Raw genomic sequence first — 144,179 nt, forward strand, 5'->3', positions numbered from 1 at the left:
GGAAAGGAGGGCTTGCCTCCTCTCCATTTACTACAATGTAAATGGTATTTACCCAAAATAATAATTATATTTACCAAATCAGATATGGGAGAATCCAAATTATCAATATAATATAAAATGTGATATATTTTGAAGGCCGGAATGTTTGTTAATTTAAGTAACAACCAATCTCTCACATTCGACCAAAACAATTTGGAAAAAGGGCACGTGAAAAATAAATGTTCCAACGATTCATCAGATAAATTACAAAAGGAACATGGTTCCACTTCAAATTTAAATCTTAAATTTAAAAAACTAGAAACCGGGTACATTTTATGAACAATTTTAAAATGAGTTTCTTTTGCTTTAGGAGAAATAGGCCATTTTATAAAATAAGATAGAGCTTTTTCCATTACAGATAAAGTGTCTAAATCGGTCCCTTGTGGAAATAAGCCTCTGTTCAAATTGTGAAAAATGTGGGATTTCAAAGAAGCATTAATAGATTTGTTATTCTTAAGAGTATCGCCAATGAATTCCAAACTAGGTAAAACTGATACAACATTTGAGTACAGTGAAGTATTATGGTTATTGTTTTTTTTAATATTGGCCGAAGAGACAAAACATGAGTGGCATGGATAAATAAGTTTAGATATACCTTCTGCTTTAGTAAGAAGAACTCTGCCAAAAATAGTAAGATCTCTAGTTAACCAACGACTGAGAGATTTCTTCATATCTGTGATACGGTTACAAATATTAAGATCTTCTCTCCTGATATAATTTTTAGATAATGTTATTCCTAAATATTTCACTTCAGGTACCACTCTAATAGAGTCAATAACGGAATCATCACATGAATGGATAGGGAGTAATTCACATTTTGAAAGATTAAGAGATAACCCTGATGCTTTTGAAAAAATTGAAATTGTGTTAAGAGTTTCCTTTACCATGGATTTATTCTTTAGGAAAATGGATGTGTCATCCGCGAATTGACTAATTTTAAATTCTTTGTCAAAGAGGGTAATGCCTAATATTTTGTGATTCTTTATAATAAGCGTTGTTAAAACTTGGGTGGTCAGAATAAATAATTTTGGGGAAATAGGGCAACCCTGTCGAATACCACGTAAAACCTTAAACCTAGGGCTCATTCCAGGGTTCAAAGATACAGAACTATCTATGTCCGAATAGAGCATCCTAATTATGTTGCAGAAATGTTCACCAAAACCCAGAAATGTTAGAGTTTCCATTAAAAAGGAATGTTCAACAGTATCAAAAGCCTTATAAAAATCCAGAAATAATACGAGACCTTCAGTATCAATAAACTCCTGGTAATCGAGCATATCCAATATCAGTCTGGTATGGTTATGAATACTTCTGCCCTTAATAAAGGCTGATTGACATTCATCTACTAGTTGATTCAGACCTGAGTTTAACCTGTTAGCATAAACATGTGCTAACAGTTTGTAATCATTACATAGTAGGGTAATAGGTCTCCAATTATCCAACAAAAGATTATTTTTATTTGGTTTTGGAATTAAGGTAATAAGGCCATGTTTCATGGTTGGCGAAAGGTTTCCTGCTGAAATGCAATCTGTGAAAGCCTTATAAAGCATTTTTCGCACATCTGACCAAAAATATTTGTAGAACTCTATGGTTATACCGTCCAGCCCTGGTGATTTGCCACCAGACATTTGCAGTAATGCACTATCTAATTCTTCAATTTTTAGTCGATCGTCCATATACTGTTTAAAAGGATCATCTATTGTCTTTTTGAATTCTGTAATTTTACTAAAAAAGTTATCACAATTTTCTTTAGAAAACTTTGAGTTATATAAATTGCTATAAAAAAGTCTAATTTCTTCGTTTATCTGGTCTTGATTTTCAATAGTGACATCATTAACACTCAGTTTTTGGATTTTCTTTTTCACTTGTCTTTGCTTTTCAAGATTGAAGAAATAAGAAGTATTTTTCTCTCCTTGCTTAATCCATCGGGCTCTCGAACGAATAAAAGCTCCCAAATACATATTGTCTAATTGAGTTTGTAAATTGTTCAGTTTAATTTGCTCATCCAATGATAACTCAGCTTTAAGGCATAAATTATTAATTTCACTTGTCATCTCTTGTTGTTTTTGTTTCTTTAATCTAGAGGAGTATTTACTGGAATTTATCGCAATCTGTCTCACACTAAATTTAAACCATTCCCATTTACTGAGAGATGACATATCCAAAGCCAGAGTTTCTTTTATCAGTTGTTTGATCTTTTTACAAAAATCTGCATTCTCCAAAAGACTATTATTGAATTTCCATATAGGTTTAAGATTGGGACTGAAGTTGCATTGTAAAAAGGACAAAGAGATGACACAGTGATCAGTCAGAGGTGATGCTGAAATGTCACACTTTGAGACATTATTAGTTAAACTAGTAGAGATTAACCAATAATCGAGCCTAGAACACTGACCATTGTTAGAAGAGTTAAACCAGGTATATTGTGACTTTGAGGGATTATTTATTCTCCAAACATCAGTTAAATTAAGTTTAGAGGCCAAGTGAATAATAGAATCATTAAAATTATGACAATGTCCCCTTAAAGGAAGACGATCTAACCACTCATCAGGAACTACATTAAAATCCCCTCCGATTATAATCTTATCAGTCATATAAAGTACTTTCCATTCCTCTAATTTTTGGCACAAGATTGAAAGAAAATTATTGTTTTTAATCTTTCTGTTATATCCATAAACACACACCAGTATGTAATTAGTCCCATTAACATCAGTCACAACCATTAGCCAATGACCGTTTGTATCACTCCTGTGGTCAATTATATTTCCAGGTAACCTGTTAAATAAAATCATCACTCCAGCCGAATGTGATGTTCCATGGCTGAAAAAAATGTTGTCTCCCCATTGTACTTTCCAGAACTTAGTATCTGCCTCTGCAGAAAGAGTTTCTTGCAGAAAAACACAATTTGCCTTTTGTTCCTTGTAAGGGAAACTTCTGCAGCAATGGAGAGTCAGGATTCAGAGAGACACGAGGAGAGTTGGAGCTTTGATGTCAAACACTGGTAGTTTATTACAAGTCAACGGCCGGAGAATTCATATCACAAGTCAAAGCAGCAAAAGGTTCTGACTGCACGGGTGGGTCAATTCTGATCAGCCTATCTCTCGAGATAGACCTTTTAACTAGTTTACAGAGAGTTAATCAGCATATTGGGGGAGGCGTAAACATCTGTGGAGCAAGAGGAGATATCCCCCAACTAGAAATACTCAATCACTTGTCAGTGCTGTTTAGAAGCCAGCATTCCCACAGTCGTAAAAAAACAATTGTGAGAAACATATATTATGCAGGAAATGCATACCTTTGTTAAAAAAAACAAAGCATAGCCGATTTGGGAGGAAAAGCTTCAACCCCTTTAACATCTGAGTTACCACTGAAGGCATAGCATGAAAGATAGTGGGCGTCTGAGGGTTTCATTACTGATAAATGTCAAACAAATTCAAAACCTTACATTTGAAAACAGGTTTGCCTTCCTCCACTTAAGGTGACGTTATCATTGGAAACAATAAAAACGAACTGTTTTGATGTAGAATCTATAAATTGAATTGTTAGAGCAGAACAGAATGGTTGTATTGTAGCCTGAGTTTCTTGCAGCCTCTAGTTTTACCAGGTGGAAACACTGTCCATATAACGTGAAGACATGCAGAATTAGACAGTAAGAGGCCCCTGACATTAGGCCTATACTAAAAATAGTAGGTGTTAGGGATTAATTTTGTCTTTACTTAAGAATATTTGACATTTCGGCCTGTTGACGTTTTACGACCGAACCCTAAGTCTGTTATCTGTCTTAAGGAATGGGAAGCCTCAGCTATTGCTGACATTACCAGTTTTATGACCGGTCAACTCTCGGTCACAAGAGCCATAGAGTCAGATGAGTGATTCAGTGTCTCCAGGTGCTCACGGATACCTTCCCCCAATATGCTGATTAGCTCTCGGTAAACTAGTTAAAGGGTCTACCAAGATGTGAGGCTGATCAGAATTGACATGGCAACCCACCCGTGCAGTCAGAATCTTTGACTGTGTGACTTGTGATGTGAAATTCTCCGGCCGATGCTTGTATTACATCCCAGTGTTTGACATCAGAACTCCTGCTCGTCCCGTGTCTCTCTGAGTCCTGACTCTCCATTGAAGCAGAAGTTTCCCTTACAGTAGGGGCTTTTAACAGTTTTCCAACTTACAGGCATTCTCTGCATAGCAGTATGAATAGCCTTAAACATTTTTTTAAAAACACTCTTGCGGCTTTCACACCAGCGCTTTTCAGTTTCTAGCTCCGAGCGGGAGCTTTTCTGGTTCAGCTTCCGTTTCCCTTTTCAGCTCCCGCTCTGTGCACACCGCCCACTGGCGCCCCAGAGCTGCCCCTGCTGCGTCATGACGTCACCGTTTACATCGCTGATTTGCTCCTCAACGGCAACCATTACGGCGCTCACAACAACAACAACAGCGTCGGGTCGATGATCGTGTTGCTTTTAATCACACGGAGCCAGAATAAATTGAATAACGACTTCTCCAACCTTATACTTTGCTCCAGAGTGCCGTGGTTCATTGTTTATTAATGTGTTTCTGCAGCATTTACCGACCGCTGCAGTATTGGCTGCTCTTCCACGGGAGTTTATTCTCCCGTTAGCTCCCGGTTAGCTCACACTGCAGCGGCCGCTCTAAAGTATTCACTGTCCGACTCACACAAGCAGCTGATGCATATCCCCAGTTCTCCTTAGCCTAAGTGAATGTGTGTCAGTCTGAATTGACACTGTTTGGTATCACAACGCTGTTATGAAAGTTTCTCTGGTATAAAACGGGTGATGTTGGCATAGCAACCGAAGCTAAACTGACTACTTGCATCCGATAGCTGCAATAATACAAAACAACACGTCTGCCTCTCTCCACAATGATCGATAACAGCGAACGGATGGTCAAAGTAAGGCACAAATAAACAGAATCACACGAAGCCTGGTTAGTGTTGCCTGACTTTATAAAGTGTGTTTATAGGCACTACTGCTTGTAGGCAGGCATGACAGTCGACCCATGTTCAGGGGAGGTGGGTTTAGTTTCCTGCACGCCTCGACGTAAGAGAGACGTAAGCGACGTCGCCTCTTAGCTCCAAAGCTCTTGCCTCTGGACCGACAATTTTTTGGAGCTGGAAATGAAGCGGATTCCGGAGCTAAGAGCCGGCGCCGCTGCGGTGTGAATAGGAAAACCCGGCGCTTTTCAGGCTCTAGCTCCGAGCCGGAGCTGAAAAGGCGCTGGTGTGAAAGGGGTATCTGTGGTAACGAGAGTCATATTTCTGACCCAAATGCCCTAAGGGAAGCCGTTAATCTCATCTGACTGACCCAAGGGTTGGTGCTGGTGTGACAGGGAGGCTTCCAAGTGTTCAAAGCAGATGTCAAGCTTTCAGTTCATGGCTCGATGGGGGGGGAGCAGACCCACGTGAGACAGTATCAACGGCTGTAATGTTCAGTTTGAGGAGCGTCATTCTCTCTGGGAGCAGGAAATGGTGTCCATTCTCGGACCAGACCATTAATGTCATGTAGAGCAGCCATAGCATCTCTGTGACTGCACTCAGACGGACTGTATCAGGGCAGAACTGGGTGACTCATAGTGAAGCCGTCCAAGGCCATAGACAAAATGGAACCACGTACTAACAAAAAGGACACAGAGTCATCAATGTCTCTCTTTACCTTTGGCCTAATCATAAAACAAATTAGTGCAAAAAATGTGGAACACTAATCCATCATAATGTGAAATGTTGAGTTAATCTAAATAATTACTTATGGGTTGAAATCAAATTAACATTAACATTAGAACTAAAGTCGGTTAAAATTGGACTTGCACGGATCAGAATCGAATCAATACATCATTTTCCCAGCTCTGTAATGAAAAGGATAACAAGACTAGGTACATTACAGGAGTGTTCAAACACCCAAACATGCACACGTATCTTATTCTAGTAGAGATGAGAGGACAAGGTCTAATGTTGTGAACGAAATGATCAAGTCAAAGTTTTAGTTATTTTATCTTATGTAGCACATTTAATTCAATAATTAATCTTGAATTACTAATAACTCTAAAGAAGGCAACAATGTACAAAGTGGATAAGGCAAATACTCATCCAAAGTGTGTGTGTGTGTGTGTGTGTGTGTGTGTGTGTGTGTGTGTGTGTGCGTGCGTGCGCGCGCGTGCGTGCGTGCGTGCGTGTGTGTGTGTGTGTGTGTGTGTGTGTGTGTGTGTGTGTGTGTGTGTGTGTGTGTGTGTGTGTGTGTGTGTGTGTGTGTGTGTGTGTGTGTGTGTGAGCAGCTTGTCTGCCCAAGGTTTAAAACATTTGGGAGAATGTTTATGAGAAACAATTCGTAGCTTAGACTGAACTCGAAGGAAACTAGACTGGAATTATTTATTATTTTAAGAAATCAAAACAGCTGGGTGAATACTCTCTTTATGGTATTTAAATTGGGCCAAGTAGAACCCCTTCATGGATTTGTGATACTGATCTCCAGTAGCCAGTTGGAATAGACAATCAACAAAGTTTCCATTTTGCAGCAACAGCGCAAAAGGTTTCAACAACAATTAGTATTATGTCTGAGTCTAGTTCTGTCTTATCTGCTTTGTTTCGGAATGTGTTCAATACATTACGTTTTTGTATTCATTATTACCATACAATACATAGATTAAGAATAAATGAAACAAATAATACAACATTGACCTAATTGAGCAGACAGATTTTTTGCAACCCTGATCTCCTCAAGCCGGTATTTATGACCAGCAGTGATGCCTCTGAGGGTCTCGGGGCGCAGGACCGGGCATAGGGTTTATACAAGTTCACAAAGATATCTTAACATACCAGCAATACAATTTAAAATGTATTGTTAAAGCAATATCATCTTATTTTCTTCTTACACCTACAGCGCACACAACAGTGTGCTTCTTGTTTATATTTTCCTCTGCAAACTCAGATGCAGGACATAAAAACACTCTTTTGCTATTTATTTTCATTTTGCAGCACATTTGCAGCACATTTATACTATAATATATAATTTTGCTTTACATCTTTACATTATTTATTTTTCTCAAGTCATTTACTTTTGGTGAGATAACTAAAGTTTAGTTCATTTTACCCTGGCTAAGGACTGATTAGTTGTTACAAAGCATACATAAGACGGCGGGTAGACTACTACATGTCAGTGGTGTTTAGAAGCCAGCATTCCCACAGTCGTAAACCCCCCATAAGGCCATAAAACTGACACTTAAGTGCTGGAGCACATTCCTTAAAGGAAATAACAGAATATTGGTTGGTTATTAACGTCAACAGGCAATAAGGTTAAATATCTAGGAGTAAAGACACAATTATTCCCTCACATTCCTTACAAAAAAGAAAAATTGCCTTACGTTTTACATTGTTTTTTAGCGCCCTAGCATTTAAGGATATGAATGATAACATTGAAAGAGCAAAGATAGAAACCTTAAGAAAATGCGCAAAGGAATGCTATATCGATGCGCAGGAGTGAGTAACGTAGCCCTTAACAAACATATTTAGTGCAATAGCTCACAACATTTTGAATATAACCTGAGACAAGTCCAATCCTAAAAAAAAACACTCAAACTGAAAACTTCAGCATACCTTCTGAGGACCGAAAACCTGCTCCCTGTCCCTCCAGTTAATTACTGCAGTGTTTTTCACATTATTCCGGGTCCACTCTTTTGTTGTCAATCAGCGCGAAGCCTTCCTTCAGAAAAGCTCCCTTCCCCTTTCTCCTGGCTTCTTGAACCTGGGAGCGAGCCTCCCGGTCCTCCTTGGAGAAATCCTCTTTGAAACGAATGTGCATCTCGCTGCAGACTCTCGCATCTTTGGACTTTTTCCAGATCTCGTCACGAACAGTCCTCATCCCGAACTGAATGATGATTGACCTTGGTGTGTTGTTGGAAGTAGCTGCATTACCCTTCATACCCAGCCGATGGACAGTGTCTACTGAGTCACGCAGCTTTTCCACAGACAGTGGAACAACTCTTGTGAGCATGGGCGTCGCAGCCATTATATGAGGGTGGGACAAGTCCCCCCCACTTTTTGAAAATCTGCACACTGCCGTCGCATTTTACGTTTCTAAGGTAAGCGGACATGAAACTATTCAGCAAAACTATAAATAATAATCTAAGTTATTGAGTTTTTAGCATAATACTTCAGAATCTTAAAACCCCGTAAAGGTGGGGTAGGTAAGTTTCAGAAACCGGCTCGAGATACACTTTTTGTTATATTCCATGGAATGCTCTTAACATCCCGATAGCAATGAAGTACTTTGACAAAAAATCCATAAAAAAATGTCATCTGTAGAAGCCGTAATACTGTAACAAGTACAACCAATCTGGTTACTAAAGTAACTGGATGGCCTACCTGCCTGTCAGCCTTCCATCGGGGCACAAACTTATCTCGTGCCCTCATTGGTCATGTGCGCGTTCGTGTGTGTTGGAGGAGGGGCTCTATAAGGAAGTGGCAGATTTTCTCCGGTTGTGTATTTTCAAATTCTAGCGATCTTGAGCCGGTTTCTCAAACTTACCTACCCCACCTTTAATGTTTGTATGCAATTGTGCTAAATTCAACACTGGAATCAAGCAAATATTAATATGTTTGCATGACATTAGTTATTTGTATTTTGATATCACTTAACTATACGTTTAATACATTTAAGTCAAGCTAAGGTACATGTGATGGTAGCTAGTTAGTGCTCTTACCTGTGAGGCCTCCTCCAAACAGCATAATAACCAGACTGTATCATTAGACAAACAATTCAAAAGACAACATGTATTTAAAGACCAATCTTTATTTGAATGTGCCTCTTAACCTGAGATATTAGTTATACAGTAATAGTATTGACAATCTAAAAAAACTGAGCAACTCAACAGTCAACTTTTTGTTTCTTATTGTCTAAAGCATTTATTATTTTCATTTTCCCCCTCTCATATTCAGTGTGGACGGATTGAGACAGCATGGTGTCCAGAGAGCTGCAGAGACTTCAGGGAGAAACCTCCGTGTGATGGATGTCCTGTCTGTTGGTGTGGAGAGGACTGAGGGTCTTTCCTCAGCGAGGAGGACCAGGGCTGATGGAGGAGCCCATGCTGGGCAAAGCTGACACCAACTGCACATGCCTAGTCTGTCACGTTATTTGACTAAATGTGTTTACTTATACATTTAATAGGTTTACACCTTCTGTCCATATGTGCTTTTTATTTAAAACATTTGATTAACTTTTGGTTCACATTTCAATAAATTGTATTTGTATTTGCATTCCTTTTGTCCATTATTCTTACTGAAAATGTTAGATTACACATTCACATCTGACTGAAGATTGGCCCCATTTATTTGTGACATTGCAAACTCTGCGGTACAAGGCACAAGCGATGTGAAGCTCATAAAGTGAGGCAAATAGAAATAATCAGCTGATGGAGTATAGATGTGGAAATAGATGCATTCGATCAGCTGACTGTTTTTACAATAAAAGTAGTTTCTTAGTGAATGTCCTGTACTGGTCTTAAAATCTCATAACATCAGCTTTTAATGTTCCTCTTGGATGTTCTTCTTGACCCTCAGAGAAGGAGACAATGTTGAGTTGTGTCTTTCAGGAATGTCCTTTCTTAACAAAAATGACAGGAAACATAAAACATATTATTGCAGAACAAGTGTGTTATTTATGAAAGCGGTGTGTTTGTGTGTTTAGGGGCTGTAGATATAATTATTTTGTAATTGTAATGTTTTTTGTTTTTTTTCAACAGTGAGCTACAAAGACAATTAGATTATGAATGAACAGTATGAAGTTCATCAACATTGAAATATATGTTATTATTATCAAAATAATATTTAACTGTTATCAAAACGTAGTGCAACTGGAGAAGCTTGCTCTGTTGTGTCACTGAAAGAATAACTTTTACCACGTTTTTTACAGACAATATTGAGAGATAAATAGTAGCAGTTCTCACTATGTGTTAAATATCTTTGCCTTCAATACATTAAATTAGAAAGCTGACAAAATCATAGTGCTTGTTAACATCTAAATGTAACTTTTTGCATGGAAAAAACCCTCAACTTAACTGATGTGTAGGTGATCTAGTATTTAGTATTGTTTAATGGAATGTATATCAGTGTATTCAAATCAATACTTCATTCATTTAAACCAATATCTTTCTTGATTCTTTGTACAGTATGAAAAAAAGAGTCTTTGTACCTGTGCTGAAGGTCCCTGCTGTGAGGAGTCCAGTTCTGTCTCTCATTCTCTGGTCCAGCCTGTCTGCATCACCTGGACACCTTAAACAAACAGATATATATATATATATATAAAGTACCATGTGTTCAAACAATATAACTGATTCTCTTCTGTTGAACATGTTGGATTGTGTATTGTCCGAGTCAGGGTCCTTTTTATTTTACTGTAACTTTGGAAGTTGTGTTACCAATGCTTACTGTTTATTTGATACCCATTTGGTAATGCAATTAATAAAAACAACAAGGTTTGGGTTTGTTCTTCAGATGACTGTGACGTTAACGTGTAGGCTCAATAATGAACTCCTGCTCAACCAACCATATTGTAATATCTAAGTAATCATCTTGAAATATGACATTAATAATTGTAATATACACACATCTTATTGTGAGGTTGATTTCACATACACTACTTCGACGTTAACTTGTCTACATACTTGAGCATAGCCTAGCATAGCATAGCATAGTTAAATTAACCTTAGCGATGCATACAGTTCCTACCTACATAATAAAATATCTCTCTACGTTACAAGGATGACCTTATTTTATCAACCTCAAACAGAAGCCGTTTGTTCTACAGTATTATCCCACTTAACATCTATTTCGTTTTAACCTTTATATATACAGTCTATTATTTTAACTTGGAGGCTACGATTAGCATCGTTAGCACCGATGTAGCTACCACTCGCTAACCCAAGCCTTAACATTCATTACGTAGATTAAAATTAAAAATGTTTTTGATTAAAATCATTAACACATAAATAAAGCACTCAAATTTCACTTACCGCAAAACCGCATTCATGCACCGTCTGTTTTAACCGCAGAGCGAGTCACAATAGTCTAATATATAAGCATGAAGAACAAACAACCACGGCCGGCTTCAAGTTGTGTTTCCTGGATGAACTGAGCAGGCAGAGTGCCTTTAGCTTCACGGAGCAGCTAGCAGAGAGACAAGAAGCTAGCAGCAGCAGTCACTTGACAGAGCCGTCACTCAATGTGACCACGCCCTAATTTATGCAAAAACGTTAAGACCTAATATAAATAAAAGGGTCGCGTTAGAAAACAATTCACTCACAGATCCATAATCATGAAGGTGGAATCTAACTATATCGATAATAAAATGTATGGAGCCAGGGGTAGAAACATGTTTTTTTCTGCTGTAAAATTGGGCATTTTAACATGGGGGTCTATGGAAATGTCTCCTTTCTGCAGCCATCGCCTATCGGCCAATATATGTGTGGCACTTCCGTATTGGTGTCTCGGCTATTCCCCAGAGTTTGCCCCTTGGTTTAGACCCCCCCACTTCTACCATGTGGAAAGTCCGTGAATCGGTCTATCCACTCGCCGCACTTTGTAGAGAGCTGTGTCAGTGCTTCACTATCAAATCCATTCCACTTGCTTATTGAGAGAATGCCCAAATCAATGAAACTCCGTACCATGTTTTCACTGCTACTTTGCACCAAGGCAGATTCTCCCATAGCACGCGCATGTTCAAGGAGTGTTGCCGTAGTTGGACAGCTCAGATCTGTTGTATGAAGCAATGCCGGTATACTGTAAGGCACACACACCAAGTGTTCAGGACATTGTTAATACAGCGAAAATCGAAGCTGACGATCTCTTGGTTTGATATGTTTTCTCCCCCAGACAACATGGACATAATAAGTACACTTCAAAGAAGAGGAAAGTAAGTCTTCAGCTGTAGCAGTTAATCAGTTAACAGTGATGGCGGCGGCGGAAAAAGCGTCTCACTTCTTGAGAGGAGTTTCGTCTTTATGTCATGATAGAGAGATACAAATACTGAATAGTTTAGATGAGAAAAGGCATCGAAATGCCAGGTTACTAGTATTTATCATGTAAACAGGGAACATGAATAACCCGATCTCTCTGTGCTCATGTAAACACCATATTGTAGTGCCGAGAGATAGGGAGTCGGAGGCGGTGCAATGGAGGTACAAAGCTCGCTTTAATGAGCAGCAGAAATATAGGTGTTGTCGGGTCGCAGACAAGAGAGACAAGAGAGAGAAGACAGGAGGGCACACAATACATATAGGCCGTTTCTCAATCGCGAGGAAACTGGCTTCCAAGCCAATATTTCAAGGATACTACGTCATCGAGTGCTGCCGAAGGACTGTTCCAATCTCCAGAATACTTGGAATTCCACCGAGGCCGCGTCCTTTGTTTGGGAATAATTTCGAGGCTGCACATGGGTAGACTTCGCGTCCTTCAAATCCCCACAATGCTTTGCGCACGGACCAATTTCCCCAAATCTGTGGCGGAAAATGTAAGGCGGGGCCTCTCATATGACGCACACCTGCACACTTGCTAGCCTGTTCCACTCTTCGTTTTCCGATTGCCAGGAAGGATTCTTGCCTAGCTTCTGAAGGAAGTGACTCGGAAGACATGTGCTACCAAGCAAGCATCCTCGCGATTGAGAAACGGCCATAGACAACCACATACATGTCTGTGTGGAAACAATACCCCCAACTCTAGTTCCATGTGTGGATTATGTAACCCCGTGTATTAAAGGTGGTCACCACACAAGCCCCCCCAGAATCCAAACATGGCAAAAAAACAAACAAAAAAAATCTCCGCATCCAGGAGGAAGCACCACAGGGGCCGAGGAGGGTGAGGTTGCAGGTGAGGGCCGGGCCATGGAACGGGCCGTCGGAAGGGGGGCCGCAGGAGAGGGTAGGGGCCCCAACGAGCGCAACCCGGCCGCAGGCAGACGCACAGCGGCAGCGGGCACAAAGTCCTCAGCAGGCGTTGAGGTATCCCTGGGAGGCAGGAGCAGTCTCCCCGGGAGGAAGGAGCCGTGGACAGAGGAGAGGCCAGACAAGGTCCCGGAGCGCGCCATCCATGTGCCAATGGAAGCATGGGCGACGTCCGAAACTGTCGAGGCGAGATGGGGTCCAGGAGTACACCACCCAGGCGCCGATGGAAACATGAGTGGCGTCTGGAACCGCCGTCGAGGCGGTGAAAAAGTGAGAGTGTCCACACGAGGTCAACCGGCTGAACCTCCTCTCCGGCACCAGAAAAAGAAAAAAAACTCAAAAGGGTTGATAGCCGTTAGCTGCTGCCGTTAGCTGGCAGCCATCGGTAGCTGCTAGCCGTAGCTAGCCAACGTGGTTAGCTGATCGTTGTCGTTAGCTAGCGCAGCCAGGACGTGCAGCCGCACGCCCCGAAGAAACAACCCCACGAGGTAGCAATCGGTTTCATCCCTACACAGCAGGCCGTGCATCGTCCCCCCTGTAGTCGGAAGGCAGATGCGGGAATGGCGAGCAACATCCTCAGCCATTCCGCGAGGCGCGCACCGAGCCTCAGTCCACGTGCCTGTAGCAGCCACGGTCGACTCCAAAAAATCCCCGGCAATTCGAGAAAAAAACCTGAGTTTCCTTTGCCGTGTTCGGGTCCGTCTCGGAAACTTCCCAAGACGCTGTCAGGGTCACCAGTGTAGTGCCGAGAGATAGGGAGTCGGAGGCGGTGCAATGGAGGTACAAAGCTTGCTTTAATGAGCAGCAGAAATGCAAGTGTTGTCAGGTCGCAGCCCGGGACGACAAGAGAGAGAAGACAGGAGGGCACACAATACATATAGACAACCACATACATGTCCGTGTGGAAACAATACCCCCAACTCTAGTTCCATGTGTGGATTATGTAACCCAGTGTATTAAAGGTGGTCACCACAATATCCCCAATATGAACATAACCGGGATAATACTCATAAACGGCTTACAGATGTCCATGTAGAGACGCAGTCAGTGTGTTTTACTGGAGCCTCAGTTCGATAAGAGATTATTTTCTGAGTTATTTAAGGTACTCTCTCTCAAAATGGTAATGTGCATTATGTTTTAATTATACTTCTAAGTTATTATCATTCAGAAGCTTTTTGTGTGTGTTTATGTTTTAGTGCTTATAGGCAATTTCCATCCCAGCATTCAGTTAACCTCTTAAGCCCGAAGGTCCCCCCAGTGGACCCCTCCCACCGTTTTGTTACGAGACTATGTCTTAGGGCTTCTTAACATTTATGAAACTATTAATGTTTCATACCCTTTTAAAGGTAAGAAACTCCGCTAACTGACAATAAGAACAATTGTTAGCTAAAAAAAAGAGTAATACCAAGCCTTTGAATTAGCATTGAGCGAAAAAATGCTAACTAATGCTAACGCTTTTTTACACAGAACTCACGGTAGAAATGCCCTTATTACTATCTTAACTGCACAAACAAGATACACGATTTAAAGCTGAGACTCCACAGATTCCACACATGTAATGTCATCACTGTACGACCTCGAATTCCTGGAGCTATCAGCCAGAAAAGAGAAAGTAAACAACATCCGGTTTCAAAAATATTACAATAATTACGTCTTACCTTTTTTGATTTGTGATCAAAAGTTGTGTTCAACGGAATAAAAACGCCGCTCAAGGTTAATCCAATGGCTTTGTGTCACGTAGAATTTTTTACTGATAATCCATCATCATATTTATGGCAATATACTGGGTATAAAGTTTTGCCGTCCAGGCTTGTACTTTCAGATATGTTTCGTTTGCTTCTCTATTACGTCCGCAATGATAATGTTTACGTGGATTTGGGAACTGCCCATCGATTCTATTGGATGTAATGGTTAAGAAAAAGGTGTAAATCACCCAAATTGACCAATGGGTTCCAGAGATATGGTCCTGCGTAAAGTATAAAGAATGCCAGCCAGTTTAAGTACATTACGCAGCAGACTTTACTTATTGTTTACTACGTAAGGAAGCAGGAATTGAAGGACCCAGAGCGCACGGAGCACAGAGCACAGAGCACAGAGCGGACAGCAGATAACGGAATTGCAGTTTTATTGCTTATAGATTATCAGAACATTTCAAAGGGGACACAGCCCTATTGGATATTAATCTATGGATTAACTACATCATCGTCCATCCATCCATCCATCTTCTCCCGCTTATCCGTGGTCGGGTCGCGGGGGTAGCAGTTCCAGCAGAGAGCCCCAAACTTTCTTTTCCCTGGCGACATCAACCAGCATCATCGTTTTTAACGTTTTTAATGCCATTGAAGACCAGTTTTGACCAGACAAAGAGGAAGGTGAGCCATGTTAGCCTAGCGCATTAGCACTAGCGCCACTTGTTTTGATGTACGTTTTTGTTGATAACGTCGCGAGTTTGTATCTTTCAGTGTTGAGGTGGGCACCGTTAGATTCTGTGTCTTTACGATCATAAACAATGTGTTGGATGTGCAGCTAGGATAAGTAATAAGGGAGCTAGGAGTGATTTTCGGTGCAGTAATAGGTTAGCATTTTTCGCTCGGGGCTAATTCAGAGGCTCACTGTAAGAGGATAACAGAGTAGGCCTATGTTTTATTTTATTTTATTTTTTTCACAACAGTTGTATTTGGATGGAATGCATACCTATAGTGATAATTCAAAGTAATAAAATGATTTTTACAGTGAAAAAGTTCAAATGGAACTGATGGTTCCCAAATTACCCAGAGGTGAGTCCGCTTGGACCTTATTTTTCTAAACCTCTCTAAAAATGTCAAATTTCACTTGTTTTGCATCAATCTTGATACAGGGTACTTATTATATGTTATAGTTTGGATTCCTAAAGCTTTTAGTCTACTAGCCCATCATTCAAGGGTGGTTTTCACTATAAGTAATGGGTTTTCTTTAGGCGGACATTAGAATTTACATGTTTTTACTGTGTTCCATCTGAATTTACTTTCAAATAAAAACATCTATATTGATTCTGACACTTCTACATCCAACTCACAGATGTAACCTTGCTTTGAGAGAAAAGATTATTAATTTACCCCTTTCAGAAGTGAAGATATAGTCTTTGTTGTGTTAGTGGCATTTTCGAGCCTGAAACCTGAAAAACAGGCTCAGGGCTTAAGAGGTTAACTATTTTTTTTCTGTGCACATTACATAGACTAGCTAATATTCTACCTACTGCTTGGGACTTTGAGTCTTCAAAATGTCCAATGTCACAGACTGGGACTTACTTTAGAGTCAGTTGTATTTACATTCAGTATGACTTGTTATGATTCAATGTGAAAGAGTATACTGCTCAATAAATAATTATCACTTCACCACCTCTCTTGACATCTAGGCGTTTGAGAGTGAGTCAGAGGCAGAATACAGGGACAGTGGAGAGAGGTCCATTGCTGAGGTGAGTGATGAAAGGGAAATGACTGTTTAGAGTAAATTGTGATGTAGACTCTCATCCAAGAATTTTAAGGAAATCAGTGGGGAAAACAGGACAGAACAGGAAACATTTCAGTCAAGGGGCATCATATGACCAATATAGACAGAAGAGCAACATTTATTTGAACATTTAAGTCAATGATACCATTCCTAGGTGAGATTAACATCTGTAAACAACTCTAGTTCCATGTGTGGATTATGTAACCCAGTGTATTAAAGGTGGTCACCACAGTCTCAATATTAATAAATGCTCACAGAAGGATTCACAAATGTATTTTGCGATTTATATATAAATGACTCTCCACAACAATATCTCTCAATGCACTCACAAATATGTATTGTTGTATATAAATGTACAAAAAATGGGCATTTAAACTGCTTTTTATTAATTCAAAGACGGCTCTGAATTAATAATCAAATATGTTTCCTTTCTTTACCACTGGATGAAATGACAAAATGTACCCATCATTTTCCTCATGCCAGTATAGCCACATAAAAGTATCAAATCACCTGTTAAAATGCACCAGAATACAGGAAATATATTTATTTTTTTCGTGGGGGGGATCTCCAAACCCCCCGTTAAAAATGTCCCCCCCACATTCAGGATGCTTCCTACGCCCATGCTTGTGAGTATCCCGATCAGAGCTTCTCTTGTGTTTTCTCCTTCTTTTTCAGGCAGACCATTCATCCTCAGATTCCACCTCCGTTTGTAGCGGGCTTGCTCCTCGCCAGACTTACGTAGTAAAACTTTTTCTGAAGAGCAGAAATGTCTTTCTTATTTTCTTTAGCTGCTTCAGTGTTTGCTTCAATGCGTTTTTCAAACTTTTTTTAACAGCTGTCTGTTCATCAATTTTTCCGGATAAGACTTGTATTGCCTGGAGAATGGTGCTGCTGCTATCCTCTGCCATTTGTGTTTCGCCATGAACCTTTGATTTATTTGGATTAGGTCCTTTAGTTGGTGTGTGGTCCCAATTTATTTTGTGTCCCTTAGAGTTGTCCGCTTCCATGTCCTCAATAACCGAGTCGTCACACGCCTCACGGAGAACTTTTAAGTTGTAATCGTGGTCGGTCATGCTAGCAGGCACTTTATGTCAAAAGTGTTGGTAACTGAAGAGTTAAAGTAAAATGTGACTATTTAAGCTTCTATAATAACTTAAAGTGTATCATGAATAAGCTATTGCCTGTCGGTTTTGCAGTCAAGGACTCAAATCTAAACTTTTTCTACGAGCCTGCAACGTCGCTACTTCTCACTCCGCCATCTTGACCCCTCTCCCTCCTGTCAACAACTGGGACATTCAATATGGTCTAGCTGCGGCCGCGGACAGTACACGACACGACACGACACTACACGACACGCCCACCTGACACGACACTACGGTGGCTGAGAAGGGTCTAGCAGCGGCCGCGAAAGTTGTACTTCCAAATATGGTCAGAAGAGAGCACGCACAACACGTAAGACGCTGACGCAAGGATATTTAAGGAGACATGGTTGCGTTCCAATAGTCCATTTAGCTTAGGAACCTTCCTAACGGAGTGAAATGACCCGGAAGTCCCTCATGGCAGCCATGATAAGTGCCGTTCCAATTCTCTAAATGAAAGGAAAGGAGGTTACAAACTTCCTTTTTAACCTCCTTTAGCTTAGGAACCACTGGACCTCCCTAACCGAAAGGAGAGGAGAAAATGCTGCCCCACAATGCATTGCAGCCGCAGCATTTGCCGTCACTCAACAGTCGGCCGTTCACGGAAACAACCGATTATGACCGAGAAATTATATCATGAAAGTTACGGTGCTTATTAAGCATTTTAAAACATAGGTGGTAAGTTGCTAAAGTGCTTTTTTCTGAATGTTCATCAGTATTATAATCAAAAAGAGAAATATGAACGTTAGTTTTTACTGAAATAAATAAAGTCAACATTTCACAGTCTTTACTGAGCTGTGTGGGGTTTGTTCAACTTTTAAAAGATGTTTGAATGGTAATATACACAGTGATAGGTGTTAAGGACTAACGTTTATAATAAATACATGTACATACATTGTATTGATTTTAAGATATTTTCATAGTTCATACAATCATACGTATTGGGATCATTGGTATTAATGTGGACCGGAGGGAGAGGGTGACGAGCATAAGTTTCACTTTCCTTTTTTATTTCAATTCCAACTTTGGTCCTGAAGAATATGTTTCTCTGTTGTCCACGTTCATAAAGCAAAGCAACAGCATCAGAGCACGGTGCAGAGTCTCTAGATGAGTTCACAGTGGTCCCTCGTTCTTATTGAACATCCATGTTGTAGTCCGCTGTATAGAAAACTGTGGTTTCCATGGTTTCCCCACAGCAGCAGACGCACATTCATGACGTCCGCTGGCGCATCATAAACACGTCGGATAGTGAAAGTGCATTCGGATTCTCTAAAGTACCGCAGTCTCTTCTCCTAAGTCCTTTTGAATTCTCCTATCCACTATCCCTTAACCCCGTGACGTTTCACTCAGAGGTCAAGGAATAGGAGATAGGGTTAGAATTTAGGAGCTGATTTTGGATTATCGGAACGCAACCCTGGAAGTTTACAGACAACAGACAATAAACAATATGGCGCACAGAGTACAGGTAATTAACTTATTGTGGTTTTAGATATAATTCCATACTATTTAGGTTCTCGTTTGTTTGTCGATGTGGCTGTTTAGCGCAGTGTAATTGTGTTTATTTTGCTGATTTGTATTTTAAATATTAAATGTAAAGGAATGGAATACATATATAATATATATATATAATATATATCTTAGCTCTTAGCTTGACATGCTGTTGTTTTTGTAGCCTACAACTAAAAAGGAAAAACCTACAAATGCACATACAAAGGCACCACTCATCCAAAACATCGGACATCACAGCAAATCGCCACCTAAAATCACAGTGCATAGATAAAAAAGGGGAATTTTTGCAGTTTCCAGGACCTATTTAAGGGTCCTGTGCCGTGTATTCATGTCCAAAAATCTAACTTGGGTATCACCTGTCAGTTGGAAACGTGCAACAGGGCATATGACTATGCACAGAGAAGTGGGCTAGTCGGGTTTGACTGCGTCCATGTCCAGTCCTTGACGTACAGCCCTCTGGCCACCAATTCACCTATGGTTCACGATGAAGGGATTCTCACAGACATGGTAGTGGGTTACTACTCTTAAAACACATACTACATAGAACTTATGGTACATGCAACATTTGTTTTGTGTGGTACTGTGTCATTCTGAATCGAGCCTGGATCATTTTTGGAGGAGTTAAACCGTGCATGTCAAAATAATGGTTGACTGTCTGATGCCCCTGGACACTGACGAGGACCACTCCTATAACAGGAGGCCTTACAGCTTCCTTCCTAAAGAGTCGGTTAGTGAATGGACACATTAAAGTGTACAACCCCTGATGCATATGACCATCTTGTCTTATCAGTGAGATGGAACTTTGTTCTCATTACATCACCAAGAACATGAGTTAGAAAGCGCACCAAAGGCTGAAGGACTTCAGTGAAAGATTCCGAGGAGTTTTTAAATAGGCTTTAAACTCCTGCAGGTCAATATTTTTTTAAGTTGACCAGCTCTGATTTTCCACATGATTGTTCAGTTCAATAAATATGTCAATGTTGTCCTACTTGGGTTGCCGTGCCGGGCAGAGCTGCAGATCGGGTAGTGACAGTCACTACCCGATCTGCAGCTCTGCTCGATCTGCAGTGCGCATGTGTGAGATGGTCCGCCATATTGGACAACTCCGTACGGCAACCCAAGAAGGACATTTGACACAGTGGCTTTTGGCAAAGCTCAAAAAGAAAACTCGAGAGGGATGAGTTATTATTACAACGTGACTTCACTATTATTTATCAACTCTTTTCATTGGGTTCTTTTATATGCCATACATTTTTGCATACATTCACAGTAAATATTTATTAAGTATGATAGCTGTCTAACAGAAGTCATTTCTCACTTATTCTGACAATTTACTTAACCCCAAATAAAAGAACCCAATAAAAAGAGTTGTTAAATAATACTGAAGTCACGTTGTAATAACAATAACTCATCCCTCTCGAGTTTTCTTTTTGAGCTTTGCCAAAAGCCACTGTGTCAAGTGTCCTTCCTGGGTTGCCGTCCGGAGTTGTCCAATATGGCGAACCATCTCGCACATGCGCAGTACAGATCGGGCAGGGGGACGGATCGGGTAGTGACAGTTGTCATCTGCCTACACCAAACCCCCAGGAAGAGCTCCAGTCGTTGAATCACATTTCTGTAGTGGTCAATGGTGTTGCTAGAACTTCCGTGTCAGTCCGTGACGTCATAGGGCTTAGAAAGACTATTTCCTATCAACTTACATTGGGAGAGAAGTCTGTCAATCAGTTTATAATGTTTTTTGAGGTCCATCAAATTCACAGTACTAACACTTATTGAATTTAAAGTTTAAATCAACAGGTCCTAAAAGTTGCAAAATGCGCTCAAAGCTGAATCTAGAGTTGTTTTCCTTTTCCATTCATTTGACTTAGCTGAAGATCCTGGAAAGATCTGGGTATTTTTGTTCTTGAGAGTCAGGCCATTTTGGCTTCATGCACCAGTGAGCCCTGCCTCGGACACTGTATCCAGTTCTCTTTAAACATCCATGGACTACTGTACACATTTGTGCCAATATTGGTGTTTGAAAACCTCCTGAGAAATATTGCATAAAATGAGTCGTGGTGTTCTGCATAATGGTTGTCAATATAATCATTTGAAATTGACTATTTTTGGTCCAGTCTAATTTTCTGTCATTATTCAACATTTTCTAGTAATAGCAATTGTTAATTAGGCTTTGGCCTACCATAGCATTGTCACATCGTCTTTTGTTATAGCATATATTTATCACTCATGTTCTACGGCATCATTAATTGGTACTTTTATTGGTCGTCACACAATCATTTATATTAAAAAAAAAAGTGCTAGTCTTCTGACCATCATTTCCGGTTTTTTCTGTATGGTCCTCACAACACTTTCATTTTGTGTATACTGACACATACTCATTGGGAACTCATGCATTGTTCAAAATTCTCACAATGTTGTTTCGACATTGGAAACGTGTCTGCGACAGTCAAATCTTTGTAAGTCATTCGGTGTAAGGCTGGAATACTTTTGACTATTTGACTTATACAAGAACAGTTTTTTTGATCATGCACATTACGGCCTCTTATGTATCAATGATCTAGGGTTAAGGATTTACGCAATTGTTTTTTGTTAGAAACTGGTTAAACAAAACAGATACTGTAAGAAATAAGATTCTTTATTCAATCACAGCTACTGAAAAAGAAACTAGCTATCTGCTAATGTAGAAAACAGAAAAGTGTAGTCTCATTTCACTTAGCACATACATATGCTGTGTCCACTGAGGGGGCACAGGGGCTAACGCTAATCTAACTAACAGTACAAACACATACATATATCAAAACATCACATCCTGCACACACAACAATGGCTCAAAAATAATTGTAAACGTGCATCTGCAGCTGAAAACTCAGAAAAATATATAAATTAATCCAAATCTGAAAATGCAGATTTAGGTAAAGGAAATGATCTTCAGCAAGCAATCAAACAAATATAATAATGTACTGTTTAGAAGTCCAAAATAAGTACATGACATAGCCCTAACAATGGCACATTACACACAAAGCTGCTGGCAGTGTTTCGTTGAACTCGTGGCATTCCATAAACCGTCTCTTGCTACAGCTAACACATACTAACACGTCCAATTCAACACCTTCTTGCAGTCTAGCTACCAACACTTCATGAGAAGAATGAAATAACAACTACAAAAGCCACCTTTGGATGTCTGCTGTTTTTATCTAAAATGTAGTACTTTCCATAACAGCTAGGAAACCTTTGAGGAAAGCAAACAGACATTTAGTATTGTAATTCAAATGTCAGTAAATCCCCACGCAGCAACATACCTTAACTGTTTTAATAAAACATCTGTATTTATAGCCTGGTGATATGGATTTTCTCTCAAAAGAAACTATAACACTGTTGTAATGAATGCCAATTAGTTAAGGGGCCCTATCATGCTCATTGTCAGTATGTCATATTAGTATTGTGTGTCTCTACTGTGACTTGTCTCCATGCTTTAATGTTCAAAAAGGAATTTATTTGCCTCTTTTCACCCTCTGTCTGAAACCAGACCTCAGTCTGCTCTGATTGGTTAGCTGGCCAGCTCTGTTGTGATTGGTCAACCATTTAGAGATGTCCCTTAGCACAATGTACTGGAGCGCTAGCCAATAGAATCGTGAGTGTTACATAGTGTTGTCACTATGTTACAGAACAAAGGAGTCCAAGGGAGTGTGTGGGAGAGAAACTCCCTCTGAAGGGAACACAGGGATTTGAGCCTTTGCAGAACATTTACATGCACAAAAACCTATAGAAACACACTTGAGGAAAAATCCAAAAGGCATGATAGGGTTTCTTTAAAGAAAGCCACTTTTTACACATAATTTGTTCAGTAGAACTGACTTCAATATTTGTGGCATAATACTTTGGAAAAACCAAAACGTGTGTGCTATTGTAACAATTAAAAAATATAGTGTAGTTAAAGAACAGGAGCTTTCCTCACAAAATGCTCCTTACAATTACACAGGGTCAAAACATTATTAACTTTTGTTGAGCTTTGATTTTTTTTTAAACACACAATCCTTCACAATTTCTTTAGATACTAGGTTGAAAACTGTACGTATCTTAACAAGTATGAGCAATCTAGAACATGTCATATGACCTGAACGATGTTGAATGTTGCTTTGGTTTCGGCTAGGTTCTGCAAATAATGGTGTAAGCAATCAAACAACTGGTAGGTACACTAAGCCACACAGGCATCACACACACAGTAGACATTGGACAAGTCAGAAAACATAACAAAATCTTGCTATTCTAAAACCTTCCTCGCTCTAGAGAAAAGCTCTATTGCATACTGTAAAAAGGTAAAGAACCAGTGTTTTGACGAATACTAAAAAACATGTTCTATATTATTTGCACATAAATAAATCTGCTCATTTGACTTCTGTTATGTTTAGTATTGACATGGTTTTTCTTTCTTTCACTGGTACAGAAAATATACTTTTATGAACGGCTGTTGCCATGGCGTTGTGACCCTGTGGTTCAAGTCTTCTTGTTGCCTGTGCTGGCCAGGGAAACATTACTGTTCAGCAGCCTGGTCTAGGATATGCCATTTCACTTTTGCCAACCCCCACTGGACAATGTTCAAATGTGACTGTGTGGCACAAGCATGACTCAACCTATAAACTAAACAGCAACACATCGGCAAGGTGTTTGTACTAGGTCCTACACATAAGAACATCTGCAAAGGGGCCCAGGAGGTTCTTGTTGAAGATACACCTGACCCACACCAGGTAGGTGGTGAAGGGCTTGATGTTCTCTGAGAACGTGTAGTTCTGCTGCGGAAGGATGTAAGGCATGTAGGTGTTCTCTCCCTGCTCCTGGATCCACACCTCGTACTTCAACTCTCTCACTTTCAGGTATTTCAGATTCCACGGGATCTGCCAGGAGACTGTGAGTTTAGCCTCATTAGTGGTTTGTACCGAGGTCTGACACTGGGGTTCTCTGACCCGGCCCGGATGAACTGTGCTGGCCGGTTTGGATCTTCTCACACTGGGCTTTGTCTTCATTCCCTCTTTAAGGACTTCCAAGAAGGACGGGATGTCCACCAAGGTGTCCTGGTAGATCCGGAAGAGCCACTCCGGGTTGCGACAGCACAGGTGCCTGGGCACATCTTTGCTCGCCAGGATTCGCTCTTGCTCCTCCTTCTCCAAGTGAGTAATGCCCCCTTGATCCCAAGGTTTATCTGGGTGGGTGATGGTGTTCTCCTCCTTGGTGTTCCTCCACGAGACATAGTGAAGATCCATGCCTGGAAGGGTGGCAAGGGTTTTATACGGGGTGTACTGTTCAGGGTTAACAGCAAAAGGGAACAACTCCACCACAACAGCTCCTCTAGGGAGGAAGAGTGAGGTGATTAGCTGAGCCCCATGCATACTGATTAACATGGAAGCCCCACTGATCACCTGGACGGTACTGGGGAAGGACTGTTCCTCTAGGGATACTGTGACCACTCTCATCTGGAACTCCTGGGCCAGCGCCATGATCAGCTCCGCCTCGTTCAGTATCAGCCGTGTTGTTGAACGACTAAACAGTACAATGTATTCATCCCTTTTCCCTTTCTCATCTTCAGAACTCCCTCCATCCTTCTCCTCTACCCTTGTGATGTTCATTTTGTCCATCAGAACCCTCGCAAACTGCCGGATCTCATTTCCTGACACCAACATGTTGGCTTTGGGCCCCTGCGGCTGAACAAACCCGTACTGGTACCAGGTGGTCATCTTGGACAAGCCCACGTAGGATTTAGTGAAACACATGAGCTTGCCAAAGTTCTTGAGCTGTTCTTTGAGCAGTGGCTGCTTGCTGCTTAGAAGTCGGTAGAGGTCAAAGTGCGGGCCTTCACCCCAACCCTCCATGAAAACCAAACGCGCCTCATCATCTAGGTCCGAGTACTGCATCATAGTGTAGAAGGCAGGGATCAGGTCATCGTGAAACACGTGCATTAGGTTATCTGGATTGAATCGGTTTAAAATAAGCGTCACATCCGGTACGAACACCGGTTTAGGCATAAACTTTAAAGCAGCAGCTGGGAGTTCTAAGAAGTTGAAGTACTGGGTGTTGTGATCCTCCACTGAGGACAAGTCCAGAAGGGCCGGCTGGAAGCGCCTGGAGCCCAGGTTTGGCAACATGACGGAGGAATTGGAGTGGAAGAACACAAACTCCTCCGCCTCAGAGCAGTAGCAGAGGTAGTCAAAGCGGCAGATGCGGTCGGTGTGCATCTTTCCGGTGCAGACCATGCGGGTGCCGTGATCCTGAAGAGCCTGAAGGGCAACATGGTAGTCGATGTGGGCCTGCGAGACCTCCTGGGACTGCTGGGTCATGTGCAGCTCTTCCTCAAGCAGGGCGGCGTGCTCACTCAGCTTGGAATACTTCCAAAGAAGAGCTGCGACTACAGAGACCAGCAACCCGTTAAGGAGTGCACCAATGCTCATCTTGCAGCCTGCCACTGAAGCCCGCATCACTGCTGCTGCACACCCACCTCACCACTCCAACTGGCCCCCGACCTCAGAGGGAAGTGACGAGACATCCGCCAACAGACGACAACTTGGGAAGAAAAGGAGGCAGAAGACGGCGGAGCAGGGGTTGACCATTGGGGGGAAACGGTAGTATAGGTGAGGAGAAAGCTAGGGAGGAAAAATAAGAGAGAACGTAAAGTTAGGATTAACATTCATAAAGTCAAACAAGAATTCACGATTAATGAAAATAATCACGTAATTATCAGTGCAGGAGAAACAAGATATTTAAATAATAAAGAATAGCAAGCCTATGATGCTGCAGTGCTCTTTATGTAAGCGATACCCCATCGTGATTTATGAGAGCAGATTTCCGCCCACGACTTAGGGAATAGAGGTTGTTAGCTTTGGCAGACAAATTAGACATTTTCCTAACCTTACCCTGTTACCCTTCCTGAAAATGTCATGACAAGTTGCGAGGAGGCACAGAGAGAAGAACCAGAGTATTTCTCTACTCATCTGCATACTGAGAGAACAAGTGAGTCATTGAGGGACACTAAATCAGACCAAGAGTTAACGGAGAGCAGCTGCCTGCAAACCCAGGGCAACTAGCATGCTCTAAACCCATCTGATGGCTCGCTGTTAACTTACAGCAAAGTATTCATTTATGACTTACTTTATACTATTCCCACAGACATGCCAATCAACTGCTTTCCATCTCTCTGGGGTCACTTTCCAACTCTTAGGGCTCTGACTTGTTCCTGTTACTCACCTTTATTGTGTACACGTTTTAGAATGTGTGGGAGAGAAACTCCCTCTGGAGGGAACTTTTCGATGTTTGCCTTTGCAGACCATTTACATGCACAAAAACGTATTGAATACAGGGGAAAAAACGAAACATACCTTAGTCTTTAATCATTTATTTTAGCATCCTTTTCTTTTTACATCCTAAAATAAGATAGGCTTTTATTGATCCCGGTAGGGAAGTACACGTGTTATAGCAGCAACAGAATAAGAGGTAAACACAGAGAACACACACAACCATAACAAGAATAAAACATGTCATACTGGGATTATGGATTATAATTCTTGTATGTGTAAACCTACTTGGCAACAAACCACTTTCTGATATCTGATGTTGCTTAGTTGTCAAGTTCTCTCCATGTCTCTTTCCTCTGTTGCTTTTGTTCTGCAGGAGCAGAGCAGAATCCCTGGACTATTTTTAACATCCAAACAAGTACAATATGTCACAAGCAACAGGATCTCTGTGAAGACACTCAGGTGCCTCAGTGAATGCACATGGGCATGCACACATTAAATGCACAGTGTTTCCCACAAATGGATCCCAGCGGGACGCCACAAATGGATCTCATAAAAAAAAAAAATTATTCTTTTTCTTTTTTTGGTGGTGGTCTAGTGAGGTGGGCTGATGATCGGAAGGTTGCGAGTTCAAATCCCGCCTGGAACACCACTACTAGTGTGCCCTTGAGTAAGGCCCTCAGTTACTCCAGGGGGAATGTCCCTGTAATCGGTCGTTGTAAATCGCTTTGGAATAAGGCGTCTGCTAAATGCAGACGCCTTATTCCTGCAATTATATCTTTGGGAGAATAAACCCCACAGATCCTCAACTCCGGTGTGTCACTCATTAACAACGCAACACAGAGCAACAAGAACGTTGTCTACAGTAGCCATGAACTCGCATGTATTTTCCTGTGGGCCACCCGAATAGGTTAAGGGGCTTTTGGCTTTTCTTGCCGGGCGAATCCAATTCTGTGGGAAACACTGATGCAGCACTACAAAGGACAATGTCAACTGAAAAGACACAAAGTACAGCTTAAAATACATGAAGAGCTGTCAAGAGATGCCCACACCAAGGGCAACTGGAAACAGAACAATGCGAGCATCGACTTAGGAAAGTTCAAAATGACGATGCTGCTCAGTTTCGGGCTGACCAGAGCACATTCATCTTTACAAGCAGGTAGTCTTGAGGATCTGTATCATCTATTGTCAAAGCAGCTGCAAGACAGCAAATATAACCGTCTACAACTGAGCCGTGGACATGAGAGCTGTTCAGAAACACTTCACAGAGCACTCACTGACTCTGTAGTTATTTAAAGTGACCTCGCAGACACGGAGCTTTGTATTTCATCAGCAGCGTGAAGTAGCGAGCCAAGACATAGCCCAAGAAGAGAAATGGTCAGAGCAGTTCCAAATACAGCATGAACACATGTTGACTTTCAGAGCAATGCCAACACTGGGTAATGCTCTCATGTCCATATTCTATTCCTGAGTATGTGCTCTTAAGTCTCCACTCGGAGCTGAATGTATCAGTCACTTGTGATAGCAGCTGTTGTTGACAATGAAGAATTAATAAGTGATCCTCCTTACAGACTGGTGTTTGCTCTCATAATGTTATTACCCACATAGTCCTAACCGTCCGTATTGAATTAAGCAGCATTTAAAATACAATTAGTTCATACAAATGTTGCCAAAATGTGTGATAAACGGTTTTTCACAAAGCTCCTATAATATAGAAAATATGTTTTGGGCCAGTGTTTACCTTTTAGATGAAATTGTGTTTGAGATCCCTAATTTCCATCTTGTAAATATTTAATTGACTTCCCCTACTAAACCCAAAATGTCTATAAACAGACATTAATGTCACACAAATCCTGAACACTATGGATATTAGTATGATTACACAATTACATTACATTGTAGCTTAAAGGTGGGGTAGGTACGTTTCAGAAACCGGCTCGAGATACACTTTTTGTTATATTCCATGGAATGCTCTTAACATCCCGATAGCAATGAATATCTTAAGTGCTTTGACAAAAAATCCATACAAAAATGTCATCTGTAGAAGCCGTAATACTGTAAAAAGTACAACCAATCCGTTTAGCCGGCCCGGCTAAAATAACTGGATGGCCTACTTGCCTGTCAGCCTTCCATCGGGGCACAAACTTATCTCGTGCCCTCATTGGTCATGTGCGCGTTCGTGTGTGTTGGAGGAGGGGCTCTATAAGGAAGTGGTAGATTTTCTCCGGTTGTGTATTTTCAAATTCTAGCGATCTCGAGTTGGTTTCTGAAACGTACCTACCCCACCTTTAACATCCTAACAAGAGGAGCTGCTTCAGAATCTCTGAGCTTTTCACAAGGTTATTATGAGCTTCAATTACAAACGGAAGAGGAAACGAAAATCTTCACTAAAATGTTCTTTAATAAACATAAATAAAAGTGAAACTTGGCCACTGACACATGTTATAATTAATTTGACACACTTGTCAGTTCAGTGAGGTTTGAGGAGGTTCATTGATAACCACTATGAATTACCAGAACATAGTAACTGTCAAATGTACAGGTACATCTGAATAGAAAGAAGAAACTTGAATCCTTAGACCAAAAGCTTGAAACCATCATTACTTTCAAAAATCACTCTAAATAATAATTCATATCAGATAATTCAACAACTTACATGAGTTTTGAAAATGGAGAAACAGCAGCTTTTGGCTAGACCCTAAACTAAAGGTAGCCTGCAAACTCATATTCTCCTGCACAGAGCAGCCCGTTAGTTTTGTGGAAAGTAGCAAAGAATGGCTTTCAATCAGAGCAGAAATGCAGTTAAAAGAGACAGAATAATGGGGAGGGCTACGAGTGTGCAAACCAAGACCCTGAAGAACGTCTCCTCACACACAGAGGAAAGGGAAGGGGAAACTAAAAAGAATGTACTAAAGAAATGTGATGTCTGTGATGAGATTACAGCAAATACTTTGTAAACTGAGCCGGTGCACCTAATCAATATGCTGAATCCTGTAGGGATGCTCCGATCGAGATCGGCCGATACTCACTCTCTACCGATCGATCGGTGCTCTCTAAACATGCCGATCGCGAGAGCCGATCGCAAGACGTAAAATACATGACACTTTTCTCTGTGTGCGGCAAAATAAGCTCGTCAAAATGGCTTCACCGGTCTGGCATTATTTTAAGGTGTCCGAAAAAGACAGTAAAATAGCGGTATGCAACGTGTGTGAAGCAGAAATCCTGCAGCTCCGCCCGCCGGACCGGTAAGCGGAGCGAAACACACAAGAGTTAAACCTAACACACTTAGCTATTTTATCTACTTCTGGAACAAGCTAAACTAGTTATTATAAATATATGTATTTTTCACTGTCGGGTAACTCATTACTGGATCAGTGAGCTGCATGAAATACTGACAGGCTGTCAGGAGAGAGAGAGAGAGGGGGGGGGGGAGGGAGAGAGGAAAAGAGAGCGCTTCCGCTCATTTCTCCCGTGTTATTATCCAAAGTGAATGTAAACTTAAATAATGTACATCATTTGAATGTAATAATTAAGTTGATTGTTGTTTGTGGAAGCTCCAGTGAATGAGCCCCATTAACTGAGTTTAAACATCACTTTAAATTGAAGATTTAACGTGATGTTTAAATCTTCCATTTAGGCCCCGCCCACTCGATCGGATCGGCGATCGGTATTGGCCGATACTGATTCCAGCGATCGGTGATCGGCCCCGAAATTGGCGATCGGAGCATCCCTAGAATCCTGCGTATCAGAAACAGCCAGATACGATGCAAATCAGATTATTATGCATGTTCAAATCGCTTTTAAATGTTGGGGTCAACGACTACATTTGAATGAAGGGGCATTGCTGCATATATTGTACTTTTAGAATATTTCATTGTGTTTTCCATAACTCTTCTTGTATTATTCAGAGAGCCTTCTGAACACATGAAATAGCTTCTGGTCTTGGAGTTGATGGACCATAAATACCACACAGGCAGCGTTGTGTTATTTTCATTTTCACAGCATGCACACACGGAAAGACTTTCAGATGTGCGCTAAACATGACATGTTACTGATGTTATATACACTAAGGACTCAGATGCATTGTTTACAGCCAAGATCACAGAACACATAGGAAGTGCTATTATCAAATGTATGGTCAGAAAATCACACTGAAGAATATGATCTTTTCTCAAAAAATATTATATTCATAATGTTTGCCTCCAATCAACACTAGATAGCTTTAACAGCTATACTGTAGCCCCAAAACACATTGTAAGATATTCTCTTCTATACAATAAAGATAGATAAATAGATAGAAACCCATCAAAAATATATAGGCTGACTGAACACAGATTCTTCTGATCTGAGATGTAAGTATGATCAATCATTCACTTAACCATTAATTTATTAAGTACATTTTTATATTCATAGGTTTTGATATTAACAGCAGAAGTCAAAGCAATACATGTATTACATAATGCATGTGTTAGCATATGCTAAACTATAACTGAACGTGCTCTGGAAGCTTCACAACTGGAAAGGTAGAGCACCGGCTAAAAGCAGACACACACACACACACACACACACACACACACACACACACACACACACACACACACACACACACACACACACACACACACACACACACACACACACACACACACACACACACACACACACACACACACACACACACACACACACACACACACACACACACACACGCACACACACACACACGCACACACAGGTGACACGGGTCCTTACCTCGGGCTATGCTGTAGAGACACACACAGATAGAGTGTCAGGAGACAGCAGCGTGTCCCCTCACTCGGTGCTCTGTGCTGGTGCTTACGGCTCCTGAAGCTTCTGAGCTAGCCTACTGAAGCTACTGAGGCTATTGAAGCTAGCCTACTGAAGCTAGCTGTCACAGAGAGAGGCAGCAGATGCCTGGATACCGCCGAGAAAATCCCGCGGTCAGGTCTCGCGATGACACTCCGAGGGTGACACTGATAATGCATGTTGTGCATATTTATCATGAAAAAGAAACGTTTCTTTCATCCGATAAAGCGGGTTGTGTGTTCTGAAGACGTTTATTCAAATACTCTTAAATGCAGAGATCAATCAATTAATTAAATGATGTGACTAAAATGTGAGTTAAATCCAGACTTTGTAGACTGTAATAAATCCATCTATGATCTACCGTTTACAATACATTGAGGGCCAAGTTCAAAGAAAAATATATTGAAAAATATTAGATACTAATCATGTCATGCAAAAGGTGATTAAGGACAGCTTAAACAGCTTTTGTGAGAAATACATTGAGAAAACATGTCTTATTCCTTTCACTAGATGTCACTAGACGCTTTTTTTGGGAAGACCAAGCTGGCTACACTGTCCCTCAATTATCACTTCCAATGCACACACATGTATGGGCCTAGAAATTGCGGAATAAAACCAAAATACTTAAGGAGGGTTTTCACATCGCCTGCTATTCAATAATAGGGTTGTTGGGCGATGTATTACACGTCTTGCTTATCTCAAAACACAATAATGCAAAACTGACTTTCATTAATGCAACAAACCATTACTTTTTTAATTAGATGCAAACTCAACCGTAAATAATGTGTTGAGTAAATATGGAATGATGTTTTCAGCAACCGTTTTTGTTTGACGTCAGAGCAGAATGCGGTTGGCGATGCTCTCGTGTTGCTTTCCAGTGTTCCTTGTAAGGACCTGACTCTAAATGTCTACAATTTGTCCCGCCAGAAAACGCTTTTCATTAACAATAAGAAGACACATATTTTCTCTCGCTTTAGTTTTTTCTGAAAAATCCCAATTTATGGTAGATTGAATGGCAACATTATAAAGGTTTATTATGATTTAATTCATCTATTAAACATATGTGATGCCCATATATTCAACAGGGGAAATCATTTGTATTGGTCCACAGTTTGACGGTTGTAAACATTTCGACACTGTTTTCAGCCCGTGAAAGCATCACCACAGCCCCAGTCGGCTGGAAGGATACACGGATCAGGCTGCCGCTGCCAGCTATGCAATGCCTCCTTTTACACATGAACCCTGGGCATAGGCACCTTCTGAGTGCCACGGTCAACCCCTCGTATTCTCTCATCATTTGCGACAAGCTTCTGTAGAGAGCTCCAAAAGGACCCAGGATACCCGGTAGAGACTGGAACAGGGGCGTTATGTTTACCGAAGCAAAGCTGAAGAGGTGAGCTGAGCGAGTAACTTTAGCTTGCTACATGCTAGGTAATCCGGATAGCTGTGTGATACCTGTGTACCTGTGTGGCCAGCGCATTGTTTCACAGCTAGCTAAACATGTTTGTGTATACATTAGTGTGGCTTTGTAATGAATAAAGGCAACCTTCTAACGTTAAAGAGCGAAAGCAGTTAACGTTAGTCACACAGTGAGCTAACGTTAATCAATCAATGGACAACGAGCTAGCCCATGTAACGTCAGGCTAACGTGTGCTACCGCCGGTCGGGGCCCGTCATGCAGCTGACTTCTGCCAACTGTAGTCTATGAAACTCCGCTCGAAACAAGTAGCTTGCTGTGCATTGGACAACTGGAAGCCTTATGTAGTTAAGACAAGTTTAACGTGGTTCATTGTAGCAGCACGATACAGCAGGCAGGACAAATGAGCTAACGTTAGTGTGGCAGCCATTCTGTGAAAACATGACAGATGCATATGATCACAATAACATTATTATGCTCAGTGTAAGGGAGGGTCTGCTGCATTCATATTATATTTGAAATCTTTCAGTGTGCTGAACATTTCCATTTGGACTCCTTTTCAGTTTAATTGCCAGCTTTGCCTATATGTATGTAGTCATTGTTTATTGAAACTGTTGTCATTTCATTTCATAAAGGCAGCTGGAGCCATGGGTTTTTCCCTCCACTTTCGATGAACTGAACTAAGCTGGACCCAAACAACTCATCCAACCTGACCCGGCCTACAGGGGGGACTCTCCTCTCCCCATCGCCCTCTCCAGCTATGGCAGGCTTCAAGCGGGGCTACGATGGCAAGATTGCTGGGCTATATGATCTGGACAAGACGCTGGGCCGTGGCCACTTTGCCGTGGTCAAGCTGGCACGCCACGTCTTCACTGGGGAGAAAGTTGCGGTGAAGGTGATCGACAAGACTAAGCTAGACACCGTTGCTACAGGCCACCTCTTCCAGGAGGTCCGCTGCATGAAGCTGGTCCAGCACCCCAACATTGTGCGCCTGTATGAAGTTATAGATACTCAGACTAAGCTTTACCTCATCTTGGAGCTAGGGGATGGTGGGGATATGTTTGACTACATCATGAAACATGAGGAGGGTCTGAATGAAGAGCTTGCAAAGAAATATTTTGCCCAGATTGTCCATGCTATCTCCTACTGCCATCGGCTGCACGTGGTGCACAGGGATCTTAAGCCAGAGAATGTGGTGTTCTTTGAGAAACAAGGGCTCGTCAAGCTCACCGACTTTGGATTCAGCAACAAGTTTCAACCGGGGAAGAAGCTGACGACCAGTTGTGGATCTCTGGCATACTCTGCCCCGGAAATACTGCTGGGTGATGAGTATGATGCTCCAGCCGTAGGTATGTAAAACATGTAGGCTGATGAATGATGCAAAAGTGAAGTGAGTGTTATTTAGAAAATAATAATAGATAGGATGCAGTACTACCAGATTGGATTCTTGAAGGGGCCATATTATGCTTATTTTCAGGTTCATATTTGTATTATGCAACTTTAATGTTGAAAAAGCTCTTTATTTTTCTCATACTTCCTGTGCTGCAGCACCTCTTTTCACCCTCTGTCTGAAACCAGAGCCCAGTCTGCTCTGATTGGTTAGCTGGCCAGCTCTGTTTAGAGATGTCCCGCCCCTAGCCTCCCACGTTACTTAGTGATGTCTTTGTGTTATGAAAGTAAACAAAGGGGTCCAATCGTTTCGATTCAGTCTGTGGCAGAGAAACTCCCTCTGGAGGGACCTTTGGATTTGAGTCTTTGCAGATGCCCCAAAACCTACATAGCACACCGGGAAAACGAAACCCCCCAAAAAGCACAATAGGGCCTCTTTAACTAGTCCTTTGTGTAAGCCCATTTCGTAGTGTGGCCACTTTATGCTTTCGCACAGAGACAGTTGTGGTTGTTTGTTGATCTTTAATGATTCAGAGTTTATTTAAAGTCTGATGGAACAGAATTGTTACACATGGCACTAACATCATGTCACTGTGTTAAAAAGCAGGCTTTTGGCATTATCAAAGTCATATTAAAGCCAGCTTCAGCACAGTGGAGTAATTAGGTTAGCACCTGTTTGACACAGTTTTGTGTGCTAGTTTGCTTCCAGGGCCTGACCACTTGTTCTGTTGGCCAAGCTTTGCTTTGTGTTTTCATTGCCTACACGTCAAACAGCAATCCATCACATGCCAGAACCAGTGCGAAAAAGTACACGTCCCACCGTCCGGGACTTGTTATTTACAATATCGGACAAGTAGATCTTTCAATTGACTTGTCCGGCGGACAAGTGACGTTTATTGACAAATTATTGATACATTCAGTTTACAAAAGGCAGAACTCATTCGCAAATTGTACGTTTCCGCTAGTGTTCGTTTAGAAATGTTAGTTTCGGTTCTGCTTGTCGATTCCTAAGGAAATGCATCTCGCCGCTTTCTGTACAGTTAGACGGGGGCGGGGCGGAGCGGGAAGTGTAGCACAGTGGCCGGGTTGGGAAGCAAAACTCGGTTCCGAGTAGGAACAAATAACAATTGTCCGGTACCGGGATTAATAAGAGTTGTGAGGACAGGAGGCGAGACCGAGCCCCGCGGACTGCAGCTCTCTCTATCCTCCGTATCAGCTGATCGCTGCACAGTGCAGCTCAGCGTCTCTCTCTCTCTCTCTCTCTCTCTCTCTCTCTCTCTCTCTTTCTACACACAGCAGATCCGCTGCCCGTTTAACAGCCTCATCTTTGTCAAACTTTCTATGTTCTTTCTCGAATGAAGGTTATTACGCGTTTTAGCTCCTGTGTTGTTAATATTGATGCCATTTCCTTTATGAAGTAAAGCAGCCTCCCTGTCTGTGTCCTCGCGCTGTCCTCACATCCCCGGACCCCCAGACTCGGAGGAGCAGGGATGTCAGTATTGTTTATGAAGCAGGGTATAGAAAGTAGCTACATTATTGAAATGAAAATTCTATTTATTTACTTTTACAAACAGTGAGCAGCTGGGCAGCTGCACAATGTGTATTGCAGGACATGTGTAAGCGTGCAAGCGTCTTTGAGTTGTTGAAAAGTGCTAGGCCTATAGGCTATACATCTAATGTGTCATTATTATTATTAGGTTATGTCCTATGTGTTGGAGATGTGTGGTTGGACTCTGTCTCACAGGCAGGTTGCAGTGTAACATCAGAGGAGACTGGGCCAATTGTACATTCTCAAACTGCACCACTTATAACTAACTAAACAATTCAGAGATTATTTTTATATAATTGTATTCAATAACCGTAAGAAATTAAACAGTATGAAGTGATTTGTAAATAGGAATACAGATTTGACTTAATGTTTTCATAAATATATTTTTCTCCCAGTTTGTCATGGGACTTATTTTGACCCTCTCAAAGAACCGGAATCGAGAACCAAAAATAACCGGAATCGAAAAGCAGAACCGGAATCGTTAAAATCCAAACGATACCCAACCCTATGTGTGATGCAGTAAAATCTTACCGCTCACTTACTTTAGCGGTTCATAAAAACCGTGGGAAAATGTAAAATACGATGACGAAGAAGTAAATTGCCAAACTCACTTGTCCATGGACAAGTACTCTCTAAAAACTTGTTCTCACACTGAGACCCCTGTGCAACAGCATATGAGTTGGACTTTTTTTAAAGATCAAGCTGTGGAAAGCTTTACGATGCTAACAGCCATTGACGCTGGTCATTTTGCAGGCGGCCAGTGGCCATGTACAACCAGGTCAGCTCTTTTAGCACTGATGTTTTATGGGTGTCCCATTGCTCTAAATCAGTGTTTCTCAAACTTTTTCATACCAAGGACCAATTAAAGGTGGGGTAGGTAAGTTTGAGAAACCGGCTCGAGATCGCTAGAATTTGAAAATACACAACCGGAGAAAATCTGCCACTTCCTTACAGAGCCCCTCCTCCAACACACACGAACGCGCACATGACCAATGAAAGCACGAGATAAGTTTGTGCCCCGATGGAAGGCTGACAGGCAGGCAGGCCATCCAAAAAAAAACGCCAACAGCTTTACCTCACCCTAGAGCAGGGGTCTGCAACCTTTTTGACCAAAAGAGCCATTTCGCTCCTTTTCCCCAAAAAATGTTTTGTCTGGAGCCGCAAAACATATTTCATAGTTTTTTATTGTTATATCAGACAAAAACTACAGTTTTTTTTGCATTTATTAGGCTATTTATTACATGATATAAAACTGTTAACCTCTAATAAGAAACAAAGAACTTTTATAAGGAGAATTAAAAATAATACACAGGCCTACTTTAAAATAAATTAAACACAGCACTTGGGGAGTCCTCTGCAAATGGGCCCACTTTGAAATAAATAAAACATATATCTGCACCCTAAAAAGAGTTAAAGATAAGAATGGAGAAACCAGCTCGAGTGCGCTAGAATTTGAAAGTACACAACCGGAAAAAATATGCCTCTTCCTTCAGACTTTCTTACAGAGTCCCTCCTCCAACACACACATGACCAATGAGGGCACGATATAAGTTTGTGCCCAGATGGAAGGCTGACAGGCAGGTAGGCCATCCAGTTACTTTAGCCGGGCCGGCTCAGATGATTGGTCGTGCTTTTTACAGCGCTACGGCTTCCACAGATTAATTTTTGTATGTATTTATTGTCAAAGCATTTAATATATTCATTGCTATCGGGACGTTAAGAGCATTCCATGGAATATAACAAAATAGTGTAAATAAATTACATACCCCATTGAATTATGACTGACGCTCGTCAGCTGTCTTCCTCTCCCTCGTAAAGGCTGCACCACCGTTGACAACTTCTCTCTACATATCAAACATACCGGTAAACCAGCATCGTTTGCTGTGAAAGCATACAACTCTGTCCACGCAGAATTAAATCCTGTGTTCCTCCGGTACTTTTCTTTGATTTATCCATAGTTCGCTCATCGAGCCGGGGGTCAGGTTATTCGCCTCCAAGAAAAGGCGCTCGCGCGGGACCGGAGCAGGATGTGACGCATATTTTAGTTGACCTAATTAAAACCGTTTTGTTTTTTATTTATGTCTCACAGTATCACCTCAAAATACAACATACGAAACATTTTCAACCATGCAACAAAATATAAATAGTCCTACAAATACTTTTATTTTATTTCCTTCTTATTTTTGTCTAAGCTCAAGGGAGCCAGAGCAGAGGGCTTAAAGGGCCGCATGCGGGCAGGGGTTGCCGACCCCTGCCCTAGAGCTTAATGATGGAGGGAATGTCAGGAAACATGAAGAGGGGGTGAATTGGGAGGCGTGTGGTGCAGTGGGTAGTGCATTGGAGTTGGGACCAGGGGGACACAGGTTCAAACCCCACTGCACATCAGCGTGTCGTTGTGTCCCTGGGGATTGCCCACAGTACTGAGTTAGTCGCTTTGGATACAAGCGTCTCAACAAGTAACATGTCATGTAAAATGAACTGCTGGATGATGGGTTTTGTTGCTGCTGCAGGTTCTCTTCCAAAAGTTTCTTATTGTATTAACCTGTAGCATGAGCTGTGACATGAAGCAATAGATTTTTGATATGATATATTTTTAATGTATAGTAAATAACTGGTTCCCATTTGGGGGAAAAGGCAGGTTTTTCTCTTCTTATCTGGCTGTAAATACAAGAGAAGACTCATCTATTATTCCATGACTTTACTCACGGCTTTCATAGTTTTGGTATCGTGTCAACACTGTGGTGAATTACAAACTTACATTCATAACATTAGGATATTTAATGGAAACGGTAAGTGTTCACACACAAAGAAAAACTGTGTTGTGCAATCCCCCAAACCCTTTATCACACAAACTTACGGTGGCCCTGAAGTGCAAGACACCACAGCATTTCAGAAAACACTACAGCATTTCACAAAACACTACAGTATTTCAGAAAACGTCACAGCATTTCAGAAAACACCAGCATTTCAGAAAACGCCGCAGTATTTCAGAAATCGCCACAGCATTTCACAAAACACCACAGCATTTCACAAAACACCACAGCATTTCAGAAAACACTACAGCATTTCAGAAAACACTACAGCATTTCACAAAACACAACAGCATTTCACAAAACGCCGCAGTATTTCAGAAAACGTCACAGCATTTCAGAAAACACCACAGCATTTCACAAAACGTCACAGCATTTCACAAAACACTACAGCATTTCACAAAACGCCACAGCATTTCACAAAACACTACAGCATTTCACAAAACACAACAGCATTTCACATTGGACGGAAAGGGTATTCCTTTAGGGAGAACACTTCTTGTTTGTGATTGGACAGAGCCAGCTAGAGAAGCACTGCTGTGATTGTTTTTTTTTTCTGCCAGTCAAGAAATGACGCTTCGTGATTGGTCAACACCCGACAGCGAAATATGTCCCAACACATGACACATCAGCCGTTAGCACACACTCAGAGAGCTCACAGCTCCTCATATCTGTTCAGAAACTGGACACAAGTTAAACATGTACAAACCACAGACTGTCTATGTCATGGCGAATACAGTCGCTGCTTTATTTATGTCTGTATGACAGCTACAGGTTAGTTTAGCCTGATGGATCCGATTCCATTCAGAAAACACGCTTTTTAATTATATATATATATATATATATATATTAGGGCTGTCAAACGATTACAATTTTTAATCAGATTAATCACAGCTTAAAAATTAATTAATCATGATTAATCACCATTCGAACTATGTCCAAAATATGCCATTTATTTATGTATATTGTTGTGGGAATGGAAAGATAAATGAAAGAAGGCGGATATATCAATTTAACATACAGAATATATGTTTATTATAACATTTTTCTGCATGTCAAAATGAAAGACAGCCCACACACCTATCAATCATCAAACCGTGGGGTCTTAATTCATTACGTGTTGATTTCTATCAACGGGGAGTACTTCAGGAAAGTCGACAGAGGGGGGGGGGGGCTAGTGGAGTACTTTGTGACCACAGTGTGAACGTTGTGATCAGCTGTTTTAGCGCAGTTCTCCAGTGAAGGGGGGAGTCTCCCTCCGCAGCCGGTTGGCGTAGTTTTGGCACAGTTCCGTTGTACAGACCGACGTTAACAGCAGCCCTGTCTGTGCACACGGAGACCGACTCTGTCGTCCGGGGATCGAACCGCCTTCTGGAAAAGCTTCACAAGTACGTCGGTACGCAAATGCGCTTTGTGACACAAGTGACGGTACGCATTTCAGATTACGCACATAACCTGCGTACCAGTTATGTGCACCCCTGTACCAGAGCCATATTATTACTATTATATGGCTCTGCCCTGTACTACAGCAAGAGTGTTCTCCGTCGGGACTTCCTGCAACAACACCACGCCGTTATCAAAGATGTTCTATTGAGAACACGATCACTACGTGACAAAAGTTTTCAAAACCGTGGCTACTGAAATCAATCTTACTAACTGCCGTCTGTGCACTTTACTCCGCGAGTTGGCAGACTTTATTTTGCTTACTTTAACATCATTTCTCATGGTGGGGCTAAGCCATTTCTTGGTATGGGTGTAGCCTACCCCAGCCATACCCTGGCGCTGCCACTGGTGGCATGTATGGGGCGGGCCATTCTGCACATGCGTTAAATGCGTTAAATATTTTAACGCAATTAATTCAAAAAATTAATTACCGCCGTTAACGCGATAATTTTGACAGCACTAATATATATATATTTTTTAAATATATATAGCACCAAATTGCAAATAATCTATAACAACTGTCACTTTTCACATTGAACATGTGCTCTTTTATTAAATAAACTAAACGCTTTCATTTTAAGTTGTAAGTTTAGTGTTTTTGACCCTAAGAAACACTGATGCATTAATCAATAACAATACTCCACAGCTCCTCTCTCTGAGTTAAAAAATATATCCCAATGCCACAAAATGCATCAGTGACGTTGAAATCTTGTCTCCAGAAAACAAAAAACTGAAACAAGCGGTATCAGTGACTGTGTGTTTGATGTGGCTCTTTGCAGTAACATAGAAAAAATGTGGCTCTTAACCTCTGACTGGTTGGCCACCCCTGGATTAGAGCGATGCGAATATTGGGTGGTCTACCATAGTATTTACATGGAGATAAGCCCCTTAAAAACTATGAATTAATAAAGCATTAATTCTGTGTTTACTCCTGTCATTCAAACAAGACGCTGGAGAGGGGGCGGGCCGTATCTCCATGTAATCGGAATCGGATCGATCAGGCTAAACTAACCTGTAGCTGCTCCGTCCAAACTCACAACAACGTCATACAGACATAAATAAAGCAGCGACTGTATTCACCATGACATAGACAGTCTGTGTTTTGTATATGTTTAACTTTTGTCCAGTTTCTGAACAGATATGAGGAGCTGTGAGCTCGGAGTGTGTGTGCTAACAGCTAACGGCTGATGTGTTGGGCCAATCACGCAGCGTCATTTCTTGACTGGCAGCAAAATCAACCAATCACAGCAGTGCTTCTATGGCTGGCTCTGTCCAATCACAAACAAGAAGTGTTCTCCCTAAGGAATACCCTTTCCGTCCAATATGAAATGCTGTTGTGTTTTGTGAAATGCTGCGGCGTTTTCTGAAATGCTGCGGCGTTTTCTGAAATGCTGCGGTGTTTTGTGAAATGCTGTTGTGTTTTGTGAAATGCTGTTGTGTTTTGTGAAATGCTGTGGCGTTTTCTGAAATGCTGTTGCGTTTTGTGAAATGCTGTTGCGTTTTGTGAAATGCTGTTGCGTTTTGTGAAATGCTGTGGCGTTTTCTGAAATGCTGTGGCGTTTTCTGAAATGCTGCCTGTGGCGTTTTGTGAAATGCTGTGGCGTTTTCTGAAATGCTGTTGCGTTTTCTGAAATGCTGTTGCGTTTTGTGAAATGCTGTTGCGTTTTGTGAAATGCTGTGGCGTTTTCTGAAATGCTGTGGCGTTTTCTGAAATGCTGCCTGTGGCGTTTTGTGAAATGCTGTGGCGTTTTCTGAAATGCTGTTGCGTTTTCTGAAATGCTGTTGCGTTTTGTGAAATGCTGTTGCGTTTTGTGAAATGCTGTTGCGTTTTGTGAAATGCTGTTGCGTTTTGTGAAATGCTGTTGCGTTTTGTGAAATGCTGTGGCGTTTTGTGAAATGCTGTGGCGTTTTCTGAAATGCTGTGGCGTTTTCTGAAATGCTGCCTGTGGCGTTTTGTGAAATGCTGTGGCGTTTTCTGAAATGCTGCCTGTGGCGTTTTGTGAAATGCTGTGGCGTTTTCTGAAATGCTGTTGCGTTTTGTGAAATGCTGTGGCGTTTTCTGAAATGCTGTGGCGTTTTCTGAAATGCTGTTGTGTTTTGTGAAATGCTGCGGCGTTTTGTGAAATGCTGTGGCGTTTTCTGAAATGCTGTGGCGTTTTGTGAAATGCTGTTGCGTTTTGTGAAATGCTGCGGCGTTTTGTGAAATGCTGTGGCGTTTTGTGAAATGCTGCAGCGTTTTGTGAAATGCTGTGGCGTTTTGTGAAATGCTGCGGCGTTTTGTGAAATGCTGCGGCGTTTTGTGAAATGCTGTGGTGCTGTGGATATATTTCTTAATTCAGTTGTGTTATATGTGATATAACATAGCGATTTTATAATGAAAAATCTGCAGGGTCTATATTGTAAAAAAAATGATAAGTTGTATGTAGCTGTGTGATAAGGCTTTTCCATTCTATGTATTAGTAGTGGACCACCATCTGCACGGGTTGTGCTAAGAAGCATCTCCCACCCTGCACACAGTGGTATTGATGGTCTCTGTCTGCAGCTCACTATACTCATGGAGCTGAGCATAGGGCTGCTTTTGACCAAAGCCTTTTCACCTATAGTTGTCTGTTCTAGTGGTCTGTCGAGTAGGCATGGCCATTTTTTATATATTATGACTATCATATTTTCAGTTTCAGGGCTGAGGAAAATCATTATTAGAAGCGCAGGGACTGAATCTTAATTTGTGCCAGAACAAGCAGCAAAGACTCATTTATTGTTCTCAACACAGTATAGCATAAATGACATCCTCACACACAACTAATGAATGTGTAACATACAACAAAATAAGTAAACAATCATTTGAAAAAGGTTTATTTTGTAAATGCTGGTGAGCTTAAGGGAGCGTTCTCATTTATTGCTATCATGCCAGTGGCCTCCCATCCACCACTGTCTGGTCCTCCCAGTCCATCTTCATTGCACTGCTCCCGTCTTCTGCCTTCTCTTCTTCACCAGTCTTCATTGATACCTGCTGCTGCTTTTCTTTCTTTCTTTGAGGAGAGACTACTGGCATGCTTCAGATCAGAAGTGATGTTTCAGGTTGACATATGAAAGACCCTTTTCTGCATGCAGAGTTTTGCACGTCACCTTCTTGGGGTTTTCTTTACACAATCCCACACTTTGGATTTCCTGCCCGACCTAATAAACGTAATGACCTGGAACAGCTCCAGTATAAGTTTGAGGGCTTTTCCAGCTGACGCGACACAGCTCAGACTGAGGCTGCGGCCCCACGAGGACGAAAACGGCTAAACGCATAGGATTAACGCAAACGCAATCGCAAACGGCTTCCGTCCACATGCAATAATTATCCGGATAGTGTCTGCCCACACGAGACCGCTCCGTTTAGCTCCAACCGCTGGAGAAGCTGCAGTACATATGCAGGAGCCTGTAGGTGGCGCTGTAACTTCCTCCACAAAAGCAGCGAAGAAGAAGGTTGTCATGGTTGCCCTTCTGTTTATTCTCCGCGGTGGGGGCCGAGGGAACCGGGCAGAGTTTTTCGCCAGTCAGCGTGTATTAAAGTTTAAATCTTCCGGACAAAATTATAAAAGTGCCGGTCAAAGGTCTTCTTTGTTATTTATTGAGCTTTAAAACAAATGAATAACGACTCTATATAATATAATGATAAAATACACGGAGCCTCTCTTTTTCCTCCCTCTCTTCGGACAGCGCCAGTGTCTGTCTCATGCAGCAGCTCATCCAGTAATCGGTGACCCGGCCGACTGTAAAAATAAACATATTTATAACTAGTTTAGGGAGTTTGAGAGGTAATTAAAATAGCTAAGGGTGATGATCAGACTTGAAGTGTGTGTTTTGCTGCAGAGGGAGGAGCTGCAGGTGAGCAGAGCTGCGTGTCTCCGTCCTGTCAGATTAGACTTCACTCGCGAGAGAAAGATAAATAATCTGAATTCAGGGTGCAGTTTACTTTGACGTGGGGGTGAGCAGCAGAGGTGGGGAGAGGCGGGGCTATTGCCTCATCATTATTGCTGTAGATGTTGCACAAACAACTGTAGCATGGTCAATAGCGTCCGGAGCACGATAGCAACTCTGCGATCCGCCATTGTTGTTGTTGTTGGTGGCGAAACACTTCAGCACTGGCGCGGGGTAAGCGGAGGTGAGCAGAAGAGGTGGGGAGAGGCGGGGCTATTGCGCAATCACTATCAGTGATCTGAAAATGTCCGTATAGGGCGCACACACGGAGCTGTTTGACCCCCCAGAGAGTGGCGTATGCATTTCTATCCACCTTGGGACCCGTTGTCGTTTCCTCAGTCGTTTAGTGCCATATTCGGTCGTCCTCGTGTGGCCGAACGGTCTATATGACACTAAACAGTAACGCAAACGACCAAATTCGTCCTCGTGGGGCCGCAGCCTGATAGACTAATCAACATTGCTCGACTAAGACTTTTTTTTTTTAATTGACAAAAGTTAGATTAAATGAAGAGGCAGCTGAGCAAGACTTCAGTGGGCCAAACACTTTGCTCTCTGCCAGGGAGCTGTCCTGAATGTGGTATGCTTTGGCGGTGCTTGTAATTGCAGCAGTGCTACTTTTGGTTGTGCTGTGCAGCAGTTGTTGGGCTGAGAGCGCTCTGGTAATGTGTGGTGTGTGCATTACGGAGCAAGTTAGTGACGTTTTGCACATGCTCTTGTGGGCTTTGTGATGTTGTGGCCAGAGCCATGTGACACTGAGGTGAATGAGATGCAGCCCAGGTACTTTTTGTCTGCCAGGCTTAAAACAGATAACCGATATAACAGGTCTGTCTGCATTATATAAGTCACAGTGGTGGCAGGATAACCTTCAATGCAGTCTGTTTGATCACTGAAAGTTATCAATTAGGAACTTTTAGTGCAGACAGCAGGTTGTATCTTGTATCAAGTCGTCGACATGTTATGCTTTAGGAACTCTTTAGCTGATGGAAAGTCCTTGACTTCCTGTTTACATATATCTGTTGATGACTCATACGAACATCTTTCCTGTGCGTCCTACAGAGATGTTTGGCAGCACTTGGCGTCTGCACTAGAGAGTATCAGAAACTCGTCCATCTCTTAATTGCAGCCCTGCTTTTTCTCACCTGCTGCCAGTAATTGGGAAGAACAGTTAATCCATGTTATGGTGTGGACTGGGCCAGGAGAGGATGGTCGCGAGGCAGGATGCAGCCACTACACGGCTCTGTGTTGCTTTGATTAGAGTCCACTCATCTGTTTTCCTCCAGTGGGCCTTATTTTCTGGTCCATTCTCCTCCACATGCAACATGTTGTGCATAAGCTTCTAGTTGACGTTATCACTCCTTGTTCACTACACTACATCCTGGTGAGTTCTAAAAACACATTCCCTGTGCGAACAATTCAAACTAAACTCCATAATGTTATCACTTGATCTGGGAAAACATGTTTCAGTGCTTCAAAGTTGTTTCAAGCTTGCCTAATGTCCAAAGCACTCAGATGGGTCATATGGTCAGGGTCAAAACAAGCCTTCTATTTCCCAGCCTCGCTTTTGAGTAAGGAAACAGAAGAGATGGAGTATAATGGTTACGAGGGCTGTGCATCTTCACTGGTCTCACGATTCGATTACGATTATCCTGTCAACGATTCGATTCAATTCGATATCACGATGCATCACGATTCATACCAATGCGTTGCATCCTAAATGTTCTATATTACTGCACATGGCTTATTTTTCATCAATGCATACATGCAGTAAATACATATGAACTCTCTTTTTATTATTTAGAAAGTGCTTCAGAAATCAACATAAATGTCTTGACATTAATTTATAAACCAAAATAAATGAATTGTATAGGTCTAGCCTCCGTGTGTGAAGTTGTTCCATTCTCAAAAACAAAAAGCTAATGCTTCTGCAGTCGAGCTGCAGCTTCTAGCCACGGCCTTCTGTTAAAGAAAGGACACTGAATGTCCTGAATGTGGCATCACACACAGGACTTGAGTCTGAACACAGGAGTATTTACAACAGTATATACAAACTAAAATACTGCATGTGGGTGCACACTTACATTCTCTGTCTTACTGTTACATAAATCCCATGAATGTATGAGATGAAGTTAGCTTCATTATATCTCAGTGATTAAGTGAATAATAAAGTTTCTATCGGGTCACTATCAACATGTCACTCATTATTTTCAGGGAGGGGGCGGGGCTTGGAGGAACGGAGAGGAGACGGTGATCGCGGAAGCTTTTTTCCTCCTGCCTTCACAAACTTTACACACGTATATATCGTCTGAAAATTGCTAGAGGACATTCATACTCTGCAATCCAAGACTTAATTAAATCCACCAAAAACCTGACATGATTGTAACGCGATTTATTTTTGAAAAACATAAATCCCTGTCTGTCTCTGAGCCGCAGCGACACGGAGTGATTCAGAGCGGGTCCTTCTGCTGTTGGTTCTGGACTGGTGGTGTTGTGTTGGTGGATAAAGCAGACTGCTCCGTGTTTGGTGTTGCTGTGCCGCTGTCACGTCTGTTCCCTGATCTCTGCGTCACCGACCGATTTGATATTAAAGTGACAAAAAAAAAACGTTATAGTAAAGCCGCGGCCGGAAAATCAGGAAGCAACGTTACTACGCTCCATGGAGAAAGGCCATGACTGTTAAAACAGAAAAAAGAGAATGTCGAAAAGCTGAACGCAGGTGGCGAAAAACAAATCTCCAGGTTCACTTTGAAATTTATAAAGAGAGACTTGGCCTTTATAATTTGGAATTGAAAAACGCACGACAATCATTCTTCTCTGACATCATTACCAAAAACAAAAACAACGCACGTGCCTTGTTTGCTACCGTCGACAGACTAACTAACCCCCCAGTGTCAGTAGCCTCTGAATTTCTATCCACCAGGGCGTGCAATGATTTTGCTTCCTTTTTCACTGACAAAATTCAGAAAATCAGACAAGCAGTCAGTGCCTCTGCATCAGGAACAGCAAATGTGTTGTCTCTGTGTCCACTTAACATCAATTCAGACATCATGACACAATTCCATCAGATTAATGATAAAAACCTGGAGGACATTATACAACTTCTGAAATCCTCCTCCTGCTGCCTTGATATTATTCCAACAGGATTTTTTTTCAAAGATGTTTTGCCTTGCATGGCCTCAGAACTACTTCATATAGTAAACAAATCGCTTAAACCGCTTAAACCGCTCTTAAAAAAGAATAATCTAGATGCTTCAGTAATGAACAATTACAGGCCCATATCAAACCTGCCATTTCTAGGTAAGATCATTGAAAAAGTTGTTTTTCAACAGTTGAGTAATTTCTTGCATTTAAATGGTTGTTTCGATGTGTTCCAGTCAGGCTTTCGTCCAAACCACAGCACTGAGACTGCTCTTGTAAAGGTTTTTAACGACATCCACTTAAACACAGACAGTGGCAGAACTTCAGTGTTAGTATTATTAGATCTCAGTGCTGCGTTTGACACTGTTGACCACAGCATATTACTGGACCGACTGGAAAACTGGGTGGGACTTTCGGAAACAGTTCTAAATTGGTTTAAATCCTACTTAAAGGACAGAAACAACTTTGTTTCTATCGGTAAATACACATCTGAGTTGACAAATATGACATGTGGGGTTCCTCAAGGCTCCATCTTGGGGCCTCTTCTCTTTAACATCTACATGCTACCACTGGCTCAGATAATGAAGAACAACAAAATAAGTTACCATAGCTATGCAGATGACACACAAATGTACGTAACAATTTCACCAGGAGACTATGCTCCAATTCAAACACTGAGTAAGTGCATTGAACAAATCAATGACTGGATGTGTCAGAACTTTCTCCAATTAAACAAAGATAAAACTGAGGTAATGGTTTTTGGAGCCAAGGCAGAACGTTTAAAAGTTAGCGCTGAGCTTCAGTGTGCAATGTTCAAACCAACAGATAAAGCCAGAAATCTAGGTGTAGTCATGGACTCTGACCTGAGTTTCAACAGTCACATTAAAACAGTTACTAAATCAGCCTACTATCACCTAAAGAACATATCTAGGATTAAAAGACTAATGTCACAGCAGGATTTGGAAAAACTTGTCCATGCCTTTATCTTCAGTAGACTCGACTACTGCAATGGTGTCTTCACAGGTCTCACTAAAAAATCTATTAGAAAGCTGCAGCTGATTCAGAACACCGCTGCTCGAGTCCTCACTAACACTAAGAAAGTGGATCACATCACTCCTGTTCTGAAGTCTTTACACTGGCTTCCTGTGTGTCAAAGAATAGATTTCAAAATACTGCTGCTGGTTTATAAAGCACTGAATGGTTTAGGCCCAAAATACATTTCTGACCTGCTAAACTATGAACCATCCAGATCTCTCAGGTCTTCAGGGACTGGTCAGCTTTCTGTCCCCAGAGTCAGAACTAAACATGGTAAAGCAGCGTTCAGTTATTATGCTCCAAATATCTGGAACAAACTCCCAGAAACCTGCAGGTCCGCTGCAACTCTGACTACTTTTAAATCCAGGCTGAAGACTTTTCTTTTTGTCGCTGCTTTTATTTGAACTATTCATATCTTAAACTGCACTGTAACTTTTATCCATGTACTTTTTCTTGTAATGTTTAATTGAACTATTTATATTTTAGACTGCACTGTAACTTTTATCCATGTATTTTTTTTCTTAATGTTTATTTGATTAGCTTTTCTTAATGCTTAATGTCTTTCATTTTTTTTTTTTTTTTGTAAAGCACTTTGAATTGCCTTGCGTTGAAAAGTGCTCTATAAATAAACTTGCCTTGCCTTGCCTTGCCTTACGCTATAATCGATTATCTTCCGTCACTGCATCGATACCGAATCGTCCACGTCCGCATCGTAGAAACGATTATAACACCCCTAATGGTTACCACACTAATCAGAATTCAAACACTTTATAGACAAAGGAAGTGAATGTAAAAAGGTGCGATAAAAGCCCTGTAAAGCTAATGAGACACAGCATCTTGGGCAAAGTGTCAATGCAGGACGTCCTCAACAGCACAGGGACCCTCTCGGCGCAATTCTTGTCGGCACATTTTAGTGCAAGGCTTTTGTACACAGAGGTGTGCTCTATGTGTTGCATACCTCAGCATGTCAGACTGACTGACTGAAGGCGTGTTCATGGACTAACCGGTCCATCAGGGTTTCACTTATCACACTTATCATCTCTCTGTCCCTCTCAGCCAGTATGGACAGTAGAAAACTTCATGTCACTGTCGTCATCTTCAAAAAAAAAAAAGGCCTTTAATGCTCGTTTGACAGTAATTGGCAATATCTATCTTTATTTGCTAGGTGACTAATGACTGCATTAGAGCTAGATGCTAGAGCTGGATCATACACAATGCATGATTGAGCAACTGTTTATTGGCTTAAACTTTGTAGGCAGTCTAAGGCCCCGGCCACACGAGGACGAAAACGGCTAAACGCATAGGATTAACGCAAACGCAATCGCAAAAAAGCTTTCGTCCACACGCAATAGTTATCCGGATAGTGTCTGCCCACACGAGACCGCTCCGTTTAGCTCCAACCGCTAGAGAAGCTGCAGTACATATGCAGCAGGGTTTCCGCTAGGATATTTCCTCGCCGGTCAAATGTCCGGGCAGAATTTATTTTACCGGACTAATTTGAAACTTACCGGTCATATTTCAATAATAATAAGAGTTGTGTAGCAGAGTTTCCATTAGCATGTAATTACCGGACTATGAGCAGATATGCTTCAGATTAAAACTCAGTTCACAGGGCTCATTTTTATATTGCTTCAGTTTATAATTGTAACAGATCATTTTTCAATAAATTATTCAACAAACAACATAATTATTACATTCAAACAAACTACTTGTAGTAGATAACGTACATTATTCAAAAGTTTACATTACATTTGAATAATAACACGGGAGAAACGGATCCTCTCTTTTCCCCTCTCCCTCCCTCTCTCTCCTGACAGCACGTCAGTTTCTCATGCAGCTCCTGCAGCTCGCTAAACAGAGGGCGGGGCTTCAGGAGCTCATGCAGAGCTGCGTGTCTCGGTCAGACTCAGCAGCTGATCTGATCTCTCTCTCGCGTCCGGTTAAACTTCACTCGCGTTTATGTCCATATCGATCAGATCCAGCTCTCCTGATCGGCCTTTATAGAGAGCACCGATCAAACTATTAAGAGTGAATATCGGCCGATAATGACCGGCGGCCGATCGATCGGAGCCTCCCTAATTATTACCAGACATTTTGACCGGCAGGTTTTGAATTTACCGGTTTTTAATACATTTTACCAGCTAAAAACCGATAATTACCGGCTAACGGAAACCCTGATATGCAGGAGCCTGTACGTGGCGCTGTAACTTCCTCCACAAAAGCAGCGAAGAAGCATGGTTGTCATGGTTGCCCTTCTGTTTATTCTCCGCGGTGGGGGCCGAGGGAACCGGGCAGAGTTTTTCGCCAGTCAACGTGTATTAAAGTTTAAATCTTCCGGACAAAATTATAAAAGTGCCGGTCAAAGGTCTTCTTTGTTATTTATTGAGCTTTAAAACAAATGAATAACGACTCTATATAATATAATAATAAAATACACGGAGCCTCTCTTTTTCCTCCCTCTTTGGACAGCGCCAGTGTCTGTCTGATGCAGCAGCTGATCCAGTAATGAGTGACCCGGCCGACAGTAAAAATAAACATATTTATAACTAGTTTAGGTAGTTTGAGAGGTGTCTCCGTCCTGTCAGATTAGACTTCACTCGCGTTTATGTCCATATCGAGAGAAAGCTAAATAATCTGAATTCAGTGTGCAGTTTACTTTGACGCGGGGGTGAGCAGCAGAGGTGGGGAAAGGCGGGGCTATTGCCTCATCATTATCAGAAAATGATCGTATAGGGCGGGCGTACACACGGAGCCGTTGGACCCCCAAGAGCGTTGCGTATGTGGTTCTATCCACCTTGGGACCCGTTATCATTTCCGCAGTCGTTTAGTGCCGTATTCGGTCGTCCTCGTGTGGCCGAACGGTCTATATGACACTAAACAGTAACGCAAACGACCGTTTTCGTCCTCGTGTGGCCGGGGCCTAAAAAAGTTTGGACTGCAGGAGATGATCTAAATTGAACGTGTCACTAATTTGTTTGACGTCTTTTAACCCATAACTTTTGGTCAAAAATATATATCATGATCAAATGTTTTGAAAGCACATAAATCCCATGTACATCAGGAACATTCAGCCCTATGACATCTGTGCTTCCTGTATGTAGCGGTGTGCTTCAGTCACACATTCTTGATCATGTCGAACAACAACGTCTGGGTGTCCATACTAAGCAGACACATCAATTTGAAGCATAAGAAAGCAGTAAAAGGCAATGGTTACCTGATATGCCTCTGCATTACGGTGTGTGGGAAAGAGTGATTAGGAAAGCCAAGGAGGCACGCTGGCTGAGAGCGCAAATGCTGAGCTGTCAGCGAGTCAAAGCCTGAGACAGACAGACGGAGACAGATACTACGTGTGGGGTGACAAGTGGCAAAGGTGAAAATCACTCGGTCTCTGGACATGAGTACATGCACTTGATTTCATGATGGTGACAACATTGCTCAACAGGCATTGTAATATTATATTTGAAATATAATATTACAATGACTTGATTGCATTGGAGCATGGTTCAAACCCAGGGACAGGCAGTTTGCGGTGATGTGTGATCACTTTGTTCATGGCCTGTGTGGGTCCCAGGAGCGAGCTCTGCAGTGGGGACTCATCACTTTGATGCTGGGACGGTGCCAAATAGATTTCAGACTTGAACTGAAAGTTGTAATATGACTCTGGAGGTGCGATCCACCCTTTTGATTTAACCTCGACAGGGCTGTTTTTCTGTTCTTGAGCTTACCAAAAGTGATTTTCAAAAGTTGAAAAGGTACACTGCAAAATAATAGATGTTATTTTATGACCGCAGTCATTGCTTTGCAGCCAGTGCACCTTAGATTCATTAACATGGTGGTGGGAAAGGTCTTCATGGTTTCAGGAGATATTAGTGTGTGGTATTGATTGTGATAGGAGAAGCCAGAGATGCCAAAACTCTGAAAATGTGACGTTTCTGGTATCATCAGAATCAGGATTTGAGACTAAGCCTTGCTCTGGTGCGTTGAACTCGGATAGCAGGCAGTAAACTAAACTCTCTTCTCCAATAATGTTACAGGGTAAACTGCTATTCTATATTGAAAGTGGCAGTAACATAGCTGTGTGTACTGTGTAGTGCTGCAGTGTCTACTGCCTGAGAATCAGAGTACCTTTATTTGTCCCACAGAGGGGACATGCACATTGTTACAGCAAGTAAAGAGTACAAGGGTGTCTAAAGCAACCTGTTGATTTGATTTAAGGGAGTTCGCTCCAAAGTGTGCATCATTTCATATCTTAAGCCACTCTCCAGCTTTGAACATCAACCATTTATTTTAGTTTGTCTTATTCAAAAAGATTTGTATTTAAATGCCTTGTATTAAAACGGTCAAATCATATTTAAGATTTGTTGTGATTTGATATGAATGCAAGTTGCCTCATGTTCTGCATAACAACCTTGGTGCTTTTATACTGCTTGCCAATTAGTATTTTCTAGGCTCGGGGAGCTTTTCCCCACTTAAATAAGTATGTGTCTCTCTCCCATGCTTTATGGGGTACAGGTTCTTTTCCACAGATAGAGAATAATGGCAAAAGCTCCCATCCTTTTAAGTCCAATCTATTTTTGTACTTGTATTCTGTGTAAAGCTGGATCAAATCCTGCTGGATATTGTGGATTTCGGCGTTCAGTGCTCGCATCTCCATTATGCAAGTCAGGATGAACATATGGGTAACATTAACAAGCTACAGTTCCATGGCAGTTGAGCAAAGTGAGTCTCCTGATGTGTGACACGCTAGAAAGCGTTTTTTAACAAAGCCGGAACTGTAATACCATTTTAAGATGCAAGGGCCTTTATCATTTGGGCACTAAAAAAAGCTACAGTTTGAATCCTTCCAAAGAGGAGGTCGAGATCTGTTCCAGTTCCTTCCACACGGCCCTCCAGGTTACAGCCACTCTGGCTGCTGTCGTTCCAAGCTGCTCGGTGATTTGTCAGAGCAAATTGTATGAATACAGAGTAGAAGAGGACATGATGCCAAGACAATCTCACAGTTGCTAATTAAAGCATCATGGTGCTGTAATCCAGAGAGGAGGAGAGGATGCGTGGAAGATCAAAGCGATGTGTGTTTGTGTGTTGGGGAAAGGGAATTTGGAAAGTAGAACCTGGCAGCCTCGACCATTTAAGACAGGGGTGGGGAACCTTTTTCCTCTCAAGGGCCATTTACATTTTTACAATATCCTCCGAGGGCCGTTTACAAGTTATTGACCTCTGCTTAAAAATACTAAAATCACAAATTCATTTGGCCTTTCTTTCATGCTGTGCAAAGAAAAAGCAACCTCTTAATCCAGATATTTTACCATGACTCGCGCACGCATGCATGCACGGTTGTGGCATGACCACCAAAACAGAAAGATATGGACACAAGGTGTGTGCAAAAGTATTTAGTTTCCTATCCATGTGGACATGATTTAAGTGGGGGGGGGGATCTTTTTTTTAAATATTGAAGTTAAAAGCATCAATCTGCTGCATTTTGAGAGCAACATTGAGAGATCTATGGATACATCTCTCAACATCCATATGAACAGTGGCGGCTGGTGGAAAATATTTTTGGTGGGGCTGTTGATATAGTGAGTAAAAAGTGCAGTGCGGAGCTCGCGTTAATGCTGCGTTCAGACCGGACGCCATGCAAATATTCGCTTCACTCTCAACGCTCCTATCGCATCGCTCTAGTCGCTCGAGTTTCACAGCGGCTGCCAGCTGTGTTTACTTGCATCATTCAAACAAGACGCGCTGGCTCGGGAGCTACAACTACAACAAAATGAACACATTTTACCGTGATTAAATTGTAATACACGTTTCTAAATGATGCCGACGTAACAACATACTGATACCGGTTAGTAAAAACCATGAATTAATGCTTTGACAAGTCTGCAGACAGACGGCAGGCGAAAAACCTTTTAGAATGCTTGTTTTCTGAATGGAGCTTGGCTAAGCTAACGTTATATATGCTCCCACCGTCCACACTCACAACAACGGCCTATACAGACATAAATAAACCAGCGACTGTATTCGCCATGACACAGACAGTCTGTGGTTTGTACTTGTTTAATTTTGTCTAGTTTCTGAACACATCGTATCTGTCCCCGGCTGTTTGAAGAGCAAGCATGGGAAATAAAAGACAGCATTTACCTGTTTGCATCCAGCTAGGCATGCCTTTCTGGTGTACCAGCTACGTGAGAAGCCTCGTTGATACGTTTTGTCTTTTTCACGAGCTTGCTGTGATATATACAAATCGGGTTGGTCCGGTCCAAGGTCTTTAAGTATCAATTTATCTCCCAAACTTCTCCTTTCTAAAGGATTGGAGAGTAGCTCTTGCACGGAATTGGGTGCGAACCGAGGTCCGGCGACTCCACCTGCACACCATTCTCATCCAAGTACTGCGTCACCTTGGTCACTCACGAGTCTAAAAAACAACTCACGTCAACGCACGTAAGCAACGTGGGCGCCAACGTGAGCGCCCTCGTGACCAAAATATTTGACGGCGCTGATTGGCTGAAATTATGTTTCGGCGGCACAGTTTACTCTTGAGACTTTTGCAACGTGCTGGTTGCTGCTGTTTGGCTCGGGGACTCCTTGCACGGCGCCCGGTAATGATAAATTACTGCCACGGGCAAGGCCAGGCAGGAAACATGTGACTTATCAGTAACTTTAGACATCGTAACACAATTTTAAACAAGATTTTAATGTAGATTATACATTTTACTGATACCAATTGTATGATATTTACCTTGTTCATTAAAAATAAAAATATAAAATATTTTTTTTTTTATATATTTGTTTGTATGTGGGAAGAGGTGGGGCGGCGCCCCTAGCGCCCCTATGGGCCGGCCGCCACTGCATATGAAACAGAACTGTAAGCAGATTTATTTTTCTTTATGGATATTTTACAAATGACCGAAAGAACGAGATCGCGGATACAAGCGGCCGAGATGGGTTTCCTCCGCCGGGTGGCTGGTGTCTCCCTTAGGGATAAGAAGGTTCGGTCATCAGGGAGGGACTTGGAGTTGAGCCGCTCCTCCTTCGCGTCGAAAGGAGCCAGTTGAGGTGGTTCGGGCACCTTGTTAGGATGCCACCTGGGCGCCTCCCTAGGGAGGTGTTCCAGGCACGTCCAGCTGGGAAGAGACCAAGGGGTAGACCTAGGACCAGGTGGAGGGATTATATCTCTTCGCTGGCCTGGGAGCACCTTGGGATCCCCCAGTCAGAGCTGGTTGATGTCGCCAGGGAAAAGAAAGTTTGGGGCTCTCTGCTGGAACTGCTACCCCCGCGACCCGACCACGGATAAGCGGGAGAAGATGGATGGATGGATATTTTACAAATCACGCCCCTTTCAAACTGTGTTCTTGTTTATTAATAACAATTTTTTTTTTTACTGTCATATAGTATTTTACTTTATTCTCTTATTTTTCTATAATGATCATATAAAGATGTGCCTTTACCTCACTGGTTGTAGAAAAAGCTTCTTATATTCGTTAGCATAGCTAGCTAACCAGATGCTAATAACAACAAAGTTATTGACTGTATGATCAGTATGACAGGTGAACAGATCGCCACTGGGCTTTCAACTAAAGACACAGCTACGCAAAAACTGCAGCATGTGTACAGCTCCTTATGGGTACTGCAATTTCTGGAAGTGCCGGAGTGACGTTCTGGTGCTCTCAGTCAGACGAGACGTATACCACGTGGTGACACGTTAGGCTCTTGTTGTGTTCAAGGAACCTGACCTTGGCTAGGAAAAACAGGCACTCGCTTGTTTAATTTTTTTGCGGGCTAGATTTCTCAATTTTTTTTTCTTTTTTGCTTGTGTTTATAAATTACCTCGAGGGCCGTACCAAATTGTCTCGCGGGCCGTGGCCCGGGGGCCGGAGGTTCCCCACCCCTGATTTAAGAGATACTTACAGACTTTGGAGAGGTGGTGAATGATGGGAGTGGAGAAGGAATAATGAAAACAAGTGGTTCAGGTTGATGAGCCGCTGCAATTTAAATACCATAAATTAGCCTAGTGGCTAGCAGATTTTCCTTACTCATAGCTCTGCTACTCTTACCTGGTTTGATTCACTGTATCTCCTGACATCTCCAGAGATGAGTTCAGCCCAACTCAGCTGCACTGAAAAGCATATTGTATATGATGGGGAGTAGGGCTGCACGAAAAATCTAATTGCGATGTTTCTGACAAATATTGCGATTGCGATTCGAATTGCGATATTTGTTTTTAAGCGACCCAACGGAAGTTTATTGTAAAATGCGGCCATAACTCTAGGAAGGTCGTATCAACGTACTCCCGTCTCTAGCACCCCCGCAGCCCGAGCTACGAGTTTAAAAACGAAACTTACATGAAACTTCCGTTGGGTTGCTTTAAAGTCAAGCTTCAGTTTAAGATTCACCCTGTAATAGAAACATGTGATGGAGCATTACTAACCTGACCCAGATGGTTCACCAAACCATCTAGGAAAGCTCCATTGGAAGCCATTTGGAAAGGGCAGGCACTTTCAAAAGCACTTGGCAGGTGATTGGATCAATCTGTCTATCACCTTCTATCATGGGCCACTTCTGATTGATTAACAATGGCTGGTACATGTGGACCACAGCACTTCTGATTGGTGTGGATGACTGACACACAAGAAGAAAAACAAAAAAAATGTTAAAAAAATCGCAGGCTTTGTGATTTGATAATCGCATCATTTCAAATTGCGATTTCGATTTAAAATCCATTAATCGTTCAGCCCTAATAGGGAGAACTACTGGGTCTACAGCTGAAAGCAGACATCGGGTATTTAAATCATTACTCTGTGCTCCACCTTGTGCAAAGCCCCATCCTCTGTGAAACACAGGAGAGAGGGGGGCAACAAGCGTGATGGTAAATAACAGCATACTCACACTTGGCTCAAATAAAACACAAAGTGCACATAAATTAGGTAAATAAAAATGTTTAAGGGGCTGTTTGGTGAAACCCTGGATTATAGAAATATGAGGAATCAAATGTGAGCAAGGGTGGAAGGGAAGTAGAGGAAATTGTGTTTCCTCTATTTGTTTGTTGAGGCCAAGATGGGAATACAAATAGAAACTGCTATTTAAATAGCACATGACTCCATGCTTTAATGTTCAAAAGCTCTTTATTTTATTCATACTGCCTGTGCTGCAGCACCTCTTTTCACCCTCTGTCTGAAACCAGAGCCCAGTCTGCTCTGATTGGTTAGCTGGCCGGCTCTGTTGTGATTGGTCAACCGCTTAGAGATGTGTGGGAAATGTCCCGCCCCTTAGCCTATTACATACAATGCTAGCTAATAGAAGTGCGACTTAGTGATGTCACTATGTTACAGAAGTAAACAAAGGAGTCCAATGGAGATCTTTCAGGCAGGGGGGTGGAGTGTGTGGCAGAGAAACTCCCTCTGGAGGTAACACAGGGATTGGAGCCTTTAGGCGCGTTCACACCGGAGTACTTTTACCCGTACTTTTTCCGTTTTAGTTTTATATATTCCGATATATATTTTTTTTAGTCCTCTGGAGCAGAGAGGAGCTGTGGATTATTGTTATTAATAATAATAATAATAATAATAATAATAATAATAATAATAATAATAATACATACATAGGCGCCTTTCATGACACCCAAGGACACCGTACAATTTAAAAATAAAATAAAAAATATAACTAAATAAAAAATAAATAAGATAAAAGCTAATAGGCAACAGAACAAGATAAAAACACAAACAGGAAATCATGGAGGAGACAGTCAAGTGGACACAAATGAAACATATAATGGGGAGCACTACAGCGAGTAGGCAGATTTGAACAGGTGGGTTTTTAATTGGGATTTGAATAAGGTGATTGTGTCTGACTGTCGGATGTGCGGGGGGAGGGAGTTCCAGAGTCTGGGAGCAGTGCAGCTAAAAGCCCGAGCACCCATGGTGACGAGGCGTGGGGTGGGGACGGTCAGCAGACCAGCAGAGGAGGAGCGAGAGGGGGTGTACTCCTGAAGAAGGTCAGCCAGATAGGGGGGGGGGGCCAGGTTATGTAGGGCTTTGTAAGTGAGCAGTAGGTTTTTGAAGTTGATACGGGATTGAACGGGGAGCCAGTGGAGTTGGATGTGTTCGGAGGCCTTGGTGCCGGTGATGATCCGGGCTGCGGAGTTCTGTATGATTTGTAGTTTATTGATGAGCTTGGTGGGTATGCCTGAGAGGATGGCGTTACAGTAGTCGATGCGGAACGTGACAAATGCATTGACCAGGACTTCAGTGTTCGATTGAGAAAGGGATGGGCGGAGTCTGGAGATGTTGCGTATGTGGAAGAAGGCAGTCCGGGTGATGTTATTTATGTGAGGTGAAAATGAGAGGGAGCTGTCCAGGATGACACCAAGGCTCTTAACTTGGCCAGAGAAGGGGATGGAGTGGCCATCAATGATGAGGTTATTATTATTATTATTATTATTGATTAATGCATCAGTGTTTCTTAGAGTCAAAAACACTAAACTCAATTTAAAATGAAAGTGTTTCGTTTATTTAATAAAAGAGCACATGTTCAATGTGAAAAGTGACAGTAGATATAGATTAGTTGCAATTTTTTGTATACCTTGAATTTCAGGGCGGGCGCGGGGCTCCTTTGGCGGGGTGCAGCGCCCCTCCAAGACAATGGTAGGGGAAACACTGGGCGTTCTGGCGATTTACTCAGAAGGCTTCAGCAGAAGCCAGTCCCCAACTCCGGGGACTTCGGGTGGCAGTATACGCCGTGAAGTGGTTTGCAGCCTGCCAGTAAAGCAGAAGAAGAAGAAGTGGCGTCAGCGCCTTCATTTGCCTAATCTTCCCTCAGGGAACTTATTCCGGTGTGAACGAGATCTGTACTTAGCTCCATGGGGGTATTAAGTGCTGGGCACTAAGTACGGCAAAGTACTTGGTGTGAAAGCGGCTTTTGTAGACCGTTTACATGGAAACACACCTTTTTATATAACATACTACAGGAAAGGGAAAACCCTCAAACATATAATAGGGTCTCTTTAAAGTTATTTCAAACCCTTTATTTTATGTTGACAAGCAGAATGATGTATTCTCTAATTACCGGTGCAGAATTCAAGCTTCTCTTGTTGCTAAATGGGGAAGTTTGGTTCTCCGCTGACAATGCTTGAGCGGATATTGTGTAGAGCTGCCATGTTATTGTGGTTATGTGTGGACTGTTTCTCTCTCTAAAGAGCCTGGAAGCGTTGCTATAGTAACATTGCTGCTGTGAGTGAGCCAGGTGTGAGGTGGTACGCCTGCCGTCCCTGGGGCTTTCTGCCTCTCCACACCTCACCATCTCTGGCTCCACTCACACTCAGACACATATGCACACACTAATACAAACACAACCCGAGTAGTACTACCAGCAGCAGTAGCTCAGTACGTAAGGACTTTCCATTTAAAATGTTTGTATTTCTTTTTTAAATTATAAACATTTAGGTTTATATATTATTATTATTATTATTATTACTGGAACAATTAAGGCACTCAAATGGTGACAAATTGTCTTGTAATTTTGTTCACCAGATTTACTGAAATGATGTTGCATACCAAACCAAATGAATCCAACGGTTCAATACGAGAACAGTACCGTGACAGCTGTTGCTTTGCAATATCGATAAATGTGACAATATTTATCAGAACATTTTAGGGCTGCACGATTTAGGGAAATAATCTAATTGCGATTTTTCTGACAGATATTGCGATTCGATTTGCGATATTTGTTTTTAAGCGACCCAACGGAAGTTTATTGTAAAATGCGGCCATATCTCCGTCTAGGAAGGTCGCATCAACATGCTCCCGTCTCCAGCACCCTGCACCCCAAGCTACGAGTGAAAGAACTAAACTTACATGAAACTTCCGTTGGGTTGCTTTAAAGTCAAGCTTCAGTTTAAGATTCACCCTGTGATAGAAACATGTGATGGAGCAGTACTAACCTGACCCAGATGGTTCACCAAACCATCGAGGAAAGCTCCATTGGAAGCCATTTGGATTTGGATTGGTCCATCACCTTCTGGTGGACCACTTCTGATTGGTTAACAATGGCTGGTACATGTGGAGCAAAGCACTTCTGATTGGTGTGGATGACTGACACACAAGAAAAAAAAAAAAAAATGGTTTTAACAAAAATCGCAGGCTTTGCAATCATTTCAAATCGCGATTTCAAATCGATTAATCGTTCAGCCCTAGAACATTTCCAAATTTGGGATGATGATTTTATTTTAGGATGTCAATTAAATTGAGATAATCCATGTTATGATCCCAATGTTTTATATTGTACACAAAGAACTGTTCCAGAAATAGTGTTGTTTCTTCAATTCTGACAGAAAACCAAATGCTTCCATGCGTTAATGCTGTGGTCCTGTAATATGTGTATATGCTGTGATTGAGACCGTTTGGTTCCCTCTGCCTCAGATATCTGGAGTCTCGGTGTGATCCTGTTCATGTTGGTATGCGGCCAGCCCCCTTTCCAGGAAGCCAACGACAGCGAGACTCTCACAATGATCATGGACTGTAAATACTCGGTTCCAGACCACGTGTCCAGCGCCTGCAAAGAGTGAGTGATCCATACACGCAGTTCCCGTTCAACATGTCCGTTAAAGTTTCAATCTTCCGGACAAAGGTCTTCTTTGTTATTTATTGAGCTTTAAAACAAATGGATATGATTCGATATTAAACAAACTAATTCTAGTAGATTAACTACATTATTCAAAAGTGTTCAGTAATTTATAATAACACGGGAATAATAAACGGAGCGCTCTCTCCCTCTCCTGACAGCCCGTCAGTATCATGCAGCTCGCGGATCAGTAATGAGTGACCCGACAGTGAAACTAAACACATCTATAACTAGTTACGGTAGTGTGAGAGGTCATTAAAATAGCTACGTGTGATATTCTAACCTGAAGTGTGTGTTTTGTCCGCTCACCGCTGATCATGCAGAGCTGCGTGTCGACTCGTCGGCAGCAGCTGATCTCTCTCTCCCGTCAGATTAGACTTCACTCCGTGTATGTCCATATCGATCAGATCCAGCTCGTTCTAGCTAATGATAGGACTACCTGCTTATTAAAAGACACTAGGGGTGTAACGGTTCACAGAAGTCACGGTTCGGTTCGTACCTCGGTTTGGGGGTCACGGTTCGGTACAACAAGAAAAAGCAAAAAAAAGTCCCAAATGCATAATTCCAGGTTTGTTGTTATTTATTTTTGAACAGTAGTGCAAGTTTCAGTTTCAAAATAAGGAACTCTGACATTTTGAATAATTAACTGTATTAAACAGTTAAAAACAAACCATAAACAGTACACACACACTCAGATGGCCAGATTATCTATAATGGCTGATGTCAAACAAAACGGGTTCACCAAGCTGTAAAACTAAAAAGAATGTCTTGCATCATAAATAATAAGAAAGTGTTTCAAGAGCGCAAAGTCGTTGAAAAACATATGCCAAAAGCTTCCGTTATTTATTTTGGTCTCTCGGCTCTCATGTCTGTTGGTTTATTAAAAACAGCGGGGATCAGCTGTTGAACAGCTGTTGTCTTTTGCCTGGCTCCGGTGATTGGCAAATCTGGGTGATGCCTTCTGATATGATTTAGCATGTTTGGCGTGTTGCCATTAGCATACCGCACCGCTATCGAACAACGCCGACACACCGTTCTCGTCCGATCCACCACTCGCGCACTTCATCGTTATTGCAGTCCACAGGGAACCCGAAATGTTCCCACACAGCTGATTTAAAAGAAGCAGGTGGGTTCTAGCTCCTGTGTGTTATCTGAAATCGCCATACTAACTTTTCTTCTTCTTGTATTTTGTTCGTTTTGTTGTTGTGTTTCTTCTTGTTCTTCATTTGTTGTTTAAAGGCGGCTGGCAAACAGCTTTTAGGCGCAATACCGCCCCCTGGATTATAAATAGTGTAGTGGATGCTGCCCTGAAGGACAGACTTTTTTCCCACTCGTTAAAAAAAAGGCGTATTCGTCGTGTGACTGCATGTGCCGAACCGTGACGGTACGGGACGAATACGGATACCGTTACACCCCTAAAAGACACCTAAACAATAAGCGTCGCTATGCAACTGGGTGAGGCCGCAAAGTATAGCGCAGCATTATGCATTTGTTTACATGCCCACCTGAACCCCGAGGCATTACCAACAGATCAACGCACAATCAACCCATACGGGACATCTCTTTCTCCACATTAAGTGTTAGACATTCGAGTTGAATATTCTTGTCTGTCACATACTCTTCTTGTCTGTCACATAAGTGGCGCAAGTTGGGCAACTGATGCGGTATTGCGCTAAGGGGAAATTATTTTGACCGGAGAGATTTAGATTTGCCGGTCTTCAGCATATTTTACCGGTCATAGTCTGGTAATTACCGGCTAACGGGAACTCTGCATACACAGCCTTCACACACCGCCACCTCTGTTTAGTCACACTAGAATACGATGGTGGGCTTTCTCCCTCGGTGTTGGCTGTCAGGCACAGGCTCTATCCTATTAGCAGCACCAAAGCCCTGCGAGTGTCCCACTTCACTCCTGCTGTCTGCGTCTGTAGTCCACATACGGAAAGAGCAGTTTGGAGGGCGGCAAGTCACATGAAGCTGACATCGCATGCTGTTCTTTAGGAGAGGAGAATAGGAGAGAAGTGAAGGAGAGAGGAGAGGAGACTTCGCTCTGCAGCACTCCAACGAGTTGTCAATGACCGTACCGAGTACAGTAGAGCATCCTTCAAATCTTTCTGACATTTAATACAAAATCTTTACAGAAATGATTCGGTTATCTTAACTTGTACCTTACAGAGCTGAGGCACCTAACCTAAGCAGGATGATGCATCTCAGCCGGGTTAGAAACTAAATTTGTGATACAACACAGTAGTTTAGAGTTCTGGAACAAGTGGCCAGCCTCTCAGGGCGGCTTTGGAGCCGGGTGCGTAGTGCGTACACAGCCGCGATGTGTTTCTGTAGGCCGCCCCGGAAGGTCACTTTGCAATTCCCTCTACAGAAAGCAATGGGTTTTCCCAATTTAATTTAGGTATATTGCAGAAAATACGCTTTGTGGCCAGCACACTTTGAAGTTACTCACACCTTTTGTTCAGCGGGGTAATCTCCACTTGTTAATACTCATTTGTCATTTTTTAAGAATAAATGCAACGTCCGCCAGACGTGTTGGAAACACACACAGAAGCTTCAGACGTTCATCAGGGAAGTGCTTACTGACATATGTATGCGGTAGAATAAAATGAGAACATCTTGTAAGCTTGTGTTTACCACAGACCTTATTCCTGTCACCACCGACTTCAAGGTCACAGGAAGTGGTCACAGGAAGTGGTCCTTTCTGAGTTTTAGGACTCTTTCCTGGACCACTCTTTTAGGAATGCATGCAAGTACGCTCTCGTTGTACTAATTCCTTCGCTCGATACACTCGGTGGTACTTTGTTAAGCCGGGGATATCTGTGACGACATCTGTGGCCAGGGTTAGTCAAGAAAACACTGATGTCTCTACTATGGACCTTATTGTCTGCATCCCCCTGAGTGTCCAGACGTGCTGGATGCTAAAGCTAGTCGCAATAGGCAGACAGGAAATGTCCTTGCGGAGAAGAAGCCGCTGTTACTTTCCATCTAAGGGATAACGAGTGGATGTTCACGGGTCGAAGCCGAGGCATTGGATCCACTGTGATCCACATGTCGTAAAGGCCGATCCTTATCTCCCCACGCTCACTGCATGGTGGATATTTTTAGACACAGGAAATAAATGTGTTTCCAAGGAGGGATGTGAATAGATTGCTGTGCTAAGCTGAAGCAGCTGTGGGCCGTCTGCCGGGCTCTGACTGCAGAGGGGCCGTGTCCACAGCGCACGTTGTTACCGTGTCAGTCACGGCTCCACTCGGCACGCGGCTCCAAGCAGCTCCTTCTGATGCTGCGCTGGCTCTGCTGCTCAAGTGAAGGATTATGGGGGATTCACTCAGTTCTCTGAACATTGCAGAGAGTCAACCGCTTCCAGGTGCTAGGTGTGGATCAGGTCATGAGACGAATCACAATCATGTTTAGGCATTCGAGGACTCTGCTGTGGTGCAGGAAGGAGTCTTAAAACTACTTCCTGTTCCCTTGTCTTGAAGTCAAAGGTTTGTGAGGGTGTTTGTAGTGACATGGTGAGAGATCTCCACGTTTTGTTGTACGACATAAAATACATCAGGAATTGACAAAACAAAACATTAGTATCTGCACGTGTTTCAGAAATGCAACCTGTGTGCGTCCTTAATTACAATCAGTCACTCTTCACTCGACAACCCACTTCTGAGCAGTGTTGGTTCGTACCATCACTAATTCATCTTAAGGGATGGCATTGTGTGTTTTGCACCCCTCCCTGCCTCCGCCACCATCGCCACACTTACTGATGGAGCTCCTGTATTGGTCACTATTTGTGTCTTCCAAACAATCCCCCCATCGATCCACCGTGTTCCTTATTTCCTGTTCCTCTTCTCAGTCTCTCCAAATCAGTTCTCTCCGTTCTCATGCCATAAGCTCCCAATACATCTTTCAATTCATATCAGATTTGATATTATTTATATTATGTTATTATTATTATTATTTTTCCTTTTACCCTCCAAATTTGGTCCAACAAAAATGCTGTTCAAGCAAACTGTAGGAACAACGAAACCATGTGGGCCAAACGGGGTGTGCCGTGCCGAGCTAGAGAGGGTCACATGTCTCTCCGTGTAACTCACCTCCTTACTCTCTTCCTGTTCTCCCCTCTTCTCTAGTCTGATCGACCGCATGCTTCAGAGGGATCCCAAGCACCGGGCCTCCCTGGAGGAGATCGAGGGCCACGCCTGGCTGCAGGGCGTCGACCCCTCCCCAGCCACCAAGTTCAACACTCCCCTGGTGTCCCACAAGAACCTGTCGGACGAGGAGCACAACAGCATCATCCAGCGCATGGTGCTGGGAGACATCGCCGACCGAGAGGCCATAGTGGAGTGAGTCGTGCTGCCTCTGGGTGCAACGTTGGTTCCCTTGGTTGGCGAAGCACTTAAACATTGGACAGGGCTGATTTATGACGGTGCTGAGCTGCATCTCAAGTTCATTTTCAGTTTCCTAGCTTTCATATGATGTACACCACTTCTATGCGGCAATTAACAGAATCTTTGGTAGGGAGGACATCAGTACTTTAATACCAGCGGTGTGCACCATTTTTCTGTTGGCAAATATTTACTGGACTTCAAAAAAAGAAGATCTTTGCAGCCGTGATGTCCGGTGGAAGTCATTCCCCTTTAAACACAATGTTGTTGTGGTTAGAAAAGGACGTTTAGAACGGGCCTGACCTCGGACGACTTGTCTGGTTTTGAGTGGAATGAATCGAACTCTACTTTTTGAATGATCTTCCTATCGGAGGATCAGCGGTGCACTTCCTGCCCCTGCAGTCCACACGTCGGAGTCCTTGGTGAAGACACCATTTGTAACCGTTGTTAATATGTTGTTTCAGAGCCCTGGAGACCAACAAGTACAACCACATCACAGCCACGTACTACCTGCTGGCAGAGAGGATCCTGAGGGAGAAGCAGGAGAAGGAGGTGCAGACCCGCTCCCCCAGCCCCAGCAACACCAAGGCCCACTTCAGGTACGCTACGCAAACACTGCTGTTCCTCCCATACAAAGGGCTATAGTGCTGCGGCTGAAAAGAACCCACACTGAAACGTGAGCAGGTCACAGAGACGTTGTGGGACCTGTACTTCTGGACTAGTGGTCTGCCGGGCCCTGAATCTCAAGCATGCTCAGCAACATAATACACCACAGCGCAACTATTACTACATTTGGAACCAATCAGAAAGAGAGGACGTTTTTTTGTATCGAGAGCTCTTGTATTTCATGGTATTTTCACGCTGCATGCGTTATGGTTTTGTTTGGGCGTGCGAGGGGGAGGAGAGGCGATTTCTAATTGTATCATTATTATGAAAAAGCCACGACAGAAGCAGCAGCAGCAGTTGTTCAGGGTTGGTTACATAAAAACCAATACGCTGTGTGCACCAGATACGATTGAGATGACTCTAATCCCTGATCCACATTTGTATTTTGGTTTTTTGTTGTTGTTTTTTTGTGTATTGCGAGTTGAACCGGCGACCGTTGGTTCCTCGGCCGAGAGAAAAGGTCCTTCTGGACGCGGTCAGCAAGACTCTGAAAGTCCTTCTGACCGCGGCCTTGAGCTTGAAAGAACTGGGCGTGAAAGATGACGAGTGCATTCTGAGAAATGTAAGAGTTCTTGGAACTTGACTCATTGTGGGAATTAAATATTTCCACATCTGCTGCATTTTTGGATACGTCTCCTGTGAGTCATCTTGCTGTCAGTGTTGACCCAGTGAAGGGGGTGTAGTGTCATGGTTACCTAATGAGTGAGGGAACGCATGTTGTTCCTCTCTGCTGTGATCATAGCCTTCCTTCCTGTCCTCCAGCCGCTCTCTTTTAATTGCTGCATTACTCCGTGTCGGCTAACAGTGAAAACACTGAATAAAGCTCAGCATGGACACAACTGACCTGGAATCAGATTCACAGCATTTCCATTAAAGGAAGCAGATGTATCTCGAGCCTGTAGAGAGGCGGTTACTGATCTGAGAAAAGGTTTATACCGACCTCAACTGTGTTTATTTATTATTACAATAAGCAGCACTTTATTTCACTTTACAGTCTTACATTTTATTTTCTGCTGATCTTATTATATTTTACTTGTACATATTTCCCTTCTCCTGCAGTAACGCACGTTAGTCGTGCAACATTCTCTTGCCCAATTGTATTTCTATCCTGTAATTTCTTGCACTGTTTGTATTAAGCTTGGGGCTTCAGATGAGCTGCATAGGGCCGTAAAGCCTTAGCATCTTTCATCCTGTGTGCAGGCAGTCGTGGCCCAGCAGGGTGGACATGCACCAGGACATCGAGGACAGCCTGGCAGCGTCCTCCATCTCCCACGCTGGGGGCCCCCAGTCCCCCGCCCGCAGCATAGAGAGCCTCCTCAACGGGCACCGCTCCAAAGGCCTGCTGCACCTGGGCCGACGCGGCGAAACGGTGTGTGTGTGTGTGTGTGTGTGTGTGTGTGTGTGTGTGTGTGTGTGTGTGTGTGTGTGTGTGTGTGTGTGTGTGTGTGTGTGTGTGTGTGTGTGTGTGTGTGTGTGTGTGTGTGTGTGTGTGTGTGTGTGTGTGTGTGTGTGTGTGTGTGTGTGTGTGTGTGTGTGTGTGTGTGTGTGTGTGTGTGTGTGTGTGTGTGTGTGTGTGTGTGTGTGTGTGTGTGTGTGTGTGTGTGTGTGTGTGTGTGTGTGTCCTGGGTTAATGATTCTAATGCATGTGGCTGTCTCCTTCCAGGGAGCCTGTGCTGCTGGGACCCCCAGGACCCCCGCACCATCCACCTCAGCAGCAGCCAAGCAGAAAGGCTGCCTCTTCAGGTAATCTCAGCGGAGCTCACACCCTTCATCTCTGAAGATACACTTTATCGTCCTCTTGAGGACATTAGTTTTAGACTCCGTCCTGCAGTTTCTCGGATGTCATGTTTGTGCCGCTCTAATGATTGGCTGCTGATCCAAAGTGTTCTAAAGAATAATCAGGCCAACATTTTTTAACCGAGTTTCTCATTTTCCGCTCTTCTGTTTGAAAGCCGTGGGAACAGTGAAGGTGCAGAGACCGACTCAGAAAGGAACAGGGAGACTGACTGTCCTCACTTCCTTTGTGTTTCAGGGTGGCAGAGGATGAAGAGGATGAGGAAGAGCAGGACCCGGCCAGTATCCACAGCCAGGTGGTCCTGAGGCATAAGCCCCCCTCCATCACCAACCGCCTCACCTCCAGGAAGAGCGCCCCGGTGCTCAACCAGATCTTCGAAGAGGGGGAGTCGGACGACGACTTCGACCTGGACGAGGGTCTGCCGCCCAAACTCAGCCGTCTGAAGATGAACATGGCGGGCAACGCGGCCAGCCTGAGCTCCGGGGCCTCCCCAGGGGCCACACACAAGCGCTACCACCGCCGCAAGAGCCAGGGGAGGGGGTCCTCGTGCTCCAGCTCGGAGACCAGCGACGACGACTCGGAGAGCCACCGCCGGCGCCTGGACAAAGACTCAGGCTTCGGGTACGGCTGGAACCAGAGAGACAGCAGCGAGGGGCCGCCCGGCAGCTCGGGGGGCAACGGGGGGGGCAGCAGCAGCGAGGGGCCCAGTAAACCTTCTGGGGAGGGAGGGGGGACCTCCGGCACAGACAAGGGGAGTCCTCCTGGAGGTAACGGAGGAGAGGGTGGTAACGGGGGAAGCGGCGGAGGGGGGAGGGGGGGAGGAGGGGGGGAGAGTAAAGGACAGGACAGTCCCTCCAGCTGTTGTCACAACAGCAGGAGCACAAACCCCTCCCTCAGCACGGAGCTGGTGGAGAGCCTGAAGCTGATGAGCCTGTGCCTCCGGGGCCGAGGGGGGGGGGAGTTCCTCTTTGATCCTCGCAGCCTCCCGGGGGGGACCGTGAAGATCCAGGAGAAGTCTGCGTGGAGGATGTGCATCGGCTCCACCGGGAGCCTGGACACCATCACCCTCCCCGCCACCGCCCTGCCCCGCCCCCACGCCCCCCACCCCCACCGCAAGACAGCGGCGCACGGCCCCCCCGGCAGCAGGCACCCTCACAGCAGCCTGAGCGCTCTGAAGAACGGGGTGCTGCAACTACCTCTGTGTGAGAAGACCCTCTCTGTGAACATCCAGCGGGGGGGGGGCTCGGCCCCCGTCAGCTGCTGCCAGGTCATCTGAGCAGCAGCTTGTAAACCCCCCCCCCCCACGTTCTTTTGCTGAGTATGCGGGAAAACATGTATTACATTGTTGAGCATTGAGTAAATGTATCAAAAGAAGAGGCCAACAGTCATTTAGAGGGAAAGTATCAAATACATTTTAATATCAAGACTGTAGTAATTTTACAAAAAAAACATATTTTGAGTCTAAAAGTCACTTAATTTTATTTATTTTTAATAATTCAATTGAAATTCATAATTCTGAGGAAGAATTCAAATGATATTTGTATTTCTTACATTTAAATTGCCACTTTATTCTCAAAACACTGTATCTTTTCTTTGTGTCCCTCAGAAGGTATTCCCTGACTCTGTGGAACAGCTGACTCAGCAGGTGGAACTGGGAATACGTTCATGAGTTCATGAGTTGTCTTTTATAGAAGCGAAGAGAGAACGTTTTAATTTAGACTCCAGTTTGGATTCAGTGTTGCACTTGGACGATGTGTTTTCTGATGTTTTAAAGCTGTACTTCTCCCAGAGACATTCTGCCAGAGCCCTTTCCATCTGACGAGATGAGCTGTTCTTATTTTTTTATTCATATTCCAGTGTTTTGCTGACGGAGCATTACGTGTGTCTGGTTTGACCTCTGCTGGCTCCCTGCGGCCCACCTGTATATACAGTCTGTTGAAAGTAAAGTTTATTTTTAAATCCTGTACATTTCTTTGGAGCGATGTGCTGTTGGGACATGTGAGGGGTGATGCTGTGCAGCAGGAGGGGCTCACAGTCAGCTGAAGAGAGCATCACATAAAGGGGAGGGGGACGGGGGACTCTTGAGGGCATTGGCAATAAGCTATACGGTGTGTTGCAGCTATCTGTACAGAAACTTTTTTTATTAGTTTTAATTGTTTTGTTTTTGTATTCCTACATTACAGCCGAGGGTTAAGGCCACATGGGATCTTTTTATAATTAGGGTCTGACCAACAGTAATTAAAAACAATGTATTTATTCTAAGATTAAAGTGAGTTTTTCAGTTTGTTTTTGTATTCTAACTTAAATTCTAACCTAAATCTCAGAATTGTGACTTAATTCTTAAAATTCTTCAATTTTTTTTCTCTGAATTTTCAGATTAAAGTGAGTTCTTAGGACAAAAAGGTCCGCATTTGGAGACAAAGTCTATCTTTCCCCTCAATATTTTCTTTATTCAGACTTTTGAATGTTGACAGAATTCAGACCATTTTCTCATAATCCCGATTTAAGTCTGAGAACTCAGAAAAATGAATTCAGTGTGGTCAGATTGAAAATGTGACCCGAGCCTTCTTCCGTACGACATAGCCATGTTTGACTGAAGAGAAAAAAGGAACGCGGTTTGAAATGTCTTTTTATCTTTGTGTTTGTTCCTTTTGGAAAGCAGTGTAAATGGAGTTGTAAATATGGTGCTCTCTCCGAGTGGACACTTTGGTGCATAGCTGTACAGTAATCTAGCCTTATGATAATTAGTAATACTGTCTGGGTGTCCTCTTCATACCGTCAGTCTGTGTGACTGCTCTGTTTCCAGGTGAATGACGTGCATGTGTTTCAGTGTTCAGCGACACGCAGGAGAGACTCGCCACAGACGCTACTGGACCAAAAAGCAGCAGAAAAAAAGAGTTACCACGGATTATTCAGTGTGTTATACCTGTTGTCAGAAGTTACACTTAGCTATGGTGATATCTAAAAAATAAAATGTGGAATACTGTCTCATGCCTGGGCTCTTGATTTAAGTGATCTATTATTTACAGCAAAAAGCAATTAAAAAAACAAAACCATTAAAAGAGTGTAGACAAACTCATAACTGCGTAATGAAATGACATTTAAATACAAAGTCATTAAAGAGCCAAGACAATGGAAATAAAAACAATATAAAGTAATTAAAATGTGCTCCACCTATACCAGCTGTGATTAAACATCACATTATCAATAATCATAATGTAGTTATTTCATATTTATGATGGCCATTTTACAAGTTCTGTAGTTTTTTTAAGTATATTTTGATGCTAATAGATTTTTCTTTAAAGTAAGATTCTGTATGCACTGCAGGACCTTTGTAACGGAGTCAACTTTATTATAGGCATGTAGTACTTCTTCCATCACTGGATTGAATGAAGGCAGAGGCAAACAGCCTTGGTTAATGGCCTGCAGTTTGTTTAAGATATGTGGAGCATTGAAACTGAACGTGTTCAGTGTAACCCCGCCACACACAGCAGACCCGTCCCAGACCACAATGTTGGATGCAGGATCAGAAATGTTTCTCATTAAGCAGTAGAACCCACCTGGTCGCCCTCACCACCTCTTCTCCTCCGGCGATCCACGTCTCTGCCCCCTGACCGGCCAACCCAGTCTCAAGGCATTTCGTGTTCACCAACACGATTTTTAATCTATTGATTCGTGTTCACCAACACGATTTGCCCCTTTTTTTCGTGTTGCACAGCACGATTTTAAAAGCAATGTATTCACTGGTAATGTGTTTCGGGCCTGCAGCACATCTTTTTCTCCGGTCGGGTCGTGGAAGACCGGAAGCTGTGTGGTTCATAAAAACATGTTCTTACTCAATATCAAGCCACAATTATTGCTTTTATTTTAAATCGTATAATTTCGGACTTTTGTTGCCGTCTGTGAGGAAAATAAATGGGGCTCAGAGCCTCAGGATACTGAAATCTGTATTTTAAATCTTTTTTTCCTTCTAATTTGTTATTCTTTTCAAAATAACACACTGTTATTTACTCACCAATAACACACAATTATCCTTGCTTTTATTTATTGGTTTAATTCCATAATCTCGGGCTTTTTTGGTGTCCGTCAGGAACTGAATTTCAAAATAAAAATAACCGGAAACAGACGTAGGCCTATAAGGGACATTTCGAGCATCATTGCGATTGTCAACATTTCTGAGTTTAGGATGGCCGAAGACACTACACTACCCATAATCCCCAGCTATCGTTTAGGACTACAGTCCCCGTAAGGTTACGCAGAGCGTCAAACAGCTGTGTGAAATGGAACGAAACCAGGCCAGACTATCCAAAACTGGAATCGAACACCCCTCCAGAACTACACATGCTGGCTATTGTGTTTCGCAAAATGTTCTATGGGACGTCTCTACTGAAGGTTTTAGTTTTTCCCACAATTAGAAGTTGCCAGTATTAAACACATTGGTGTTATCAAATGTAAAACATATAATTAATAAATGGGTGAAAATCGCTTGTGTCCATAATGCGCAGCATTAATATATACCCACATGACAGCTCATTGCTACTTTGTAATTCTACTCCACTACAATTCAGAGGTTAACCTGGTATTTTTACTCCACTGCATTTATTTGAGTTACTTTGCAGATTCTGATTAATTATGTGAAATATAAACAACCCTTAAATCAGACTTTAGTTACACCTGAGTAAAATTCAGGTAAGGTGATTGTCAAGTGCCAACAATCAGGAGAGATATTTGATAGTTGGTGCTTGAGAAGACTAAACATGTATCTGCAATTGACATGAATGGAAACAAGTAATAAAGCATATTCATTACTCGTTATTCTCTACTAATAGTTAATTAAAGACTGTATATTATGGCTATTTTTGCACATCCCTTTCAAGATTTTAAAGGTTTATTGACATATCATATACACAACTACGGTGTAGTTATGCAATGAATGAAAACCTTGGGTCACAGGTTCCTCAACAGTGCATTACAAGACATCTATCAATATGTGTGTACCTCCACCATTAAACTGTCATATTCTGCACATTTCTTATTCTATCTACATACATAAGAGTATAATTAATGTGTATAATATCAGTTAAAATAAGTGCTTCAACATAGTTAACATTACAGGAAAGCAATATATTAGACGTTAAGTACTTTGTCAGGCTCAATATTTATCTGTAGATAGATACCCCCAAAGTTTTTTCTTATTTAAAAGAAGACCTTAATCTGTTATTTAATGTTTAAATAAAGGTTAATCCGTTTTTCTGTTTTGCACTTCCTCCTATTAATATCTTTGTACATCCTGCACTAAACTGTTTTATTGTAGAGATCACTTATACTAGTATCTTCTTGATTTTTTATATTCTATATTTCTATATTTATACTTTCCCCCTATGAAAGTATGTACTCTTAATATTTTTTTACTCAAATATAACACATAAAAACAATAATTCAATAACGTGCTTTAACCACTAGGAGGTGCACACAAGGTACACACAGCCATAATAACTTTGTATTATTAGTGTGTATGTACAACATCTGAAGATGTATAGTTTTATGCATGCTTTCACATCATTTTACAGCATATTGCTATACTATTTCAGACTCAGTATTTACATTCAAAGAAAATCAGTAATATCTTTAAAAACTACAGTCCTTTTCTATCAGCTGTGCACCGTTATGGTGTAAATATAACCTATCTATGAATTAGATCAAATGTAAAAGTCAGCCGAATTAGTGTTGATACTGCAAGGAGACGTATTGTGTGAAGAGAAATTGAAGATGTTGTTTAATTGTTGATATATTTATGATCCACGTCAAGTATTCAGTTTCGGCGGCATTTCTTCCAGTTTTTCCAAAGGTCTTCTCATCAAGGCTCTCTAAATAAAGAACTACGGCAGATCTGTAATATTTAATGCAGCCGAACCGTGTATTACAATGCCGTTATGTGATGACTTCCAAAGAGAAAAGCAAGAGCACTCGGAATTAAGTATTATTTTATTCTTTTAAAATGTTTTCCGGATTTCATATCATATAAACACCGAATCCCAGCATGCATTGCGGCTAACAAATCAGCGAGTTTAAAACCATAGCTGAGGATCTTGGATAATCGCTCAAAATGCCTACGTCTGTTTCCGGTTATATTTATTTTGAAATTCAGTTCCTGACGGACGCCAAAAAAGCCCGAGATTATGGAATTAAACCAATAAATAAAAGCAAGGATAATTGTGTGTTATTGGTGAGTAAATAACAGTGTGTTATTTTGAAAAGAATAACAAATTAGAAGGAAAAAAATATTTAAAAAATACAGATTTCAGTATCCTGAGGCTCTGAGCCCCATTTATTTTCCTCACAGACGACAACAAAAGTCAGAAATTATACGATTTAAAATAAAAGCAATAACTGTGGCTTGATATTGAGTAAGAACATGTTTTTATGAACCACACAGCTTCCGGTCTTCCACGACCCGACCGGAGAAAAAGACGTGCTGCAGCCTGCAGGCACGAAACACATTACCAGTAGAAATACATTGCTTTTAAAATCGTGCTGTGCAACACGAAAAAAAGGGGCAAATCGTGATGGTGAACACGAATCAATAGATTAAAAATCGTGTTGGTGAACACGAAATGCCGTGAGACTGGGTTGGACCGGCAGCAGCTTGGCGAGGTCATTGCTCACAAGAGGGAGACGGCTGAAGGCCGAGAACACGTCCACGTTTCACCGTTTAAAGAGGCCCTTTTATGATTTTGGGGGGTCTTCCCCTTCCTGTAGTGTGTCTACAGTATACATATAAGCAAATATACTTTAACACTAACGGAGCGTCCACACTACAGCTTCAAAAATAGCTTGGAGCTGGGCGTGTCTGGAGCTTGGGGATTTTATTCAAGCAACACGACCAACAACCAATCACATGAATCTCCCGCCCCCGACATACAAAGCAAAAACCCCCGGGGATTTTATGCGAGCAATATATATATAAACTCCCCAAACAGGCGAAAACCTACCAGTTTCACCCACTGTCTCTGCCACCTCCCTCCATGCCTGGTTCCTCCGGTTTGTATCCCGGTAGGTGAAGAGGGTCTGGTCATACAAAACCGGGTGATTTGCTACGGCGATAGTTAGTTTCTCCTCCGACTTTTTTTGAAATATAGAAATGAACGGCGGGATATCTCTCCCAGCTTAGACGCGGTTTGATTGGCTACGGCTTCAGCTGTCAGATTTTGGGAAACGGGATTTGATTGGCTGGCGCTGGCTACTCCGGCGTCAGAAGTTGAACATTGTTCAACTTCTGTCGCCGGAGACGCCTGACGGACCGCTCTGCTACCCACAATTCAGTTCGGCGAAAAAGCGCGGCTACGTGACGTCACCCCATTGAAAGTTAATGGGCAGATTGGAGCTTTCGACGCTGTAGTGTAGACGGGCCGTAAAGCTAACAAAAAAATACCTGCTCAACCTTAATGATTAAAAGGCCCTATGCTTTGGGGGTTGTCCCTTTGTATAGGTTTCTATGCATGTAAATGGTCTCCAAAGGCTATAATCCTTGTGTTTCTCTCCCATACCTGTGTGCTGCTAGAAGCTTCCACAGCAGATGGTCCACGCCCACTGTAAACATTATTCATTTCCTCACAAACAATGCTGACTTCCTGGTTGTTAGTGTATGTTTCACAGGTTTCAGGCCTCTAGCAGAATAACACGACACACACACATTTCATTTCCTTCTGTAGAAGCTTTGATCTGCTTTATTCCCATCAACACAGTCGAACATTTAAACACCACAGCACACACACACACACATTCATTGATATAGGCATTGCATTTCAAGGCACTGAGTGCTCATCTTCACCTGAGGTAGCATGCTGAGCCCAACACAGCTACATCTGTCCTGGTCAGTCTGGGAAGCATTATGTTTACAAGCATCTGAATACTGAATAGTGGGATATAATCCCTATATAGCACCTCAGTTTGAAATCTATTAACCATTGATTTAAGGGAAGTAAACATTTATATTTCAAAATCTGAATTTATATGGTTTATTTTCCAAGATAGCAACTTCAAAGTCACACATTTAGATGTAAAGCTCCAACCAGCATCTGAGTAACAAAATATATATTTTTGGACAATAGAATGTTCTATCTTAATGTATGAGTCTTTAAGTTTTAATTTGGTGAGGGACATCCCACTCCAGTACTAATTACATATTATTAGAAATCTTTTGGGCCACGTTTTGCCTCCCGATGAGCTTCAACCCTCACCCTTCAACTCATAGTTCGATGACACATTCTAACATTTGCATAATCCCACAGGCCAGTATTAATTAATATTGCAGCATTCCTTTGGGATTTCAAACCCATTTATACCATTGTGCACACCACCCCAAAATAAGTGCTGTAATATGAAAAGAGATGACAGACAGTGTTTCTATCCAGCGATGCTGCATATAAGCAGCGTAAGAAACATACATGAGGGAGTGATAGTGTTAAAGCTGTGTGCAGCGGAGGCAGGCGTAGGTTCCATTAGCTCCTCCTCTTCTCCTGTCGTCTCCTCGCCTCCTCTCCTCTTCACCTCCTATTCTCCTCACTGGATCCCCTTTGTGAGCTCCGAGGCTTCAAGCATTTTCTGAAACACAGCAAAGGAACATGTACAATTGTTTTACTGTGACAAGGTGCAGTGTGTGTGGGTGTAATGAATTCATTTTAAATTGATTTAAAGGAGTTGACCACCTGCTATGTTAGTCACCCATCAGCTCGCTGCGGTTTGTCTCGTTGCTCAGCAGAAAGCACTGTTTGGGTCTGTTAAAGCCGAGTCTTATTTTGAAGGTTCAGGTCCTCATTAGTATCAGTGAAAACAGAAGAGGGGCAGAGAGACCAGGGTAGCGGTCGAATAGTCCAAAAATCAGCTTCTAAAGTCTATTCCTATCCACTATTCCTTGACCTCTGAGTGAAACGTCACGGGGTTAAGGGATAGTGGATAGGAGAATTCAAAAGGACTTCGGAGAAGAGACTGCGACTCCGACTGCACTTTCACTATCCGACGTGTTTATGATGCGCCAGCGGACATCATAAATGTGTGACGGAGGAAGTGTGACGGAGGCAGTGTGTTCCTCAGTTGGGAAGTGTTTCCTTGGACTTGTGTGTTCTCAGCTTTCCGTCGTGATTTAGAAACATGGAGGCTTCAAAAAGGATGCTCAGAGCGTTTATGTGTGTCAATATCTGTTTAGGGAAATTGTGCCTAAAGGGGGTTTCAATGTGACTAATACAATGTTTCCGATTGTTCCCGAAACCACTTGGTAGCAGTGCAAATGCCCAACGTACCTGGGGGGGGGTGCCAGTTTACCCAGCACCTGCAACCACAACCACTGGGAGCAGTCTGTGTGAGGCGGGACACAGCTGACACTGGAGCACCACTCCCCAGGCTGGCCTTAAAGAGTCATTCGCTTCATTTCATTGCAACACTACGAGCAAGAAGACGGACGTGAGGGGGAGTGAGTTCCACAGCACATGGGATCCTTTCATGCTGCCTGTCAGTGATCCTGTTGTCAGCCTGGGAAAGGTGATGGTGCTCAATATTCCAAATCATCATGTTAAATCAGGTCCACGAGCAAACCGTTAGGATATTAGATGAGTGATTAACTGTGAAGTCTTCAAAGCTACTTACCCCACAACATAGAGCAGCCTCTGCAGAACCAAGAGAGCACAGCACAGTGAGGAGAGTCACTATCAGTGACATGTGAACTGGGGATGGGAGGCGGTGTGCAAAGGGTCACAGCTGGAACACGGCTACAGAGTGTGCAGCAGCAGAGACCCCCCCCCATCCCCCAAAACAAATGGCTGCGGTGCCGAGCCAGCTAATGCTTTACTGTGGAGCCATATCAACGCTATAAAAGCAGGCACACCTCTGAGTGCTCTGGGACATGAATCAGGCCTGTGCTAACTGGAGCTATGGACGAGAGTTATCATCTCCACTATGAGGAGTTATGAACGTGTCTGTCCTAATGCGTGTTTGAGTAAATCCCTGTATCATAATAACAAATAATACTAAAATATTTGTATTTTGAGGCTGCTTTACCGACACTCAAGGACACCTTCAAATTCATTAAAATATTCTTAAAGGTTAAAAACAGCAAAACATGACGGAAACATGTGCAGGGTACAAAGTACACGAGGGCAGGGCAATGTGTGCTATGAGCATTAGCATAACATGGTATGCACATGTGATCTTAAAGTAGGGGTTAATGGAGTTTACTACAGTTGAACACTCAGTCACATGAGTTGCAAATATGAGGACTTGCTTGAATAACATTGATAAAACAATTGACCTGACACAGGTAAGGACTTTTTTCTCTTTCCATATAGGTTCTTTAAATGATATTCGGAGTATCAACTTTGCCCTGCTATGTGTACCAGGCTGTGGGCGTCTCACGCCTTCACTGCTGGAACTCCCTCCTGGCTGGTCTACCTGCAAGTCTCATCCAACCTCTGCAGCTCATTCAGGATGCTGCAGACATGGTGCTGGCCGACTGTGCTGTCATTGGATCAGACCCTTCCTACATCCAGGACATGGTTCAAACCAAACACTCCAGCAAGTGCACTTCACCATCAGCCAATCAGCTTGCTACACCTTCACCGCGAGTGGGACCCTTCGAGTTTGGCTCCAAAATGGTGGAAGAAGAAGAAAAAATGCTGATAATGTGTTCATAGGTGTGCATCAACTCAGTGAGGAGGGGGCCAGCTGTGACGACGACGACGACGACTGGCTCTATGGTGTTAGCGAGTCCTAAGAACCCTGTCAGCCCTTTGTAAACCATCTATAGCACCTGGTCTAAGGTGCATTCAGGGCCTATATGGGATCCTTTGCAGCCACCACTGGACTCTTATTGTACTATTGCAGGAGTGGCCAACCCGAGGCTCTCGAGCCGCATGCTGCTCTTTTTTTTTTGCGCATATGTATCCCAGTTCACAACGGGTTAACAACACACAAGTTCCAGCCCAATCGTTACACAGAGTTTTCAACAAATAAGTACTCTAGCCAATCAGAATGCAGATCCTGCAGTACTGGAGGCGGGCTTTACGGCACTCGCGATGTGACAGTGAAGGGAGAGATCTGCTTCCGATCGGCAGAAATATAACTCGGATAGAACCGTAATAACTCAATATGATGTTGTCAAATCAAAATGGTAACAACTTGCAGTGGTATGTGTGTGTGTGAGAAGGCATACTGCTCCCGGGAAGCTGGCTGCGACACAGAAGGACTCCCGAAGTTGGTGATTTGCGGTAAAGAAAAAAACTAGAGAGAAAGTGCATCTCTGTCAGCAGAGCTTCTGTCAGTCAGAGGGTTAGGTACAAGTTGAGATGTCATGTGAGGAGAATTAACTAAAATACACTTCATTTATTTTTAAATAACTCCTGAATGTGTGTGTAGAGATACATACATATTTTTATTAAATTATTTTTAAAAATCGCAAATGTGCCCTTTCATGCATTTGAGCCCCTTCCACATCCTCTGCACATTTCAAAGAAGCAACATGCAGTAAGATGAGAGTTTGTGTGTGAGACACAATATTAGTGATTGACTGTAACTGGCCTCTGGTCTTAATACTGGTCGGAGAGGTTTAAGACCATTTCTGTCAATATCATGGACTGTGACATTTATAGGAAATCTGGCTGAGCGGAGGTAGCCTATGTGTTTCTGTATGTGAGAGGGTGTGTGTGTCTATGGGAGGGTGTGTCTTTGAGTGTGTGTGTCTGTGTCAATTATTGTACATTTTTAGATTTTCATTTTGTATGTGTGAGAGATAGAGAGGGGCACATAGAGGAAGAGAGTGAGGGAGCACACAGAAAGGCTGAGAGCAAAAGAGAGAAGGAGAGAGAGAGAGACATACACCCAGCATGTGTGCCTGTGTGTATGATGTGGCCCTTTGCAGTAGCACAGTACAATGATTGGCTCTTTACCTCTGATTGGTTGGCCACCCCTGTACTATTGTATGAGCATGAACATTGTATTGCTTCCTAATGCGACCCATGAGGGGCTCGAATCAAAAGAGCCTAGAGAAGCCTCCGGAAGAGTAGCTATTCTGCACGGAGACATCCGCCAGAACACCGCCACTATTACACTCATGGAATGATCACAATACATTTTATTGAAAACCACATATGTGGGGGAAGTGTGTGACAGGTAGTGTGTCACACAGGAAGTGTGTGACACAGGAAGGGTGTGACACAGGAAGTGTGCTGCCTGTAACACAAGTCTGCGGCCCCCTCAGTGTTTTGATTTTCTGCTCGGTTTGAGCACTACAGAATTGTTTAGGCACATCTCACTATTTAATAATACGTTGGAAATTAGCAGGAAAATGCTGCACCATTGACTTTACATACAATTGTTGTTGGTCAGTGGCACCATGGCCGTATCTCATTTCTGGGATTTCCCCTCCTCGGTCCCCGGTAGTGACCCGGGAAATGAATTTCAGCGCGCCATGTTGAAGGTCATCTCATTTCTCTAAATGCACATCGAGGACCGAGCATCGAGCGTCGAGGAGGCTCTCTGGAGGAGCTATAACCGAGGAGACACTGATGAGTCCTCCACGGATGTATTTCCGGCAACAGTGATGTTTCGTGAGGCGTGACGCACGGCCGGACTTATCTCAGCCAATGACAGCTCTGCATGCATCCCCTGGATATTATTTTATTAACTGCTTTCATCGCGACGCGATGTTTCCAGAGAGAACAGCTGTGAGGTCCGTGCAGAAAGCAGAGCAGCGTGTATAATATATATCACTCAGTATAACAGGCTACATTACTCTCTGTATTTGTATGCTTTAGTTTAGTAGATATCTACAAACAAAGAGTCGATATCTTTCTAAGAGCATTTAGTGCTTCACATAATAAAATACACAACGACTGTAGCCTATATGCTTTAGGAGCTGTAAGTGTGTGTGTGGTACAGTGTGTAGGTGTGTGTGTGGTAGCCTACAGTGTGTAGGTGTGTGTACAGTGCGTAGATGCAGCGGACAGACAGGTCTCAGTTGGTTTGGTGTCCTCTGCTTACTTTTAATACTTATAAATAAAACGTTTGGCCCGTAATTTATTCTCCTCATTGTAGCGACCAGAGGGGAGAGGGGGGGGGGATATATCCAGTCTCTGATTGTGTTACGTTATGAGTGCTCTCATACTTGTTTGATTCTGAAATTGTATATATTTATATAATATATACATATATATGTGTGTGTGTGTCCGCATCTGTAGCCTGTTACTGTCTCATTATACCGCATGATGTCCATAGTTATTGATGTCCATAAATGTGCGATTAATCACAAAATTAATCGCACATTTTGTATCTGTTCTAAATGTACCTTAGAGGAATATTTCTCAAGTTTGTAATACTCTTATCAACATATGAGTGGACAAATATGCTTTATGCTAATGTTTGTTTATTATCATTAATGACAAATATTCTCAACACAACAACATGGAGTCTCTCTCTCTCTCATTTCTATCAGTATTTCTCTGTGTTGTGGTTGACGTGATGATGACTGCAGGAGTTAAGGGGAGAGGCTGAGCATCACCATGAAATGTGCAAATTGACATAAAAATGAATAAAAGTGGGAAAAATGCTCCATGTTTTTTAGGCTGTAAACTTTAACTGTTATGTAAGCCAAGTAGACAGACAGTGTATCTCTCTTCCTCCTGTACATTAGCAGATAAAAGGCATCACATACTTGAATGAATGGTAAATAAAGAATGCTGGAAATAACTGCATCTCCATCAGCCTATATGCTATGCAGAGACTGCCTTCTTCATGTCGTGAATTGCAGCTGATGTTTTAATTTGGCAATTGGCAAAAGTTTGACATTTGACGTATACAACATTCGCAAGTTGTACATTTGACTCATACAATAACCCACCTTCGAGTGATGCTCTCGTTTCTTCATGTTTTGTTTTTTGCGCCGGACTGAAACTGTCTTTTCACCGACATCTCTTCACCTGCACTAGTGGCCGTATCAAAGCCGTGATTGGTCAGATGTCGATTCATTGCAACGGTATCGGGTTACAGACGTGCTCCCCTTGTCACCTCTCACTCTCACGTGTCAGCGGGGGGTGCGCGGAGAACTGCGCACAGCAGCTGAGGCCCTCTAGGCGGGGCCCCTTGCGCAAGGCGGGCCCCCATGCAGCTTGCGTGATTGGCCTGTAGGGAGGGGTGGCCCTGCCCATACTAAATAATGTATCCACAGCAAGATGGCACACAGTTCTGCAGTTAAAATATACGAATGGACTTTATGTCATTCTAAAAATGGGGAGGCTGCAATTGTCTAATGGTGCCATATTTCTCTTTTATCTGTAATTGATGTATTGTGTGCTGTTAACTGTTGTTGAGTGACTGAGACTTGCCGTCAGGTTTTTACCTTTTTCTTGAGGGCCTCCAGGGATTCGAACTCCAGGCGGGACAGCTTGATCTGGATGTGTTTGGGGACGTCTGGGATGATGAAGGACAGGATGAACTTGAAGGCCAACAGCACGTGCTAGAACCAGAAAAACAGAAACTCAGTTCTATACTTCTATATCAGTATTTACAAAGCTGGCCTGGTGTACCCAAGGACACATCTTAACACGCAGCAGTCTTTTTAGTTACAAAACATTTGAAACCTCCCAAACTCCAATGTATTTCAATGAATGAGCCTAAAGCTTCTCACACGCATGTACAGCTGTTGGCAATGCAGAGTCATGCCAGACTGAGGGACACGACACGTTGTAATTATAAAAACTAAAAAGATTCATTATTACTTTATAACATGAGGTGAAAGCAATCTTAAATACATGTTTATTAGAGGTTAAAAAGGTTTGCGCATATCACAACAACACATTGTATGTGATATGCTAGGTTTATGAACATTAAAGCATGGAAACATGTCACAGTAGAGGCACAACATACAAATATGAACCCCAACGTTTGAATAATAGGAGCCTTTAACTGAGAGTTCTTTGCAATAGAATGCAGTTCTGTTAAACAGCACAAATCAATATGTTAATTTAAACAATGGATCTAATTACTGCGTGTTTGTCTCAAAGAAGCTATACTCACAATGAAGACTGCCATCAGGATACTGGATACACAAACCACAATAAATATGTATATATCACTGACCATGAATAATACAATTAGAAGTTCCACTAAATGGGGAGAAATGTGGGGTCAAAAATATATCCTTTCAAATATATTTGGGAGTCAAGACTTATTATCACAGCTCCCCCTTAGACCAGGAGAAAGTCCTCTCCAGCAGCGCGCTGGCTGGTTGCCTGGTTACTGCTCACCGATGTGTGTAAACCCCATTATGTAATTACCCAGGTATCATCGCTCCACTGCTTCAAAGCCAAAAGGTGCTGCCCCCCCCCCCTCTGCAGGCTTGGGGAGTAATGGATTACATGTAACTGGATTATGTAATCTTGTAACTTTTTTCCTTTACAGTTACATAAAAAAAACATTTTCATTCATTATTTTCTCCTGTATTTATGTGCATTGAATTTAAAATTGAGAATCCAAAAGTAACAGAAAGTAATCAATCCGGTTACATTACTTTAACATGTTGATACTCAGATTAGGTTACTGATTTAACAGGTAAGTAGTAATTGTTACAGTTACCCTCCGGACCCCCTGCCTCCATGTCCAACCCCATAAATGACTGAGATAAAGAACAAACAATGTATATAAACTAGCTGGCTGTAGATAGAACATGTCCCTTATGGCAGTATATTGGATGTTGTGTCAATAATGCACATCTGTGTGTGGCTCTGCCATGGAACAGTAAACATTATACAGCCTGCCTCTCATTACTTCTGTGTTCCACTCTCTTTAATAGCCCGCTCGCTCGATCTCAGGGAACGTTCTGGATGCCAACAGGAGGAACGTGCTCTGATATACAATCAGCGTTTCTCTCCCTCTCACATCCATCTTCCTCTCCTCCTCATTGCTTCCCGCCCCTACTGTTTCTCCATCCGCCATCATTTCCTTTGCCCTCTCTTTTCCCACTCCTCCTATCTCCACTCTGACCCGAGCCTTCTGTCACAGGCCTGAGCTCTTGACTATAGAAACACACCTGTGTGCATGGACAGGATGGATGGCTGACAGAGTAAAGGCCAAACAGGAAACATCACCACCGTCTATTGCTTTATGAAGTCATGTTCGGGGGATGTAGCATGAGAGGTAGCATGCTAACCGTTAGCACAAGAGTTCCTAGCATCTCCTTGGCTGGGATTAAAATCAACAAGAAATCACAAAGCTCTGCAAGCGCCTCTTCTTTAGTCATTTCCAGGTTCATATTTGTACCATGTTCCTCTCCTGGGACATGTCTCCATGCTCTAATATTTAAAAAGACTCTTTATTCTTCTCATAGTGCCTGTGCTGCAGCACCTCTTTTCACCCTCCGTCTGAAACCAGAGCCCAGTCTGCTCCGATTGGTTAGCTGGACGACTCTGTTGTGATTGGTCAACCGCTTAGGGGTGTCCCTCCCCTTAGCTTATCATGTACAATGTGTTGGAGCGCTAGCCAATAGATGCGCGAGTGTTACATAGTGATGTTACGGAACTAAACAAAGGAGTCCAATGGAGGCGTTTCAGGCAAGGAGGGAGTGTGTGGGAGAGAAAGTCCCTCTAAAGGAATACAGTAGCCTTTGCAGACCATTTGCATGCACACGATCCTATAGAACACACTACAGGAAAGGGAAAAGCCCCAAAGAGCCCTGGATCAGAGGTTAGCGTGTCAGAAGTGAAGAAGATCACCTGCTTTATTTAGCTTATATTCCATCTGTCTTTTTGACCCATGTTTCTGTATAAATGCAAATTGGCAGTGAGACGCGTGGTCACCGGACTCTTCTCTGGCACCACCGTGAGCTTTACGTCAGTGGATGTGAATGAACTGTATGGACACATCACTTCATAAAGTATGATAGAGACAGACACTCTTATACAGTAAACTATCATTACAAAACAAATGGTTATCTCTCACCAATGAAAGGTTTAATTAAACATAATGGTATCTGCAAAGATGCTGGAGGGGAAGAAGTACTCGCAGTGAAACACTCCTGCTTACACAGTGGAGATTATCTCAGCTCGGTGTGCAGACGACACACTCTATCCAACCTTCAGATGATCAATATGACCCAGTTTCTGCCTCCGTACACCGAGGTACAGTAGGACTTTATTTGAGTTATTGTCTGAGACCAGATGGTTGGAAGGATCCTCCCTCAGGAGCTTGTTAAGCACTGATAAGTTCTCTCTGAAGGACTGCAGGAAGGTTAAGATGTGTAAGTCAATTGGTCAGACAGTCAGCAGGCTGTTTTGTGCGGGGGCATAGTGCTGCAGCAAAACTGTGATGGAACTTGGGCCAAAGTTATCAAAAATAAGTCATTGACATAAATTCTGTTACGGAAACAAACACCAATAATATAATAGTATATTGTGCTTTATGAAAGTGAGATCTTAATCCGATATAAGAACGTTGGGACAGTTTTCAAGATGTGCACAAGATGGACTTCTGGTTCAAGTGAAATATCAAATAAGAGAATTGGGATGCACCCCCGTCAGTGCATTGGGGGGGCTCTAGCTTGGACTCTGGCTCCACCTGGTGAGCAAAAATCAACTCCCATAAAGCAGCGTGTTGGTGATATCTACAGTCTGTAGCTTCATGTGTTCTGGCCTGACTGTGAAGGTGCAGACACACCATCTTTTATTCACAGAACTGAGACAAAGGCTGCAGTGGAATAGTGAAAGAAATGACAAAGAAGAATGTCCTCTGTTTTGGAACTTCAATTCATGGTTACTAATCCATGGATCTCTTTCCCATGACTTCCTGTGTTTCCAAAACTGCCCTAATCTCTGCCTAGGGACTATATGTACTGTAGTGATTGGTTACTGGACTTTGACACAAGACGAACCTGAGAGAATCAAACCAAAACTCAGATGTGATTTTGTTCACGTTCCTCTTTCTCCTCGTAACTGTCTGTCTCCGACTCAAACGTTACTTGTCAAAGCTATTTGGACCACAAACTGAAATTAAAATGTTTCCCCGTTGCTACAGATTCTGCATTCACACAAACAATCTGTAGGTATTAGATCGGGGGGGGGGGGGGGTTGTCTTTGTGTGTGAGTGTGTACATAAATTACCTCAATAGCCACCGTCCACAGTATGAGCTGCGTCTCTGACTCGGAGAAGTAAGCCTTGACTTGTGGAGACATGCCGATCAGAGAGCAGTTGGTCACCACGGCGATCACGCTCATAGCCTCAAAGGCTAGCTGCACAGACACACACACACACACACACACACACACACACACACACACACACACACACACACACACACACACACACACACACACACACACACACACACACACACACACACACACACACACACACACACACACACACACACACACACACACACACACACACACACACACACACACACACACACACACACACACACACACACACACACACACACACACACACACACACACAAAGGGAAACAGACAGGGACACACACAGGGACACACACAGGGAAACAGACAGGGACACACAAAGGGAAACAGACAGGGACACACACATGGACACACACAGGGACACACACAGGGAAACAGACAGGGACACACACAGGGAAACAGACAGGGACACACACATGGACACACACAGGGAAACAGACAGGGACACACAAAGGGAAACAGACAGGGACACACACAGGGACACACAAAGGGAAACAGACAGGGACACACAAAGGGAAACAGACAGGGACACACACATGGAAACAAACAGGGACACACACAGAGACACAATAACAGTCAGTAACTTCTTTCAACATTTTACAATTTGAAGATATAACCTGTGCGATGGTCGCGTTATGTCCACTGTATTCATCTACACTTAACATTTTGATATTGTTTTATATTACAAATGGGATGAAGTTTGTCATGGGACATGTTACTCTATTGTTCTTCTGCAGAACAATTAGACAATGAATGTATTGTGATATAATAACCAATACGGTGAAATAAAATGACATCATTTGGCCATATCGCCTACCCCTAACCCCGTGGGCCGCATTGTTTACACAGCTACTTGCAAAAAGCTGGAGAGAACATTTTCTTTTGACTGCAGGGAACGTGTTCATAAGTTATTAGCTATTTGCTATGGAGTTGATACAGGGAGTTGCTCTCTTACAGACAGAGGAACTGAAGGCTACTGATGCATTCTCAAAGGAAGCATGCGATGTGCTTTAAAGCGTCATTTAATCAACTAATTTCTGGAATTTGAAATTAGCGTGTTCTGTTTTCAACAACAAAGTTAACTGCATAACTGTGTTGCCCCAAACACTGCTCACATCACATGTCAGACACAGCAACAACAGTTAGTGTGTTAGTTGTTGCTCTAAGGCTGTTCCATCACATTGTAACCCGTGGTCTGTAACCTCCGCTCAAAATAACCTGACCTAGCAGTTCCCAGAGAAACTAGCTGCGTCTCACCTGCCAGACTCCGATGTTGGCTGCCGGCTCCGAGAAGGGCCGTTTGAACACGCGGCACATCTTGAAGGCATCAGAGTACACCTCTGTGATGTTGTTCAGCACCACCAGCACAGCAGCCAGAGGGTAGACGCAGGAGAACAGGCTGACGTATCCAAACAGCAGGAACAGCTCCAGGTAGTCGTCGAAGGTGCCCTAAAGGAGAGGGAAGCACACGCAGGTTAGAGGACTCTGAAGTACAATAAGCTGACAGAGAAATGGACCAGATCTCCTACCAAGTAGGTGCTCATGTCGGCCTCCAGCCGGACCTGCTCAGCCAGAGGCAGCTCTGCCTCAGCCACGGCTTTTCTCTTCTGGACCTTACGCATCATCTTCTTGTTGCGTCTCCTCTGGAGCCAGTAGGGCAGGAAGGCCTCCATGATCTGATTCAGGATCTGACTGGTGATCAACAATGTGGCCAAACTCTGCACATATAGAGAGCAGGGGGTTCAGGGGAAAAAAAAGTATTCAATTAAAGTAGGTGAGGACGAAGAAGGTAGAAAGTAACAATGGGTTAATCACAATGACCCTCCTTGACTCCTCTATCCTTGACCCGGATATCGATCAACACACTTCATGTTGAAGAACATCTTAATACCTTAAAGGTGGGGTAGGTAAGTTTGAGAAACCGGCTCGAGATACACTTTTTGTTATATTCCATGGAATGCTCTTAACATCCTGATAGCAATGAATATCTGAAGTGCTTTGACAATAAATCCATAAAAAAACATCATCTGTGGAAGCCGTGGTACTGTAAAAAGCACGACCAATCATCTGAGCCGGCCCGGCTAAAGTAACTGGATGGCCTACCTGCCTGTCAGCCTTCCATCGGGGCACAAACTTATCTCGTGCCCTCATTGGTCATGTGCGCGTTCGTGTGTGTTGGAGGAGGGGCTCTATAAGGAAGTGGCCGGTTTTTTTTCCGGTTGTGTATTTTCAAATTCTAGCGCACTCGAGCTGGTTTCTCCAGAATTACCTACCCCACCTTTAAATGCAGAAAAATGAGTCAAGGAGAGAGGCTCTGGGAAGTGTTATCGCTACACCCGTATCAATGCTCAATCATAACCAATCATTGAGAGTCCCTTATCCAGTTGATTGGTAAAGGAGATATATTAATATATGGCTAATAAGTCTTTTATATTTTGGTCAAATGTGTTTTCTGTGGAAGAAATTATATTACAGCATCCAATACAGTGCATATCAAACCCAATAATCAAGCGGTAATAAGATAATTACAGATCTATTAAACAAACAATTATTAGCTGAATATGTTTGTCTTATTATGTAAAGACTTAAGAGCCTGTGTTGAACAGAGTTGAACGGGGAAGACAAGATTGGAGACAAGATTGGATGAACCGGGAGGAATGCTAGCGAGGTTGATTAAAAAATAATGAAGGAAGGAGTAAAGAAGTTCTTAAGAATAAAACAAGCTGAAAGAATAAAAGGGATTTGGCCTACCTGCCTGAGCAGCGCCATGTCTTGCATCGCGAAGGCGATGTAGAAGAGCGAGGCGAAGCAGTTGAAGAAGTTGAACTACGGGGGAAAAGAGTGAGGAGATGAGAAGCTGCACTTTGATCAGTGAAAGAGCAAACAGGCAACGTTTGTATTTGAATATACTCACTACTAATACTTTGAGGACCAGCTGATTCTGATAGGAAGACTCCAGCCTGTGGTTCTCTATCCAGAGGAGTAGAAACATCATCAAAATGTTTCCTTATGTGAAGTTTATGAATGTGTTACCATCACCATAAAAAGGTTCCCACATTCTTATTGCAACTGTAGCAAATTATCATGATACTTGTCGTAATGCAAGTCAATGTGAAAAAACGTGTCTGTTAAACCAATGAAACATAAGTATATTTGTATATATATATATATATATATATATATATATATATTAATGCTGTCAAAATTATCGCGTTAACGGCGGTAATTAATTTTTGGAATTAATTGCGTTAAAATATTTAACGCATTTAACGCATGTGCAGAATGGCCCGCCCCATACGTGCCACCAGTGGCAGTGGCAGCGCCAGGGTATGGCTGGGGTAGGCTACACCCATACCAAGAAATGGCTTAGCCCCACCATGAAAAATGATGTTAAAGTAAGCAAAATAAAGTCTGCCAACTCGCGCGGAGTAAATTGCACAGACAGCAGTTAGTAAGATTGATTTCAGTAGCCACGGTTTTGAAAACTTTTGTCACGTAGTGATCGTCTTCTCAATAGAACATCTTTGATAACGGCGTGGTGTTGTTGCAGGAAGTCCCGACGGAGAATACTCTTGCTGTAGTACAGGGCAGAGCCATATAATAGTAATAATATGGCTCTGGTACAGGGGTGCACATAACTGGTACGCAGGTTATGTGCGTAATCTGAAATGCGTACCGTCACTTGTGTCACAAAGCGCATTTGCGTACCGACGTACTTGTGAAGCTTTTCCAGAAGGCGGTTAGATCACCGGACGACAGAGTCGGTCTCCGTGTGCACAGACAGGGCTGCTGTTAACGTCGGTCTGTACTGATCACAACGTTCACACTCTGTGGTCATGAAGTACTCCACTAGCCCCCCCTCTGTCGACTTTCCTAAAGTACTCCCCCGTTGAGAGAAATCAACACGTAATGAATTAAGACCCCACGGTTTGATGATTGATAGGTGTGTGGGTTGTCTTTCATTTTGACACACAGACAAATGTTATAATAAACATAGATACTGTATGTTAAATGGATATATCCGCCTTCTTTCATTTATCTTTCCATTCCCACAACAATATACATAAATAAATGGCATATTTTGGACATAGTTCGAATGGTGATTAATCATGATTAATTAATTTTTAAACTGTGATTAATCTGATTAAAAATTGTAATCGTTTGACAGCCCTAATATATATATCACGTACAATGTGTAGGAGCGCTAGCCAATAGAAAAGCAAGTGTGATGTAGTGATGTCGCTATGTTACAGAAAAAAGGAGTCTTGTATATATATTAAATGTGAGTCTAAAGCCTCACTCAGCTTTTAAGAAGGTGGAGTTATCAAATATCAGAATATACGTGTGTTGATTGACCTTCTGCTAAAAAAAGATCGCCGGGATAAATACAGCACTACTGTAGAAATGGATGTTCCAATGACTCTACTCACCCCACCCAGTGAGGAACTCAGCAGCATATCTGTAGACCAGGTTCATGATCTCTATGACGACAGCATAGATAATACTGGGGATGAAAAGCAGGACCCCCGTCCAGAAGGTGGGCTCCTCGTCGTGGACGGACAGCACCCAGCCCTCCATCAGGAAGTAGATCATCATGACGTAGAGCGACAGGTAGAGGCAGAGCAGCACGAAGGGCAGCGACACCAGGTAGACGCACAGCTGCCTCTTGGTGTTGGAGTAGAGGGGCTCCTCGCGGCCCGTCACCGGGTTGAAGCCCAGCACGCCGTGGAACCCGGGCCGCGGCTCTTCAAAGGCCTTCTTCCTGCTCAGCGTGCCCCAGCTGTAGGCTAGAGACGTGCTGAAGCGCTTCCATAACTGAAGGAGGAGAGGGGCACTCAGCTCTCAGCTTTCATCTAGACTACAGTGAGCTTACTCATTTCATTCTTCTGACTGCACTAGTGTAGGCAGCTGCCGTCTGACATCAAGGATATGGAGTAAATACTCAAATGGCTTGCCATACTGTACACTTCTACCAGCCTTGATGAACACATTATTGCATGACCAAAGATAATCCAGTGATTTCATAAAATGATTCTAAAATGGGACATTAGCCACTATATGTGCTTTTACTTAGCTAAAAAGAGCATATAGAGTTTGTTGTAAAAGGATCAGATGTTATCTCTTCTCTGTCAGCTGTTCTGTAGGCTAATACTTTAAGTGTGAATCTATACGCCTACTGCCTGAATCTGATTTTAATTCAGTAGGTGGACCTAGTGGGGCAAAAAAGTATTCAGTCAGCCACCAATTGTGCAAGTTCTCCCACTTAAAAAGATGAGGCCTGTAATGTTCATCCTAGGTACACTTCAACTATGAGAGACAGAATGGGGGGAAAGAATCCAGGAAATCACATTGTAGGATTTTTAATGAATTAATTGGTAAATTCCTCGGTAAAATAAGTATTTGGTCACCTCCAAACAAACAAGATTCCTGGCTCTCACAGACATGTAACTTCTTCTTTAAGAGCCTCCTCTGTCCTCCACTCGTTAACTGTATTAATGGCACTTGTTTGAACTCGTTATCAGTATAAAAGACACCTGTCCACAACCTCAAACAGTCACACTCCAAACTCCACTATGGCCAAGACCAAAGAGCTGTCAAAGGACACCAGAAACACAATGGTAGACCTGCACCAGGCTGGGAAGACTGCATCTGCAATAGGTAAGCAGCTTGGTGTGAAGAAATCAACTGTGGGAGCAATTATTAGAAAATGGAAGACATACAAGACCACTGATAATCTCCCTCGATCTGGGGCTCCACGCAAGATCTCACCCCGTGGGGTCAAATGATCACAAGACCGGTGAGCAAAGATCCAAGAACCACACAGGGGGACCTAGTCCATGACCTGCAGAGAGCTGGGACCAAAGTAACAAAGGCTACCATCAGTAACACACTACGCCGCCAGGGACTCAAATCCTGCAGTGCCAGACGTGTCCCCCTGCTTAAGCCAGTACATGTCCAGGCCCGTCTGAAGTTTGCTAGAGAGCATTTAGCTGATCCAGAAGAGGATTGGGAGAATGTCATATGGTCAGATGAAACCAAAATAGAACTTTTGGGTAAAAACTCAACTTGACGTGTTTGGAGGAGAAAGAATGCTGAGTTGCATCCAAAGAACACCTACTGTGAAACATGGGGGTGGAAACATCATGCTTTGGGGCTGTTTTTCTGCAAAGGGACCAGGACGACTGATCCGTGTAAAGGAAAGAATGAATGGGGCCATGTATCGTGAGATTTTGAGTGACAACCTCCTTCCATAAGCAAGGGCATTGAAGATGAAACGTGGCTGGGTCTTTCAGCATGACAATGATCCCAAACACACCGCACGGGCAACGAAGGAGTGGCTTCGTAAGAAGCATTTCAAGGTCCTGGAGTGGCCTAGCCAGTCTCCAGATCTCAACCCCATAGAAAATCTTTGGAGGGAGTTGAAAGTCCGTGTTGCCCAGCGACAGCCCCAAAACATCACTGCTCTAGAGGAGATCTGCATGGAGGAATGGGCCAAAATACCAGCAACAGTGTGTGAAAACCTTGTGAAGACTTACAGAAAACGTTTGACCTCTGTCATTGCCAACAAAGGGTATATAACAAAGTATTGATATGAACTTTTGTTATTGACCAAATACTTATTTTCCACCTTAATTTGCAAATAAATTCTTTAAAAATCAGACAATGTGATTCTCTGGATTTTTTTTTTCTCATTTTGTCTCTCATAGTTGAAGTGTACCTAGGATGAAAATTACAGGCCTCATCTTTTTAAGTGGGAGAACTTGCACAATTGGTGGCTGACTAAATACTTTTTTGCCCCACTGTATATACCACTTAAATAGTGTGTGAGCTTAACTGTGTGTATTAAACAAAGACTGAGCATTTTCTGTCAGCTCAGATTTTATTTCTGCTTTTTTAAACTGTAGTATGTGCTCATGTGTTTCATTGTTGGTGTACAGACTACTGCTTGGATAAGCTGAATGAATGGCAGGTTTTCCTATCAATAAAATCATTTCAAGGTCACATTGTTCTGTTGTCTTACAGGATACACAACATTTGTGAAGCATTTGTAAAGTAACCCTCCAAACCCTGCTTATAAATAGATTGAGTCACTGTCCGTACCTCCAGGATAACGGTGCACCAGACCAAGTTGAACACAGCAAAGACGACGTATTTGTCGTAGTTCTCCCAGTCAAACAGGTAGTAAGGCACGCCAATGAGAGCCATAGGCACCAGGGCGAAGGTGAAGTACTCCAGGAAGCCAAAGTAGAGCGCCTGACCCTCACCATAGTAGCGTCTGATGTCATCTGGGGAGAGGAAGAGGAAAAGTAGCAGGGAGGAAGGTTAATGCAAGAATAGAATATAGAATATATCTTTACATTTCCTTGGCAACTCTCACTGCAGTAAAAAATAGACACAATAAATAAATAAATAAGGGTGGTAAAAGCAGAGGGGATATAGAGAATATTAGAGGAAATACATATAAAGTGTAGAGAAATAAAAGAGAAATACAATGCATCTTGTACTTACCCAGAGGCTGGAAGGACAACTTGACCTTCTGATACCAGGAGTAAGACAGCCTCTTCAGTTCCTCTTTCTCGTGGAGTGGAAACACTTGGATCAGGACCCCCTTGGACAGCAGTCTGCGAACTGGGACACAAATGACAACATTATTTTGTGTATTATAGGCGCTTTCACACCGCAGTACTTTCCCCCCACTTTAGTTCTGAAATAATGCGTTCACACCAAAAAAATGCTAATTTCTACTGAAGCCAGTCCCTAACTCCGGGGACTTCGGGTGGTAGTATACGCCGTGAAGTTGTTTGCGGCCTGCCAGTAAACCCGAAGAAGAAGAAGAAGAAGAAGAAGAAGAAGAAGAAGAAGAAGAAGAAGAAGAAGAAGAAGAAGAAGAAGAAGAAGAAGAAGAAGAAGAAGAAGAAGAAGAAGAAGAAGAAGAAGAAGAAGAAGAAGAAGAAGAAGAAGAAGAAGAAGAAGAAACGTCAGCGGCTTCATTTGCCTAATCCTCCCCCAGGGATTTATTCCGGTGTGAACGCGATCTGTACTTAGTTCATGAGAACTAAAGAGTTCTCATGAACTAAGTTCTGATGAACCTTTGTGGGAAAAGTGCTGCGGTGTGAAAGCGCCTAATTATATTTTGTGTAAATATTGTCTTTATTTTAAAATGTGTTACAATTGTCTAGAAAATAGTTTAAAGTCAAATGTTTTGCTCCTTTGAACAAATAAAAACGTGTTCTTTCCTCCATGCACCACCAAAGCAGATTTCTCGTATGGGTAAACCTACTTTACAGACTCTGAAACACCCTGCTAATAATTACTATGTTTTCTTAATGACAATGTTATGCAAATAATTCCCTTTAGTGCCGGCCAGTGTTGTAGTCAAGGCCACCTTAACCGAGACCAAGTCATGACCAAGACTTTAAGAGGTTGCGACCAAGTCATCATTGAGTATTTACTGGGTTGAGAGGCAATACAAATGATGAGTATACGCCTCGGAAGTTCATTTCAAAGTTAATAAAGAAGTGCACACACTTTTCCATTGCTTACTTTTGTTCAATGCCATGTCTTGTTGTCAGTGGGGTTTGTTTACTGCCAGTATTTGATTGTTCTATACAAAAAACCATGGAAGGAATGAAGCATGGACATGTTGTGTAGTGGTAGTTGGGGAAATCTTTAATTTCTCAAAGATGGAAATATTTGGAAAATGTTACACTGACTTTTGAGTGACATGCCCTGCTGCATTCTATCCCTGACTCTGAACCCAGACACACACACACGCACACGCTGTGCACAGTGCATAACAACAGCAATCGTCTCTATTGTCTTTCACAGAGTGACTCGATACAAGAACATTCATTTAATGGACTGCATCATTAGTTACAAATGATTACATTCTGCTTTAACACATTTTGTCAAATAAAGGCCCTGAATAGAGTCAGCTTATCTCCCCTCCAACTTCATTGCTTCCTTATCTTTAGAGTATTTCGCTAGATTTGCATATTTATTGCTTCCATACTGAGAGGGATTAAAAAAAAAAAACTATTTAAAATAACTGTCAACTTGTCAAAACTGTAATTCCATACAATACGGACAACATCAGAACAACCTAAGACACGTTTCTCTATAAAAAACAAATCTATACATGTAAAAGGATTGTTATCCCCTGCAGCTGGACACAAAGCACCCTTTTATTTGAAAACCCTCCAGGCCCCCTTCTTCTTAAAAAAATAAATCTAAAACCAATCCAAACTGTAGCTTTTACAAATGAGATAAAAGCAGGTCCTTCCCTTTACTCTGATTGTTCTGCAGCTGTAAATTGACAACGTGGCTTTCCCTGTTAAAAGTTTCACAGCTGTCACTTAGAGGCGTCACACTTCTTGTAGCCAAAGCCTAGAAGAAAAGCATCCTTTCAACACCAAACCGTTTGAGGACATTAAAAAGGAAATGAAAGGTCCCATGTCATGCTTTTCCGGTTATTGCCCGTCCCCTTGTGTGTTATGAAGGTTTGTATGCATGTAAGCGGTGTGCAGAGTCAAAACCCTTAAAGTACACCATGTAGCGAGTACAACTCTAACACAGCCTCCCCAAAACGCCTCGTTGGAGATACGTTATTGTCCATTGTTTACTTTCTGGGTATTGTGAGGTAGGAATGGCCAGTAGCCGCGCCCAGAGCTATGACGCAATACGGTCATGCGTTATCCGGAACCAAATGGACTGGAGCCGTTACGTTACGTCTGCGGTGCCGTTACGTTAAGCCCCCGCTGATTGGTCCAAATTGACCAATCCACAGACTTCCTCACACACTCAGTGCATGCAGCTCTGCTGATCTCTCCTCCCTGGCTGCAGGCTGATACCAGACAGTTGGGATTATCAACCTTTTTCTTACTCAATATCAAGCCACACTTATTGTTTTTACTTCGGCTGTGACTTTGTGTGTGCTCAGGGTGAGTTTGGCTGTGTTTCGATGGTTTCGCTAAACAAGGAAACAACACCTCCACGGAGCTCAGGGCGATTCACAACGTCCCGACCAATCAGAGCACACTGTGCTCACAGGGAGGGGGGGGGCTGGAGCTGTTGGAGCTACAACGAGCCGTTGAAGGCAGAGAGTGAAATTCAGTGAATACACGTAGTTTACAGAGATGCTGTTTGAGAAACCAAAGTGAGTTTGGAGAATTGCACAATATAAATCTATTCTAGTCGACCTCAACAATAGAATTATGATCAGTGGAAATGGCCAAGACACGGGACCTTTAAGTCTCTTGCATTCCTAAAAAAAGTTAAATACAGTTTATATGTTGTCAATGAAAGGGAAAGTATTTAAAACTGATGGATTAACAATAGAGATACAAGCATTCACAGTAATAACGCCATGCTAAAATCTCCATTGTGAATCTCGTCCAAACTCCCCATTTCTTTAAGAAATCTGAAATCAAACCAAACTCTGGTTTTTAGGGAGATAAAAACAGGAAGTACTTCCTGCCCTGCCCTCCGTTTAGTTTGTTCTGCTGCTGTATGTTGACGGTCTGGCTTCCCCTTTTCCCAGTTCACCATTAGAGGTTGAGCTTTTAGAATATCAGCAAACTATGAGGCTAAGGGGAAGTCTTCAAAGGACCCTGACCCTCTAACAACCCAGAGATATTCAATAAAGAGAAATAGAACAATGTCCTCAAAGTTGAGAAGCTGGAACAGTGTGTATCCCTTTTGCTCTGTAAACTATTTAGATAATGTATTGATTATGACAATGGTTGACAATGAACTTACTGTCAGTAGACTGACCGATAAGGATGACATCTCATATCATGGTATTTACAGACATATCTTCCCTGTGTGTGGTGGTATCGCACCCTGTGTAACTCATGTGTGTATCCCAGTGAGTTCGACACCTGACAGAGAGAGACAGAGTGTAGGAGGACTCACTGATAGATTTCCCAGGGTACAGCTTGGCCTGAGGGTGTCCTGGGACATGAGTCTCTTCTTTGGCCCGGAGTGTGTCCAGCTCATGTTTGATGATGTACTGACACTCAGCCATACTGAGGAAGGAGTCCCCGTCCCCTGGGGAGAGAGAGAGACACACACACACACCATTTATTTGTATTTGGCTGAAACAAAGCTCCACCGCGTCATGTGATTATATTTCAGTTCACTTAAGACTATGACTATCAATGTTGTGCAATAAGTTCTTCTTTATGATTATTATTACTGGCTGCTGCTGCTCTTTTGCACATTTCATACTGTTACATACATCTGTAAATAATTGTGCAATATATACTTACATCACTGTTATCAGGCTGCCATCACACTGCGCTCTGCATGTTCCACTTCATTATTTATAATTATAGTAGTTATAGTTATTTTTAAATATGTTAGTCTATTGTCTTCACTTTTTCTGCACTATACTCCTGCTGTTGTAATAATGTACATTTCCCCGTTGCGGGACACATATTCTGATGTCCTGCATAAATACCCACAAGCCCCCATGCAGCCTCTTTACCTTCGAAGTGTTTGAAGTTGTGTTTGTTGGCGCAGGTGAAGCCTCTCATGGATCCATCACTGAACTCCTTGAAGAGGCCCACCTCCTCCGCCCCAGAGAGCAGCCTCTGCCACTTGGCCCCCACCAGGAACAGGTTGGGGTTCTCCTTCTCCGAACCCCCGTCTCCGAGGCCCAGCTGCTCCACCAGCAGCCCAGCGCCTGGGACAGAGGACAGGCTCAGTAAACGCTCCATGAACACAACGCCAAGAGTCTAAATACATTCAGTGCACACACCTCCATTCTGCTGAGGGTCTCTGATCCTGCTCAGCAGCCAGGCGATGGCCTCCTGCTTGGTGTCGGGGGCGAGCTCCAGCACCACCAGAGGAGTGAAGCTGGTGGAGCTGCAGTCTGCGGACACAGCCGGCACCATCTCCCCCGAGCCCAGGGCACCTCCGAAGAGGATTTAAAATAAAGTATTAAATAATTACAATGTATATGATATACTATCTTATTTTAACGTGCAAAATAACGTTTTATAAAAGGTTCAATGTTAAAGAGGTCTTATTGTGCTTTTTTAGGCTCTCCCTTTCCTGTAGTGTGTTCGATAGGATTGTGTGCATGTAAAGGGTCTGCAAAGGCTGAAATGCCTGTATCGCTTTTCTGCTTTTTGTATCTTCGTATGCAAATCATAAGCTACCTTACACAGCCAGCTTAATGGTGCTGTTTGGACAAAATAATACATCGATTATGTAACAGTGACCTGTCTTCTGGTAAGGCAAGAGGCTGGAACACATTCATATCAGGCCGTAAACGCATTCTGTCTCGGTTACGTGATATTTCCCCACAAAGCACTGTACCGTTTAAACCAGTTAAAGCCTCGCAGCCATGTGACGTCGAAGTTACCTCTAGAGGCGTTCAGAGTGTACAAGGGATTGGGCCAAAGACTACTGACAGAAACAGCTGACACTAAAGGGGGAGGGGGGGTGGTGAAGCATGTTAGTAACATCAAATGAATGGTAAAATAGCGTTGGAAAGCGCAGACTGTCAGAGTGAGAGCGTACTCACTGCTTCAGAGCCAGTCGGTGCTGCGCTGGATGATCTGTGTGAGAGGAGATCTGTGAGTCACAGCACATCAGAAACAACATGGAGTCTGAGCACTTAGTCAGCAGCAGCCGGTTTCAGCTTCCCCCCCCCCAGCAGCCCCCAGCACCCCCCCCCCCCAACCTCAGCCACTCTGCTGCAGACTGCTGCACAGAGCAGCTGAGGTTTCACTACAGATCATATCCCATGGGTCATTCTGCCTTCAAGACGCTAATGTCTGCTTAAAAAGTAGCAGGCTGCTGTAATCTTTAATGTTTAAGAGAAATGGTTTCCTATTCAAATATATATATTTTGTTGTATTGCTGTCATTATCAGATAAGACGGGCCTATAGTTGAACTCCTGTTCCTTAGAAAGGGTTAAGGCTGAACAAGATTAGACTTATGGCCCAATTCCAAACTCCCCATACCCCCTCCTCCATCTGTAGTCTGAACTCTGAGCTCCTTCTTTAGTCAGAGGGTGTAAATACAGCGGCAAGCTTTGGGACGAGCTGCTACCATTTCTTTACAATCAAATGAACGTGTCTACAGGTTTTCAGACTAGACAGAGGTATATCATCCTAAGAAAAACATTTTTAAATATAAAGGTAGCCTTCAATTTGTTTACATGTCTGTTTTTTGTACAGTTTAATAGTAAATGTTTGCAACTATGTGTACACAGCATGTTGACAGTCACAAACAGTGTTGCATTTGGTCAGGTAGGTGCTAATTAGTTCAGGACCAATGCAGACTTCCTGTTGGACTTTTTAATAACTTCCTGTTGCAGTGTTTAATAACTTCCTGTTGCAGTGTTTATAAACTTCCTGTTGGACAGTTTAATAACTCCCACTCTCTGCAAATTGGTTTGGAACAGAACTCAATGAGGCAGAACCTCCATGAAATGGGCACATCAATGATAGTGGTTACACTACACGTGTACATGTTTGTAGTCAGGCGGAACATTTAGCCTGATGGCTGTGCTTGAGCAAAGATGTCACATTATACTAATTTTCAGGGTTCATATTTGTGTTTTGTGCCATCTCTGTTCTGATTTGTCAACCACTAGAGATGTCCCGCCCCTTAGCCTATCATGTCCAATGTGTTGGAGCGCTAACCAATAAAAGCGCAAGTGTTACATAGTGATGTCACTATGTTACGGAATAAAACTAAGGAGTCCAATGATACTAGTCTGTATGCAATTTACTGGAGACATAAATATGTGTCTGCTAAAACAATGTAACATAATGTAAAAAAAAAAAAGAAGCATAATAGGTCCCCTTTAAACCTTTGTATCAGTTTCATTAATATTGTTTGGTGACATCACATATTTCACATCAGCGTGACCAAAGATCTAATCAGCTGTGGTGGGGAAACCCTGTGTGGCTGTGCAAGGGACTTTAAAAAACGGTTGAAGATTCACAATAATCAAAATCAAAATGACACTGATTTCAGAAAGGACAGATTTTGTTTCAAATGATCACATACCAAACGAAAGAGGACCGAATGCTGCAGCTTGATTGTATGAAGATTTTCCACTTTTTCCTAGCACACGAGTGAGTGACCTGTCAGAGCACAGGCGGAAGTATTTATCCCATTGATGCCATCACTCCTACAATAAAGCCATGTCAGTGAGAGTACAGAGGAAATTAATGTATTCATTAAAAAATCAACTTGTTTTATGTTAAATTAAAATATGTATGTTATCATAATTAATTCTAAATTATAACGTTTTTTGTACTTTTAAGTGCGGTTAACGTGTTTGAAAAATCTGTCAATTACTGGCCATTAGCATTACAGTGAATAAACAGTACCTAATTGAAACGCCACGTACAGTAAAGTTAGGGTGTCAGCCAGGTATAAGCTATAACGCCAAATGTAACATGTTACTGTTCCAAAAGCTTTCGGTGCAAACTAAACTATCCATCTTATTTGAATATGCAAAACTTCTAAATGTCTTACTCTCGTTACTCACCAGCTCTGTCCTCTGCTCAGTTTAGGGAATGTTTGGAAAGCTACTTCCGCACTGCCTCAGCACAGTAGCAGGGTGCGCTTGTTTTGTACAGCTAAGACAAGTAACGCTGCGATGGGCGGAGACAGAAGCTTCATTGACGCATAGAATGAAGCTTTAAAGCACCGCTCGGTGCAGAAATCTTAAACAATAAATCAAACGACTACAAACATACATACTGACCCCACGTCAAAGTCTGAAAGCCATGTGACCGTGTTGCAGAATGGCCGAGCGGGCGGTGACAGCGAGCGCAGGGTGAGTGTCTCCCTAACCAAACCTGTTTGTAAAGTAGCCTAATAAAGGGAATATTAGCGATATTCAATATGTCATATCCAAATCTGGTTTATTCTATACCGGCATAGTTAGGGTAGTCAAAGTCGGGGTACGCTAAATGTACTAACATCAACACCACACAACTTCCCTAAAGTTCAAGTTAATACCACACACACACACACACACACACACACACACACACACACACACACACACACACACACACACACACACACACACACACACACACACACACACACACACACACACACACACACACACACACACACACACACACACACACTGAAGACAAACTTGTTGTCAGATAGAACAAGAATTGGCCGATGCTGTGCCGATCAGAGGTGCGAGAAGTACTTGGGTCTTGAACTTGAGTAAAAGTAGAAGTACCAGAGACTGAGTGTAAAATAACTGCAATCAAAATGTTATTCAAGTAAAAGTACAAAAGTGGGTCATTCCAGAAATGGAGGACAATTTAGACACATTTTTGAAAAATGAAAAAAAATGTATAACATTTTTTTATGTATTCAGGAAAACAGATAATAAACCATCAAAAAAAGGGATTTGCCCAGCTAGGCATCACATGTATATTTTCCAATGAAGAATTACCCCTGTTACTCTAATTATAGTAACAGGGTTGAAAGTAACAGGGTTGAAAATCAATGCTAATTTGAGTTTTAACCTCAGGAATTATTGCTAGATGTAGCATGTAATGCTACTTTCAAGGCAAGGACAAACTTGGATATCTAATGCAAGAACGATAACTGTCGTTCACGAAAACAACCGATTATGACCGAGAAATTATATCATGAAAGTTACGGTGCTTATTAAGCATTGTAAAACGTATGTGGTAAGTTGCCAAAGTGCTTTGTTTTGAACGTTCATCAGTATTATAATCAAAAAGAGAAATATGAACGTTAGTTTTTACTGAAATTATCAAATAAAGTCAATATCTTACAGTCTTTACTGAGCTGTGTGGGGTTTGTTCAACTTTTAAAAGATGTTTGAATGTTGATATACACAGTGATAGATGTTAAGGACTAACGTTTATAATAAATACATTTGTATTGATTTTAAGATCTTTTCATAGTTCATACAATCATACGTATTGGGATCATTTGTATTAATGTGGACCGGAGGGAGAGGGTGACGAGCATAAGTTTCACTTTCCTTTTTTATTTCAATTCCAACTTTGGTCGTGAAGAATATGTTTCTCTGTTGTCCACGTTCATAAAGCATAAGCATCAGAGCACGGTGCAGAGTCTCTAGATGAGTTTACAGTAGTCCCTCGTTCTTATTGAACATCCATGTTAGGGTTGCCAGAAACTGACCATGATCAAAATCGATTATTCGGCAGCCCTGGCGAATAATAATCGATATATTTTGGTTGAAACTAAGCCAGAAAAAAAAACAAAACATAAATAATAAAAAAATATATATAAATAATTAAAAAAAAAATGTAAATAAAATCGATTTTTAAAAATAATATTCGATTATGGAGACTGTAACGAATATTCGAATAATCGCTGGCATCCCTAATCCATGTTGTAGTCCGCTGAATAGAAAACTGTGTTTCCATAGTTCCCCCACAGCAGCAGACGCACATTCATGACGTCCGCTGGCGCATCATAAACACGTCGGATAGTGAAAGTGCATTCGGATTCTCTAATTATTTTTTCCACTTCACTAAAGTATGCTTTTAGTACAAGGATTTCACTGGTAGTTTGAATGTCATCCATAGTAATATATAGTGTGGATTTAAAACATATGTCCTCCTTACCGGTATTATCCCTCAACAGTACTGTAACTCTCTGTGTAATCAATACTGCACATGTTTGATTTGTATTATTCTAAGTACTTTGCAATAGTATACTTCACATAGTTTTTTGGTGTATCCAGATTTAATGTACATATTTTTCTATATCCTAATGTATAATATTTTCAATTCATTTTATTGTATTTTTTGGTTGTATTTCTTACTTACTTACTCACCATGTACACCAAGGCAAGTTCTTCTTATGTGTTAACCTACTTGGCCATAAACCTTTATCTGATTCTGATTTCGATCAGCCTCTCTCTTTGTTTCATTCTGCTGTGGCTTCAGGGTTGTGCAGAGAACGATGTCTGCTGTCGGGGCTGACAGGCTGCTCAGCAGTGTGTGGGGCTACGCTGACTCTACCTTACGGTAAGTCTGTACTGTTAAACATACTACATGGTTTTAGATCAACCTCCTCCCCTGTAAGAAATGTGTTGTTCCTTTACCTGGATGGATGTGCAGAGTCTGACGCATGTTCACATTCATGAGCTTCAGAATCACTATTCGTCCCACAGAGGGGATATTTGCAGCTTCTTCTGTGCTCACATAAATCTCAGTTTTTGAAGAGCAGGTTTTTGTGACGTCACAACTCCTTTAGAGACAATCTTATGCACTTGTGATCTGTAAACCTCACATACAATAAGAATGGACTTCTCAGGGAATTTGGAGACACCTTGTGTTAGCAAGTAAAATATACTTCCCTATTCTATTTATTTTTATTTGATCACCCCTGTAACATATTGTTTAAATGTACTTATTTATGAATCATACCCTTAGTTTTTCCGGTCCATTAAGCACTTTTCAGGAATTGGCAAACATTATATTTATATACACTCATTAGTCAATGTATTAAATAACCTGCAATAGATCAAATGAGATCAGTCTAATTCAACAGTTCTTAGCCGCAAATATTTTCCAAACGCTGCGCATGTGTTGTCATGTTGGTGAGGATGTTTCTTCATTTGCATGTGTTCTGGCACATTTGTGTTTTTATATTTTCATCCTTTTTGAAAATGCAGGGCATTTCTCATTATGGATTTTGTACCTGTTGGCCCTGCGTTTTTATGAAAATGATAAACAATGTACAGCTTCTATTGAAATGTAGCTCATTTTAGACGCTGCGATGGTGCTTCCAATTACTTTTGGATTATACTGTTGTAAAATGTTGCAAATATTTTGTCCACCCAAGTATTATTAATGGGTGGAGTCATCAGTGTTCTGGCCCCTCTCTTGAATGTGCTGTCCCCTAAACAGAGCCTGCCTGTGAAACCAGTGGAGTTCCCTCCACTTCAGACGGAGTAAACCACACTGAGAGCTCAGTTCACATGATCAGATGTGACGGCGCTCTTCATAAATGCTCTCTTGTACTTTTCAATCGATGCTTTTATATTTGTATGTCCCTGTCTAAGTCCTTTATGCATAGCCCCAGCCTGCAGCGACACCCTGTCCCTGATGTACGTAATGAAGCTTTCTGTGTGTTGTGTGTGAATGTGTGTCTGTGTATGTGTGTGTAGGTGGTGCTGGATCCCCCGCCTCCTGCCCTCATGGTGTCCCACCTCTGAGGATCAGCTGCAGACTGCAGAGGACATGATGCTGAGCTGTAAGCTTCTTCTCTTTTAACCTTGGTTTGCACATATGACTGTCAAAATGTAAGAGTATTGATTATAAGACACAATTTAGTTTGTGTTTTTACTATATGTTTCATGTGAGGAGGAACTGCCACCATACACGTAAACCCAACTGCAGTGGCGAGCCATGACTTTTATACCTATATATATACCAATTATCTAACGGGTTCGTTTTCCACAGACCTTATTTCGAGCTGTTTTCCAAAATCCTATGGAGAAATCCCACTGCTTTTTTGTAGAGGGAACCATACTTGCCAACCCTCCCGATTTTCGCGGGAGACTCCCGTTTTCATAGCCCTCTCCCGGTTTCTTCCCGGGGTCATATTTCTCCCAATTTCTGACAAAATCAGATTTACTCAGGACTGTTTCCACTCGGACTTTAATACAGCTACACCATTGTTTGGTTACCATGGTAGCACGTCCCTTTAGTAGCGCGCAACTGAAAGTCTGAGAGGGTGAGGAAGATATATCACAGAAAACAGAACAAGAATCGACAACTCGACCCTCTGCTCACTCCTTTCCTGTAAAATACAGGTCCAGCCCACACATATGCTCCATCAAGGATGGTGCTACAGACCGCAAGGCAGTGCACTTACAACTACAATAAACATGTTAATGTTAATCTAACACAGCTCCGGCGATCCACTAGCAGTGGAAGCCAGTAGGCCTATCCTCGAGATTAAGAAACGGCCCTAGTCTGCGTTCTTTCACACCTGCCTGTAATCTGAGAAGGTCCCGCCTCTCTGGCTGGCTCCCGCCCGGAAAATCGTCAGTGTTGATTGACACTTCAGTAATAGCCTATCAGATAGCACTGTGGGCGGGACATTGCTCGTGTACACTGTGGCCGTTTCTCAATCTCGAGGATACTGGATCCCAAACCAATATTTCAAGTATGCTACGTCATCGAGTGCCACCGAAGGACTGTTCCAATCTCCAGCATACTTGGAATTCCACCGAGGCCGCGTCCTTGGTTTTGGGGAAATTTCGAGGCTGCACATAGGTAGACTTTGCGTCCTTAAAATACCCACAATGCTTTGCGCACAGACCAATTTCAAAAACCCTTGCGGAGAATTGCTGAACCGACACAGCACACATTTAAATGTAAGTATGTCGTGGCGTAGAACATGTGTTGGTAAATATGTTAGTTTGTTACATTTGTTTGTAATCACCAAAAATGTGTTCCGTGAAAGTAAAGCAAGTTCATAACTAGATAGACATCGTGAGGTATTTATTTTCGGTACAGTTTATGTTGAAACCGTTAGAGAGAGTGGCACACTTGTTAGCCTGTTCCATTCTTCTTCGTTTTCTGAAGCCGTGGCTTGGAAGCATACTTGCTTAGTTTCTGAAGGAAGTGATTACCAAGCCAGTATCCTCGTGATTGAGAAACACCCTGAGTGGTGACTGCAGCCAGAGAAACGGCCGCATCAGAGCCAAAGTGTTATCGGCTGTTATCGGAAAAAAAAAGGCTGATACCGATAATCGGTCAAATGCGAATTATCAGCCCTGCCGATTATCGGTCGACCCCTATTTTATAATACACCGTTTAAACCAGGATGCCCCCGGGGGAGACATGCTAACACTAATGCTACATTAGCATCGGCGATCTTTTCTACTTCATGCTATCTGCACAAATGGTTGACATTAAAAAGACCAGGCAGTTCAGAGAGAATCAAAGGCAGGCAGCTTTGCATGACATTCTTCTGGACGTGTTTCATTGTGGTGATAGTGAGGGTAGTAAATCCCTTGTTTAGCAAGACAGTAGTGATGGCCATCTTGGTGACGTGTGTTGTTGTGCGAGACCAGAGATCTAGTTCATTGAGCGGTTCCACACAAACAAATGTGTTACTTCACAGTTTTACGACGCATTTTTTTGTTTTTACTTGCAAAATTATCATTTAAATTGACAAACATCATATATGTAATTCGTGGCACAATTCAAACGGGATCGAAAGATAACTTTTCTCTCGCCATTGACTTCAATACATAATTTTTCCGAAATAAGGTGCCATGGAGGTCCACCGGAAAGGGAGGGACTTCTGCTCTCTATAAAGCCCACCCATTTAGAGGGAAGATATGATTGGTCAATTGTACTGTCGTTTCACATTACTCTCTCTCGTTGAATTACTATAGAGAGGCGAAGTCCCTCCCTTTCCGGTGGACCTCCATGGGACCCTATTTCGGAAGAATTATGTATTGAAGTTGAATGGCGAGAGAAAAGTTATCTTTCGATCCCGTTTGAATTGTGCCACGAATTACACATATGATGTTTGTCCATTTAAAAGATAATTTTGCAAGTAAAAAAAAAAATGTTTTGCCGTAAAACTGTGAAGTAACACTTTTTTTGTGTGAAACCACTCAATGAACTACATCTCTGGTCTCGCACAACAACAAATGTCACCAAGATGGCCGTCACTACTGTCTTGCCAAACAAGGGATTTACTACCCTCACTATCACCACAATGAAACACGTCTAGAAGAATGTCATGCAAAGCTGCCTGCCTGCCTGCCTTCCTTCGATTCTCCCTGAACTGCCTGATCTTTTTAATGTTCAATGTTAACCATTTGTGCAGATAGCATGAAGTATAAAAGATCGCCGATGCTAATGTAGCGTTAGCGTTAGCATTTCTCCCCCGGGCTTAAACGGTGTATTATAGAATGATCACACCGGTGTGACAGTACTCTTCAAAGGGTTCACGAAATATGACTACTACTCTTACTGTTTAACATTTTGGGTTACTTCATGTTACTTCATGTTAAGGCTAATACAAATGACAAGGCTAATGCTGTAATGTTAACTAACGTGCTTGCTACTAGCTAGGTAGCTAACTTGATCCAGCCACTCCTTTCATCCTTTCGTCCTTTCATCAGACGGGAAGCGAAAGAACAACAAACTGTTTTGTGAAATGCTGTGGTGTTTGCTAAAATGCTGTAGTGTTTCCTGAAATGCTGTGGTGTGTTGTGAAATGCTGCGGTGTTTTCTGAAATGCTGTTTTGACTTGCACTTCAGGGCCACCGTAATGACTTTATGCTATGACAACATGTAAAAAAAAATTCAACACTGTCTTCTTTCTTTTTTGTCCAGCTTTTTAATTTGCCCCACTGATTAAATAACTTCCCCCCCAATCCTTGTATTGTGATCATCTTACTCAAACAAACTGCTACTTCAATAATCCATCACCTGATGAAATGAAACATAAATGACATCACGGGGTGAGGCAATCACAGTGTATCTAAAAGTATATTTTATAATATTTTCCTTTCTTTTCAGGTGTGACCAGCACGAACTCCAAACAGTACGTCCCCATCTCCGAAGGCAGCAGACTGTGGACTCTGACCTTCAGCAGAGACTGTGTCAAAGACAGAACCCCCCTAGTTCTGCTTCACGGGTTCGGGGGGGGCGTGGGTCTCTGGGCTCAGAACCTGGACTCTCTCTCACAGCAGAGGCCCGTCTGGGCTGTGGACCTGCTGGGCTTCGGGCGGAGCAGCAGGCCTCGGTTCTCTACAGACGCCCGGGAGGCAGAGGAGCAGTTTGTTGAGTCCATCGAGCAGTGGAGGGCTAAAGTAGGGCTGGAGTCCATGATACTGCTGGGCCACAACCTGGGGGGGTACCTGGCTGTGTCATACTCCATTAAATACCCTGGAAGGTGGGTAAGGATGGGATTTCTCTTAATGTGCTGTTGGGTTGTGTTGAGGGATGCACCAATGGATCGGCCCTATTATCCCTTATTGATACATCAGCAAATAAGGAGACATGCGCCAATTTTTATCTGATTTGCCATGAGATTTAGTACTGTTGAAGTCTGTTTAGTTTAGTGATTTTCGAGAAAAGTTAAAAACACGAGCTTGGTGATCATAGTAAGCATTTAGCAGCTATGGACATCGTTGGAAGCTCTCTCATTAAAAGTGTTCTAATGTTTTTAACTCACGTTTTTCTGGATGTATAATCAAATGCGCCGTCTGCTAGAGTCTGTAGATATGCTCTCCAGATTAACAGCAGCATGAAAATAACCTACCGATGCTCCATGGTGGAGGCTACGGTAGAAATTGCCGGGATTCGCGTTTTTACCCGCTTAATGTCTGACCAATTGTTGAACAGCATTTCCGTTCACGTGCCTTTTGTTAACACAGTTTATAGTCTATTTGAGGTTTGCCTCAGGTGTCGATTGGCATATTTCGTGTCAACATCTCGTCTACAAAACATAAGACAAAACATGAACATGCCATGTATTTACTTGTCTCTACAGAGTGAAGCACATTGTGCTGGTGGAGCCCTGGGGTTTCCCTGAGCGCCCCGACACAGCAGAGGCTGACCGGCCCGTCCCGGTGTGGATCAAAGCTCTGGGGGCCATGTTCAGTCCCTTCAACCCGCTGGCCAGCCTGAGGCTGGTTGGACCTCTAGGTGAGGCTGAAACAAGATGCAGACAAAGACTCTCAAGCTGCTTTTATCCATGAGAGGAGGAGAAGCTGCAATGTTCTTTAGTAGCTGCAACACAACAGGGTCCAGGGAATACAAATAATACTAGGTGAATTTAAAAGAGTGGAATGTTAATGCAGGGTAATCAAAGAGTAGTTGTTGATTCATAGAGAAAATGAATGCAGTACAAATGAATGAAAAATTATAATAATCTTAACTCTACAAATTAATCATTGCTCTGTAAAGACAAAAGCAGGCATGGTAAAATAGTTTGCCAATGTTATTTTAGCATAAGAGCTAAAGTATTCATATTTTTTTCTTACAGAAACTAGTTACTATATTACTGATCTCATATGAGTCAAATATCCAACCTTGTAGTAATATCCAAAGTTGAATATCCAACCTTCAACTTTGTGGCTTTCAAAGCCCCCTGCAGTTTATAACCATGACGAATGTAATGAACCAGCCTCATCCTATAATGCTTGTGACCCTCAAACATCCCTGCAGGGCCCACTTTGGTCCAGACTCTCAGACCTGACTTCAAGAAGAAGTTCTCTTCAATGTTCAGCGACAACACCGTGTCAGAGTACATCTACCACCTGAACGTGCAAACCCCCAGGTCAGTCTCCCTCCCTGTCACTGCCGTCTGAAAGTCATGTATAAAGGAGTTTGGTTGCTGTCACTTGTGCCTTGTCATCACAATCTGCCTTTGTTTGCCTTGTTTTTGTCACAGTGGGGAAACGGCCTTTAAGAATATGACCACTCCTGAGGGCTGTGCTGTGAGGCCGATGCTGCAGAGGATGGAGCAGCTCCCCCCTCAGATCCCCCTTACCATCATGTACGGGTCCCGCTCCAGCATCGACAGCAACCCATGCAGCAGCATCAGAGACATGAGGCCGCACTCTCATGTAGAGATCACAGTAGGTTCATTGTGCCTTCATTTTAGTTTGAATCTACAGTAGATCATGTTAAACTATGTATTTAAAGGTCTGCTATTATACTATTTTTCATCAATATATTATACGTCTCAGATATATACAAACCATGTCTCTGAAGTGTTTGGCTCCAAATACCAAGCAGATCATTGCAGCATCCCATAATCCCCTCTGTTTCAGGCCTGTTCCGAAAGTGCTGATTCTCTGTCTGTTACTTTAGACCAGGGGTCTCCAACACGGCGATCGCGGCAGCTTTTCAGTAGCTCGACGCTCGATTATCGATTATAGCGTAGTAAGGTTGCTTCTTGATTTTTCGGCCGCGGCCGGACAATAACGTTTTTTTATTTTAGAATTGTTTCTGTCACACAAATATCAAATTGGTCGGTGACGCAGTGATCAAGGAACAGACGTGACAGCGGCACAGCGACACCACACAGACCAGTCTGCTTTCTCCAGCAACACCACTCCAGAACCAACGGCAGAATGACCCGCTCTGAATCAGGCCGTGTCGCTGCGGCTCAGAGACACAGGGAGCAGGGTTTCCGTTAGCCAGTAATTACCGGTTTTTAGCTGGTAAAATTTATAAAAAACCGGTAAATTCAAAACCTGACGGTCAAAATGTCTGGTAATAATTAGGGAGGCTCCGATCGATCGGCCGCCGGTCATTATCGGCCGATATTCACTCTTAATAGTTTGATCGGTGCTCTCTATGAAGGCCGATCAGGAGAGCTGGATCTGATCCATATGGACATAAACGCGAGTGAAGTTTAACCGGACGCGAGAGAGAGATCAGATCAGCTGCTGAGTCTGACCGAGACACGCAGCTCTGCATGAGCTCCTGAAGCCCCGCCCTCTGTTTAGCGGGCTGCAGGAGCTGCTTGAGAAACTGACGGGCTGTCAGGAGAGAGAGAGAGAGGGAGAGGATCCGTTTCTCCCGTGTTATTATTTAAATGTAATGTAAACTTCTGAATAATGTACGTTATCTACTACAAGTAGTTTGTTTGAATGTAATAATTATGTTGTTTGTTGTTTGTGGAATCATTTATTGAAAAATGAATCTGAATTTTTCGATCTGTTATAAACTGAAGCGATATAAAAATGAGCCCCGTGAACTGAGTTTTAAACTGAAGCATATCTGCTCATAGTCCGGTAAATTACCTGCCAACGGAAACTCTGCTACACAACTCTTATTATTATTGAAATATGACCGGTAAGTTTCAAATTAGTCCGGTAAAATAAATTCTGCTCGGACATTTGACCGGCGAGAAAAAATCCCAGCGGAAACCCTGACAGGGAGGGATTTGTGTTTTTTGAAAAACACTCGTTATCGTCATGTCAGGTTTTTGGTGGATTTAATCAAGTCTTGGATTGCAGAGTATGAATGTCCTCTTGTTGATAAATACTTGTGTGAAGTTTGTGAAGGCAGGAGGAAAGCTTCCGCGATCACCGTCTCCTCTCCGTTCCTCCAAACCCCGCCCCCTCCCCTAATGGCTGAAAGTGACCTGATAGAAACTTTATTATTCACTTAATCACTGATTGAGATGATGAAGCTAACTTACTCTCATACATTCATGGGATTCATGTAACAGTAAGACAGAGAATGTGAGTGTGCACCCACATGCACTATTTTTGTTTTTATAATGCTGTTGTCTGCTGTGTTCAGACTCAAGTCATGTGTGTGATGCCACATTCAGGACATTCAGTGTCCTTTCTTTAACAGAAGACTGAAGGCAGCTAGACTGCAGTATTAGTTTTTTGTTTTTGAGGATGGAACAATTTCACACACAGATATAGGGAGGCTAGACCTATACAATTGATTTATTATGGTTTATAATTTCATGTCAAGACGAAGAAGAAGAAGAAAAAGATGGCTGAACTGTTCAGTGTCGATGCTGTGGAGATGGAGGTTATAAATCTCCAAAATCATGTTCAGCTGAAGTCTCAGCAAAACTCACAACATGTCTGGAGCCTTGTAGACCCAGAGAACTATAAGAACATCACCAAGCAGCACTGAACATACTACTTTATTTGGTTCTGTTCTACAGACCTTTGTGAAGCAGCTTTTTCTGGCATGAATGTCATGAAATCTAAATACAGAACAAGACTGACTGATGAACATGAATGACTCTATTAGAGTGAACCTAAGTGGGTCCAGCAGACACCTGTATGGTGGACTCCATGCAGCGCCATTCATCTCACTGACTGTGAAAAAGAGTGAAGGCACTTATTTGACCATAAGTGCATAAGATGCTTCGTTTTCTTGGACCTTGATGTGAAGTTAAGATTTGTAATAAGCTTTAGGTATTGCAATTTCGTACGTGTACAAAAGTATAGCTTAATTCAACTGATGAGTGCTATGTGAATACATGTAAGCGATGTGATGGAAGTAGCTCTTGGCCACTTTCATTTTTTCAAAGTAGCTCTCAGATGAAGAAAGGTTGGAGACCCCTGCTTTAGATGAAAATAAGGAGCCCCTCCCCACGCCCCTCTGAGAGATATTTGGTTGAAAAGAACACAATGGTGCTCCAGGAGGAGATTCAGGTGATAAGGTGTGGGGGGGGGGGTTACCTTGGTTGGTTATTGGCTAATGGTTATACAAACCAAAACATCGTTGTTATGACATCACAAAGTGGCCAAAATCTGATCAGCTAATTTTCATACAGGTTTTTATATAAATGGATCAGGACAAAAAGAGAGTGCGTCTTTTTTCCTGAAACTTTCAGAATCTCTTAACGCATCTTTATGTATAAAAGACATTCAAAAGTGGATTTTGCATAATAGGTGATCTTTGTGGAAAACAATTGAAATCCCTTTGTACTGAGTTCCTTGGAATACCTGTCAGTGTTTTAATCTAAGAATCACATGTACTGAAACATTACATTTAGCTGACGCTTTAATCCAAATCAATTTACATTCACTTCAATATCATAGACATACTTAGGGTTAAGTATCTTGCTGAAGGACACTTTGACATGTTGGGTACAGCGGATGTGGATCGAACCACTGACCCTCTGGTTGGTATGTGCCCATTTAACACCTGAACCACAGCCGCTACACACTGTAACATCACATTTTATTTTGCTTATGCTATTTTCCAAAGCGACTTGGCTATCAATTTGAATGTTCAAAATGCCTTTTGATAGCTGTGTGCATTGCTCTCTCGTAATGAGCTTCCTTCTGTGTCAGCAGATGATCCGTGGAGCCGGACATTATGTATTCGCTGACCAGCCGGAGGACTTCAACCACACACTTTTGAAAGTATGCAGTAAAGTGGACTGAAGCCTGGCTCCTGACCACTGGAGGAAAAGGGAAGCACCAATGTCAGACTATGTTTCAGCAGAGGAAACAAAGGATTGTCCTTCCTCAAAGAAGGGATGATGAGTGTATTTTTATAACATGTGAAAATATGTCAAATGCGTATTTCTGCATATTTTTGTCAAAGAATGCAATAAGTAATAAGTGTGTGTCTGGATATAACCATAGACACACACAAACACTTAAATTCCCTCGGCAGATTAAAAGGCACATTTCCCAGTAAAAACGTGCTTCAAATGGAGAGAACAACCTGAATAAATGATCTCCAAATGTGAGCACCACTTGCTGTTAACTATCAAGCTGACACCTCCTCATGTACTTTTCCCAGAGTCCGTTCCTGGCAAAAAATGAGAATCCATGGGCGGCAATAGTGGAGTCCTGGTTTAAGGGATCAAGGCAAGTCTCTGTGAAAACCATGACGTTACAGTTCATGTTTCCTCAGTCTGACTCAAACTCCAGTCCAGGAGCCTCGCCTCATTTCTCACCTGCGCTGCCCAGGTAAAGCAGCAGCAGGTAACCATGACTTGTTATCAGTTTTGGTGAAAGACTGCTGTCTACCAAGGTTCTGATGGGTAAACGTTTGTCTTTATCATATCACATATAGATGATAGGGCTTGCTTGGGCGGTTCGCTTGTTGTGAAAAAAACCTTCAAACAAGCGACAAAGTAAAAAAGTTAAACTGCAATGTTTAAGGGAATCTGGCAGCCATCTACGTCACTATCTTGGAAAACGTATCTGGAAACCCAGGTATATGATACTCAGACGCATTATACAGATAACCCTCTAGACAAATAGAGTCATACTGTAAGCCCAACATGCTGTTGACAAAGGTTATACCGTATGTCAAAAATGATATTAAATTCCCTTTGTTTAACATCTAAAACAAAACCTAGACATTCTAGATGTCTTCAATGAAGCGGCTTCCTGAATTCTGTTGATTTTGCATGTACACGGCAAACAACAGTGGAATGGAGCTACATTATGGGTAGGCAGTAATCCTTGTTGCTGGAATCCAATAACTGCAGTGTTTCATTGTACATTTAAATAACCTTTATTTTAATAAACAAGTGAAGAGTCTGCCGAGCCTCTACAAAGGATCATTGGAATCTCATGCCTGTTGAACAAGGTCTATTCCCTAATTGAAATGCTATAGACACAATGTGATCTGTGTCTATAAGGTGAAAAGCAGAAATGTTAGATTAGTAAAAACGTCACATTGATGAATAACTTCAAAGTGTTTCACATACAGTCATTGTCACAGGGAAATATGTTTTTATAATTTCACTGAGTATCTTGAATTACTTAACAGTCGTTCTAGGCATGTAATAAAGTGTAAATTGTTCAAATTGTTTTGCTTCCAACTAATTTTCCCTCGGACAGCTCATATTTCTAAATGTAAAAAAATAATGTTATCTATTATGATTATTGTTCACTTGCTTCTCTGTCTTTTGTCATCCATACACAATGGCCTTACCTTTGTTTGCATCACATAATTAATCTGCACTACTTTGATTCTGCCTCTCCCCATTGAAATGGTACAAGATTTGTCAAAATGTATCGATCCTTTAGGAGCCGTCTGGCCTCCCCTCGGTGAGAGAAACGATCCCTGTGCATTTGGGTTCAGCAGAAGGCCTCTGTAGTTTCCCCTTACTGCCACTAGAGAGCAATCCTATTCAAAAAGGAGCTGTGGAAAAAAATGTTGGTATGAGGATGAAGAGTTTCCATCTCCATCAGTTTCCATCCTTGGGTATAAACTAGGGCTGTCAAACGATTACAAATTTTAATCAGATTAATCACAGTTTAAGAATTAATTAATCATGATTAATCCCCATTCGAACTATGTCCAAAATATGCCATTTATTTATGTATATTGTTGGGAATGGAAAGATAAATGAAAGAAGGCGGATATATCCATTTACCATACAGTATCTATGTTTATTATAACATTTTTCTGCATGTCAAAATGAAAGACAACCCACACACCTATCAATCATCAAACCGTAGGGTCTTAATTCATTACGTGTTGATTTCTATCAACGGGGGAGTACTTCAGGAAAGTCGACAGAGGGGGGGGGGAGCTAGTGGAGTACTTCGGGACCACAGAGTGTGAACGTTGTGATCAGCTGTTTTAGCGCAGTTCTCCAGTGAAGGCAATAGAGTCTGTCTGCAGACCGCAGCAAGGAGGCGTTTCCTATAGGGGCGTTTCCTATAGTGAACGACGGGAGCCGGCTCTCGCCCGCGAACGAGACGTTTTTTGTTTTGTTTTTGCGGAGGGATCTAGATCGGCATGAAGGCACATTATGCAATGTGCAATGTGGACATTATCCCGCTTATTACACATAGCCACATTCTCAACAAAGTAACGACATGACTCCCAATAATAATTGAAATGCTTTTATGGATTTAGAAAAAGATTTTATTGATTTAAAAAATAGTTTTCTGTATTGATTTAAATTGACATGCATCCGCTAAGAAAAGTAGTCCGTTGTTACTGTTTGAACTAACGTAACAACGGCAGGAACTGCTTCTATAGTGTTTTTGAGGAGCTTTTTGATTACAGATTTGAAAACATCGTTGCTTGCTTTAAAAGTAGCACAATTCATTATGTCAAACCTTGAAAGATATCCCTGCCCTAATGCCCTATGTCTGGACCGCTGCGTAAAAAGGAGGGTTTCTGATTACTTCTCTTCCTACTTTTTGTCCCCCTCTTCTCCCCGCTGCAGCCTAGCAGTTGATCTCAAAGCACGCTCCCCTCTCCTGCAGGGAGAAAAACTATATTTATATACTTTATATAGGTTGATACAGTAGCCCCTTTTTTAAAATAGTTTTTATAGGTGTTGCCATCTGTTTTAATCATTAATTGGGTGGTATCAGAGAGTTACACGGGTCTGTAAATGCAATGAAAACAATTGGCCACAGCAAATAATTTATATTAAACATGTAATTTGTACTTTTGAATACTTTAGTACAAAGGATGACTTGAATAATTTAAGTGATATATGTGTACACATATAAATCATTAGTCAAAACAGCGCTACATTTGATTTAATTAAAAGGTATAATATGTGGTAAACTGAAGAGCCCTTTGGGAGCCGAAAGAGCCGGCTCTTCTTGGTGAGCCAAATGATCGGCTCAGCAAGAAGAGCCGGAATTCCCATCACTAGAACAATGACTTCTTCTGCAAGGATTTATAAAAGCAGCTGGATAAAAAAAGTTAGGAAACGCCCCTATAGGAAACGCCCCTATAGGAAACGCCTCCTTGCTGCGGTCTGCAGACAGACCCATCTCAGTGAAGGGGGGAGTCTCCCTCCGCAGCTTCTGGCACAGGACCGTTGTACAGACCGACGTTAACAGCAGCCCTGTCTGTGCACACGGAGACCGACTCTGTCGTCCGGTGATCGAACTGCCTTCTGGAAAAGCTTCACAAGTACGTCGGTACGCAAATGCGCTTTGTGACACAAGTGACAGTACGCATTTCAGATTACGCACATAACCTGCGTAGCAGTTATGTGCACCCCTGTACCAGAGCCATATATATTATTACTATTATATGGCTCTGGCCTGTACTACAGCAAAAGTATTCTCCGTCGGGACTTCCTGCAACAACACCACGCCGTTATCAAAGATGTTCTATTGAGAAGACGATCACTACGTGACAAAAGTTTTCAAAACCGTGGCTACTGAAATCAGTCTTACTAACTGCTGTCTGTGCAATTTACTCCGCGCGAGTTGGCAGACTTTATTTTGCTTACTTTAACATCATTTTTCATGGTGGGGCTAAGCCTTGTCTTGGTATGGGTGTAGACTACACCAGCCATACCCTGGCGCTGCCACTGTTGGCACGTATGGGGCGGGCCATTCTGCACATGCGTTAAATATTTTAACGCAATTAATTCAAAAAATTAATTACCGCCGTTAACGCGATAATTTTGACAGAATTAGTATAAACATAAGATGGATATCGATTGTAAAAGACATCCTATCTGCTTTGAATCTCTCCACTGGTTGGGTGATAGATTAGAAATAAGATCAGTTTGAGAAAGACTGAGGTGGGAATTACTAAATTTCCTGTCTGTTACAGTAGCTGATGGTTTACCTTGGGAAGAGAAGCAATCTCATTAACTTCCCCTATTGAGGAACGAAAGAAGTTGGAGTGGCTCCAAGAACGATTGGAGGAAGAGGAGTAATCTCTAAAGTTGTCCACCTGCCATTATCAGCTTCACTAAATGTATTTATGCATATTCTAAATGCCAAGACGTTAATTTTCGAATAAAAAAAAAATACCATGAAACAAGTTTATCTCAAGATTAGCCTTTGAGACCACCGACACATTTTGATAGAGTGGGTTACATATGCATTAACATAGCTAATTTGAAACATTTGCTGTCCCACACATTCAGATTGATTCGATAAACTCTGGTGCTGTTTCTCCCAATTTAGCTGATTGTCCTGTTGAGTTAGCATTCAGTAAGCTAGTTAGCTTGACATTTTTGCTCTAAATGTTTGAACTGTGTTTGTTATTTATCTTTTATATGTTTGTGATGTAAAAACCAGTCAAGACATACATGAGATACAAACGTAGTTGATGATACTATAGCTTATTGGCCGTTCAACAGTGTCTGCTTAATTGCGGCCTAAGCTATAGTCTAGGGCAGTGGTTCCCAAACTTTTTGTGCCCAAGGCACACCAAAGGACAAGTAAAAATCTCAAGGCACACCTATTGTGCAAAATAGCCCTTATAACACGTGTTATCACTCATATCATGTAAAATATCTGTATTATGTGCATAATTATTTACTAATGCCAAATAAAATGTGACAAAGACAACTATATTATTATTATATATATATATATATGAGCAAAATATGGTGAAGAAAGTCTGTCTAAATTAAATCATATTTTAGACTGCACTGTAACTTTTATCCATGTATTTTTCCTTAATGTTTATTTTATTAGCACTGTAACTTTTATCCATGTACTTTTTCATATTTTAGACTGCACTGTAACTTTTATCCATGTATTTTTCCTTAATGTTTATTTTATTAGCTTTTCTTTTTTAATGTTTAATGTCTTTCATTTCTTTTTTGTAAAGCACTTTGAATTACCCTGCGTCGAAAAGTGCTATATAAATAAACTTGCCTTGCCTTGCCTTGCCTTGCCTATATTACTCATGAAATATTTATTAACGAAATATTTCAGAAATTAATTTGAAACGTTATCAAATTAGGCTTCATCAAAGCAGCAACACACTCATTTAAACCAGACAGGTCACAACATTAAACATGAGACAAAGGAAATTCAGCACAGAGAACTGTCAATGCAAGGAAGCTGCATTGTCCATGGTCCTGAACTACAAATTATAAATGTAACATTTCAGCAGAGATGGGGTCGTTACTAAAAAAAAAGTAATATATTACATATTACTTTAAAAAAAAGTAATATATTACACTACTTCGTTACTCTCTACATAAAGTAACTCGTTACTTTACTCGTTACTTTACTCGCAGGGCCGGCCCGCCCCTCCCTGCAGGCAGATCACGCAGACTGCTAAAGTTTCAAATGTTCTCTTTAGTTCAGTTTCCATTGTCGCATAAGACTGATCCAGATCCTGAATGTTTTCCTATCTGACCATGGCTGTTCTCTGTCTCCTACTATCTGTATATTTTGCGCAGTCTATCTCTGCTCACGCTATTGCGTCGGCGTGTTCTCCTGCGTGTTGGCCATGTGTTGCACTGGAACAAGACACCGCAAAGACTTCAGCCGAGCACGTACAATAACTCTTCTTACCAGCAGGCGGCGGGAGTGTGTATTCGTCATTCAAAACAGGCAACAACCGGAAGACAGAGAAGAAGAACAGACTGTGATATAAACAAACAACAAATGGCGTGTGCGGTAGCTCCACCTTAGCATGTGTTCTTTGCAGGTGCTTGTTGAGGTTTGACGTGGTGTTTACAGCAGTGGATAACAGCTTCTGGCCTGGACACAGTTTGCACCTCACCGTCACATTCCTGTCTATTCTTCGGATGAACTCAAAATAATGGGCATACCTCCACCCCTCGAGAGTTATCGCTGACTCAGCCATGTTTATGCAGCACTGCACGTGGAGATGTGGACGCGCAAGTCGCGCAGATTACGTACATATAAACCTACAAAGTACTGATATAGTAAATTAAAAAATAATTATTTTTGTGTAGTTGTATATTGCAATAATAACGTATGGTTGTCACAAAATCCCACGGCACACCCGGACTTGCCTCACGGCACACCAGTGTGCCGCGGCACACCGTTTGGGAACCACTGGTCTAGGGGATTGCAGAAAAATCGTGCAAATGATGATACAAGCATCACATTTGGCACACTTGTTCTCCAAGTGGTACTAATCAAATCTGCCTGATTGGCCAATTGAAAATCCAAGATGGCGGCCATTTTCCAAGATGGCCGCCAGATTAGCCGCCCGAAAACCGTAATAATTCGGCACAGAAAGGGTTAATCAAATTTTAAAGGTCATAAATGGATGCGATAATTTAAGACCTTTAATTTGATACCTAATTTATGGGTCTACGACCACAGGAAATACTTTAACCCATTGGGAACCATTGTCGACTTTTGTCACCATGAGTACTATTTGCACTTTGGGTCTCAAAGGGTTTTAATAAAGCACACTGACACATTTTTCAAGATGGCCACCAGATTGCCTGTTTTTTATTACGTAAGCTTTACCCCGGCTAGCAAATGTTCAAAGTTATTTATACCATGCCACTGGTCCTCCAGCTGCTACTGTTCACATATGCAGCTGCAGAGTGATGTGCAGGGGAGCTCTGACTGAAAGCATTTGCATCTTCCTGTGCAACCTTTCTTACAGGAACACTTCGTCAGTTCCCGACAGCTCGCTGCAATAGGGGGTAGTGTTGTCCAACATATCTGCCATGTCTCTCCTTTCTGTGTCCATCCCCATTCAGCGGGACTGCTCGTGTCTGGATTGGAGATGGTTGCCTGGCCCCAGATGATCCCAGCCTGATAAGCCGCACGCTTTGCATGTTCTCTGAGCGCTGCCTGTGTTGGTGGAATTGAGTTGTACGGCCTCTGCTTGCGGGCAAAGAGATCTAGTCTTGCTTCATCCACACCAGTGGTTGCGCTTGATCTGTCGTACATGAGGACAACGAATCTCTCCAGCTTCTGCAGGTCAAGATCACAAATCAATGTTGGATGCTGGCTGAGATTAGTGAATGTTTCAGAAACATCATCGAATACGTTCCAAGTCTGCCATGCAGATTTCTTCCCTTTCCCACGGAAGGCAGACACGACATCACATCCAGTGAACGCATGAAAGTATGGGATCCCTCTAGCTTTCTCAAGCCCTATTGCAGAAACTACCTCATGGACTGGAATCCATCGCATCTTGGCTCCTTGGCCAAAGGCAATCCACATTTTCTCAAGACCTAGTTCCTGTAAGGATGGCAGTACAGATATTGCTATGACTAGCACGTCCGTGTCATTAGCCTTAATGATAATAGACTTGCTCCCATCAGTCGTTGCATCCCTGGCGTGCACAAATATTCGACTGTCAGCTTCTTCATGAGAACATGGGGACACAGCATCCAGCAACTTCCCTGTGTTGCTAATGGCTTCTTCTCCTTTTGTGACAATTACTGTGCTTGTCGTCTCTGCTTCACACATCTTTTCCGCAAGGAAGTGAAACAGCTCAGTCTTGTTGCTGGCGTCACGAAGGAAGCTTTGCCAGTTACCTGGTGTCTTACTCGTCCCTGTCACTCTTCTTCTGATTCCTTGCCCTCTTTTCGACCTTGTCTCGGATTTCAGACTTGACTTCTTGTACACATCAAAGACTACGTCCACCCGCTTGTACCTGGCACCATAGGATTCAACCTTTGGGATTATGTCTTCTTTAGCATAGTCATCAAATGTCTTTGAAGTACGTGGAGGTAAGGCATTGATAAGTGCTGAGCCATCAATGATGATTGCATCTCCATTTGGTTCTGTGTCTGGGATGTTCACTTGCGCTTCAAGAATTTCAACCAGCTGTGACTTCTGACACGTATGAAGCTTGCCGCTATCACTGAGAGATGCAGGGTGCGACTGATTTTCGTGCTTGAAGAATTCTTGCAAGTTACACTGCCTGTTCTGGCACGAGATGAACAGTCGCGAGAATAACTGACAGTCGTCTTTCAGGACTTTCTCCTTAGAAATGTCCTTAGCCTGCTCTTGTTTGAAGAAAGAAGCAAGGTTTTTCTTGATCGGATTATAAAAAGCACTTTCACCTTCATCCTCTAGCCCCTCCATGAATGATTGGAACTGCTCTTTGCCCCGTCGGTGATGTGTTGCTACCATTTCAGCTCGAGTTGGGTCTGCAATGTTCTTCGTGTCTAGCACCAGCAGGTCGGCTGATTCTTCTTGGAATGGGTTGCCCATCTCCTGCATCACTGCAGAGAGTGATTTCACCTTTGCAAAGAAAGATTTCTGGGCACTCCTTGTCTGCTCGTGGTGTCTGCTGCTATATGTGGCATCTTTCATACCAGACATGGCCTCGTATCCAGCTACTAGACGACTAACTTCGGGTCCAGCGACCATCCACCTACGAAGTGCTGACGCGTCTTCTGTCAACCCAATTGCTCCTCCGTCACCTTTGATCACTGCATTATTTTGCTCGTGTGCTTGGTCGATCGCCAGGCCAGAGTATTCTCTTCTTGACTTGTGGATGGCAAAGTTCCCTTTGTGAAACTCTCTGGCCACATCTGGATGTTGTTGCTCAAGTGACATCATATCTCGGAGGTGAATTGGGATCCACCGCGCATAGTTGACATTGTTATTTGCAAAGAAGTAAGGCACCAGTTCTGAAAGTGCTTCACGGTACAAGTTGAAGTCTCCTTCTCTGAATGAGCGGATCAGGGTGAATATGGTGAGCTCCATGTTCAGCACCAGACTCCATAACTGGAACTGCGGACTCTCTTTCCTCCGTTGTTCACACCAATCCTCAAAGGTTATATCTGATATGCAAGACTCTTCAGAGCGGTAATCATGGTATGCCTTCTTCATCAGTTTGTACAAGCTGCATGCAGTGATCTGGTGTGCTTGTCTTGTCCTGGTGACACTGGATGCAGACAGGTAAGACTCTGCTGTACCAGATGAGGCCACCTCTGCTTCCACAATGGCACTGGTCCAGCCACTCTCCCGTAGTAATGTTCCTATCGATCTCAGTGCAGCCATTTCTATATGAAGTCCACCAAACATGATCACAAACTTGTCCTCTCCATATTCGGGCCACTTCCATTGTATTTGTTTTGCCAGAGCATATAACGGTTGATCAGCAGCAATGACAGGTGTCTGCCCTGGGTTCAGAAAAGCCACTGTATCACGGACCTTCGCCATGGCATGCTTGATCGTTGCAACAGAGTGAGCCTGATCTCGCCACAGAGGCATCATCGCTGAAATACTCACTTCAAATGGATGGCTCCTTTTCTGCGTTGCATGGTGGGCTGACCATGTGATGCTTACTGCATCAGCCACATCCTCAGTGAGGAAGACTTCCTCCAACCAAGAATATTCTTCCTTCAAGTGTAACCAGATCGACTCGGGTGCTGGTAAAGATTGGTTTGCTACTGGAGGAGGATTGGGTTTTTTCGTGATGTATGCTGGTCGAATATTGGTGTATGCTTCTGGAAGCTCTGGTACTTTCTTAACCTTCATTTCTGACTCTAGTTTGAGCGGCTCACGTTCATCGCCAGCATTTTCAGTGCTTGGATGTTGGAAAATGGACACACTTGTACCATGGAATGATGTTTGAGCTGTGGTCGCAGTCGGATTATGATCTATGTTGTCCACTGCTGCAGTTGTGAACAACTGCTTTCTCAAGACTGGGGGACAGATTACTCCATCTTGCACATACTGTGCAACAACTGCTTCTCCTAACTGTGCTGAGATTTCTAGGACTCTGTCGTATGATATGCTGAGCCCATTCTCATGGAGCATTTCAATGATTTGTCTCTTCCTCGTCTTGGCAAACACATACAGGCCCATGTAGACTGCAAAAGGTGGCTCACGGTCTGTGGACATCCGTTCCTTCCTTATATTTCGCAAAGCAGTTGTACTGTAGGAGTTGCGATATAGAAAGGTCAGATTTCGATGCTCCATGCTGGAGTTGGGACTTGATGTCAGCACCATGTTCGATCATACATACAAATTGCAGCAGTGATGGTGGTACAGCCTGTTCTAGGTCTGTGTCGTTAAAGGTGCTGCTGAAATTTGACTTTTGATGTAGCATATCTCGTCTTATTATCCCAGCAGCTTTTGCTAGGTGGATCGCTTCACCGTACTTGGATGCTTGTGAGAGGATTGAGCCTACATCATTTTCAAAAGCCAGCATAACATCTCGTCCTTGGTGATGAGCTTGCAGCTTGGGAATGTGAAAAAGCAGCTGGTCCTTGAGTCGAGTAGGATGAACATCAGGCGATTCAACACCAAGCTGCTCCAGCCTCTGCTTGTAAAGCATGGTCAAATTAGCAAGCTTCAATATGAGTGGATCCAACCTGATCTCACCAGAATGCGTGACTCCACCACGACTCCTTAACACCACAATGCGTGGTGGAGTCACGAACTTTGTTACATTTGCGTGTCGGCACCACGCAAACAACCCCAATGTAAAGTGAATGAGGCTCCTTTGTCGTGGTGCACACACGCATTTCTACAACGTGCATTGTGTGTAATGCAACTGTTAATTTTATTAAATTAGTTAGTTTTTAAGGAAGGTCAGAGCTTCAGCTGTGTCAAATAGATTGTTCCCTTTAGTTAACGTTATTTAAAAGATAATGATCATGTCCCCTGTATTGTATTACGAGCGTCCATTCCCATTGGATAACGGAGAATTTTACACCCGGAAGTAAGTAGCCTATTCTCCTTACTGTCGATTGATTTTACAGTGATATCTGCACTACTCATCGACTAAAAAACACCAAATTGTCCTTGTTAATTACACAACATTGATTGGTTTGAATTGTGTGCAATGCTTTTGTATTTTCCCCCTTCAATTCGGAGAAACAAATATTTTTTCGGAGTTTTTGGACGGCAGAAGACACTACACTACCCAGAATCCTCAGCTATCGTTTGGGACTACACCATGAACCCCGTGATCAGTCCTCAAGCTCTGTGATTGGTTGACCTCCAACTGCATTCCATATGAAAAAAAGGTTTCGTAAAAGAGAAAATCATACTTTATTCAGCAGTGCTTGCTTTACTCTTTGAAAGTCATCACATGAATGCATTGTAATAAATGGTTTGGCTGCATTAAATATTACACATCTGTCTTAGTTATTTCTTTATCCACAGAGATCGGGCATCAGAATACACCGGAAACTATTCTTTTACCGTTCTGTTTTAATTTCACAATAAAGTTAGTAGTAATATTTTGTTTTGATATTATTGTTTTTTATTAACTACTAGACGACTGGGTCATGTTAAGACCATCTTTTTTGGTTGCTATGGGTTTTTTCCATCGCTTTTGTGTTACAAATATCAAAACAATAACAACATAATATTCGTCGTAAACTAAACCGGAAACAGCAGTATATTTTATTTTGTTAACACTGTAAACTTGACAGCCTTTTAACCCAAACCACCTACTGGTTAAAGCACGTTATTACACGTTTAGAGTAATTGCAATGCAGGAAGATTGTGTTGCTTTTTAATGACTGTTTAAAATGCCTTTTTCTTAATGTCTTTCATTTTTGTAATGCACTTTTGAATGTGTTATATTTTATGAAAACATTCAAATATTAAGAGTACATACAAAATAGTGGGAAAGTAGAAGGTCAATTATATAAATATAGAATAGAAAATATCAAGAAGATACTCAAATGATATCTAGAGTAAAACAGTTTAGTGCCTGATAGGAGGATGTGCAAAACAGACAAACTAATAAGGCTTTAATTAAAGAAATGTGCAGAATACGACAGTGTAATGGTGGAAGTATACACACACATTGATAGATGTCTTGTAATGCACTGTTGATGAACCTGTGACCCAAGTTTTTCATTCATTGCATAACTACACTGTTGTGTATATGATATGTCAATAAACCTTAGAAAATCTTGAAATCTTGAAAGGGATGTGCAAAATAGCAATTATATACAGACTTTAATGAACTATTAGAGAATAACGAGTAATGAACATGCTTTAAACGGATCTGCAGATAAATATTTAGTCTTCTCAAGCACCAACTATCAAATATCTCGCCTGATTGTTGGCACTTGACAATCACCTTCACTGAATTTCATTCAGGTGTAACTAAAGTCTGATTTAAGGGTTGTTTATATTTCACATCATTAATCCAAATTTGTAAAGTAACTAAAATAAATGTAGTGGATTAAAAATACCAGGTTAACCTTAAAGAAAGCCCTCAGGATTATAAAAGACCCCATCACCCCAGCCACAAATTGTTCTGTCTGCTGCAGTCTGGCAGGCGGTACCACAGCATCCGGACTAAAACCACCAGACACAGAGACAGCTTCATCCCACAGGCCAGAAGACTATTAAACACCTGAACTTAGAAATAACATTCATCTGGCTGCTACTTAGAAATTATTTATCTAATATATCATATTCCAATCACTTGTATATAGACTCTTATTGCACTATTTCACTATTTTTTCTGTGTATCTGTTTTATTGCGTAGCACTGTTGGAGGAGCCTGTGACCTAAGGGGGGGGGGGGGGGGGTAGGACACGTTCGATTCCTGTTTTGAATAGTGTGCCGTCGATGGGTTTCATTCCATTTCAAAGTCCTTTTGGACGCTCTGTGTAAACGTCGCGCATCCAATCACAGAGGTTGAGGACTGATCACGGGGTTTGTCAAGCTAAGCACATGGTGTAGTCCCAAACGATAGCTGAGGATTCTGGGTAGTGTAGTGTCTTCTGCCGTCCAAAAACTCCGAAAATATATTTGTTTCTCCGAATCGAAGGGGGAAAATACAAAAGCATTGTACACAATTCAAACCAATCAATGTTGTGTAATTAACAAGGTCAATTTGGTGTTTTTTAGTCGATGAGTAGTGCAGATATCACTGTAAAATCAATCGACAGTAAGGAGAATAGGCTACTTACTTCCGGGTGTAAAATTCTCCGTTATCCAATGGGAATGGACGCTCGTAATACAATACAGGGGACATGATCATTATCTTTTAAATAACGTTAACTGAAGGGAACAATCTATTTGACACAGCTGAAGCTCTGGCCTTCCTTAAAAACTAACTAATTTAATAAAAATAACAGTTGCATTACACACAATGCACGTTGTAGAAATGCGTGTGTGCACCACGACAAAGGAGCCTCATTCACTTTACATTGGGGTTGTTTGCGTGGTGCCGACACGCAAATGTAACAAAGTTCGTGACTCCACCACGCATTGTGGTGTTAAGGAGTCGTGGTGGAGTCACGCATTCTGGTGAGATCAGGTTGAGTGGATCACTACTATCACTGGCATTTTTCATCTCACTAATGTAGGTGACTAGTTCGGAGAAAGCAATTGGATATGCTTCCTTCCAGTGCTCCTGTGCTTTCTCTTGCTCCTGCACCTTTAGGTAGGCTCGTTCTCGGTTATACAATGCCACCAAACAAGCAGGGTGATATTTCAGTTCTTGTGCTATGACATCTCCTACACTTAGTTTGGCAAGGAGTTTTCTATCACTGAGTGTTTTTGCACATTCGTTTATTCTGTTATTCACTTGCATTGTCATTGCTTCTCTAAGCTCCCCTCCTTTTTCGCAAAAGAAACATTCTTGTGTTTTAGCTTCTTGGACCTTTCGTGGGATCTTACTTCTACCGCCCTCATCACTAGTACCTGTAGGGGTTGATCTTTTTTCAGCTCTGTGTAACTTTGTGTTGTTAAATAGAAGCCTACAACTCTCATGATATTTTGCCTTCTTTTGTCTTAAGGTTTCATTTATCCCACCACCTTCGTCAAGTCTTGCAGGGTCTAGCTTGATTGGTAGTGCATTGAGTGAGTGAAACAGAGGAATATTCGTTGCCAAGTTCATATATCCATCATCGCCTCTTCTGGCAGGATTGCCCTGGGGGGACTTTAGATCTTCTTTCTTAACCTCCTGACATAGGCAACACTTGGTCCAGTCAGTGTTCCACGATTTTACAGTAGCACTTGTGTCCATGGTCAGTATGACGTTCAGGGTCGAGGGTTTATCCTTTTACCACCCTGTACGTGTATAATAGACACTTTCCTGTATGATAGTGTAAAAAGTAATTGAATGAATTAGCTAATTTCCGATAGCATAGTTAGCTTAGCTTAGCTTACACATTGAAATAACACACAATTAACCACAATTTTGAAACACATCACTTGGCACACACAAGTCAGTTTGTAAGTACTCACAGTCACAGATATCTACTCCGGATTAAACCAAAACGATGTGTGGCTGATAGAACTGGCTGCCACCATGTGCTCTCTGCATTTTGTGTCTACTCAAAACACACATGTCGCGCAAAATGGTGCCTTAAAGGTGCAGTACCGAATTTCGCCACCGATAGCGTTTCAATATACTATAATATACTTAAGTAACTACAGTTGAGTAGCTACAGTGACATTCAAGTAACTGTGGAACTGTTAGTTATATATTTTTCTGCAATCCCCTAGAGACTAATACTCATGGTGACAAAAGTCGACAATGGTTCCCAATGGGTTAAAGTATTTCCTGTGGTCGTAGACCAATAAAATAGGTATCAAATTAAAGGTCTTAAATTATCGCATCCAATTATGAACTTTAAAATTTGATTAACCCTTTATGTGCCGATTTATTACGGATTTCGGGCGGCTAATCTGGCGGCCATCTTGGAAAATGGCCGCCATCTTGGATTTTCAATTGGCCAATCAGGCAGATTTGATTAGTACCACTTGGAGAACAAGTGTGCCAAATTTGATGCTTGTATCATCATTTGCACGATTCTTCTGAAACATTGCTGTTATCTGCCCCACTAAAGCTAAAAGCGCTAATGGTTGCCGCTGTGGACCCGTGAAAACATGAGCTAATTTGTGCAAACTTAAAATAGGGTGATAAGCAAATGTGTATTCATTTTTTAATGTTAGAGTATGAAGAAAAGAGAAAAGGAGGCTATTTTGCTCATAATTGGTTATTTACATAACTGTAATTCTGTATTGATGCAGATTCATTATGTCTATTATATTGTGTTTTTGGACAAATTTCATTTTTCTACTTCCGTGTTTTCAATTCAAATGTGTCCAGTCTCCCCTTTGTTGCCTCTTCACTGGTCTTTTAATTTATATTCATGTTTGTCTTTCGTTGCTTCCTCCAAAACACAATCCTGCCATTTTAAAAGCCTTTATTGGTGCCAGGATGTCAGGGGAGCTTCATTGCTCTGCCGAACAACGCCTAGTTTGTCTCATTGTGATTCCTCACCACAAACAGGACTGCCGAGTTCACAGATAACTGTCAGCCAGATTAATGAATTAGTTCACTGGCCACACAGACAAACCCCCACACACACACACACACACACACACACACACACACACACACACACACACAGGCCCATCTCTTGTCTTTAGCTTTGACTTTTAGTTCTGTTTGAAAGCATTTAAATTCTCTGCATCAACCTGCAGAGGGAATGGCTGGAGAGCAGCACTCTCACTCTGAATCAGGTTTCATCCATTTCCTGCAGATGGGCTGAGTCTGTCTGCTGTCATACTGAATACAACCATCATGCGTACCTGCTATGCACTGCAACATGCTCCATCCTGTTCCAAAATGTTGGACATGCTAAATTAGCTAATCTTTTGTTTGATTAATGCATTATCCTTTAAAAAATGTAAACACCAATTAAGTGTGTGTAATCTCTTAGATCCACAACATTCAACTTGTGGCTTAATAACTTTACTTTGTTTATTTGAAAAAAGAGACTTTAGATTTTGGTAGTTCTGCAAAACATGCTTATTCACATCGACAGCACAAACACAGCGTGTCGAACTTTAGCACACGCAGCATCTCCTGTCAAGCAGGGCTTAATTGCAAGAAGCAAGAAGACCAGAGCTAGCTGTTTTTTTTTCTGAAAACACGGACATTGTCAAGCAGCACACGCACAGTCAACCACATGTAACACACAGACACGGATCACTTCCTGCTGTGAGTTGCCACCCTGCAGATGTAGGTCAAACCTGGTTGTGAGTTGTGGCCTCCTTTGCCTTGTTTGCACATTACAAACAAACACACACACACACACACACACACACACACACACACACACACACACACACACACACACACACACACACACACACACACACACACACACACACACACACACACACACACACACACACACACACACACACACACACACACACACACACTAATAGAACACAAGAGCAAGTGCATTTATGACCACCGTCCAAATTGCTTTTGTTCTTCTGCATCTCTAGATATAGTGAACACATCAGTGTGTGTGTGTGTGTGTGTGTGTGTGTGTGTGTGTGTGTGTGTGTGTGTGTGTGTGTGTGTGTGTGTGTGTGTTCTTGCCAGGCCTGCACTAATAGTCTTAATGCTTCCTGAGGAGTTGCCCAGAGCTGCATTAGCCATCGATTTGAAGCAAAGAGCTTTAGCCCTCCATCCTCCCCATTCCAACACACACTCACGCACGCACACTCACTCCACCCTTCCAGCCCCTTTAAAGCTCTATTGCAGAGGCTTCCTGTCTCGCACCCACTGGTTTATCTCTCCAATGCAATTAAGGTGCTTTAAAAGTGCATTTTCAGGAAGAAGAAGCGTGGGGGTAATGAGTGAGAGTGCTGGCTGGACAGCTCTGCGCTCAATGCAATGGGAAGCCCGCACTACTCACCAAGAGTCCAGCCAGACGCTGAGATGGATGAACACACCCTTACTGAGATGAGAGTAAAGGGAGTAGGGGGGAGGAAATGGACATTGTCAGAAGTCTGCAGGGTTCTGTAAATGATGTGATCTGCTACCAACAGTGCTGGGCCAGATAATGATCTTTTAAATGGCTGTTGAGAAAGAAAAACATTATCCTCTGTGGGGGCCTAATGAAGGAGGACGTGCACCAGCCTCACCTCAGTGCTTTGAGGCTGGGCTTAGCTGTTGCCACTACTAATTTGTGGTCTTCAGGCAAGCCTGGGACGTATTTCAAATTTGAAGGGTATATCAATATTTTATTTTATTATTATTGATTCTTATCAATCAATAGTTGTTATGTCTACATTTGATCCTTTTATTTTCTTCATTGCTTTTATTCTGTATATTCTACACTCATTTTGGTGTGTGTGTGTGTGTGTGTGTGTGTGTGTGTGCGCGCGCGCGCGAGAATAGCGGTAGCACGCGGTTCGGAAACTACTACTAGCAGCTGCACACGCCTGGGGGGCAGAGTACACCCAGACTCGAAAAAAAGACTTGCTCGAGACCAGGTCCAAGCGCATCGTCAATGTGAAAGTCTGAGTCCATCAGTGCGCGAGTCCGAGTCACAAGTCCCAAAAATCGGCACTCGAGTCCGACTTGAGTACTTCAAGTCTGGCGTTATCATGTTGTTCCAAATTATATCTGTTAAAAGAAAAGTGCTTGTAGTACGACATGTAGCTTTGACTGTAACTGAACATTTATACCATCAGATCTTTGGTCCATATCGTGCAGCCCCGGAATGGAACGCTTGGTTGCGTCTCCAAAATGTCCATTGTGCAATCCCTGAATGATGTAATGACCAACATGGACCTGAACATGTGCTAACATTTGTTAGCTGCTTTGGAAATAACAGCAAAAACATGACAACTAAAGGTTTTTAAAAAGTAATTTGAGGTACTCTCCAGCTAATTTGAGGTACTCTCCAGGAATGTGTAGATAGCTAAATCCATGAGTGTAATATATTCTGTACTACATCGAACAGCTGGGTAATGTTAGCTAGCATTGTTTAAAGTGAATCAAAACTACATGTAGTGGTTATTGTATGCAGTCCATGGATGTTATGTTATGGTAAGGAATTATTATACATTCATTGTGCAGATCACATAATGTAGTACATTTTGCAAATTATTTTGTTGCATATATTTAGCTATTTGCAAGTTGGTTGTCTATAAGCATTATATTGCTAACTTGTTAGCAAACACAATACATCTATGATTTCACATCCCTAATGTAGCAATAATTCATAAATTAAACATTTAATAAGATGTTACGCTATCTTGTGAACGCATTAAATCATACACTTGTGATTGGCTGAGAATAACGGAGACATCTGATTGGCTACAGCTAATTCCTCTTTTGAAATAAGGCCTTTGTGAATCGAGCAACGTCAACGGAGTCTCAAAAACCAAAACACAAAACAATAAATACTTGAGTGGATGAGAAATTCACACATTTATTAATTCAGATAAATAATCCCAAATTAAATCGATATGTTATCTGTCATAATGTGGGTAGATTGTGTTCTACAGTAAGCCATTTCCCGGTCCAGATGACACACACTGGTGTTAATGGGCTAACTACGGCGGCTGCTCCAGCTTTCTCGCTACGTGATCTACAACACTGCGATGAAAGAGACAATTAGGTTTCTGCATCTGACACTGATGGAGAATGTGTGTCTGCCTGCCTCAGAGAAAACGCCACATATTGTGATTGGGTTGGAGCAGTAATGTCTATTGTTTGGCTCATAGTGAGGGTCTTCATCAGTTTGTGATTTTGCAACGTAGTCTACCTTAAGGCACGAAAGACAATTGTGAAAAGAAATGGAAACAAGTTGACGAAATAACCTTTTTCAAATTAAGCTTTAAAGATTCAAGTAAAGGAAGGAAGATACAAAAAAAGGAAGAAGTGAGACGGACACAGCTGATGTCCCCAGGCTCTAATGAATCCTAGTGGCTTTTGAAGGGAATACAAAGAAATAGATGCACCACCAAATGAAGACAGGGTTGATACTACTGTGAACGTGTATGTGAGGTCAGGGACAAATTAGAAGCAGGGGGAGAGGAGAGGGAAAGCTGGCACTGGCAGTTAACAAGAAGTGGAAAGCTACAGAACAGGAGGAGGAGGAGGAGGAGGAGGAGGAGGAGGAGGAGGAGGAGGATGCTCTAGCGCAGGGGTGTCAAACTCAAGGCCCGGGGGCCAAATCCGGCCCGCGACTTCATTTTCTGTGGCCCCACAAGAGCTTGCAAAGAATATAATATGTTTATTATACGGTTACATGCCGATTTACAGAAGCACGTTGCCCATAAACTACATGTCCCACAATGCATCTCAAATATTCATTCTTTCTCAGAATTTGACTTTTTTTCTTCATAATATGACAATTTTCTTAGAATTTGACCTTTTCTCAAAATGTATTTTTCTCCAGAATGTTCTTTTCTTTTTCAATCATTTTGTGACATTCTCACTGAAGAGACTGCCAATTATTTGACCTATCTTCTACATTATTTTATATATATTAAATATCTATATATGTCTTTTTATATAGTCTTAAAGTTACAACCGGCCCTTTAAGTGCAACCATAATGCGAATGTGGCCCGTGATGAAATTGAGTTTGACACCCCTGCTCTAGCGCTAACACATGATAAGCTAATAAACTGGGAGTACTCACTTCTCCTAGCAGGCCTCTGCTCCTGCACTGCTGCTTTCTGTCTGCAATCAGTAGCCCCATTATTTCACCCAAAAAGCTACACTTCCCCGGCTGCTGTGAAATAGACAAACGATGGGCACAGCTGCAGCTTGGCCTCACAGCTTCGACGAGGATCTAAATATTATCTTCATTCACATCACTGAATACAAACTGTGAATATGATTTGTAAAAAAAGAAGAAGAAAGGAGCAAGTGCAGCAGCAGAGGATTAAAAGACGTGGAAGCAACGAGGCCTTTTATACCAGCTGGCTTTAAAGCAATCAATGTTTTTGTCACTGTATTCAGAGAGCTTTGTCGGAGTACAGGCACATCGCTTCGGCAAGGAGCAACGCATCATAGACTATATTGTATATGAAATCATTACATCAAACTATGTGAACTCAGTTCTACAGACTCTGCTGATGCACCAGATATTCTAATACATTGATGGGAAATGATACAAAACAACAAAATCTGTAATAACGTTGTCTACTAATACCAACATAAGATGTATTCAATAAGGAATCACCCACATAGCACAACATGCACACAACGGGTCATACCGGATCAGACAGATGCACTGTTTGTACACACAACACGTCATTCTCGGCAATTCAGACGAACTCAACTCAATTCAGTTTCCCCAACTTGTGGCCCTAACTATTGCCAAGAAAAGAAAACTACTGTAAACAATATCAGCATACCATAATGGCCAGAGTTTATTTTGTATTTGTTAGTATCCATATTGACCATGGGTATGCATTAAAGGTGGGGTAGGTAAGTTTGAGAAACCGGCTCGAGATACACTTTTTGTTATATTCCATGGAATGCTCTTAACATCCCGATAGCAATGAATATCTGAAGTGCTTTGACAAAAAATCCATAAAAAAAAGTCATCTGTAGAAGCCGTAATACTGTAAAAAGTACAACCAATCGATTGGATGGCCTACCTGCCTGTCAGCCTTCCATCGGGGCACAAACTTATCTCGTGCCCTCATTGGTCAGGTGCGCGTTCGTGTGTGTTGGAGGAGGGGCTCTGTGAGGAAGTGGCAGATTTTCTCCGGTTGTGTATTTTCAAATTCTAGCGATCTGGAGCCGGTTTCTCAAACTTACCTACCCCACCTTTAATTGGTGAATAATAAAACAAAAATGTACTATCATTTTCACTGTTTCATTTGAGGTCAGCCGTGCCACCTTAACAACACAAGCCGTGAGCATCATGGATCATGCAAGATAGTTACAAGAGAAATAAAAAGAGAAATGGAGGGAAGGATTTTCCTATTATTCAAACGTTGGGTGTGGACAGCTGGCTGTGAGTCATAACGGAGCCAAAGAAGATTCAATTATTGAGCATTTTTACCTCTTAGTGGGGCTTCTAATGTCATGTTTTTCTCTCTTTCCCCTAGGAATGCTTAGCCCATCTTAATGATAGCTTGATCACATTGTGGTCATGAGGTGAAGCAGGAAACAATGTTTCAGCTGTGGTGCTGGAGCTTTAATGAGGAGAGGAAGGGCTGGTCCATGTTGTCATTACAGTGTAAACCTGATATGGGCCTAGCTGTCAAAAGATACACCTCATAGGATTAGACATACAACCGTAGAGGACCAAACACCACAGCAGCAGAAATGTTCAATTATAAAGACAAAAAAAAGGGGATTATTTCACTAGTATTTCTATTTCAAAGTTTAGACCCCCACGTTTTAAAAGGATAACCTTGATAACATTGACATCCACTCATTATAGTTACCAGCATTATAAACATCTAAACTGGTAGTTAAGAAATGAAAGAATATTCAACGACAGATATCTTTCAAATGAAAAAAATAAACCAAAACATAACTTGAACTTAATTTATTTTATATACATTTGGGGGAATTTCACCTTTAAAACTATTTCTCCCACGTTTCTGTCCAACTGGGGGATGTTAATGATCAATCACTCAATCAAAATACCTTATTTAGCCTATGGGGAAATAACATTATGTGACAGTTGTCAGATATATCCTGGTGCAGCCATTTGTTCAGCAAAGCACATTAAACCACATCCAGATATTAGACCTGACTCCTGGCTAACACCGTTAGCTTGTCCATTTCATTTTCCAATGGTCTTAGACGTTACTACTAGAACAATTACAAAATACTAACTGTGTGCACCCAGACTGGTCCTTTTAGAAATGTACGCTTGTGAGAATGTGCGCTGGGCAGTTTCGTTGTTGCCGTGAAATATTCATATATGCGGTGCTGTGTTTTACACCTACACACAGCAATGTGCCTGTTACGCAACAAGAGGCTTCTCCCTGGAGAGGTCCACTGAACACTGGGGGTTCAATCTGAAATGGCTCACTGGAAAGGAGCGAGGCTGGTTCTTGTTACAGCTGCAGATACTGAGAGAGTGGTGGGGGTTGAAGAGAGGAGGAATGGGAGGATGGGGGAGGATGAATATAACAAAGGCACTGTGGTTTAGGTGATGATGAAGTGTGCTAAAAAACGTGAGAATGATTCACTCTCCACGATAGCATGTGTACAGTGTCAGCCATTGCATTTGAAGTCATCTCTCCTGGAAATTGTCCTGCTCTTATTGGGTGTCACAGTGGATATAAAACAGCATAACATTTGAGTGCTTTGGTGTGGTTTCATCCCAGTGAGATTACAACTCCATTCGTTTATTGAAACATTTAAGACGTTTACTCCACACAGAGGAATTGTACACTGTTACAGCAAAGGGCACGTCGAGATAAAGACAAACACAATACAGTTGTAAATAAAGAGGCAAGCACCTGTAAAATGAAATAAAATACAATTAGTAGCCATGCAAGGTAGAAAAAGTAGCAGTATTGTAGAAATGAAGGGGATCCTATAGAAATAATGTAGTATCAAACAGTAGTGAATAGCGAAGTATGTATTCCACAGTGTTATTTTACAAAATGTTGTAACAGTATTAACAAAAGAAATGGCGACAAGAAGTAGCATTGTGAAATAGTTTAAAAAATGCTCACAAGTGTTATTGCACAACGGTGATATTATAGTATGTAAACTAGTATATGTTGTTGTGTATGTGGTGGTCTACGAGGGGCCGTGGTGGATGTACATGCTGACTGCTGCAGGAAGGAAGGACCTGCAGTATCTCCCACCTCTCATGACACACCGTGAGTAAAGCAGCCTGTCACTGAAGGAGCTGCACAGTGTGGAGACAGTGTCCTGGAGGGGGGGTGGGACATGGTGTCATCTTGTCCATCATTCTCCTGTCTCCAACCACCTACGCAGCGTCCAGGGGGCTTCAGTCCCTTCATCTGTAGGAGTGCCACCTGCACTCCAACAGACCTCAGCAGATAGTCAGCTCTGTCCCTTTGTATCTAGAGCAGCAGAGATAACAGTCCAGTTTGTTGTCAGATAGAGTACCAGGTACTTGTAAGATTGGAAAATCTCAATGGCCGTTCCCTGATGTTTACTGGTATGTTACTGGTACACCTACTGTATGCTGGAGGTGTTTACTCTTGCACCACAGGGCAAAGTCCTGAGTAAGTTCAAACAAACGACCTTCAACTGAACAGCGACAAATCAGACATCATCATAATCGGACCCACATCCCGCACTAACACCAACCAGAACTTCAACCTCGCCCTTGACAACGCCACTCTAACCCCCTCTCCTCACATTCGCAACCTTGGAGTAATGTTTGACAGCTCAAATTCAATAAACACATACACCATATAACCAGGACTGCCTTCTTCCACTTCAAAAACATTGCCCACCTTCGCCCCTCCCTCTCCTTCCCGGCTGCTGAAGCCCTCATCCACGCATTCATCACTTCAAGGCTGTACTACTGTAACAGCATCCTGTATGGCTCATAATCCAACATTAGAAATAAACTGCAATATATCCAGAACTGCGCTGCCCGCCTCCTCACCACACCCCTCCTTCAAAACCTGCACTGGCTCCCTGTCCGTCAACGAATACACTTCAAAATCCTTCTCCTAACACACAAAGTACTCAACAACTAGGCCCCCCCCTACCTCACCGACCTGATCCACCACCACACCCCTTCCCACAGCCTTTGCTCATCAGAAACCAACCTCCTTTCTATACCCACACGAACCAAGCATCGAACCTGGGGGGACAGAGCCTTCTCCGTCGCTGCCCCCTCCCTCTGGAACTCACTCCCACAACACATCAGAGACTGCACTGACCTCACCACCTTCAAAACACTGACCAAAACACACCTCTTCAGACTGGCTTTTAATATGTGTGTAATTATGTTGTGTTGCTGTTTTAATATTTTTATTTTATTGTATTTCCTTTTTATCACCACTGTAAAGTGTCTTTGAGCACGTGAAAAAGCGCTTAGAAATTAAATGTATTATTATTATTGTTCCTTTTGCTCCTTTGTCCCCATCAGAAATGAGGCTATCAATAGAGAAATTGTCAGAGAAAAAATCTGTAGGTGTCGAAATTACACTCCCGGGTGATCACGTACTGTTGACGGTTGGTGGTGTCGTCCACTATCCAGGCTGTGAGGTGATGATCCACACCCGAGCGCTGCAGTGTGTCCACCATAAGCATGGGCTGGATGGTGTTGAAGGCACTGGAGAAATCAAAGAACATGAATTATGGTAGAAGACGTCATGCACCCCAATGCCAGTTTGGTAGGGGAACTGCAGCAAGTTCATCGATGGCCTCACATGGGTCGGAAGGCAGCCGAGGACCAGCTTCTCCAGTGGGTCCTCATCAACTCAATGTCAGTGTAACCAGTCGAAGCTGTTAAAGTCCTTTGGGTGGGGGTTCTTTGCCACAGGTACCACACAGGATGTGTTCCACAGCTGTGGTACTCTCCCTTTCTCCAGGCTCAGAAAAGGCAGAACTAGAGAAGTGCCATGAAGTCGGGTTAAAGTGAGATACTGCGATTGAAGATATAAACTCTATGATCACTTGCAAATGACCTGGACCTCTGTACAATAGTTTAAATAGACACACTTGGAACATTAAATATGAATCGGTGCAAGATGCAGCTATAGGCTTTAATGTGGGATCAGTAAAGTGTGGGTTAAGGAGACCGGCACTGGACATAGTACTGTAGCCTTTGTGTTTGGCCTTTTTGAACATTAAAGCATGAAGACATGTTATAGTAGAGAAACAAAATACAATTATGAACTTGAAAATGAGCAGAATATGTCCTCTTTAACCCTGTCCACCAAGGCACCTTCACTTTTCACCTTGCTGAAGGCTCTTTTGTTTTATCATGACAACACAACTCAGCAACATTTTGTTCCAGTCCACTGGACAGTGAAAGGACTTTGTTTCCTATAAACAATGTATTCCTATATTCCTAGAATGTAGTCAAGAGAGTTTTAGGAGACAGGGTTAAGGTAGCAGTGAAAGGAATTGTATCATAGTGATGTGAATAGAATGACAGTTGCTTCTTCACTGAAAGCCGTTGTGAGCTCTATAAATAGTTTGTGTGTGCTATTTTTAAACCAGGAGCCATAAAACAATCAAACGTTATAAAGTACAAACGGATGATGCAGCAATGTATTTCCTTTCAGTGCAGTGCATGTTGAACTTCTTTCTGTTCAGGTCCGTTCCGTCCAGGTTGATCAGGTCTGATTGAATTGACTTTCATATTCGATCAGAATTACCTTATTTTCCACCTCAGTGAAAATATGTCTTTGGCTTCTCCAAGCACAACAAAGGTATACAATACACACACCATCAGAAATATTCCAAATAGAATGCAAAATAGACACAAAGCAGTAATATAAATAATAAATACAGTTTAAGTTGCAAGCAGTAATGGAAGTGCCCTCACACATCCACATGAGTCAGAGGTACTTCCAGGAAGATGGTTGACGCAGCAGTGAATTGCCGGACCTCTGAAGACCAGCCGCATGAAGGAACATTACTTATTGCATGTGTGAGTGTGATGCAATGAAAATGACTTTACAAGCAGTCCGCACTATCCTTCCTGAGAAATCTGTGCAGATTTATAAATCTTGAATGGAAAAACCAAAGCTGATCACAGAGAACCCTATCTGAGTCTTCGTGAGTATCGTAACACGCTGGGGTGGCAGTGCACATAGCAGTGGGCCTGCTACGTTACATGTGAAAAACATGACAGTGGTTGGATCTGAACAAGAAGCACGTTGGTTGTTGTAGCTGCATTACCAGGTGTGTAGTGCTGCCGGAACGCACCGGAACGCCGCTCCGGCACTTCAAAAGAGCTGCATGAGCTGTACACATGCCACGTTTTTAGCGTGGCTGTGTCTTTAGTTGTAAGCCCAATGGCGGTCTGTTCATCTGGCATATAATCATACACTAAAGCCTGGGAAAATAATAAGATACAGTAGTAAAAGTACTTCTGGGTCTTTGTGTGTCATTCAAACTCGGCCCTGTGTGTGGCACGAGCGCAGTTTGTGTGAGTGAGCGAGCGAGTGTGAGAGAGCGCACAGGTACCGGGGATTGTTGTTAGCATCTGGTTAGCTAGCTAAGCTAATGGATATAAAGAGCTGTTTCTACAACAAGGTGTGAGAGTTCTCTCCTGTCAGACTGAGAGGCTCAGATAACCTCAGCTCAGGGAGGTAAAGGACTCTCAGTGTTTAGATAGTTCACTTTAGACTAAGTTATCTCAGTGGGTCTCAAATGGTTTGGTCATCATTTATGTAAACAAGTATTTCCAAGGCACACCTTTATGATCATTATAGCTGTAAAAAATAAGAGAATAACAGGTATGAAATAATTCCAATTCATTCTATATGACAGTAAAACAAAAATATAGTTTAAAAGGAGAATGATTTGTAAAATATGCGTAAAGTAAAGTAAATCTGTTTACAGTTCTGTTTCACATGGGTGTTGTTGAGAGATGTATCCATAGATCTAGTCCCTAATTTTGCTCTCAAAGTGCACCTGATTGATGAAATTAAATTCAACATTTAAATGTTACTCCACCCACTAAAAAAAAGGGTCACATGGATTAGGATTCTATATACATTTGCACACTTTTTATATAGCAACCTGTGTCCATATGTTTCTGTTTTGGTGGTCGTGCCACAACCTTGCACGTGCGTGCATGTGCGACTCATAGGTGCGCCCTTGCACTTGTAAAAATAGCACTACACCCCTGAGCATTACTGAAGGCTTACAAGAGATGAAAGGATATTGCCTTATTGTTGCTGCAGTGGAAGTTGATGCCTTACCCATGCAGAAAACGTTGGGTCACTTGTTATGTGTGGTCTGACTGCTGTGTCATGTCTGGAGGACAACCTATTTCGAACAGATCGTTGTGTTAATCGGGTGGGTTAATCAGCAGTTCGTATCAATGTTGTGTGATTTTCAAAATTCGAATTTCAGAATTTGTTGAAGATTTTCACTTTTAGACATGAAGCATGGTCTGTCTGCAGTGGAAACCGGCATAAACACACACTCACACACACAAACCCCTTTGGCTCACCTTCCTTCATGGTTCAGTGGGTTATCCATTCAATCCAACCAACTTTCAAACACACACACACACTCTCTCCCTCACACACACACACACACACACACACACACACACACACACACACACACACACACACACACACACACACACACACACACACACACACACACACACACACACACACACACACACACACACACACACACACACACACACACACACACACACACACACACACACACACACACACACACACACACACACACACACACACACACACACACACACACACACACACACACACACACACACACACACTCACACACACACACACACACACACACACACCATTGACACAGCCACATTAGCATATCCCACTCCAGCATTTAGAAGCAGTCTCCTGTGACAATATGGTAAAGCTCAGTCAATTACAACAGATTAGAATGTGCTAACATGTATGAACAGTGAAGTGGATCCCAGCTGACTATGACACCCATTCTCCTTGTCGTAATTACAGATCGAGTAAACAATTATTAGTAATTTAGTCATCTTTTAATGCCAAATAATCATTCAACAGAAATATATATTTAGAGGTAAACTTAAAAATTGCAAAACAGCTAGTGAAAAACAGAGGATCATTAGCAGAAATATAGAATATGTACAAAATATGACACCGACACTTTATTTTTCAGAACTATTCCGGTAAAGTAGTATTAAGTGCACATTTGATGTTTTTACATCAATGAGGGTGTCAGTGCTGGTTAGATCACCAAACCCCACCAGCCTCCTCCCTTACCTCTCCTTTGTTGTTGTTCATGTGTATATTACACCTTAAAGGAGAGACTGCAGGAAGTGTCTGGTTCAGAATTGACCTTAGTCATCACAGGATGATGTCGTCCCCCCACAGACTCACTGATGTACAGTATCTGCAACGTCACTGAGCTTAGCCGCTGATTGACAGTCCAACAACTCTCCTCGGACATCACCAAATATACTATAACAGCATGGTGTCCAGTATATTGATTAATGTTGACTGAAGGTCTGTGGTGGTTCCCAAAGTCTTTTCACATGCAGGGCTGTCCCTTCCTACAGGCAGATCACGCAGACTGTGTGGGGCCTCACCTCGCGGAGGGAGCCTCAACTTATGCGGCGCAATTAGTGTGGCGCGGCACGGTTTCGAAATGTAGATTCTCCTTGTGATGTCTGCCCCGCCCTGATCCTATCCACCTGTGTCCAATCACCTGCTGCCGTGTTGTCTGCTGCCTTCCGCAGCTGTATCTTGTCATGAGTCCTGTGAGTATATATTTGTGTTTTCCCTAGTGTTCTCTGTCTAGTGTTCTCTGTCTAGTGTTCTCTGTCTAGTGTCTCTGTTTTCCTTGTGGTTCAGTTTTTTTGTTCCTTGTTTCCTGTCTCCGTATGATTCTTGATTTGTACCCTTGTTTAGCTATTTGTTCGTTCCTCATTTTGTTTTGTTGTTTTCTATTATTATGTTTTCACCTTGCTAGCTTTATTTTGACATGCAATAAAGCTTTATTAGCTTTATTTAACTAAGCTAGCTTTTTGTTATTTACATCTGCCTGTCTTTCGTTTGGGTTCTGCCTTCTAAACCCAGCCCTCGACAATTGTGGTCGATTATTTTGCGTCAGTTCAACCATTAAAGCTCGATTGGATGCTCGTCAATCGGAAGCTATTGGTACGGTTGGATGCTACTCAATCGGAAGCTATTGGTACGGTTGGATGCTACTCAATCGGAAGCTATTGGTACGGTTGGATGCTACTCAATCGGAAGCTATTGGTACGGTTGGATGCTACTCAATCGGAAGCTATTGGTACGGTTGGATGCTACTCAATCGGAAGCTATTGGTACGGTTGGATGCTACTCAATCGGAAGCTGTTGGTACGGTTGGATGCTACTCAATCGGAAGCTATTGGTACGGTTGGATGCTACTCAATCGGAAGCTGTTGGTACGGTTGGATGCTACTCAATCGGAAGCTGTTGGTACGGTTGGATGCTACTCAATCGGAAGCTGTTGGTACGGTTGGATGCTACTCAATCGGAAGCTATTGGTACGGTTGGATGCTACTCAATCGGAAGCTATTGGTACCTGTTTATGTGGATAATTATGTAAATGATGCTGTTTGATGTCCTTTTGTTGTTCTATTTATGTTTTTATGTTTCATGTGGAACTACTTGAGCAGGTCTCCCTTGGAAAAGAGATCAATGATCTCAATGGGATTTATCTGTATAAATAAAGGTTTGAAATTAAATGAAATTAAAACAACCAAATGAACATAATAACACTCACATCCAAACATTGTAGCTGTTGTGGTACAGCATGTTCCTGAGCTGATGGTGCGTTCCAGTTGTACTCGGAAGTGAAAATACGAGTTCCCAGTCGGAATTTCAACTGGAACTCGCTGCTGAGGTCGGACTTCCAACTTGGAAACTCGGAGATACCTCGCCATACCCGAGATCATCCTTCAAAATGGAGTCTCGCCATATTAAGAGAACACTTTGATAATATAAAATGTTAGCTCTTCTGTATTATTTGTGTCACATTAAATCAACTACATATGGTGCTGCTCATATTCTGTGGATATGTTGCTACGATGTGTGCATTCAACAAAGTTCGAAATAAAGCGTGTATCAACCGGTATTGCTAACAATGGCTAACCCGAGGTGATGCTAAAGCTGTTAACAAGTCGAACAAATTTCCTTCGGGCCTCCATCTTTCTTCAGACTTGTGATACTGGAACGCAGTCAACTCAAATGCAACGTCACCCCCAGTTTCAACCTCCGACTTCCAATGTGAATGCGAGCAGCATGAGTGAGGTTAAAAGTGAGGCTGAGTAGACGGCATCGCAGCGAGGCAGACAGCCGCTCGGCCCTGATCCATAACCCCCGCCTCCCACCGGCTCTTCCCTGCCTCACACGCACTCTCGTAGGCGCCAATGCTACAGCAGTACCACAAATTCATGACCAGGTGTACCTTTAATTCCTATACTTATAAATATTGCTCGAGCTAAAAGGCTCCATTGATTCAGTCTACAAGCCCTCGAGGCATCCCCTCCCCCATGAAAACCCTCCATTATCTCTCATTTCATTCCCATCCCTCCTCGCTCATCCTTCCATCGTTTCTCACGCTTCCTCCTCTCTCTCTTTTACTTCCTCCCTTCCTTATTTCCTTCCACCCTCCCATCCTTGCTCGTGCCACAAACCTCAGAGAGAGCGTGGCGATCGGTGGGAAAAAAGGGAGAAACCATCAGCTTTGCAGACGTAGGGATGCAGCGAAGGTATAGGATAGAAGGTATCAGTATAGGCTGGCTCCGTCTCCCCCTCCCTCCCCTCCCTCTCCCTGTGCCAGGGTGGTATGACCTGACGGATTACAAAACAGCCCTCCCATGTGTCTGCCTGTTCTCTGTGCCAGACGAGAGACAGCGAGACCATGAGTTCCTGGAGCGCTTGGGGGCGGGGGGAGAGAAGGAGAAGACACTGAGGAGAGACATCAGTGGAGAAGACAGATTGTAAGTTAGAAAAGTAGAAGATAGGGAAAAGAGAATGTAAGAAAACAAGAAAGATAGAGAAGGATGTTGGAGAGGAGGGAGGTTAAAGGAGTATTTTGGAGAAAGAAAAAGGAGGAGTTTTGAGTGACAGTGTAAAAAGATGAGAGTGGGACGCTGCCAGAGCATGTTCAGCCTCAGGGCCAGCCGGGGGTAAGTCTGCGGCACACCTGCATTCACACACCACAGCATCCCATCGCATGCACGGCTACTACACGCCTTTAAATTACACGGATATAGACTGTTTTTGGTGTTAGTGTAGAAAATGTACATTTCAGCAGTCACAGATAACATTGCTTTAACACCTGAAAAGATTTTGCATTCCTCGCTGGACTTCTGCTTTAAAAGTGATTCTGACAATGTGTTCTGCACGCACACTTCTCTTTCTCATTGTGGCCCTGAATAGTAAAAGATAAGAGTGATCGTCAAGGGATTTGGATAGTGGAATGTAAAGGCAGAGGGGAGCCGTGTGGAATCTATTTCATAAGATGTGTGACAGGATGTCATGGAACCATTACGCAACTCCCAGACACAAAGAGAAGCTTTAAGAAGCTGTGTGTGTGTAACCAACCCATGTGGTATTGAATGTTCAGCAGGCCCGGAGACAGAGAAGCTGCAGTGTTAGGTCCATGTTCAGAAGCTCCACAGGGGGGGGGGGGTCTATAGTCCGTCCTCAGGGGAGAAGATGGGCTCCACAGCAGCCATATTAGCTGGTAACAGGCCTCAGGAAGACAGCTGGGTGACAGAGGTCGTCACAGAGAGGGGGTGGGGGTCGCCATGGTAAGAGGTTGTCATGGAGATTGTGGGGACCCCTGTGGACGAGGCTTACCTGGTCTGAAGTGGACATTATGATCAATTTCTACCTGCAGATTTTTTTGAAGTGTGTGTTTCAAGTCCGCATTGCTTTTGTTTCATGAAAAAAACATTCTTAAAAACATTTG

General features: G+C 42.4%; 4 protein-coding genes across 7 annotated transcripts; 2 read left to right on the forward strand and 2 right to left on the reverse strand.

Moving 5' to 3' along the window:
• Window positions 1-21,442: 21,442 nt before the first annotated feature.
• Window positions 21,443-31,342, reverse strand: pomgnt2 (protein O-linked mannose N-acetylglucosaminyltransferase 2 (beta 1,4-)). Its single transcript, XM_034103302.2, has 2 exons — window positions 31,151-31,342; window positions 21,443-25,750 (listed from the first exon to the last, which is right to left on the reverse strand). Exon 2 carries the CDS (start codon window positions 25,583-25,585, stop codon window positions 23,789-23,791), a length of 1,797 nt encoding a protein of 598 aa, XP_033959193.1. The 5' UTR covers window positions 25,586-25,750; window positions 31,151-31,342; the 3' UTR covers window positions 21,443-23,788.
• Window positions 31,343-32,351: 1,009 nt separating this feature from the next.
• On the forward strand, window positions 32,352-70,419 carry snrka (SNF related kinase a). Its single transcript, XM_034102611.1, has 8 exons — window positions 32,352-32,618; window positions 33,278-33,991; window positions 60,380-60,521; window positions 64,718-64,930; window positions 65,437-65,571; window positions 66,839-67,007; window positions 67,302-67,381; window positions 67,671-70,419. Exons 2-8 carry the CDS (start codon window positions 33,403-33,405, stop codon window positions 68,707-68,709), a joined length of 2,367 nt encoding a protein of 788 aa, XP_033958502.1. The 5' UTR covers window positions 32,352-32,618; window positions 33,278-33,402; the 3' UTR covers window positions 68,710-70,419.
• Window positions 70,420-75,138: 4,719 nt separating this feature from the next.
• ano10a (anoctamin 10a) lies at window positions 75,139-100,282 on the reverse strand. 3 transcript variants are annotated; one of them, XM_071205802.1, is made up of 17 exons: window positions 100,186-100,282; window positions 99,699-99,822; window positions 98,201-98,235; window positions 97,431-97,588; window positions 97,158-97,355; window positions 96,584-96,718; window positions 93,179-93,298; window positions 92,771-92,955; window positions 90,100-90,484; window positions 88,584-88,639; window positions 88,421-88,495; window positions 87,199-87,387; window positions 86,927-87,118; window positions 85,571-85,699; window positions 81,817-81,933; window positions 77,076-77,095; window positions 75,139-76,037 (listed from the first exon to the last, which is right to left on the reverse strand). In XM_071205802.1, exons 4-17 carry the CDS (start codon window positions 97,564-97,566, stop codon window positions 75,980-75,982), a joined length of 1,995 nt encoding a protein of 664 aa, XP_071061903.1. In that variant the 5' UTR covers window positions 97,567-97,588; window positions 98,201-98,235; window positions 99,699-99,822; window positions 100,186-100,282; the 3' UTR covers window positions 75,139-75,979. The 3 variants fall into 3 exon arrangements, with proteins under 3 accessions (XP_071061903.1, XP_033957718.1, XP_033957720.1); XM_034101827.2 differs by having other exon boundaries at window positions 97,431-97,586; window positions 98,202-98,235; window positions 99,699-99,775; window positions 100,186-100,265; XM_034101829.2 differs by lacking the exon at window positions 77,076-77,095 and having other exon boundaries at window positions 97,431-97,586; window positions 98,202-98,235; window positions 100,186-100,280.
• Window positions 100,283-100,393: 111 nt separating this feature from the next.
• Window positions 100,394-113,966, forward strand: abhd5a (abhydrolase domain containing 5, lysophosphatidic acid acyltransferase a). Of its 2 annotated transcripts, none has more exons than XM_034101830.1 (8): window positions 100,394-100,476; window positions 102,617-102,697; window positions 103,843-103,928; window positions 107,225-107,600; window positions 108,201-108,355; window positions 108,878-108,989; window positions 109,104-109,290; window positions 112,495-113,966. In XM_034101830.1, exons 1-8 carry the CDS (start codon window positions 100,445-100,447, stop codon window positions 112,582-112,584), a joined length of 1,119 nt encoding a protein of 372 aa, XP_033957721.1. In that variant the 5' UTR covers window positions 100,394-100,444; the 3' UTR covers window positions 112,585-113,966. The 2 variants fall into 2 exon arrangements, with proteins under 2 accessions (XP_033957721.1, XP_033957722.1); XM_034101831.2 differs by having other exon boundaries at window positions 100,443-100,476; window positions 102,583-102,697.
• Window positions 113,967-144,179: the final 30,213 nt, after the last annotated feature.

Source organism: Pseudochaenichthys georgianus, chromosome 16, assembly GCF_902827115.2.
Source record: "Pseudochaenichthys georgianus chromosome 16, fPseGeo1.2, whole genome shotgun sequence".
NCBI classification, from domain to species: Eukaryota; Metazoa; Chordata; class Actinopteri; order Perciformes; family Channichthyidae; genus Pseudochaenichthys; species Pseudochaenichthys georgianus.

Bases quoted from the DNA above. Each gene is read 5' to 3' on its own strand.
- snrka (XM_034102611.1), top strand. From the start codon at position 33,403: ATGGCAGGCTTCAAGCGGGGCTACGATGGCAAGATTGCTGGGCTATAT. The intron at 60,522-64,717 runs GTGAGTGATCCA...CCTCTTCTCTAG, and splicing joins GTGTCCAGCGCCTGCAAAGA to TCTGATCGACCGCATGCTTC. The intron at 67,008-67,301 runs GTGTGTGTGTGT...GTCTCCTTCCAG, and splicing joins TGGGCCGACGCGGCGAAACG to GGAGCCTGTGCTGCTGGGAC.
- ano10a (XM_071205802.1), bottom strand. From the start codon at position 97,566: ATGGTGCCGGCTGTGTCCGCAGACTGCAGCTCCACCAGCTTCACTCCT. The intron at 88,496-88,583 runs GTGAGTATATTC...TTTCCCCCGTAG, and splicing joins TGGTCCTCAAAGTATTAGTA to TTCAACTTCTTCAACTGCTT. The intron at 87,388-88,420 runs GTAGGCCAAATC...CTATATGTGCAG, and splicing joins ACATGGCGCTGCTCAGGCAG to AGTTTGGCCACATTGTTGAT.
- pomgnt2 (XM_034103302.2), bottom strand. From the start codon at position 25,585: ATGCGGGCTTCAGTGGCAGGCTGCAAGATGAGCATTGGTGCACTCCTT.
- abhd5a (XM_034101830.1), top strand. From the start codon at position 100,445: ATGGCCGAGCGGGCGGTGACAGCGAGCGCAGG. The intron at 108,990-109,103 runs GTCAGTCTCCCT...TTTTTGTCACAG, and splicing joins CTGAACGTGCAAACCCCCAG to TGGGGAAACGGCCTTTAAGA. The intron at 109,291-112,494 runs GTAGGTTCATTG...CTGTGTCAGCAG, and splicing joins ACTCTCATGTAGAGATCACA to ATGATCCGTGGAGCCGGACA.